Raw genomic sequence first — 140,787 nt, 5'->3', positions numbered from 1 at the left:
CTGCTAGCGCAAGGCTAGCATGTTAGCTTTGGTTGTATTTTCCCAGAATTCCCCTGCGCTGTAGTCCACTTCCTGCTTTTGGAGCGGTCTCTGGTCCGCTTGGCGTTCAGATTGAAACAAAAGTATCAAAGTATTGCATGTTTCTCAGGGAGATTATTTGGGAATGTTCAGTTTCATCACCATAAATGTGAATCAACTCCTGAACTGAAACCTTTGGATGTTTGTTTCAGGGAGAAGCTGGAGCCAGAGGACCAACCGGACCAAACGGCTCACCTGTAAGCCTGTGACACTCTCCTGTCTAATGATCTCTGCATGTTCGCTCCGTTTGTCCTGAAACGTGTTAATCCTGCCTTTACAGGGTCACCCTGGACCACAAGGACCTCCCGGAGAAGTCGGTGATCCTGGTCACATGGTACGGAGATCATTTTCTAACTTTACTTTGTACTACAGATCAATCGTTTATTGTTTTAATTTCCTGGCTGGTTTGGTTTTCCAGGGTACACCAGGGCAGAGGGGACCGGAGGGCCCTCCAGGAAAACCAGGCGAAGATGTGAGTCTCTGCAGCGTTAGAGAACTTTAACCCTGTTGAAACGTTTACAATAACACATAAAAAGTGCCACTTAATGTTGAATATGTCTTTGAGAAAGCAGCACAATCATTTTGTCTTTGGCCATAAAATCAAAATAAACTCAGTGGAATCTAAAGATGGACTCTAATGCATCGTTTCCTCTGAGCTGAACTCCATGGTTCAATATTTTACGTTTCCAGCGCCGGTTTGACTCACAGGGCAGGTAAAGTTAAACCAAACCTCCGACTCCAATCAATGGACGCCGTTGTCTCCATTGGTTGGACACAATCAACACGAGTGTGGTTGTGTCCACACAACGATCACCTGCTGATCAGGTGGGAACAAGAATATTTAAAATGGAAACAGACAGAATATTGTCCCAAACTGCACAACTCAGTGGGAACGAGGCTTGATTCTGCTCTAGCAGTGAGACTCCAACCACCAAGAAATGTTTTCATGGTGATATTTAAACCCTCTGAGCTCCTCAGTCTAAAGATGTTTTTACATCTGATTGTCCAGCAGAATCAGTTCAACTGGGGAACAAAACGGCGTCTTCTGTTTTCAGTTGCAAACCAACCAAACCCTTTCAGGAACCGGTTCCCCTCCTGGCCTTTGGGGGCGCTGCACCAAGAACCGCTGAAACAAGCAACATGAAAATCTCTGAAGACACTAAATGTAAACAAACTGGAGTGTTGTCACAGTTTAGTAGTTGGAGGATTACTTTTTTGTCTTTGGCTAAAATCCATTAGCCATTTCTCCTGCTAGCGCTAAGCTAGCCCGTTTGTTCTGGTTGTATTTACCCAGAATGCCCTGCGCTTTTCAAGTGGTCTCTGGTCTGCTTGGTGTTCACATTCAAACAGCTCCAAAGTTCACTTCAACCGAACCGAGACGGAGGTTTGTAGACCCCAGAGTTCGATCAGCATTCCCCTACCGAACCGGACTTTGACTAGGCATACAGACTGGAGTTGGATTAAACAGGAACAGTGTGAATGAACCCAAACAGGAACGAAAATGTCAACTACCTGCGTGGAAAAACATGTTTACCAAAAGAATCCTGAACTTTCACTGAGGAAAACATTTCTCAGAGGTGAAAGGTCAAGCCTGCTGCGTTTCATTTGCATAAAAACTGAGCTGAGATGTTGATTGTCTGATTTCAGGTTTATTGCATTTACAGCACAGAAAATGTTTACGTCTAGAAATACAAGCATTTAAAATATTTAAAACACAAAAAGAACAAAATGGATTTACTGGAAAATAATGAAAACATTTACACTTCATTTAAGTCTGGTACAAATGAACTAATAATAAAGTTTCTAAACTCATTAAACATTCCTGCATTTCTTTAGATTGTAAATGTATTTTCTCATCCAGGGAGAAGCTGGCAGAGCAGGAAATTCTGGAGAAGTTGGATTCCCTGGATCATCGGTAACTTTGGAGACAATGGAGTTTATTTCACTAAAATCTTCATTTCCCATAAATAATCTTACTTTTTGTTCATATTTAGGGACCGAGAGGATTTCCTGGAACGCCCGGTCCGCCTGGCCTGAAAGGCCACCGAGTGAGTAGCAAGAAACTTTAAGATGGTTTTATTAATCAAGGGGTTATAAAAATGAATTTAGTTGATTTGTTAAAAGTCTCATTAACATTGAATCTGTTTACTGAATTCTCTGTTTCCGGCGTTTAGGGTCACATTGGGCCTCTTGGTCAAAAGGGTGAAACTGGAGCTGTGGGATCCAAGGTAAAAATAACTTAGTGTTTTCTGAAGGTTTGAAGATTTAATGACAATAATGAGAACAATTGGCCATTGTTTCCATGGTAACTCTTTGGTAACTTGAAGTTTGCTTTCAGCAGCAGATCTGATGCGTCATGGTTATAAACAATAAAATACATTTTTAATGAATTTATTTCACTAGAGTGATTAAAAGTATTGCTGTTTATTATTTAATGAGGCATTTAAGGGTACATTTATTGATGACCTCACACATAAATCATGGGTCCCATCATTATGACGCTGAAAGTCATTTTTCGACCTGCAGTTGAAGTCTGGCGGCCTCCCCAGGGGACCCGACCTCCACTTTGTTTTAAGTTTTTAGGTTTAGAAAAACTGACATATAAAATGCATCTAATATGGTGGTGCTGACAGCTAATAGCAAGTCTGAAAATGTTTCAACTGGAGCAGCAACATAAATTAAATGCAATCATTCATTATTGTTGTATAATGAAGTTTGTCTTCATTATACGACAAACTGCCAGGAATCTGTCCACCTACACTGAAATAATTTAGGAAGATAGTACAATAGGATGCATTTCCAGATTTATGGACTAATCTGAGTGTCATCTACATAGAATTGATCAAATAATTTTATTCCTGCCTGGTGTTCAAATCAGGCAGGAACAGAAAAAGAAAGGAGTCAAGGAGTCATCCTTGAGGGACTCCTAGTTCCCACTGAACTGTCATTAAGACTGACAGAGGGCTGTGTTGATGCAACATCTTTATTGAGCAATAAAAGGGGGTTTATTTGGTTTTGTAGGGGGCTACAGGACCGCCTGGCCCGATGGGAGGACCTGGACCGATGGTGAGTTCAAATACATTTTCTTTTTCTTAGCAGCATAAAAGTGAAAATTTAATAAAATCAGTTTTATAGATGGGTAATTTCTTTGTGTTTAACTAACAGGGTCCTGCTGGGATGCCTGGCGAAAGAGGCCGGCCTGGACCTGGTGGAGTGGCAGTACGTCTGTTCATGCTTACTTTTACTTTTATTAGACACTGAATTGTAAAAAATAACACTCATAAACATGAAACTCAATGTCTGATAGGGAAAGCGTGGCATGCCTGGCAACATCGGGAAACCTGGTCCACTGGTGAGTGAAACAATGTTCTGCTTTTGAGTATTTACCAAACAGAAACATGTCAGATGAAAGCAGCTGGCGTTCCTGATGCGCGTGGATTCCAACATTACAGACCTTCATCTTTTTTTAACCCTCCTGGCCAGCAGGTGGCGACAGTTTACGGGTTTAGCAAGAAACAAGAGCAGTTGTCAAATCATGTCCTACTATTGAGCTTAGATATACCACAGATGAAGAAAATTTAGTTTTTTGAAGCACTACAGCAACATTATTATTTAGCAGAAACTAATGCTAAAGCGCTAATTTGAATTCTAATTATATCTCTCCTTGAAAGTCTACAAACCCTGAAAACTAATTTAATTTTTTTACATGTTCTGTCAAACCCTTGGACATTATGTTAATGTTTATTTCTTGTTCTCTACTGTCTGTTTTTTATTTTGCTCCTGCATTTTGGAAAAACAGAGAGAGGAAACGGATCTGCTACGTAAACCACTTCAAAATAAGAGCATGAATATGAACATCTCAACAGTCAATGAGCAAAACTTCAACACAAATACAAAATACAAACAGTCAAGTAAATTAACGCTTTAGGATTTATCCAGAAAATGTTGCGGACGGGAAGCTAAGTGCGCTACATGTTTTCAAAGTTAGCAAAACTGCTGAACGCTTTAGCGTGGATTAGCTGGAGTATGCTAACCGCTGCTAACCTGTTATCAAACGGATTGACTTCTTACCGGACAGAAAACATGTTCCAGCAGATTTGAGGTTAATTTTTTTGAATTTCTGTTTGTATAAAAAAATCGATGAGCCTTTGGTATAAAACAGAAACGTTTCCTCAGAATCTAGTTGGAAAAATGTTTTCTTCACCATCTTAAGACAGTTCATAAAGCCAGTGTTAGGCTTATCTGCCATCCTATTTAATCATTTCATCAGTATTACTGTAACATTGTGTTGTCTGTCGGACTTCAGGGCCCGTTGGGTCTCAGCGGTCCTGCCGGGTACCCAGGAGGCCCAGGAATGAAGGCAAGTACAGAAACTCACTGAGGCCTGAACATCATGACACATACAAACTTCATGATGCTTATGTTACATGGTGGTCGTCTTTCACAGGGTCAGCCTGGTCCCACAGGGGTCAGAGGTCCAGAAGGCCCTCAGGGTCAGAGAGGAGAGACCGGTCACCAAGGCAGACCTGGACCAGTTGGACTGAGGGTCAGCATCTGACATTTCTTATACTGGCTGCACACATAAAGGACATTAACTGGATGTAATGCTGTCAACAGATTTAATGTTAAGAGCTGTGTGTTCACAGGGACCCATGGGTACAGATGGAGGCCCAGGAACCAAAGGACCAGTGGTGTGTAAATGTTTCTCAGCTCCCACTGAGCTACATTCTTTACTACAAACCAATCAACCAACCAATGGGTCACTCTTTATAGGGTAACTTGGGTCCACAAGGTCCTGGAGGCCACCCTGGTCCATCCGGCCCACCAGGACCGCAGGGAAGCACCGGTCAGCCTGGCATTAAAGGACAGGGGGTGAGCTGACTCTAAAGTTTTCACCTATTTCTGGTTCTCTGTTAAACTTCCACTCATGGTAATGAGACTGACCTCCGTCCAAAGGGAGACGTTGGAGTTCCCGGTTTCAAAGGTGAAGCAGGACCAAAGGGAGAACCGGTAAGAGTCCATTGAAAAGAAGCTGATTACCTGAGCCTGACGAGCAGTTTTCTAACTTTCGGATGCTTTCTGGTTTGTGTTTCTGTCTTTGTTAGGGTCCACCAGGTTCCCAGGGAGTGATAGGACCTCAGGGTGAGGAAGGAAAGCGAGGACCTCGTGGAGATTCTGGCTCGGTTGGCCCTCCAGGGCCCGTCGGTGAGAGAGTGAGTCACCTTTTTGTTCACAACATGCCTTGTTCTAAATAATCCCATAATTTCACAACAGAGTTTTCAAAAGTCCTCATTTTTTACTCATGTTCACATTCACAAGTTCCAATCTGTGGACGCTCAGTGGACCTTCCTTCTGACCAAATCGGTCCATCCATAGATTCTTTGGACCGATTCTGAACAGGGATGTTGATTGATACCTTCTCCTTTGCCCCATTGGTTGCTAAAGCTACAGCTGCCAGGATGAGCTAGCATAGACGATGTTTGTCTTCCTTAGAGGTTATCTGGTACCTGAGTGAACTTTGGACTGATCTGAACCCTTGTCTTGTTTTTCAGGGTTCCCCTGGCAACAGAGGTTTCCCTGGTGCTGATGGCCTGTCGGGACCGAAGGTATTATACATCTGCTGTGAATATTTCTGTCTTATTTGATCTGATTCATATAACTAAAGAGTAATTTTCTCCTTTTGGAAAGGGTGCTCAAGGAGATCGTGGGATTTCTGGCCCGGCGGGCCCGAAAGGTTCTCTAGGGGACCCGGGCCGTCCAGGGGAGCCTGGTCTACCAGGTGCAAGGGTAACACAAGAGCTGTCTTTTACCTTCAAACTGCTGGATCTCACCTGTTGGTTCAATCTTACTGGTTCTGTATGATCAATCACTACTGTTTATTTGGTAAATCTTCCTCAGGGTCTGACTGGTACCCCAGGAGTCCAGGGGGCAGAAGGCAAGCCAGGGCCACTGGTACGTCACTTATGGTTAGCAGGTTAGCAGGTTAGCAGGGCCGATTCACAGCCAAAATCACAGATAGATGTTTAAATGTAGGATTGGCTCAATGGTTTATATGACAAATGTGTCTGCAAATTTATCATTTACCTCAGTGAGCTTTAATTTAATGTTTCTCCTTTATGTTTTTCATTTTAGAATAGCATTTTTACATTTACAGGTGCATTTATTTTGTAACATTTCTTAATTTCTGTATCTCTGTGTTTCCTGTTAACATGCATGTTCATTCCTGCATTATGTTTGAATTGAATGAGGATTTTTCTGCAGGACATGGCAACAATAACCTCCGTTAGCATCATTAGCTTTAGCAGATAACTTAAACTGCAGCATGTATTTTTACCCAAAATCAGTAAATTAACCTTTCTATCAATAAGAATCATGTTTGGAGGTAATTAGATATTGGATAAACTGTAAAGAATTATAATGCCCCAATACACACTAAAAGCTCTTTCCATTTACTTTAGAATTAAAAACAAAATCTAGTTTACATCCAGAAAAAACAAGTCAATTCATTAAAATCACAGATTCTAAGGCAAGGGTTTTATCAGTTGTAAAACAAAGCAGTCAAGTTGGACTGGAGAAAAGCACAAATTAGCCTTGCTAATCATTAGCATGTTTAGCTAAAATAAGTTGGAATAAGTTCAGTTACGTAGCAAGAATATAAGGTGTGATAACTTTATAAAATAAGTTTTAACAGAGACATTTGCCAGTGTAATTTCTCCATATTTATGGGAAAACTTCATATCATATCAACAGTAACTGTGCTAATAATTAGCACCCTTAGCTTTAGCGGTTAGCATAAGCTTCATTAGGTGCAGTTATGTAAAAGGAGTCAACTGGGGACTTTGTAGTTTTACCAGGAGATTAAAGGTTTGGATTTATAATGAAAGATTGCACAATGATGCTAGCCATTAGCATTGTTAGCCTTGTTTGGAGCACAGGAAACAGTCCGCGTTAAAACGTCGCTCACTGGGGCTATTTTTATTTTACTGTCTTTAAGTTTATTTTGAAGTTTTGATTCTGTGATTAAAATCGCAGCGTGTTTTTTTAGGGTCCGTCCGGTGAAGACGGACGGCCAGGCCCGGCAGGATCCATTGGTAATAGAGGCCCGGTGGGAACCATGGGGGCCCCGGGCCCCAAAGGTTTCAATGTGAGCTCGCTTTTCCTTCATTTTTACTCATTTTAGCTGAAATCTCATTTTGTTTCTGACTTTAAATATGTTTCTCACATAAAGGGTGATCCTGGAAAAACAGGCGAACAAGGATCTCCAGGAGTGCTTGGTCAAAGAGTAAGTCATTTCCTCCAGCTTTAACTAGGCCATTTACCTTCTATGATGAACTTATTTGACACTTTGCCATCAGGGACCTCCAGGAAAAGATGGAGAAGTTGGCCCTGCAGGCCCACCCGGCCCGCCTGTACGTATCTTTATGTGTTATGAAGTTGATGCATCATTTCTTGACCTAAAAATGACTTTTGTTGACTGAAGGGCCCCGCAGGAGACAGAGGAGAGCAGGGGCCACCTGGCGTGAACGGATTCCCGGTGCGTTGAGTTTATTTCTTCTAGAACAAAACCTTCACAGCATCCTAGAGATATAAACTATCATTGGTAAAGATTGTCTTTCTGCTGGTTTTTTGTTATTTTATTTCTTATTTATTCATCTGTAGGGTTTGCCAGGAAACCAAGGGCCCCCTGGAGAGTCTGGTAAACCAGGTGACCAAGTAAGTCCAACAAAAATAACATTTTTATCCACAAGGTTTCAAATCAGTGACTCACCTCTATGTTGCTTTCAGGGCATTCCTGGAGAAATTGGTCCACTTGGTCAAATTGGACCGAGGGTCAGTGAATTTCAACTTAAATCAAATTTAAATGACCTAAAATTGTAAAATTTCAACTGATATTTGGATTTAAATGGTGAAATATCTTCCAGGGCGAGCGAGGAATCCCGGGAGAGAGAGGGGAAATGGGTGCATCCGGCCTGCAGGGACCTAAAGGGATTCCTGGAGCGCCAGGTCCAGACGGACCAAAGGTAGCACCGCTGATCCAAGACGTTTCCTTAAATCTGATGTTTTTAGAAGTTTGATAGGTTAGAAGACTATTATTATTGTTGATCATATTAATGTTCAGAACTGAAAGACTGTATTCTAATTCTACTGTTATAAGTTGATTTACCGTAAAAAATCTTTACTGCGCGCTTGATGGAAATAATGTTTCATGGTTGTAAATGTTTGTGTCATTTTATTTTCAGGAAATTGCGATCTGAAGAAGTTTAGAACGTCTCTTGTTGTTCTGTCTCCCTTATTTTCTAAGATGTAGCAAAAACACTTTATCATCGACATAGAGGGAGCAGCAAACCCCGACTTTGTCATATTTAGTGACTCTAAATGTGACAATAACTGGAAAACTCAAATCTCTCTCCTCCCTCTGCTGTCTACAGGAAACAACAATATATGTTTTTAGTGAAAGTAAAATAACACTTAACTTTGATATAATCACTGGATGTAATCAGATTACTGTCTCTCAGAGGACGGTAACAACATCGTTTAGCTTCAGTTCACTGAGAATATCATGAATCCAAAATGTGACTGTAGGGCAGTCCGGGTCCGCCTGGCACTCTGGGAGACGTCGGTCCTCCGGGTCTTCAGGGGATGCCAGGAGAGCGAGGAATCTCTGGACCTCCTGGGCCCAAGGGTGATCGGGTGAGTTCCTCAGCTGCAGAGCCAGCGTTCGTCACTGCAGGAGGATGGAGAAGGTAGCAAACGGTTTGTTTTTGTGGTTTCTGATCAGGGAGCCATCGGTGAGAAGGGATCAGAAGGAACGCCCGGAAACGACGGAGCAAGAGTGAGTTCATCCTCCACCGAGTTTTCCTCCGCCCTGAACAAAGGCGTTTCATGTAAACTGATGACGGATCGGCGCGGCTCACGGCTTGTCCCGGCTCGTCTGAGCCGACGGCGGCTGCCGGTTGCTCTGGATGAGCTGACTGTCTTTGTTCCCTCTGCAGGGAGCGCCTGGCCCTCTGGGCCCAGTGGGACCCGCCGGACCCAGCGGAGAAAAGGTTCACCTCCTGTTTCATCACTCATTTTCAATGTTTTTAGAAACTTTTACACATTTGGGTCTCAACTGCTTCTAAAAACAGCCACATTTTGGCATTAACTCTAGAAACATTTCAAAACCTTCCCAGTTGTAACGTCACAACTTAGTTTTAATTTAGTTTTCATTAATACTTCCACTGCATATTAATGAACATTTACATGTAAATACATGAGATTACAGCCAGGCGGCTAATCTCCTCTGCTGCTTGGCAGCTTGATGTTAAACTGGGTTGCCAGATCTGGCTGATAGTTTCCAGCCCAAAAGCCATAAAAATCCATTCAGCTCCAAAAATAAAAGCCCAAATCTTAACCTCTAAAGAAACTAGCATTATAAATACATATATTCATAAAGTCTGCTTTTACAGACATTCACAACTGTTTCAGTCGTCCTTTATTCCAGATTGCATTTGAACTGCAAACGACTTGAGTCTTTGAACGCAACAAAACTGCTTCATTATAACATAATGACACCAGATTAGCCAACGACTGACCAGCAGGTCAGACTGAAAGATTTCAAAGTAAATTAACTGCATTTTATTTAAAGTTTGGCACTTTTCTGCCACACAATGAGATCCATTTCAAATAATTTTCCTATGAAACCTTTTTAACAATCCGATGAATCTTGTTAAAAGCAGCTAAAAGTTTAACAACTGACACAAACTGTTGTTTTTCCAGCTCAACGTGTTGAAAAGCTGCTCAGTCTGGCAACAAGCAATCCCAGCCTGTTACCTAGCAACGGGTTGGGATTGCTAACGAGGGCAACAGGGCTCCACTCCGTTACCTAGCAACCCCAGCAGAGCTCCACTCCGTTACCTAGCAACCCCAGCAGAGCTCCACTCCGTTACCTAGCAACCCCAGCAGAGCTCCACTCCGTTACCTAGCAACCCCAGCAGAGCTCCACTCTGTTACCTAGCAACCCCAGCAGAGCTCCACTCTGTTACCTAGCAACCCCAGCAGAGCTCCACTCCGTTACCTAGCAACCCCAGCAGAGCTCCACTCCGTTACCTAGCAACCCCAGCAGAGCTCCACTCCGTTACCTAGCAACCCCAGCAGAGCTCCACTCTGTTACCTAGCAACCCCAGCAGAGCTCCACTCTGTTACCTAGCAACCCCAGCAGAGCTCCACTCTGTTACCTAGCAACCCCAGCAGAGCTCCACTCCGTTACCTAGCAACCCCAGCAGAGCTCCACTCTGTTACCTAGCAACCCCAGCAGAGCTCCACTCCGTTACCTAGCAACCCCAGCAGAGCTCCACTCCGTTACCTAGCAACCCCAGCAGAGCTCCACTCCGTTACCTAGCAACCCCAGCAGAGCTCCACTCCGTTACCTAGCAACCCCAGCAGAGCTCCACTCTGTTACCTAGCAACCCCAGCAGAGCTCCACTCTGTTACCTAGCAACCCCAGCAGAGCTCCAGCACATTTCGTCTAAAAGATGTCATGTTTTGTACCCCGTAGATCTGTCCCAGCCTGTTCATGATCGGTCAAAGGTACAGAATACATTAAAGTCTTTCCTGTCAGTGAACATGTGGCTCTTTCCAGGGGGAACCCGGACCCAAAGGGCCAGCCGGACCTCCAGGATCCAGAGGAACTCCGGTACGCTGACCTAAACTGCCATTTTTTATCTATAATACGTATTATTTCCAATCAAAACTTTGTTTTCTTGCAGGGATCGAGGGGTGACCCCGGTCCGATCGGCGCTGTTGGGTTCACCGGACCGCAGGTAGCTAACGATAATGTCCGTTGCTCGTGTAACGCCTCGCTGTCCGAAGCTCCAGCCTAAAAATCTGTGTTTCCCAGGGTCCCGATGGTCAACCTGGAGTGAAGGGAGAACCCGGAGAGCCCGGTCAGAAAGGAGATGCCGGTTCTCCTGGACCCCAGGGTCTGGCCGGAGCCCACGGACCTCCGGTGGGTCTCGGTCTTACACCGTCACCATGTCTGACTTACCGTTTTATCTGTCGTGTTAAAGTTTAAAAGCTACACTGAACATCATCTGACCTGCTTACATTGCTCAATATCCTCAAGTTCCTCAAGGTGCTGGTCTATTGTTTCAGGGTCCAATTGGTGTTTCTGGGCTGAAAGGAGGTCGAGGAACGCAGGGTGCACCGGTACGATGACGATTCATTGGAGCTGATTTTCCCCAGCGAGCCCTAAACGCCTCATGGACCAAATGTTCTGTGATTTCCTGTTTCAGGGCCCCACTGGTTTCCCTGGATCTGCAGGAAAAGTCGGACCGCCGGGCCCACCGGTAGGTACCACTGGACTTTAATCAAACGGAGATTGAACAAAGATTCAATAACTAGGGCTGAAAAGTTCCTCAGTTTCATTTCTTTAACTAATTGAAACTGAATGAATTCAAACTTTTTCCACCTTCAGTTTGAAATAAATCCTCTCAACTGTTAAGAGACACTTTTAGTGCAGAGCTTAACTCTGGAGTTATAACTTTATTTAAAATAAATTTCACTGACTTTTCTTCATCCATCATCTAAACTCGTTTCATTTCATTCACATGTTTTTGCTGCTGTTTTTAAAGTAATAGTTAGGAATTTTCCAATAATTTTCCAGAAGGAAGAAGTAATACTGCCACCTTCAGGTTGGAGTTAGCATCACATTTATGTGTTTAGTCAATTTTGTGAAACATTGCTGTTGGTGTTGAATTTCTGTCGTTTTCTCCAGTTTGTTGTCATTTCAGATCTACAACATTTTATTTGCACTAGTATTAATTTACTTATTTTTGCCTTTTATTGTTTAAAGAGCCATTTTTCCAAAATAAAATCCTTCATTAATGTATTATCAGCCAAGTTATATGTGCTTAAATTCTAAAATCAGAACCAAATCATATCTTAGAAAATTGATTCTGATTCAATCTAATAACAAAAAGATGTTATATAAATACCACTGGTCGTTTTAGTTGCTTTTTACGGAGATTTGTCCAAATATTCCAGCTAAAACCTGGATCTGTTCCTGCTGCATGTCAGTCCAGATTAAACTTTAATATTCTGCTTTTCAGCTGAAATGTTCAGGATTTATTTCACGTTAAGATTTAAAGGTACAGCGGCTCCTAAAACCAACTCTGGTTTAGTTTTTCTGATTGTGTCCGTGGATTTTCAGGGCCCGGTCGGAGAAGCGGGGCCCCAGGGAGCCCCGGGGAAAGAGGGCCCCCCAGGGCTCCGCGGGGACCACGGGTCGCCTGGGAGGCAAGGCGAGCGTGGCCCGGCGGGGCCCCCAGGGAGCCCCGGGGACAAGGGCGACCCCGGAGAGGACGGCCCCACGGTGAGCTGACGACGCCTCCGCTCAGCCGGCCCACTGAGCCTTTCAGTCTGCAGGGGTATAGTTAAAGTTTCCTGTGTGCTTCAGGGTCCTGATGGCCCTCCGGGTCCGGCTGGAACCACAGGACAGAGAGGCATTGTGGGTCTTCCCGGGCAGAGAGGAGAACGGGGCATGCCGGGTCTTCCAGGACCAGCAGTGAGTTTCCCTGACCTTCTGCTACAGAATCATCTGGAATCTGGATCCACCAGACCTGAATCCGGTTCTGTGTCCCACCATTAATCCGGTTCTGTTTTCCTGGTTCCAGGGGCCTCCAGGGAAGCAGGGCTCCCCAGGATCACCAGGAGATAAAGGCCCTTCAGGTCCAGTCGGCGTTCCCGGCGCTAACGGACCCCGAGGCGATCCCGGTCCGGATGTAAGTAAAAGCTGGTTTCCACAAGTTGCTCAACAACGATGTGATTTTTATTATTATTATTATTATTTTATTCAGGTAATTTTGAACTTTTACATCAGGTTTCTCTTAGTGAGTTATCAGCCTGGCAGCTGCCAGGCTTTAATTGCTCCCCACTCTGTTTGTTTGTTTGTTTATTCTAGTTGTTTATTCACACAGTCAGTCCGGTTTATTAACTGGAACCAGAACCATTTCCTGTCTTTACCAGGCTACGTGCTAACGACTTTAGCAATAAAAAAGACAAATTAATATGAATTAACTTTATAAATATTAATAAAAATCTTAATATTTATGTCAACTCTATTTTTTTATGTTTGCCTGTGTTATTGTTTTATCGCCCAGCTTTAGTGTCAATATCTATGATTATTGATCAGTTTTAAGACTGATCGATTCCTCTTCCACCGTATTTCTATGATTTATTCCAGAGTAATTCATGGTCTGTAATGTCAAAGTCTATAAAGACTCTGCGGGAGTTTCAGTAACTCATGGTGTCGGTTCTGTTCAGGGCCCGGCTGGATCCGACGGACCTCCAGGGAAAGATGGCGGTCTGGGTCAGAGGGTAGGAGGAAAACCAAACATTCTGGTTCTGATTCTTACGATGCAACACACTGACAGTCCAAAACGTTTCAGGGAGACCGAGGAGATTCTGGTCCGGAGGGTTTGATTGGTCCACAAGGACTTCCTGGGACCCCAGGACCGGTCGGTGCGCCGGGTTCTCCAGGAAAGAGAGGCGAGCCTGTAAGCCTTCAGCTCTCACATCAGTTGTTGGAGCTCTTTGAGGGCTTGGTCTGGGTCAAAGGTTAACCACAGGTCTTTCTACTGTCTTTAGGGCTCAAGAGGACCCCAAGGTCCGCCCGGAGCAGCCGGAAAACGAGGACTGGTGGTCCGTCTTCAAGCCGTGAAACAAAACAAATGATACATTTTGAGATGAGCTGCAGCTACAAACGTTTTTCCAATTCAGGGACCACAAGGACCGAGAGGAGATAAGGGTGACCTGGGCGATCATGGAGAGAGAGGGCAGAAAGGACACAGAGGATACACGGGCCTGCAGGGTCTGCCTGGACCGCCGGTACTGATCCAGACATGATCTAGTTCCTCAGGAATGACAGATGCTGTCCAACTCAACATAACTGATCCCTGATCAGGCATAACATTATGACCAGTGACTGTCTAGGTGACCCCTGTTGGCGGGTCCAATCTGACCCTTGTCCACTGAATCCCCAATAATGGGCTCAAGAGAATCAAAACCGGGGCGTGTGAATGTTTGGGTCGTGTTCTGATAGGAAACCTCGGATTCCTCCGTCTACATGGATTTTACTTTGATGCATTGGAACCAAACCGAGCTTTTTAGAAACAAATCAAAGTTTGTTTCAGACTTTGATTACGCATTCACGGCTCCCTAAACGATCTGGACTTTCTAGGCAAACAGGAAGTTTATGCATTGAAGCGGACCTGCAGGGGATGTGCTGGACATCCCCTGCAGGTCACCATCAGCTGGGGGCAGCGTCTCCATAAGGTCATCATGTTATGTCTGACTGGCGTTTGTTCTTGAAGGAATGGAAAACTCAACTCTCCACTGAGAAATGAGCGATATTAATTTCAGGCTAATAAAGTGTAAACATTGACATTTTTGAAGTGTTTGTAACTTTAGAGAGAAACAGTAGTGACAGGAATTACAAGGCCAATTTTCTAAGATTAGGTTATTTGCTAAGGTTTTCGATGAGAAGATACCGAGATCCTCAAAATGAGCATCTATTTATCTGATTAATGGTGACAAAAACAGCAATTATGTGAGATTTCCTGCCTGAAAATCGTTTCTCATGTTTGTTATAAATATTTTTTTAGGGCACAACTGGAGAGCAAGGAGCTCCTGGGATCGTTGGACCGGGCGGCCCGAGGGTGAGCAATGCTCTCACATCGGCTTCATGATGAAAACATGCTGCAAAGTTTTCATTTTAATGCAAGATAAAAACTGTAGCTGCTGATGCCTCCAGTAACTGTCACAGATGAATGTTAGCGTTAGCATGTGGGCTAGCTCTGGCCAGTTCAGTGCTGTGTTGTGGACCAGTGTGTGTGATCTCTATAGTTTTGCAGGAGCAGCAAATAAATTCTGATGTTTTTAATGAGGCCAAAAATCTGAATAATTAGCTGTAAATGTTAAACCGAACGTTAGCGTAACAAAATTAGCATTAGCATCAGGTCAGCTCAGACCACTGATTTCTTCTAATGTTGAGTTCTCCTTGAATCTGACTCAGGGTCCTCCCGGGCCCATCGGGCCTCCTGGAAAGGAGGGGTATATGGGTCAACCGGGCCCGATGGGACCGCCAGGGACACGAGGACTCAGTGGAGAAATTGGGCCTCAGGTAATGATTTGAAAAACTTCACCTGAGAGTCACTGAAAGCTTTATTTACCTAGAATAAATGAAGCTGCATGTGGAATCAACAGGGCCCTCCAGGAGAACCCGGACCCACCGGTCCTCCCGGGCCTCCCGGACCACCCGTGGCGGCTATGGACGATCTGTTCGGCGGCCCGCAGGATTACGACTCCGGGCCCCCTCCTCCTCCAGAGTTCAGCGAAGACGAAGCCCTGCCCAACAGCAACTCCTCCAACATCATCCCTGTGGACCCGGGCGTCCAGGCGACCTTAAAGGCCCTCAGCAGTCAGATCGACAGCATGAAGAGTCCGGACGGCAGCAGGAAGCACCCGGCCAGGACCTGCGACGACCTGAAGAGGTGCTACCCCATGAAGACGAGCGGTACGTCGTTTACGGCCTGCGGCGCCTCGGGAGGGGAACTGTTTGGGTTGTGAAGGAGCTTTTGGTGACTTTGTCTGCAGGTGAGTACTGGGTGGATCCAAACCAGGGCAGTTCAGAAGACGCCATCAAGGTTCACTGCAACATGGACACCGGAGAAACCTGCATCTCCGCCAACCCGGCCAGCATACCTCGCAAAGTGTGGTGGACCGCGTCCAGGAACAAACCCGTGTGGTTCGGAGCCGACATCAACGGCGGGACACATGTGAGCCAGAACCTCTTCAGCCTGACCAGAGGATCTTCGTGCACTGCGCTAACTCTTCTCTGTGTTTCCAGTTCACCTACGGCAACAGGGATCAGCCGGCGAACTCCGTCACGGTGCAGATGACCTTCATCCGCCTGCTGTCCAAGGAGGCGTCTCAGACCGTCACTTATCACTGCAAGAACTCCGTGGGCTACAACGACGCCAAGGCGGGCAACCTGAAGAAAGCCGTGATCCTCAAAGGCTCCAACGACCTGGAGCTGAAAGCCGAGGGCAACAACCGCTTCAGATACACGGTGCTGGAGGACTCCTGCTCGGTACGCTCATCGCCCCGAAACACCGACAGAGAAAGACTGCCTCCTCTAAGACTGTCCCAGATATGTTAGAGAGGAACGGCTTCAGGAAACCGATTCAATAAATCCAGCAGCGGTTGATGCTAGCCAAACGTTAGCTGCTCTAACGCTGAAGCACTAATCATTAACTAATCATGTCGCTAATGATATATAACAGAAGCTAATGCTAACATAATGAAACCAACATGGTATTTAGCAAAAGCTAATGCTAAAGTTAGGAATTATTTGAAGGAAAAGTTATTCGTACTGGTTTAAACACCCGGAGCCTTCAGGCCGTCAGGAACTGATTTGGTTTCTCTGTTTTACAGCAAGCGTCCAGCAGCTGGGGCAAGACAGTGTTTGAGTACAGGACACAGAAAACAGCGAGACTTCCCATAGTGGATTTGGCCCCTGTGGACATTGGTGGCCCCAGTCAGGAGTTCGGCATCGACATCGGGCCCGTGTGCTTCTTGTAAACCTCCTGAGACTGTTGGACTGACAGCTGACATGGTCAGAGTACTGAGGACTCTTCTGGCCCTGTGGCAGGATATTTATTGTGCCTTTCACCCACACTATGACATCCAAGATTTCTAATTTTGTATGAATGTTTGGTTTTTAAGAAAAATAATTGGTAAAAAAAGAAAAACCTCAATCATTCCTTTGTCGTCTCGTGTTTGTTTGCTCAAAGCTTCAAGCAGCAAATTTCACTCCACAAATTGGACACAAAGTAACTGAGAGCTGCTGTTCATAAGCCCGTGTCCCCCTCTCATTGCTTTTATTATGATTGTTGTTTCTGTTTTTAATGAGAATTCTGTTTTTATCTTTGAATTGAACACATTGTGGTGCTATAGAGGGGAAGTCAGCCCCGGATGATGAGTTCCCCGGATCGCCGCACAGCCAGGCGGGGGATCGGATCGTTCCGAGTTAGCTACCTCGCCACCGACGCTCAGAAACCCGTGTAGATCTGTCCTCCCAGGTGCTGTTCTCCAAGTGATCTCTTCTCCCGCTGCAGAGATGCTTGAGGTGTAAATAAAGATGATGGAGGGACGAGTGAAGTGCTGTGTGGTGACTTTTGACCCAAATAAACGGTACCGCAACAGGTAGCGCAAATATCACCATCCAATGCACGCCAGTTCTCGGTTTGCCGTATTCTGGACTTATAATGACGCTCTAGAAATCCTTCTTATATTCAGTTTTTTAGAATAACTGGCTGTCTGCTTTGTACTTTTTGCTTTGCAACAAATTAAACTGAATGCTTTTTAATCGCCCAAGTTTTTGTCAAATTAATGAAGGTCCTGTCAGGCTGGAGGCGGCGCTAACATGAACCAAGTTTTCTCTTTTTTAAAGGATCTTCTGTCACCAGCATTTATTATGCAAACATATGAATGATTCAAACTCCAAAACACACAAACATAATAAAACAAACGCAAAAGAAAACAGGAAACAGAAGCTGCAAACTGTAAGGTCCTCCAAACCACCAGGGGGCATCAGCCGCCGAATCATCTGGGAGAAGACCTTCAAGAAAGAAAGTTTGAGGAAGCAAGAGAATGTGTGCTAATCTTTGAGCATCATTTTTATGTAGCTATCATGACCAACTTCAGACTCCCTCTAGTGGTGAGGAGGACTTTAGTAAAGCGAGTATGCAGTGTTTTATACTTCCTGTTTCTGCGATGCGCAGCATTTTCTCTCCCACTTCTATTTTCTGTGACAGCAGCATTTTTAATGTTAGATTTGTTTTTTGTGTGTTTGTGTAAAGCAAGGCGATAAATCAATTTTATAGATTTGTCAAATTTTCTGTTTCATTTTTGGATTTTTTTTTTCACCAATGTACTTTTGGGCTTCCATAATGGAGAGTAATGTTAGCGTAGCTAAGAACTACCATCTTGTTTGACAATCATTTTCTTTTTCCTTTTTAAAGTTTGAATTCAGGTCAAGTCACAGAAGGAAAGGCTGAAATAAAAATCATTTTTTAAAACATTTTTTGTCATTTGTAATTTTTTGCAAAGAAGAAAATTGTATTATTTCTGTATTATATTAAAATTGTGCATCAAATTTGGTTTAAAAAGTTTGAGATTCTGTTCATGCATTTTGGAGTTTGCATCATTCATGTGTTTGATGCGTATTTACGCCTTTCGGCCACCGTGGAAAAGAGGAAGTTTTTCACAGAAAAGTTTGGATGCTTATAAATAAGAAAACTTTTTACAATAACAAGGTTTTACTGGATAAATTGTTCCAGAAACTGTTGCAGTGAAAACAAAAATATTCAACTGGTAGTAAGAGAACATTAATCCAAATCCTCGCAAAGATTAAAAAAAAAAAAAAAAAAACAATTTCAATTTCTGAAGAACATTCAACACTGGAAAAAAATTTTTAATATGCAAACTTTTGTAGAAAAATAAACAAATCGATCATTGATCATGTGATTCACTGATTAGTTGTTTTTTTTCTATTGATAAGAAAAGGTTGCAGCTTTCAAATCTCATGTATGAGTTAAAATTTACAACAGCTTGCAAAATTATTCTCAACACTTTTTTTTTTTTACACATTTTTTCACATTAAAATGTTATGGTGGTTGATTACAGCCCCATCTGTAATCAACCCCTTTACTGCGATACCCACAAACAAAATCCTCTGCAACCAGCCGCTTTCAGAGCAACCAACCTCCTGTGAATGTAGCCCCGCCCCAAAAAACTTGAAAGTGGGCGGAGCTTAAATACTTGGAGGGGCGTGGCTACGCTTGGGAACGAGTGGAGGGCGTCAAAGCGGTTAATCATCCGGACACTTAGAAAATATATTGCTATATATTCAGACATTGTTGAAGGAAAGCAGCTGACGACTTCTGCAAACAAAAGTCTGCAAAACAAATCAGCGACTTTCATTCAAAAGAGCCACTAATAACAAACCTGATACATTTAAAAAAAAAACGTTCGTGACAAAAATGGCTACAAACTTAGTGACGATTTTGCAAAACAGCAACTAGTGACAAAGCTAACAACTTCAAAAAACAAGTAGTGACAAATGTCATTAGTTTCTTCCAAAAAGTGACACGTCTGATTATTTTGTAAAAAACAAGAAGCAAGTAGAAACAAATCTAAAAACTTTTTAAAAAATAAGTGATTAGCAACAGATCAAGTTCGTCACAAAGTGCCGAGTGACAAATCTAGTTAATTTTTGTCAAGAGAAGCAACGAGCAGCACGTCTCAGTAACTTAAAAAAAAAAGCAACCAGTAATAAATCTAACGCTTTTTATAATTTTCTTCTGGAGATTTTAATGGCAACAAAAAGTCAACAATGTCAATAAATCTCAAATGTGCAAAGTTGAGAAACGCCATCGATCAATGCTTGCTCGTCCACCTCCCGACTCGCCACCAAGGGGCGCGTCTGAGCGAGACGCTTTCAGTGCTGAGTGAGATAAACATCAACCAAGCTGGACCAATAGGAAAATCGCATGCAGTACCACCGTTCACCCCAATGAGGGCAGCACTGGGACGGTTTGGGAAAATGTTGCAGAATTAAATACATTTACAGGAAAATGTACAAATATGTCCAGAAATATTAAAATAGCACCTATGTGGACCAATTTAGACACTTTATTTTAAAAAAGAAAGTTAATTCAGGGTTGAGTTGCACTTTAAAGATCATCCAATCAGCAAACACTTTCTATAAACTTAATGAACAATCATGAAGAAACAACTTCATTTTTGTCTTGGTTTTTGAAGGTTTTTATAGATTTAGTAGTATTTTTTTTTTACTGATAATCGTTAACTGTGTTTTTTTTGGCAAAGCCCACCAAACTACAACTCATGCACATCATCACCCAAAAGGAGCAGCTTCATAAAGAGGGGCAGAAACAAACGCTGCATCTCTTCTCAAGTGATCAAATTTAACCTTAACCCTGGTTCCAGTTAAACTAAAACTGGAAAAAGTGTTTCTCAATCATTCTAGTTTATGTATGGTAACTTTTTTTCAGTTAAAGACGAGGTTAGTAAAGAATAAAGGCTGTAAATAAAGACAAAAGAAAGAGTTTGAATGCTGATAATCCATTCTGTGTGAAGCAGAGTCCTTAATTTATTTTAATGTTTGTCATATAATTGAACTGATCACCATTACCAGTGATTCAAGAGTCATTAAAAATGAAAAAGCCTTGAAACACATTTTGAGTTCAGTATTGTGTTAAATTTGAAGTTGTGCTGCCCTCTAGTGGAGGGATGAATGAATTTAACTTCAGAGAGTTTTTATTGGACAGATTCTTGCAGCTTTACGTGAAATCAGAGGTGGAAATTAGCACTACACACACACACACACACACACACACACACACACACACGCACACACACACTCACACACGCACACTCACACACGCTAGCCAAATGCGGGTAAAAGTATGAAGTGGTGTGGAAATTGGAGCAACGCACCTCCACTGTGGACTGACCGTCTGGAGTCCAGACTAATTACATACTGTCCATATCTGGCGGACCTACACTCTCATAATTTAACAAAAAATTATATTAAATCTAATTTTTACCGACCGCGACAGCCCATTGGTTGATTTTATTGTCGGACATTGGGTTTATCCAATGAAGTCCCTCGGTCCTTCTTGGCCCCGCCCCTCGCCTCAGAGTTTATAAATAGCGCCATTTTAGCTAACGGTTGATGCTAACCGAAGTCCGACGAAACGAGCGGAATGAATGAGACGGGCCAGAAAAAACGACGACAAAAGCTAAAAAGTGCATCAGCCCATTCAGAAAAATGTGTCAAACTAACCGATATGTTAATTACCACAGTAACTTTGACCGTTACAGGAGATTCAGTTGGACAAGGAGAAGAAAGTAGCGAGTCAGAGAGAGAGAGAGTCAGGGGCTTTATTATCGTCGAGGAGGATGAGAGAGAGAAAGATGACCAGGGACAGGTTGAGGAAGAGTTCAGGTTAGCTGTTGCTGTTGTTGTTGTTGTTGCTTTTGCTGTTGTTGCTGCCGCCGGTAAGGAGGGAAAATGTTTATCAAGAAAACGTTTAATGCAGGCAGGAAGGCAGGTGTGTATGAGGGGGAAGCTAACACTTAGCTAATGAAGCTAGCAAAAGTTTTATTGAGACCATTTGTGTTTTGTATGATTTATCGTCTGCAGTTTTTCTTCTATCAGCAGCAGATAAGGAGAAAATAGTGAGATACAAAATTAAATATACATGCATAAATAAATCATTAATTAAAGAAACCATAAAATAAATATTTACATAATTTAATAACAATTCACTGATATATGTCAGTTTTATTGCAGCTGATGCAGAAAACAAATAAAATGTGAACATTAATGATGATCTTCCATCACAAGGGCGGCCATGACTGTCAGACTGAGGTTAACAGAGTTCAGCAATTCAAGTTCTGCTGTAAGGAGCCCGCCCACTGACTGAATCATTTCATGGGTTTACTTCAAATTTAAAAATTCACTTTATTTCTTTACGTAGAAATATTCTGAGTGGAACTTTTGGGTTTGTGAGTTTTGCACATTTCTGGTAAGTCTGAATCCTTTGAGGAGAAATTTCAGTTTCCAAAGCAAGAACAATTGCTAGAAAAAAGGTTGAAAATTTGAGCTCAATTTCAGAAATGTTTGTTCTAGAAAAAGACTTGGAAATTCCAAAAATAAAAATGTTTCACTTTTCCAAAAATTAAAAATTCTCAACTTCAAAAAATGTTTTTAAACTCAAATGTATTTTTTTTCTAGAAGATTTCTGAATGTAATCTCAAAATTAAACATTTTCTTCTAGCAAATCTTTTGAGTTTTCAATCTCAGAAATTCTCTTGTTTTTTTCTTGAATATTTTCTAGATTAATATACAATTTTTGACAGGAATTTATTCATTTTTTCTATTTACATCAAATCTCCTTATTTTTTATTCATTATTATTATTTTATTTTGTACTTAATCAGAAAATCTGATTTCTAATTCAGATGAAACCCTGAAGCAGTCTTCGGTTTGATTTTTTTTTTTTTTTTTCTCGCAGTCCGTCCACGGTCACGTGGTGTCGCATCCTTCCAGTGGGCAGACTGGCGTGTCTTTACTGGGTTACGGAACCGCGGAGCAGTCGGGCTGGTTCCGCGCATAGCCGCGGGATACATCGGCTCTTTCCGCCTCTGCAGCCGGACTGCTGCGCTGCCACGGTGCAGGTAGGTTTCCGCAGCTGTGGAAATAATCCCGAGTGGGCGGCTGCAGCAAAGAAACGCATGTTGCGCGGAAATCGCAGCTGCAGATTACAGCGCTGATTGTGCAGCTTTATAGCAGCGTGGTGTGTTCAGGTGTCGTCAGGAGAATCGGAGGCTGCTGTTTCCCCCGTTAGTGTCGGACGTGCTGCAGCGCGCTGGGTGATGCAGCGGGAAATGCATCGCAAGCAGCGGAGTGTCTGCAGGACAGGGAGCCTGTTGGAGAGACAGTCAGTGAATCATGACTCAGCAAACATCCGCGACACACGGCAGGCGGGCGCTTCAAACCAGCGATTAGGTTTCATATTTTACTGTGGAAAGCAACTATAGGAAGGATGTGCTGCTTGTTCAGCTACACAGTAAAAATGAACAGCCATCATTTGGGTTTTTGACCTGTCATAAGAGAAAAAGTTCTATTTTTAACATCAATTTATATAAAGGTCAGTTTTAAACGAAATATTTAATTATCTAGCTAAATGTATAATTAGCAAGCTAAATATTTAGTTAAGCTAATTGTTTATTTAAAAAACGTTTCGTTATCAAGCTAAGTACTCAGTTTCTAAACAAAATGTTTGGTTAGCAAACTGTTACTTTGAGGCTAAACATTTCATAAGCTAAATATTCTGTTTCAAACAAACAAAACATTGTTTTCAAAATATTTAGCTTGATAGCTAAATGCTTAGTTAGCAAGCTAATAATTTAATTTCAAATGAAATATTGAGTTAGCAGGAAAATATTTCATTTGAAGCTAAACTAAATTTACTTAAAAACTAAACATTAATTTAATTTACATTGCTAGCTAAGTATTTAGCTTTATATGATAAAATTCAAAATAAATGTTTACCTTCTAACTTGTTTAATTTGCTAAATATTAAGTTTGTTTTCATATTTGCTAAATTCTGCAGCTAACTTGCTGGTGAGTAACTTGTTTCAAAGAGGAACCAGAGCGCTGAATCTAAAAGTCTGTCAGGTTGATTTTGTACAAATAAATTCTGAGTCTGCTGATAGTTTCTTGTTCAGACTCTGGATTTAATGGGTATAGATTTGAATTTTGTTGCAACCATTTTGGGAGAATGCTACGTTTTATTTACTGGGTTAACTCCAGTAAAGTCACAATCTTCCTCTCTGTTTGCTGTGCATGAAAAAACCTGTCAGTTTGTCAGTGTGGGCTGTGAAACTACAAGATGTCTCTGCAATGATGCCAAGTCCAACTGTGTTAAAAAAAAGTCCCAAATCATAGGATTTTATCATTTACAACAACCCATCTGTACAACCAAGAACTTTTCTTCAAGATTTATTAAAACGGTACCATTTGTTGGCGAAAGTAGTGACATGTTTTCCCACGTTAGATGTTTTATTGATAAATTATGCAACTGCTGATTTTATTCCCATTCAAAGGAACTGAAGGAGAAGCTGGGAGAGAGGATCTGGAAGGACATTGCATAATGAAGGCAATGAAGCTAGCTCTGGTTTTTAATGCTAACAGTGGAGCGAGTTAGCCATGACTTTCAGTGCTAAAGCTATTAGCTGCCCCTCAGTGCTAAAGACAAAGCTATGTTAGCTGCCTTTCAGTGCTAAAGTTGAAGCTCTAGTCGCTGTCATTTGGTGCTAACTGTCAAGCTGTTAGATCTGTCTTGATAGCAAAGCTATGTTAACCGCCTTAAAGCGCTAACAGCAAATCTCTGCTGGCTGCCTTTCAGTGTTAACAGTGAAACGGTATTAGCCGCCTTTCAGTGCTAAAGACAAAGCTACGTTAGCAGCTTTTCAGTGCTAAAGATGAAGCCGGTTAGCTTCCTTTTTAGCTCCATCTCTGTTTGCTTTATTTCGATACCAATCGTTCATCTTTCCATGGAAGAGGTCGTTGCCCACAGGTTTCATTTTCCTGTCCAGTTTCTGTTTTGGGATTTATCATTCACCTTTAGACCACACTGTATGCTAACAGAGTATTACTCCAGCTTCATGTATCACCGTCTCCTTCAGTCGTTTAAAAGCTGGTCCATTCAAAGCTATCTCATTACACAGACATTTGATATTATTGTAGTAAATAGTATGGAGTTCGCTGAGCAGAAGCTGAGCCAGCGTTTGCCTGTCAGGAGCTCCACATGGTTCAAATTCTCCAAAAATAAAACAAACAACTCGTATCAGGAGATTGTAGGCTCTCCAGTTATTAAATCGGTTAATGGAAAAATGAATCAGTTAATCTACAAAGGAATAGACAATAGAGAAATACCAGATACCACAAGAGAGAGTGGAAATACCAGAAAAGAAAAGAGCATGACAAGAAAATACAATGCAAAAGATATTAAACAAAAACAGAAGCATTTATCCAACAACTTTTCTTTGTTTTCTGAATGTTTAAATCATTCAGGACTTCAGAATAAATATAGTTTCTTATTAAAAATGAATTTATTGATTTACATCTTAGTGTATTTGAGATATTGAATCAAATAGGCTTAAGTGGTTAAATGAAAATTAACCACTTTAACATGAAGTCAAGTTGTCACACTACAGAGTGTGACAACTTGACTTATTTGATTACTGAAATACTCACTAGCTGCCATTCTAAGTAGATTCATATTTTACATTTCAAAAGCAGTTTCCTCAGCTGTAATTTCAGCCTGATTTTATAGAAATTGGATAAGAAATAAATGAGCTACAACTAAATTTGTGACAAATAATTTTGTTGACACGACTCAATGCCTAGCTATAGCGGCTAACAGTCATCACTAGCTATAGCAGCTAACAATCATCACTTGCTATAGCAGCTAAGTCACTAGCTGTAGCGTCTAGCAGACGTCAATAGCTAACACGGCTAACAGCCGTCACTAGCTGTTGCGTCTAACAGATGTCACTAGCTATAGTGGCTAACAGGCGTCTCCAGCTAACAGTTGCTATGCTATCCAGTGGTAAGAGTGATAAGTCAGAGGTTGATGTGTCTCGTTTTGTCTTTCCCCTTCAGGTTATGCCACCCCAAAGGATTCCTGGACCCCCTGCGGTGAAAGAGAAGGGCTGATCCCGTCCTTCTCCAGGTTCCCTCAGTTTCCCACCCGATCCGTTCCCTCCTCCGCCCATGGCGCTAACCGTACCTTCCCTTCAGTCCTAACCCCGTTAAACTCTTCCATCACCCTACAAAGGTTCCTGCCTTTAGCTTCTCTACATTAGCATTCGGCCGTGTTAGCTAGCCTGCGAGTCGAGACCCTTCCTGTTGGCTGCCGGTTTGGACTCATGGCTACTGGAGGTCATGATGTTCTGGTTAACCTACAACAGGTAGGAATTCCTTCAAATTAATGTGAGTTTTATCTGTTCCAGTCGAGAGATTACAGTCATTTCTAAAACTGAAAACAGAAAGTGTCGTAATGCAGCACAGGAGAAGTTTACATCACTGACCAGTTAATCATAATAATAATAATATAAACAAGTTTCTGTTTTCTTCCATCATCCATGTAAAATCTAAAATCTTTTTAGACTGAGGCAGGAAGCCGGAGCACCCAGAGAGAAACCTGCAAACAGGAAACTGGTCAAATATTTTTACCAGTTATAAAGCTGCCAGTGCTTCACTTTAAACTTCCAACATAACATAAACAGACAAAATCAATGGCAAGACAAGAGAGAGTGGAAATACCAGAAAAGAAAAGAGCATGACAAGAAAATAAAATGCAAAAGATATTAAACAAAAACAGAAGCAGTTATCCAACAACTTTTTTTTGTTTTCTGAATGTTTAAATCATTCAGGACTTCAGAATAAATATTTTCTGTACCCTCCACTTCTCCAGACTCAAAACAGTCACTGATTTTGTTCTGGATGATCATTTCTTCTGCTGAATTATCTGATAACATGTTTGGCTGCTTTCCAAAGCCACCTGTCGTCTTAGAGAGGAGAAACCGTCACATTGGGGGGTTTCAGAGATCCTGGTGGGTCAGTCCCAACACTGCATTATGTCCTCTCTGCAGCCGCGACTGTTCAGCCGTTAGTATCTGTTGTCTGTGCATGGTGTGAAAGCGGTTTGGTTCAGAACCGCAGCAGAGGACCGAAGACGCACAGAAAGATGTCCGACACGTTGTACACGTGATCTCACTGCACATTTCAGTGCTGCCACCAACATCAGCCACAATAAACTGACTGGGTGCCAGTAGTTGTATAAAAATGGGATTTTATTTTTTTTTCAGCAAAAATCACAAAGATTGCACAGACTGTGAGGAGAAAAAGGACAGTTAGTTTGTGCTAATAAAACAAAACTGGGCCTAACTACCAGCTACAAAGGAAAAACGATTCTGATCTCACTAAAACACTCAGCATGGGTGGCACCAACCTACTGGCCTGGTGTATTTAACAGAAACTTTTCCAGTCTGTCAAGAAAAATAATCTTTCTGTAAGGACATGGAGACTTTATAATCCTTGATTCCTACTGATGGAAAACTTCCTGCTGCTGGATTTGCTCTTCATTTTGAACAATGTTGTGCATTGAAGCGGAACACGGCAGCTTCCTCTTATTAACGCTCAGAAAATATTTATTAAGGTTAGGTTAGGGTAAATGGTTTCTTTCTGGTGGAAAAAGTTCATTTCCATCTGATAAATTCAGGGTTGGAGTTTTGCCCCGGTAGAAACCCTCTTGCCCCCCCCTCGCCTGCGCCGCCCTGCAGCAGGTAGCGCATTAAATGCATCCTGTCCCCACGTCCCTCTGGTGATTAGCCGCTAATGGCGCTTCAGAAACTTGAGGCCGCTCTGGGATCAGACTCCTTCCTGGGTCAGCACCAATCGGACGCTGAGTCAGCAACTTGTTTGAGGGTTCTGACCAATCAGGAGCTCCGCATGGCGAGGACACGCCCCCTCGCCCCCCAGGGAAAGCAGTGCATTATTTTTTGTTGCTGCTTAGCACTTTGAAGTATTGATTTGTTTTCCTTCATGCAGCTGCAGTTTTAAAGACATGGCCGTCTTTCTGTTGTCTGGGGGAGATTCTGGGATTATAACCTCAGATCAAAGGTACAATATTTCTAAAATATTCAGTAATAAATAAAAATCAATCAGATTAATAGTTTAAGGCCTTTGAATGTTTCAGGTAAATGAAGTTACCTGGACTGTAAATGCAGTTAAAGACAAACAAATCATTTTCATACAGAGGTATTTATGATTTATTAAACTAAGACTAAATCTTCACAAGAGGCTCAACTTTATTCTCACATTTTTGCAATTTTAGTTTTGTACTTTTAGAAATTAATACTCATATTATTATGACTTGATTCTCGTATTTTTGTGACTTTGTGTTGTGTTACAAGTGTAGCCTAGCGTTAGCATCCATCATCAGTAAATCAAAACGTGAATTATTCCGTTTTCTTGGGGTGTAAATGGAGTTGGAAACTTTGAATGTTTGTTTTTCCTCCGGGTGAAGGTGGAGGATCAGGATGCAGCTGAGGAGGAAGAGGAAGAGGAGGAGAGCTGGGAGAAGGCTCTGTCTGTGGAGCGCTTCAGAGACATCATCGGAGATTCAGCGTCCTGCAGCGCCGAGCGAATGGGCCGCCTTTACACCGAGAAGGACTTTGAGTGTAAGCCTGGTGTCAAATAAACACATTTAGCTTAATGTTGATTTATTTCTATGTGCTGGTTTATGGCTAAAGGGTCATTAATGGGAAAAGGCTATTACTAACTGGACCTATATCATTTGTTTATATTTTATGTTCATGAATCTGTTTATTAGCCTTTTGAACTGCAATAGGTTTTATTTTCCCTCTAATGCAGTTTACGCCACATGACGGCACTCCGTGATCTTCCTAGCCAGCTTGTGCTAGTTCACAAAAAGGCAAGCTAGCATAAGTCATCCATTATGCTTATGCTACTGGCAGACTTGCTATTAGCATGAGCAATTAATTTATGCAAACAGACCCATTAGTTAGCCATTAGCTGATGGACAAGCCATTTGTCTATCAAACTGGTGAACTAGTAAAAGTTTGTCATTTGTGGACTAACCAAGCTAGCTTAAATCAGTTGTTCACGAATAATTGAATGCAATTTGATCTTCTGTTAAGTGTTCATTATCCAATCAGAACTAATAGAAACTAAACAGCATTTAACTAATAAATGCTAGTAAAAACTAGCATTTAGCTAGAGCTAAGTGAATCAGAGCTGTTGTAACCCTGAACGTTTTTCTTCTTCAGATCCAGTTTAACGTTTTGTTTCGCTGGCAGATCACAGACACGCGTTTCTGCACACACACCACCCGTTATCCACTCACATGCCCGCGCCGCAGCGCAAGCGGCCGCACGGCGCCGACCGCAGGCACAGGAAGAAACGCAAGAAAAAAAAAACCTCGCTGCCACCCTCCAACGTCACGCCCACCATCCAGGAAGTAGACGAGGAAGAGGCGGAGTCTGATGCCAACGGACGCCTGGCGACCGCCACGCCGACCGAGTTCCCGGACATCCAGCCGCAGGTAAAATAAGTGGGAGAAACAAACGTTCCCGTTGAATTAATGGACGTTTCCTCTCTTCTCACTGAGCTTCGTCTTCCTCTCAGTTTAGTTTTGGGAGCCAAGAGGACTTGGAGGAACCGTCACGACTCGCTGCCGTCCTCGAGGAAAACGAAAAGCGTTCCGCTTCCAGCAAAATGGCGCTCACGCTGACAAAGGAGGCGGCGAATAACGGCAGAACCGCGGAGAAAGATGGAGGACGAGCAGCTTCCCGAAGGTTGGCAGTCCCCTTTAAACCTGGACAGTTTGAAAAGTTCACCATCTCTTTTCCCCATATCTCATGTTTTTGTCTTTTCATTTGTGTTTCTACTGCGTCTGAAAACAAACCAAACACTTAAAAAACTCATCAGCTGTTTTCTGGTCACAGTTTAATGTTTTTAAGGCTCTAGAGAACAAACTGGTTCAAAAGTTCCCCGAATGTGACGCCAGGGAACGGCCCTGTTACCTAGCAACCCCATCCAGGGAACTGCCCTGTTACCTAGCAACCCCATCCAGGGAACTGCCCTGTTACCTAGCAACCCCATCCAGCTGAGACCTGTTACCTAGCAACCCCATCCAGGGAACTGCCCTGTTACCTAGCAACCCCATCCAGGGAACTGCCCTGTTGCCTAGCAACCCCATCCAGGGAACTGCCCTGTTACCTAGCAACCCCATCCAGCTGAGACCCGTTACCTAGCAACCCCATCCAGCTGAGACCTGTTACCTAGCAACCCCATCCAGGGAACTGCCCTGTTACCTAGCAACCCCATCCAGCTGAGACCCGTTACCTAGCAACCCCAGCTGAATCCAGTGATTTTCTTTGTGAATGTAAAAAAATACAGAATAGAAAATAAAAAAATATACTGAAATGTAATAATAGATAAAATTCAAGAATACACCGATAACATTTTTAATTCACATATATAAATAGTCATGAATATTAATAAAGAATATATAGTCATAAAATAATTACAGAAGATAAAATAAAATGATAAATATGAAAATAAATAATTTTAAATAAAATAAACAACTTTACGAATAAAAAATAATAATAAAAGAAATATTTATATATATTTTTTTGCATTCAAAGGTGAATTTTATTTTGCTGGTTAATAAATTTGAAACCCGATAATCTTTTGAACATGGATCATAAAGTCATAGGAAACATGACAGGAGTTAAATTTTTCCTTCTCTTGTTTTTACATAGAACCAGTAACTGAACCAGTAACTGAACCAGTATGGAGCTCTGGGCGCGGCTCTTCAGGCTCCTACCAACCCTGATTGTTGCACATTAATTGGGCCGGCTGGGCGTCCGACATGCAGGACCAGCAGAATATGAATAATTTGTTGAGTCTGTGAATCATGCATGGCGTTTTGCTGCGGGAGGCCCGGGGCTCCATGGCGATTGGGTCGGGCAGAACCGTGTTGCTTTGATGACTCAGAGGTTTCCATCAGAGCCTCCTGCTGGCCAACTTGTGGCATTACAATTCACACAGTGTCAACAGAAAACCTGATTTAGTCATTTAAAATAAAACAAAGCTTGATTCAGAAGCTAATGGAAACATTTGCTGATTTTTCCTTGTGTTGATCTTGTCAGTGCGTCAGAAGAGTCGGAAGCCGTCAGTCCGGCGCCAAGCCGCGGCTGGCTACGGCGGAAAGCCGTCCACCATCGGCTACCGGCCGCCCAGCGCAGCAACTACGACCTGCGGGAGCGGCTCTGCATCGGCAGCATGACCGCCATTGAGGCCGCCGTTTACCAGCAGGTGCCCACCGACGAGGCCGAGGCCCAGATGTTGGTCAGCGCTGACCTGGATGACATGAAAAGTAAGATCTGATTATTATTCTGTTGGTTTATCAAGTTATATTAAGTTAAATTCAAATCAATCAATTTCTGTTTAATCATGCTGCCAACATGATCAATTCTGTTTTATTTTATTATTATCAAAGCTTTTCTAAAGCACAACAAGAAAATCTGCCCTCAGTTTGTATCTTATAGTAAAGATCTGGCGCCACCTGCTGGCTGAGTCGAACAAACACTGAGATTAACGGCAGGATTTGATTCTTCACAATTAAAACTTCACTTGATGAATTTATGAGAGCAGAGAAACATAAATAAAAATACAAATAAATTCTGAGGTAATAAATATTACATAAAAAATTATGAAATAAATAAAGTTTTAAAATGAAAACAAAGCAGGTTATTAAAACTAAAATTAAAGTACTCGAGAATAAAATTATTTTATCAAAGAATAAAAATCTAATTAAAGGATTAAAATGAAATAAAAAACACAAGGCAATTTAATTAAAATAAAAACAAAGTGCTAAAATTAAATTGAATAGAAAAAAATATTAAAAAGTAAATTATAAAAATCCGAAATAAAGTTCAAAATTTTTTTATAAATAATGAATGATATGAGTAGTAATGCCAAAATTAAATATACTGAAGCCCAAATGTGGTGAATATTTTGGTAAATAATACCACATAATTTTGCTAATTATTTAAACTTAAGTCAAACTTAACAAAGTTGGATTTGAGGTAATGAAGCCAACCTGCACCTGTTAACATATAACTAAACAAGACAAAAGTATCAGTTTCATTTAAATCTTTTAATAAAAGATTTTTACATAAATTATTATAATTTATATATTATTATATTTATTTCCGGGTGTTTTTCTCCAGAGGAACTATCTGTTCCAGAGAAACTATCTGTTCCAGAGTCGAAGTGCGAACGAGTTCCTGTGTGTGGAGAGAAAAGCAGGTTTCAGAGTCAGGAGGCGTTAATTAACGGGCAGTGGAGTCGATTCCCCTTCAGCGGCGACCCTGCCTCTGGCGGTTCCTGCATCAACCAGAGCAGAGCGGCCATCGACTGCTCAGGAGCCATCTGCCCTGAAACCTGCAGCGCTTCATATGCAGGCTGCATGCTAGCAGCTGCTCTGTTTCTGTCCAACAAAATGTACAGAAACACATGAACCAAGAAGACGGACTAATATTCAGTAACTTTAGCTTCATCCGTTTCTTTTTCTGATCACCAAAGGCCTGGAGTGAAACCAACCTGGCAACACAATGGCTAACAGTAATAGCTATGCTAATAGTTATTGTTTATTGAAGGGATTCTCAACTAGCTAAACGCATTTGACTAAATATGTTTTCCTTTATTTATTAACCTAAAATATTAGGTTATTTACTTGTGATCAACTGTTATGATTAGCTAAAGCTAACACCATCAGCAGGAGCTAATGCTATTAGCTACAACTACAGCACTAGCGGGAGTTAATGCCAGTAGCATGAGCTAACACCACTAATTATCAATGAGATTATTTGCACAGCATATTTCAACAACAGGGAAGTTCAAAATGCTTTGCTTCATAAAGTTAGTTGACAACATTAGCTTTAGCTAAACCAGTAGCAGATGCTAATGCCAATAACATCTGCTAATGGCATAAGCAGATGCTAATTAGCAGGGGCTAACACAAAATCAAAACAAATTGGGAGGTAATGAAAGGATGTTTAAAGTAACATCTTTGTCTTTTGTAAAAAATATTTCTTATAAATCAGAGAAAATGTTTTTATCCTGATGCTAACCGCTAACAGCTTGAGTTAGAAACCCACCCACTCGCTCCTCTTCATCAGTGTGGTTCTCCTCATCTTCATCACCTCTTGTATTTTCTGCATCACTTTAACTTCAACACGTTCGGTTCAAATCTAAACGAGTGTCTGTGCGCCAGCTAGCTCAGCAGCTACGTCCAGGACACAGTTTTACTTTACATCTGAAATAAGCTTTTCTCAAATAAAGACCCCAATCAGTTAATCAATCAATCAAGTCTATTTGTACATATCAGCAACGAGTCAGCTCAAATGCTTGATGTCTTCAATGCAGAAGAAGAAATAAAGATTTTGATGAGTCCCATCTCCGTAGTCATAGATACTCGTCAATAAGTTGGTGAATGTTTCATTTATTGTATTTCCAGCAGCTGAAGTCAACGGCGTCAAACCGAAGGAGGGAAACTTTCCTCCTTCAGCTTTAAGGATTTATGAATGGAAGCTTGTTTTGGCTTTTCAATGAGAGCGGCGTGTCAGAAACTGTTTTGGAAAGAGGCGCAGCGGGAATAGAGGTCGTTCCGTGTCCTCCCCTGATCCGCTCCCCTGTTTTCCAATCCGTCGATAAAAGAGGGCGGCGCCCCACCGCAGCATCAATACCTCAGTTTCCATCCCGCAGCCTCAAACTGGCCTTCAGACTGGCCTCCAAGCTCCCATCGCCCAGCGGGCCGCAGGTTCTGGTTTCTGCGCCCTCGCAGCGTGTCGGCTCGGTTCGCGGGTCCGGATCGCTGGATGATCAGAGTGATCGATAGCGGAGAGGCGGCCGGCAGGCGGAACGCGCGCTGGAGATGACAGACCTTGAGGGACGGGCGAGCCGCGGCGGCGGCTCTTCTGACGCGCAGCATGAGCGGCGCTGCAGCGCGCTGCGCGGCCTCGGCGCCGCTGCCGCCGCGCAGCAATACGAGCGCCAGGGCTCCTTCTCCCTGGCGGACGGCTTCGAGGACTTTGAGGAGTTTGTTCTGGACTTTGACGACTACGACCTGCTGGAGTCGATCCACAGCCACATGGAGGCGCCGCAGGAGTCAAGCCGTGAGTCCAAACCGCCGAGTTTTCCCTACGTTAGGAGGGAAAACGTCCAGCAGGAGCCGTGGGGATTTCCACTGTGGACGAGACGCCCACTAAAATAGCTTCAGTTAGGCCTCACTGGCGGGTTTTGCAGCAGGACCTTCCTGACTTTGACTAGGACACTCCAAAACCTTAACTTAGTTTTGTGAGTTATTCAGAAATAGGGTAGCTGATAAGTTTCATATATAGTTTATGGTCACAGAAAATAGTGACATATTTTCCTCCCATATCTTCTGCTGGAGAGCCCCACATCACCACACTGCCACCGCCGAGCTCAGCTGCAGCTGTTCTGGTTGACTGCAGACATAGAAGTCACTGAAACTGTGGTTTCCGTCATGCAGGATCCAAGTTAATAACGGACAGATGACTGAGCAGCTGAAGGAAACATCTGAAGTGTGTGGTGTGTCTGTTGCCCATGAATGAAATTCTACAAATCATCTTTATAGGTCACATAATTAGATGCAGCATCAACACAAGATCCTAAATTAGAAACTATTTCCTCGAAACAAGATTTTAAGAAACTCAATAATTTGAAAACTAAATGAGCAAAACTAATCAAACTGAAATGCAAAGCTTGTCAAAAAAATAAAACTCATTAAACGAGATTTAAAAACTCGTTATTAAAATGAGATGTGAATTTGAGGTTTCAGGAGTTTTTCCGTTTCATTCGGGTCGTTTTGTCGATCCGGGTCAGCAGCGGTTCTGGCTTTCACTCTGTCCTATGGAGGCCATTTTTCTCTTTCTGAATCATGACCTCTGACCTCTGCTGATTCAGTGAGTGTAAACTACTGCCTGTAGTTTTAGCTCTCATATTACTAGGAACTATTACATCACTGTCCTGGAGTGCTGGTGCATTCTGGGATATTTTTGCGTGACTGATCGATGGAGCAGGAAGTGACTTTCCATGATGGGTTTGGATCTCATGAGGCGCGCTGCAGAATCGAGTCGGGACTTCCTGCCTGGTATCGATCAGCGGCTCCTGTTGGGGTCAGCTGCAGCCGGGCGGAAACATCTCATTGACTGACGCGGCGGTTCTGCTTTTTAAGCTCCCGTTTGGACCCACAGAACATTAGCATGAGGTTTTACTCCTTCAAAGTGTGAAACAGAAACAGGAAGTAAAATGGAGCCATTTTTAAACAGGAAACCAGATTATCAGTAAAAATGATCATCATAAACTTTGTAGCTGTCAGCCATCTTGGTAGGCAGTTGCTATGACAGCAATAAGTAAGCCACAAGCTCAGAACTAGCAACAATATTGATACATTACAACTATAAATTGATGACAGTTTCTTAGTTCTCTACTCACCTCTGTATATTTACTGCAGTACTTACTGCCGAACTACCAAATGTAGCTTTTCTCTGCTAGCTAACATAGCAGCTAGGTGTTTGTTGCTACATGGATTCACTCTGCCACTCAGCAGAACTTTGTTATTCACAGGAAAAGTTTGTACTCCCTTTATTTTATTTTGTTTTATTTTGCCTTCTGAGACGGCGCGGATCACTTCCTGTTCGATGAGGTCACTCATTACTGTCACTAGACGACTCAGAACCCTTTCAAACACCAAGACGATTAAATAGATCTAGAGTTTTAGATCTAGAGTCAACGTACAGCTTCAGTTATTCCAGCTGGAGGCCAGAGATCAGTCTGACCTCTGACCTCTGACGGTGGGCAGTGGGCCTTCAACCACAACGTTTCAGTGGACTAAAGTCTCAACTCATCCAGCGTTTCTCTTTAGAGGCTTTGATTCCTGCAGCAGCTCAGAGAATACACTTTAAAATATTTCTGTTGTAAATCAATTTAAAGATCTGCTGCTGTTGGATCAACCTACAGATAATTAATAACTGGAATATTATTGATTCTAGTCAATAATGTTTGTTTTTAAATTCATTTTTCATAGTGTGAATGACTTTGAACTTTAATTTGCTTTATATTCCCATTTTTTAAACAATTTTTTCATAAACTGGAATATTGTTGCTATCATGTCATCCAACCATTCATTCAAAATGTCTTACCATAGGTAAACCAACATATCTGCATTTTCTACTCAAACAAATCAATACAGCTGTATTGGAAAAAATATGAAAAAGTTAAATTTGTCTATATTTTTCTGTCAGCTCGACTCTCTGCTCGTCTTCGTTTTAAAAAATGTTACATTTGTTGCTTGTTTAGAAAAAGTTTCTCTAGATTTATCGCTAGTTTATTTGTAAAAGTAAAAAATGTCTGAGTTTGTCACTAATCAGTTTTCTGTAAGAAAGTCGCTAAATCTGTTGCTAGTTGCCATTTTGAAGAAACAAAACTACAAAAACACAAAACTTTTGTTGCTAGTTGCTCTTTTGGTGAAGAACTTTGAGATCGTTGCGCCTCTGACTTTTAATTCCCGTTTGATTTTTCAGGCCACAGGTTTGAGGACAACCCTGGGGTTCGGCGCCACCTGGTGAAGAAATCCTCGCGTTGCCAGATGTCGCGGTCCAGCATGAGCTCCACGCCGCTGTCCAGTCTGAAGAAGAAGAAGCGAGCGGCGGATAAGAAGACCCACGAGGTCCGAGGCCTTTCAGGGCGGCTCTGATGCGTTCTCACGTCTCTACGGAGTTTAAAAGTGGATATTTCTGCTCCGCAGCTGTTTGTGGAGCTCAACGAGCTCATCGTGGACAAAGACCAGGAGATGCGCTGGAAGGAGCGAGCGCGTTGGATCAAGTTTGAGGAGGACGTGGAGGAGGAAACGGACCGCTGGGGAAAACCTCATGTGGCGTCGCTGTCGTTCCGGAGCCTGCTGGAGCTTCGCCGCACCATCACACACGGTAAAGTGCTACTTCCTGTTCCAGGTGGTGCTAACCTGTAGCTCCTGTCAGACTCCAGTTCTAACACTCGTTCCCGTCTGTTTTCCAGGCGCCGTCCTTCTGGACCTGGAGCAGAACACTCTGCCCGGCATCGCCCACCTGGTGGTGGAAACCATGATCATCTCCGATCAGATCAGAGCGGAGGACCGGCCCAGCGTCCTGCGAGCGCTGCTTCTCAAACACAGGTCAGCCGGCCGGGTCTCGGCGTTTCAGAGATTCTGTTTCAAATATTTTAGACCATGATGAGCACTGCTAGCGTCTCTGCAAGCTAGCACCTCTGACCTCATGGGAACAGCCAGTCAGCGCCAAGCGGTTCTTGGATTGGCTCATTTGGTAAACAGCGTTTCAGTTAACTTTGCTTTTAGGTATTTCAGTTTCCCAGGATCTATTTTCACTACACAAGATAAAAATTAAATGCACTAACACAAAACATTATAAACATTAGTTTTGCAAAAGCGCCGCTATGTCAACATGGCATTTAGCAGGAGCTAATGCTAAATTGCTAACTTAAACCAGTGCTTCTCAAATAGTGGGGCGGGCCCCCTTTGGGGGGCGCGGTGCGATACCTGGGGGGGCGTGTGATCCTGGGGAACAGGCTTTTTTTTGGCCGAACTAGTATAAAGTGTAATTGCGCACAGTAGGCGGCAGTGGCGCTCTCATTGTTACTTCTGTCACGTTTGCGACAGTGCAACATTTTACGACTTACAAGACAACAGGTTTGCCTTGGTTAGCAGTGTTACGTCAACAAAAAGCTCCGACTGCGTTCTGTCTCTGGCCTCCGTTATTCAACAACCCCCAACATGAAAAGTTTTTCACAGGGATGAAAAGAAAAGCGGAGAGAGACAAAGATAATGAGACAACAGAAAGTCAACCGAAAGCTAAGAAGAGGAAATACGACGAAGCGTATTTAGCGCTTGGCTTCACTGTGACTACAGTTGGAGAAGAGGAAAGACCGCTGTGTTTGCTGTGTCTAAAAATGCTCGCAGCGGACAGCATGAAGCCACATAAATTAGCGCGTCACTTAAATACGTTACATCCCAATCACGCCGATAAGCCGCTAGAGTTTTTTCAGCGAAAAAATGTTAATAAGGAAAAAATGTTATGCAGAGATGGATAGTCACGGTGGGGAATGGGGGGCGCGAATAGTTTTCTTCTTGCTAGGGGAGGCGTAACGGAAAATAATTGAGAAGCACTGACTTAAACCATGTGTCAGTTGTTAGATCACGTTATATTGCCCTCTACAGGGTAAAATGTGTCATTGCTCACCTTTCTGTATGGTTTGTGCTTCGGGAAACGATGAAAGCTAAATGCACAATTTTTTTTAAAGTTAGCAAAACATGCTAAAGCGCGAATTTAAGAGCTAACAAATTCAGACTTGGAGACACTTCCACATCCTTCTTCCATCACTTCACCGCTGAGAAGCAAGTCATTTATTTTAAAATTAGCAAAAGATTTTTCCTTTTAGCAGCAGGACATCTGATCCTTGTTCAAGTAAATATTTGCCAGATTCTTCCTCCTGGGAAAAAGTCAAACTCCTCCAAAAAAGGATGCAACTCACACATCATGAGATGATGATGCTGATTGAGATCCAATAAAATCATCCGAAGCTTTCTCTACTGATCCAACTTATTGATCAGTGAGTCCCAAACTCAGCTGATCAATGACTCTGGGAGCCACTGCGATCCGATCCGTTGTTACATAACAGAACACAGTTACTCAGTGACACTGGAGGAAACCAACTGTTGGCGTTAAGCCACAACCTGCTGTCTTTGAAAACATTCAGCGCAGTTAGCTTCCCCTAAATTAATGTTTCCAGATACATTTTAAGAGCTGATTTACTTTGATGCTCTGTAAACTTTCAGCTGAATAAAGTTCAACGTCTAAAACAAAACATGGACAGTAGAGAACAAATATGAAAACAATTACAAAGGTAATTACAGAAATGTAAATTATAATGTAAAAATTATGTAGTTGCTCGAGTGTTGTAGTCTTTGAGGCTCAGAAATAATTTGAATTGAAGTTACCGCTTTAGCATTAGCTTGTGCTAAATACCATGTTGATATAGCGCTTTAGCTTCTGCTAAGTACCATGTTTATATTGTGATTTTATCATTAGCTTTCACTTTTACGTTGGTCATTGTTCTTATTGTCATTTTGTTGCACTTTGAGTGCATTATAAATAAAATATTATTGATAAAAACTGTGTTGATGTAGTGCTTTAGCATTAGCTCCTGCTAAATGCTGTGTTGGTGCTTAAACATTAGGAGAACTAATGTTTCTGATTAGTGCTTTGGGGTTAGCACAGCTAGCTTGTTAGCTAGCAGCTCCCACTGCTGGAGGTGAAGAACAGGAAGTAACTTCAGGCTTCCTTCTAGCGTGAGACATGAGGACGTCGTCGTCCAGAAGCAGCTCTGCTGACCTCAGTCCTGCCGCCATCTTGTTTCTAAAGATTAGAGGCTTTCTCCTTAAACTTGTCCAAACAGTCAGACTGGTTCATGACCTTTAACCTTTAACCTGCCAGCTGAGGCCTGTGATGTTGCAGCAGAATTAGCTGGCTGCTTTCAGCACTCGACAGATGGAGCGAAACAAACCAGCTGGTCTTCATGCGCTCATTTCTGCTTCCACGTGAATCCCCGGGGCGTCACAGGCGGCTGCTCGTTTGGGAAAAACAAACGCCGCTGTTAGAGTCATCACCGGCCGGAGGGATCAGATTTACGACTCGGTCAGAGGCGCGTTTAGGTGCTGCTGAAATCCAGCTCATTTCTCTGAGCACTATAATGGTCCCAAAGGGAGCCGCCTGACATCAGTGTGACTTAGCGCCCCACTTTGAGCTCTTTTGTCTCGGGGCGATGTCACGTCCAATTTCACGGGCGCTCTTACAGGGCCATGTGGACCTCATGATGGCGGTGATGTAACCCAGTGGTGATGTAATGAATCTGCTGAAAAACCCGAGCCAGTGGGAAAAATTCCTGTCCAGGAGGGCTGGGATGTGATCACCATGACGCACAAAGAGCAAGAATGTTAAAGTTACGCAGCCGAGATTCTGTTCGGTTCAGGCTATCCAAACCTTTCGCTCTAAATAAAAACAATATCATTCATTTATTTAAGTTGACAAAACAGTGATATTTATTTCACACAGTAAAAGGTCAAAATTAAATTCTCTTTGCAAATTCGCACCTCTGTAAACATCTAGAAAGGTTTTTAGTGTAAATAAGTCAGATATTCTCTGAGATGTTTTTACGTGGATTTGGGTCAGAAATAAATACTTAAAGAAAAATTTATTTTACATTTTTGGGATCAGAAAGATGATGAATGATGTCATAATAATAATGGGTTCTGTGCTAAAATACGGTAGCCTGGAAGGGTTAGCGACATACCAAAGCTAAAAGCACAACCACAGCAGAAGTCATGATGAAGAGTTTAAGGTCCCTTCTGTCTTACTGTAGCTTCCATTTAACTGGTTCTGATTTTGCAGTAATTTGTTTAGCATGCCTTCAATTTTAGCATATATTTTCTTTTATTGTAATTTCAGTTTTAGTACAAGTTCAATGTTAACATGAATTCAATTTCAGCAAAAGATTTTGTTAGCATAACATTGCTTTTAGCCTGCGTTATGCTTAAACGTAAACTTTTGTTTTTAGCATCGCTTCCATTTCTTGCACATATTTACTATTAGCATAACTTCAGTTTTAGCATAAACTCCATTTAAGCACTAATTGCATTTTAGCATAACTTTCATTTATAAGCATGACTTCCATTGTGGCTTTGTTGGCCTTTCTGGGCCACCGTAGAAGAAGGATCCGGGCATCTTGGCAATGTCTTATTGAGAAGACGAGAACATCGTCTGAAAGAATTGCTGGTCCTAGGAAACAACTCAAAGTCAAAGAACAGGATGATCCTGACAGTGGAGTCATATTTGCTTTTCATTGACTCTTCATTCTGGTTTCTTTGATTCCTCTGCAGCCACCCGAGCGACCTGAAGCACCGTTTTCACCGCCACCAGTCATCAGCCAGTCTCCACGGCAGCTTCAACCACAACCACGTCCAGGAGACGAGCCGGCCCCTAGTGGCCGAGGAGAACGACGACAAGGGGCCGGTGTATGACCCGAAGCAGGACGTCTTCGTCAGCCTCTTTGTAAGAATTAAAGAGCCGGTACAATTTGTTCTCCATCTGCATTGAGGCATTTTATAGCAGAATCCAGTAACTATGCCTTGAAATTAGGGCTGTGTCTCTTTAAGAAGCTTCTGCTCTTTTAGAAACTCCACCTTAAGAAAGTCATTACAACATGGCTCATATATTAACCCTTTAACAACATTTTTACCAACGCTGCATATTCCAAAGTTAGCATCTTAGCTAACCTTCGAAGATGATCTATTTTTATCTTGTATGCTACGGTAGTTTGTACTGAGTAAGTCAAAGTTTATCAACATACTAGTGATAGTATGCATTCTAATAGTAGCAGTTATGCTAACATTAGGGTTTAAGCTAATTTTGACATAAAGTTTCAATTTAACATACTGAACAGAGAAAATAAATATTCAACATGCTAGTGATAGCATACATGCCACACAAGGTGTTTGCTAATTGCTGCTGGCTAGTCTGAAGGAGCCGTGTGGGGAAGCAGCAGCACAGGGCTGATTTGTGAGGCAAGATCTTATTAGCTTGCAGTTTCTGGTTTGCAATAGGACTAGAAACGCACCAGTAGGAAGAGGTTTTGATTCTGTTCTCACGTGTTGGATGTGACAGTAAAGAGGGAAACCTGTCTGCTGTTCTTCCTTCCTAGAAATCCCTCCACCCTGTGCCTCCAGAGCATCATCCAGCCGCTGCCAGGTCCCTCAAGCTGCTCGCCAAGATTCCCAAAGACGCCGAAGCCGTCATTGTTCTAGTTGGTAAGCGTTTCGTTATTTTTGAAAGTGCTGCCGGTGACGGAGATAAAGCCGCTCGTCTTGTTGTCGTTTCTCAGGATCGGTGGAGTTCCTGGAGCAGCCCGCCATGGCCTTCGTCCGGCTGAGCGAGGCGGTCCTCCTGGAGTCCGTGCTGGAGGTTCCCGTCCCCGTCCGGTTTCTCTTCGTCCTGCTCGGACCCAGCCAGTCCAACGTGGACTACCACGAGATCGGACGCTCCTTCGCCACGCTAATGTCTGAAAAGGTTCATTTTACAAAGCCTGTGAACTCCGTTTAAGACACAACTCACTGCCCAAATGTTAGCATTGAAGCTAACGTTAGCATCCTAGCTAATTTTGATTTAAATTGTCATTTTATACTGAGTGGAGTAAACCAGTGTTACTCATCATGTTGTGACAACACGCAAGATATTCATAGCATTTTAGCTAGGTTTAGCTTGCAAAAGCAAAGGAGGTGGATTAGCAGTGCTTTCCAAAAAGTGATGGTGTAATCCAGGACATGTTACTGTTAATATTGTCTCATTGCTGTCCGGTCCGGTTCTATTTGGCTGCAGAACTTCCATGAGGTGGCGTACTTCGCAGACGACAGGCAGGACCTTCTGAACGGCATCAACGAGTTCCTGGACTGCAGCATCGTCATCCCGCCGTCGGACGTGGAGGGCAAAGACCTGCTGAAGACGGTGGCCGACTTCCAGAAGCAGCTGCTGCGCAAGAGGAGGGAGCGAGAAGGCAAGAAGCTCCAGTCTGTTCACGGAGCGGAGCAGGACAGCAAAGGTACCGGGCCAGAACCCCCTGCAGGCACCTTCACTTCCTCACCCAGTTACCGATTTATTTCCCCACTTATTTGTTTATTTTGTCTTTTATGTATTTTCAGTTTTATTTTCACATTTTTTCATGAATTTTAATTTTTTTATTTGTTCTAAAATGTATTTTCTCACTTATTACTGCTTTATTTATTTATTTTCTCTTTTTTTTCCATTTTTTATATCCTTATTTATTTTTTTCGGTTTTTTTTTCATTTATTTTCTCTTGTTTTTATCATTTTATTAATTTAAACTGTTTCTCCTTATTAGTTTTGATTGTTTGTTGCTATTTTTCCCCTTTTAAACTTTTTCTCATTTATTAAATTAATTTTCCATCCTTTCTTAGTTATTTCCTTATTCATGTATCGACTGTTCTATTTTCGTATCGAGTGTCTAAAAGGCCCGCGCGCCGCACCTTGAACTCCCCTGCATCTTCCTCCCTGCAGCCGAGGCGAGTCCAGAGGAAGAGGAGGAGGCGGAACAGGAAGTGGACCCTCTGAAGCGCTCAGGCGTCCCGTTCGGGGGCCTGATCCACGACGTGCGCCGCCGCTACCCGCAGTACGTCAGCGACCTGCGGGACGCTCTGGACACGCAGTGCGTCGCCGCCGTCATCTTCATCTACTTCGCCGCGCTGTCGCCCACCATCACGTTCGGAGGCCTGCTGGGTAATCCTGGTCGCCGTAGCAACCACACCACACGCGCGATGCGCCGCCGCTGATGCTCCTCCGCTCTGATTCTTGTTCCAGGGGAGAAAACCGAAGGCCTGATGGGCGTGACCGAGCTCATTGTTTCCACAGCGACGCTGGGGATTATCTTCTCCCTGCTGGCCGGTCAGCCGCTCCTCATCATCGGCTTCTCCGGACCGCTGCTGGTGTTCGAAGAGGCTTTCTACAAGGTGACGGGGTTGGGATTGGGCTAGCCCCCTTTAGCATCGGTTAGCGGTAGTTAACATCAATTAGTGTAAGTTAGTGTGGGTTAGCATCTGTTAGCTTTGGTTAGCTTGCTAACTCCTTGTCTGTCTCAGTTCTGTCAGGCGTATGACTTTGAGTACCTGACCGGCCGCGTCTGGATCGGCTTCTGGCTCATCTTCATCGTTCTGGTGATGGTGGCGGCAGAGGGAAGTTTCCTGGTCCGCTACATCTCACCGTTCACCCAGGAGATCTTCGCCTTCCTCATTTCCCTCATCTTCATCTATGAAACCTTCTCCAAGCTCATCAAGGTGACATATTTTTACTTTTAACACTTACTTACGAGAGATAACCTTGAAAGCCAGGCTAGCATTCATGATTAGTTAAAATAACCTTGAATGCTAGCAACCAGCGAGGCTAGCATAGGGACGTTGTTCGCTATTGTAACTAGCATAGCGACCAGTGACAGCAGATAAATTGTTTCCTGTAACTAAGATGTTTCATACTCTTACGGTTTGGTGGCAGTTTTAACAAATGCGTAAAAAACATTTTTAAATCAAATTTTACAAAGACTGTAAAACAAATTAAGCAACCAAAATAAATAAACAAAACAATCAAACAACAGCTAAACGATGAATATCTCTTATGAAGCTAATCCCTCTCAGTGTGGCTAACGGTGTTAGCATCTTCTTGCTTACAGGTGTTTAAGGAGCATCCGCTGATGGCGGTTTACCCTTTGGACTCCACCATGGACGTAGACGGTCCAGTCCTCAACCAGCCCAACACGGCCCTCCTGTCCCTGGTGCTCATGATGGGAACCTTCTTCGTTGCTTTTTTCCTCAGGAAGTTCAGAAACAGTCGCTTTCTGGGCGGAAAGGTAACAGTTTTGACCTCTAACTGTTGGGAGTTTATGCTAACAGGTTAGCATCACATTATGCGTTTTTTGCGTCATCCTTCTGGTGTATATACACATCTTATAAATAATGGGAAAGTGAAGATTCTTGAGATTCCAAGATGCATGCAGATCAAAAATAAACACAGTAAACGTTTTTAATATGAAAAAATGTCCGTTTGAAGCCTCAATATTGTGTTGGTGTAGCATTTAGCATTAGCTTCCTCTACACACCATGTTGGTGTAGCATTTAGCATTAGCTTCCTCTACACACCATGTTGGTGTAGCATTTAGCATTAGCTTCCTCTACACACTTTGTTGGTGTAGCATTTAGCATTAGCTTCCTCTACACCATGTTGGTGTAGCATTTAGCATTAGCTTCCTCTACACTCCATGTTGGTGTAGCATTTAGCATTAGCTTCCTCTACACACGATGTTGGTGTAGCATTTAGCATTAGCTTCCTCTACACACCATGTTGGTGTAGCATTTAGCATTAGCTTCCTCTACACACATGTTGGTGTAGCATTTAGCATTAGCTTCCTCCACACCATGTTGGTGTAGCATTTAGCATTAGCTTCCTCTACACTCCATGTTGGTGTAGCATTTAGCATTAGCTTCCTCTACACACGATGTTGGTGTAGCATTAGCATTAGCTTCCTCTACACACCATGTTGGTGTAGCATTTAGCATTAGCTTCCTCTACACACCATGTTGGTGTAGCATTTAGCATTAGCTTCCTCTACACACCATGTTGGTGTAGCATTTAGCATTAGCTTCCTCTACACACCATGTTGGTGTAGCATTTAGCATTAGCTTCCTCTACACACCATGTTGGTGTAGCATTTAGCATTAGCTTCCTCTACACACCATGTTGGTGTAGCATTTAGCATTAGCTTCCTCTACACACCATGTTGGTGTACCATTTAGCATTAGCTTCCTCTACACTCCATGTTGGTGTAGCATTTAGCATTAGCTTCCTCTACACACCATGTTGGTGTAGCATTTAGCATTAGCTTCCTCTACACACTATGTTGGTGTAGCATTTAGCATTAGCTTCCTCTACACACCATGTTGGTGTAGCATTTAGCATTAGCTTCCTCTACACACCATGTTGGTGTAGCATTTAGCATTAGCTTCCTCTACACACGATGTTGGTGTAGCATTTAGCATTAGCTTCCTCTACACACCATTTGGTGTAGCATTTAGCATTAGCTTCCTCACACCATGTTGGTGTAGCATTTAGCATTAGCTTCCTCTACACACCATGTTGGTGTAGCATTTAGCATTAGCTTCCTCTACACACCATGTTGGTGTAGCATTTAGCATTAGCTTCCTCTACACACTATGTTGGTGTACCATTTAGCATTAGCTTCCTCTACACTCCATGTTGGTGTAGCATTTAGCATTAGCTTCCTCTACACACCATGTTGGTGTAGCATTTAGCATTAGCTTCCTCTACACACTATGTTGGTGTAGCATTTAGCATTAGCTTCCTCTACACACTATGTTGGTGTAGCATTTAGCATTAGCTTCCTCTACACACTATGTTGGTGTAGCATTTAGCATTAGCTTCCTCTATACACCATGTTGGTGTAACATTTAGCATTAGCTTCCTCTACACACCATGCTGATGTAGCATTTAGCATTAGCTTCCTCTACACACCATGTTGGTGTAGCATTTAGCATTAGCTTCCTCTACACACCATGTTGGTGTAGCATTTAGCATGTGTGAAACTAATCTCTATGATTAGCGCCGTAAGGTTAGCACAGCTAGCTCTTTAGTTGCCGGTCTTCTCTACTAGTTGGACTGTGACGTTGCATATGAGGCCATAAAAGCGTAAAATGTTGTGTATTAGAATAAAGCAGCGTATCATCAGTGGAAACGAGGGATTCTCTGCCTCACTCAGTTGAAATTAAGGTCCTATTAACCAGTTCAGCTGCCATAATCCTGGATAATTTGCTGTTTTTTGACGTTTTCTCGCTTTTCTTTCTCAGGCTAGAAGAATTATCGGCGACTTCGGGATTCCCATCTCCATCCTGCTGTCCGTACTGGTGGATGTCTCCATTCCTGACACCTACACTCAGGTGACCTCACGCTGTGGCGTCCGTCGCCGTCGACATGACGAAGGTCTCATCTCTTTACGTTTGTCCTTCAGAAACTCAATGTGCCGTCTGGGTTTTCCGTCACGTCTCCCGACAAGAGAGGCTGGCTCATCAGTCCGTTCGGAGACAAGCAGCCGTTCCCAACATGGATGATGGGAGCGTCCGTCGTTCCCGCTCTCCTCGTCTTCATCCTCATCTTCATGGAGACGCAGATCACCTCGTGCGTCTCCCTAGCGCCACATCAGGATGTTTACGACTCGTTTCAGGGCCAATGGAGACGGAAAACTCAGAAATATTGACATTAATCTCATGTATCTTCAAGTTTTTTCCAGAAAAGTTGAACATTTGTGCGAAATAACAAAATTTGGAAGTTAAACTGAGAAATTCTTCAGAAAAAAAGAAGAAATTTCTGAACTCCAAAAGTTTTAAATTTGCGTAAAAAGTTTGGAAATTCCTGAGATTGAAAAGTCAAAAAATTTATTTGATAGAAAAACTTTATAAATTTGGGATTAACAAATTATCTAAAAAAGTAATAAAAATTTATTTTAAAAGCTTTTTGAAGCTTGAAAATTTCCAGGTTTGTTTTTCTAGAAAATTTCTGAAATTGATTTAATGATTTCTGTTTAGTTGTTTTTGTTGTTTTTTTTAAGTGAATCTTCGACTTTTGAAACTGAGAATTTTCCAGGTCTATTTAATATTCCTGAGTTCCTGAGTCTTTTCTCTGATATCTGTTGGTATTTTTCGGCCCTGATTCGCCATTGTTGCCCTTTCTGCTCATTTTTCTCTGGTTTTCTGGACTCAGGCTGATCGTCAGTAAGAAGGAGCGCCGCCTGATGAAAGGCTCCGGCTTCCACCTGGACCTGCTGCTCATCGTCGTGCTCGGTGCCGTCTGCCCGCTCTTCGGCCTGCCGTGGCTCACCGCCGCCACGGTGCGCTCCGTGACGCACGTCAACGCGCTGACGGTGATGAGCAAAGCCACGGCGCCCGGCGAGAAGCCCATGATCCAGGAGGTGAAGGAGCAGCGGCTGACCGGCCTGCTGGTGGCGGTGCTGGTCGGTGAGCAGAAACCAGCACAGCTCTTCCTTCCACTCAATTTTCCTATAATAATATAAGGGGATGGAATGTCTTTACAGCGCTCTGCCACTAATTTAATGCTACTGCCGGAAAAATTAGATTTTCAGAGAAAGAGAGTTTTTGTTGACTGGAGGTCAAATTTACCTAAATTTAAAAAATTCAGCACCTTTTCTGAAAAATTCATCCATATTTTTTCATCAACATGTTACTTTTTACTAGCACAATTTTTTCTTTCACTTAACTTTCCAGGTTTTTAGTTTTTGGCAGCTGTGGAACAAAATTATTAACATTAATATATATAAAAACCAGCTGGTGAAATTGCCCTAATTTTCCTAAGACATGTAATTTTTCTTATCAGTTTCTCCTTCCACTTAATTTTCCAAGACTTTGGTTTTCGTCAGCTGTAAGACAGATTGGGCCAAACTAAAATCAACACCACTTCTCTTTTTGTAAAATTGTTTTGAAAGAAGTTTTATTGGTAAAATTGCATTATTTTTCAAATAGTTTTTCCTTCCACTTAACTTTCGGGGTTTCTACCGTTTGTGAGCTGTAACCCAGAATGATCAGGCTGAGCGTTGTGAACCTCCCAGGCTGGGTTCAGCTCGGCGGTGTGATCATGTGACTGTCCTGCGCCGCTCCAGGCATGTCCATCGTGATGACCGACGTCCTGCGCCACATCCCGCTCGCCGTCCTCTTCGGCATCTTCCTCTACATGGGCGTCACCTCGCTGACCGGCATCCAGCTCTACGAACGAATCACGCTCATGGTGACTCCCGCCAAGCACCACCCGGACCACATCTACGTCACCAAGGTGACCCAGATCCCTGGCCGCATGACGTCTGTGAATCTGGTGCAGTGGTTGTTTTAAATCAGATCTTCGTTAACCGTCCTCCAGGAAGCTTTGGCTCCATTTTTAATTATTGTCAGGAGTGGCTTTCAACTGCTAGCTAAAGAGTTAGCTGCACTAACCATGAACATTAGCTCTGCTAACGCTAAATCGCTACACAAATTTAGTAAACAGTACAATATATAACTGCTGTACTCAGCAGAAGCTAGCGGTGAAGTGCAACACCAATAAAATATTTAGCAGAAGTTAGCGCTAATGTGCTATAGCAGTGTGGTATTTGGCAGAAGCTAATGCTAAACCAACATAGCATTTAGTAGAGGCTAATGCTAATGCGCTAACTTTAATTAAGGGAAGCTAAATGCACTCAACATTTTCAAAGTTTAACCATTTATATACATTGTTGGAAATAATTAAAAGTTGCAGATAAGAAAATAAACATTTCATTGCTCAGAATTCAGACATCTTTCCTTCAGTGAGCTCTTATTTAATTCCCCTTTTCATAAAGTATTTTGGATTTTTAACTTAATTAAACTGCAGCTAAAAAGTCCTTCCACTGAGGGGAAAGTTCAGAACTTTCTGCTTCACATCAGTACAGGTTGTTATTTACTGCATAAACAGGAGATTTTCTTTCTTGTAGTGGCAGGTGAAGCTAAAACTGCCATAGGATGGAACATATTTACAGACAAATTTATTTACCTCATCTAAGTACAAAATGTTTCTATTTTTTAACATTTCTTTCTTGTTTTTTGAGTCAGATTTCACAAACATGTTTTTCTGAGGCCTCAGACTCACAGCAGTTCACCCAGCGTCCACTAGATGGAGCCAGAAACGCATATTTTTGTTTCCCTGCTGGAGGAGAGAACTTGTGGCTGTTCTGTGCTTCAGGTGAAGACGTGGCGTATGAACATGTTCACCGCCATCCAGCTGGCCTGCATCGTGGCGCTGTGGGTGGTGAAGTCCACCGTGGCGTCGCTGGCCTTCCCCTTCATCCTCATCATGACCGTGCCGCTGCGCCGCCTCGTCCTCTCCAGGATCTTTGAGGAGCGCGAGCTGCAGGCGGTACGTCTGGCAGCCAGCGGCGGCCATGTTGTTGCTTCACTGGAAATTTTTTAAGGAATTACAAAGATTAACTTTAACATGATAATTAGATTTAAATATTTATTTTTCTTCAAGTTTTTAACCATAAAGACACCAAATTCATTCTGGAGCCGCAGTGACTTTAGAAATATAATAAATAAAAATTAAACCTCTTCGCTAGAACTGTTGACCAGACTTTTAATGAGCTTCATCATCCGTTATGTTTTAGTTTGAATCTAATCTTTAATATAAAATTTATAGCTAATGCTAAATTTTTTCAACCAGTGATGGCATAAAGTTAAAGTCTGAATGCTAATATGTTTAAAACATGGACAGATATAACAATTAACCTGTTAATCATAAAGAATTTCACAAGTTTATCAGTTAAATTGTACAGTAATAAAGTTTCAATAATAGAAGAATAAATTTGTAAAAATATCCGTCAGTCCAGACTGAAAACTGATTGGTCTTGGTTACCAAGGTTACTTGGACCAATCAGAACGCTCCAAAGGACGCATCACAGCAGCCAGCCAATCAGTGGCGAGCTCTTATTCACCATCAACAGAGTTTTGTTTTAAAAAAGGTCAAATTTTTAAGTTTTTCTGTGGACGATGTTTTTCCAAACGCTGCTTAAAAAGTATTTTAAGGTTAAATAAAAAGTATTTTAAGGTTAAATAAAAAGCATTTTAAGGTTAAATGTGGTTTTTAAATGAAACTGATAACTGAGCCTCATTAGTTTCATAGTTTTATGGTTTTTGTGTAAAATCACCATTTTGTTTCTCATTTTAAGACCATTTCTCTTTTGCAGCTGGACTGCGATGAAGACTCCCCCAACTTTGACGAAGACGGGCGAGACGAATACAACGAGATCCACATGCTCGTCTGAAGAGCAGAACCCGGTTCCTCCTGCGGCGCCGCCGGTCCGAAGCACACGGACAGAACCGCGTCACGCGCTGGATGAAGACGAACCTCGGCTCCGTTTTCACCCAGAAATCAGACGCTTCAACGTTTCTGGATCCTTTTGTCCCTTTAAGTTCTCTGCAGGTCTGGGGAAAAGTGCAATGGGGAAACAAACATGATTTATTTTCTTCTTGGAAGGAGAAATCAGAGCTGCCTGTAGTTGAGCTCCGTACTGCCGTGATCACTTTCACTTTTAGAAACCAAGTTCTGCAGCTGAACTTCCTGTCCGTCTTTAAATGTCGTTTTCTGGTGGAAACTCAGAGGGAATCTGTTAGCAGTTCGACTCCTGAACGTATAAATATAGAACTCACACCCACCAACCTTCACTTTCTACTCTGTTTATTTTCTGTTGATTTTGTGTAAAATTCAGTCAAAATCTGAATTGTGTGGAAGGACAGAAAGAGCGAAAAGTTACTGGGACAAAAAAGACTGATTTTTAAATTCAATCTGTTGTTGCATAACTGTTCTGTAAAGGTTTTGGTGGGAATTTAGTGGATTAAGTCACAATATTTCTGCTTTACAGTGACCTTTATATTCTGATCTTTTAATCTATTTTTAAAAAATCTGGTTCAGAAAGACGGCGTTGTATTAATACCACAGTAGATGGAGAAAAAGCACATTTCTGTCAAAAAATGAAGAGATTTGGAGATCTGGGATTGGAAATTTTTCAGTTTTTTTCTACCAAAAAAAAAAATTTTTTTTCAAGCAAATTTTTGACTTTTTCAGATTTTCAAACATCAAAATTCGTCGACATTTGAAAATTTTGAGATTTATTTAAACATTTTTGCATTTTTTTTTCCAAGAAAATTTTTGACTCTTCAAACTCAGAATTTAAAAAAAAATAATTTCAGAAATCTTCTAGAAATTTTTTTACATTTCTGAGTTTAAAAAGTTAAAAATTCTCAACTTAATACTCAGAAATTTACATTTTTGTAGAAAATTTCAGAGATTAATCTCAAAACTTCTGGATTTTTTGGTGAACATTTCCTCCTGGTTTTTGTGTCCAACACGCCCTCATGCAAAGAACTCGTTGCACAACTTGAGAAGCAGTTGCAGTTCTGCTGTTTTTACTAATCACTTGATGTAATGTTACGAAAAAAGCCATGTCAGCAGAAAATCGTAATGAGCATCAGGACCTGCTCCAGGACGTTAGCCTGAGCGGCTAACTGCAAGCTGCTTCGCTACAACCTTCTACACAATTTCAACAAGAGAATGTCAATATGATGGCTAATATGCTAATGTTTTCTTTGCTAGCACAAATTAACCAGTTAGCTCCGAGTTGCAGCAAAGTTAGCAGGTTGAAAACAGGAAGTAGTGCCTCAGATCAGGACGTTATTTCATTGGTTCTTCATACTGTGACCCTATGATCTGAAACCCAGCAGCTTTTTGGATAGCTAGTAATGCTAATGTTAGCTAATGTGCTAACACTGGCATTGCTAATAAGGTTCAGCTGAACACAACAATCCCAGCTAACTTATTATTATTATCCCAGTCTGTGATAGTAATTAATGTTTGTTTCTTTCTCTGTGGAAAATCTACAAATTACTGAATATTTAAAGTTATTTTCTGCTCTGACTCTTTCTGAACTCTTTAACAACCCAGATTTCGCTCAAATCAAACATATTGTCTCATAAAGACGTTGTGTGTCTTTACTGCCCTCCTTCATTTGAGCCTGCAGGGTTTCTGTCTCAGGGGAAACTGACCTTTGCTCTGTAAATACTCCCAGCACCAGTCGGACCGTTTGTGTACATAAAGTGAGCGATGACCAGATTAAAGAGGCAACGTTTCGCCGTTTCCTGTGAAGTGAGGCATGGCGGTTTATGACTGATCTTTGCAGCGGAGCTCAGACCTGCCGCGGCGTGCGTTCGCTGGAAACGAGCCGCTCCGTATCGGACCTCACCGGGTTCCTCCCGTTCTGCTCATCACAGCTTAATGTCACTTTTCTGGAAGTTAAATCACATTTCAGCTGCATCCAGGCCTCCTGCCCCTCATTTAAAAACATCCAGAAGCTTTTAAACAAACTGGCTTCATTTGTAATTATTAGTTTAATGTTTAAATCTGAACTTTTCTCAGATAAATGAAAACTAGCAGCTAAATCTCTGTTTGAAATTAAAGTCTGTGTAAATTGTTACATAAAAGTAGAACATTTTATAGGAAATATTCAGTTATTTCATGTTTTTCTTTGTTTTTAAGATATTTTTCATTTAAAAAAACTAATATGCAAATCTTTTTATTAAATTAGAAAATGATTAAATTGTTTATTTTAGTAGTCAGTAAAATATTGAATATAAATATTACAGCCCACAAGTTGCAGCCGGGGAGTTTCAGGGCCAAAGTCTAAGTTTTTAAAAAAATTTAATTATAAAGACACAAAAAATGGTTTTATTGAGAAAAGGCGTTATTAAAATCTGATGTTTTTTTTTAATAAACTCGTTTGTTTCTAACTGCTGCAACTGATAATCTGATGCCGACGTGTTAAAAGATTAAATGAGTCAAATTGAGGTAAAACGTTATTTAAACTTAAAATCTTTTTTCTTTATGAAATTCTAATAAAACTGCTGCTTCATTTTCCTAATATTTGACCTTTTTCTGGCTGTATTCCCACTTCATCCTCATTGTTTTGACTTCATCCTTTATTATGAATTTATTTCTGTCTTTTAATGACTTTATTTGGACAATATTTAGATTTTATTCTCATCTGATAATTTATAATTAAAATAATGATCCTATATTTATGTGAAAAATAAACGATTTATTTGACAAAATAAATTATAACATTTAATATAATTGTACTCAATTACTTTAATTATAAGTTCATAATTACTATAAGAATCATTATAATTAGATATGAATTATTACAACATACTTTAAAATAATTATTGCTTATTATAATAGTGTTCAAATAAATTATTTTGATGATTTATCATGCATCATTTTTTAACTAATTTGCAATAAGTTATAAAAATAATAATTATTATTTTATAATGGTTATAATTATTTATAATTATAACAAAAGTATAAATTATTCTTTATACTTTTGTTAAAAGTATAAAGAATAATTTTAACAATTTACTCTAATAAATTATGATGCATTATTTTTTTAAATATAATTTATTAGTTTTTATATATATTTTGCAGTGTTTTCTATATATAGCACCATTTAATATTATGATTTTATTTTTGGCCGACATTCAGTCAGAATCATGACAAACAATCAGATTAACAAGCATCCAGGTTACCATGGAAACCCTGATTGCTGGCCTGTGTGTCAAAGGTCAGCTGGAGGAGCCCATCCATGTTCAAATACCAGCAATGAAAAGAAACTGCTTTAAATTTTCTGCTGGGGATGATGTCACTTCTCCACATTTCGTTGCCACGGCAACCAGACGGCCGACCCCGGGTGACCCGACCCGGGTCACCTGGGTCGGGTCACCTGGGTCGGGTCCAATCGACCTTCATCACTCTGAGCGAAGGCCTGATGTGTAAACACAACTCTTCCTCATGACACAAACTGCAGCAGAGATGAACGAATGCACATTCATTCATTCATTCATTCATTCAGTCACCATGACTGTAAAGACGGTTCACAACTGTTCTTTGTTATTTTTTGTCTGAAATAAAGATGAATGATGTGACACTGAAGTATTTCCTTCTGTCCTAATCCGTGTTCCTGGGACACCAAGAGGTTTTATAGTTTATTATTATTTATTATGTTCAAGAAATGAAACTGTAGGAAGAAAAGCACAGAGGCGGGTTAGGGTCAGAGGTGAACGTCATAAACGATAATGTTGTTTTTACAGTGTAGTAATGCAAGAACACATTCTCATTTTAAATTCTAATGGACATTTAGACATTTTAAATATCCAAACAAAACTTCAGAAACAACAAATCATTTTTTAGGTCTCTGTAAACAAGAACAACAAAAGGTCTGAAGACTTTTATCATTCAGTGTTTGGTAGAAAGAGAAACTCAGATGCATATTATTAAGCTTATTGTAATTAATGAATGAATTTGTTCCTGAAGCAACAAATCATGTCAATAAAGACATGAGGCTGAATTATGTCTTAAATCTTTTTATTCCTTTACAAGTAAGATCAACAAAATGTGCCCTTTTTGACAAAATAATTAACATTAAATCACAGCTATGTAATTAAAATAAATGACTGCATGAATATTTGATTAGATTTGTTTTATCTTCTCATTTTCTTGCTCTCCTCCGCAGCTGAAACAATATTTGGCTAATTAGCTCCCTGTGTTCCTGCCGGATGATTATTGGTGTTACGCACCTCTCTCACTTCCGCTAAGGAGACGTGGACGGATGCTAAGCGCTGTTAGCCAAGACGGAAAGATCCGCCACTAGAGAAAAAAACGTTCCTCTTAAGTTTCTCGTTTAAACCAAACTCCTTATTACTGTTTTCCGTAAATGTTCCTGTTTTCAGCAGGAACCATGAACTCCGTGCGGAAACCGCCGCGGAGCAGCAACATGTTTCCCAAACCTGACGGGTTTTGGCAAAAAGGCTCCAAAACGCGGGACTATTTTCAACTCAACGGAAAATCTCAGTTTAATGGGTGATCTGCAGAACGGAAGTGACGTGTCTGTCCTCAGCGGGAAACATCAGCTACTTCCTGAATGCTAACAGGTAACAGGTTTTTGTTCCAATCAAACTTTTATCTGTCAATACAGAATAAAAATACAATGAACGACATTTTGGCCGACATGGAAAAAGAGATTATAAGTATAATGTATATAATATGATATTTCATGCTCTAATGTTTCACTAAAAGTGATGTTTGAACTTCATCCTATGCATTTCTGCGTTCATGTTTCACAAGATATGAGAGTTGAGAGAAATAATTTTTACTTGACTCGTCGATTAATCATCAGAATGATTGATCAGTTAATTATTCTGATGATCTTAAAAATCATCATTTTTAAGATGATTGTTTACAGCAGCAGACTTGGATTACAGTTTTGTTGTTGCAATAAACTATTAATCATTAACTTAAATAATCTTAATTTCCGTTTGCATGATTTATTGTTTTTCTCTTTTTACAAAAAAACTGGAAGATAAAAGCCTGAAATCTGGTGCTTTGATGCACAGAGTTCTTAATTAATTTTATTATTTTGTGTTTTTGTTTATTTATTTAAAATGTCTTCCAGTTCCAGTGTTAAATGTTCGTTATAATTTAAAGTTTATTGATCTTTGAGATGGCCATTACCATCATATTATCTGAAAATGGTCTCAAAACAACTATATTGTCATTTATTGCAGTAATTTCTGATTTATTGTCCAGCAAAGTGTTATTTTTTCAGGCCAGTTGCACCTGTCGGCCATTTTACAGCGACAGAAGTTGCTTCCACATTTGGCTGTAACATTTTCAGTATCTTTGTTGTTTTCGAGTGAAGTCAGTTTTTGTTGGTGGTCAGTTTCTGGGGTTTTCTGCAGGTGTAAGGGTTTGGAAAGGGTTAGATATTTACTTTGTGGCCGCGGCTCCATCAGGATCCAAACTACAACAAAAGGTGAATAAAGTTGGACTGACGCGTCGCTGTCCAGTCTTTCCATGCTGGTGTTCTTTCTGTTACTCCCAGTTCCCAATTAAGTTTCATTTAATTGGAGCTCCATAACCGCATTTTATACCTTTAATTACCAAAGACAGAAAACATAACATCCAGCCTGTGAAACGCTGACTCGGCAGTAATTGAGCTCTAAGCCGTTTCCGTGGTGGTGAGGTGAACACACAGAAAGGGCAGGAAGAGCGTGATAACTACCCCGGGGGCGATTAACACCAGCAGGGTGCGCAGTGGGGGGTCCTGGACCTGGCTGCACTGGGAGAAGAACGCCTGGTGGACCTCCAGGAAGACGCCGTCCACCAGGAACGTGTGACCCGTGCACCAGCTCCGCTGCAGAGAGCCGTCCACACACATCTTCAGGCTGTTGTAAAAGCTGCAGGAGGGAGAGAGAGAGCAAGACGGAGGGGAAGCGTTAGCGCCTCATTGGTTCAGATGTACGTGTGGGAAATCCCCACACTCTGTTTTCAACTGTTACAACTGGCTAACTGGTTGCTAAGATGTAGTAACTGGATTGTCCAGGCCGTCTTTAAACGCACCACCAGTGCAGCAGAGTTTCCTTCAAAACAAACAATCGCTGCGTTTCCATCACGTCTCTGTGGGAGACTTGACTTCATCAGGCGCTGGAGCAACAATCAGCTCCTACCTGGGAGCGTCTTGGGGAACCGCAGTCGGCCATTTTACAAAAGAAATATTGATTCATCGTGTGAGAATAATCCTGTCACCATAACAAATATTCCTGAGTGATAAATGGTCCCAGATGTTACTGTGATTATATTATTTTGAGACCATTTTCAACTAATATAATATTAATGGCATAAAAATGCAAGAAGACATTTTAAATGTTCAAAGCAAATATAATGAGTTATGAACTAAATTATCCTTCAAAAATGTTTTGTTGAGATTGAAGCTTCAGACTGAAACTTTTATCATCCAGTTTTTGTTAGAAAGAGAAAAACAATAAATTGTTTGGTCCATTTTAATTTATCATGTGATGAATTAAAATGGACCAATTTATGGATTTATTTCTTATTGTTTGTTGGAATAACAACTTTTTATGAATTGTGTGACACTGTGAAAATAAAACAATCATCCTCCTATTACTTCCTGTCATCTTCTTTGGTGTTTCCACCAGTAGTAACATCCCACTATCGATATATTGATTATTGATATGCCTTAAAATTTTTTTCGAAAAGTATAATTTTTCTCAAAATTGGCGTGTTTTCATAAAACAAATGTATTTTCTTTTGCATGGAGATATTAGCTAAACAATTAATTAATCCAAACGATTAGTTAATCCAATCGATTAGTTAATCCAATCGATTAGTTAATCCAATCGATTAGCTAATTCATGCCAGTAAATCACTTTATGCTACTTAACAAGAATAATAATCTTATTTTCTGTCCTGTACTCGACTTTCCTGCTTTGTTTGGAGGGAAACTCTGGTGTTTAACTAGCAAAAAAATGAAATTTTTGCAAATAGGGGAAATAAATTCAGTTTTCTTCTTCCAGTAAAAGTCTTGATTGACTTATGAAGTGGAAAAACAGGATTCAGAAGGAAAAGATCTGGTTGTCGATGGAGAAATCGGGCAGTGGAAGCTGCAGGGTGCCGATGATCTGCAGACACATCGGTGGAAAAACGGTTAAATCTCCAGAACGTCGGAATGTTTTTGCCAAAGTTCAGACCTGATCCGAATCCAGAAGCTAAAAGCTGAAAACCAGAACGATGGCAAGAAATATGGCTCGATTTGTTGGAGAGAAAATCAGAGAACTGCCTGACGATCTGAGGCCAAAGAAAGGCTTCGCCGCTGATACTTGAGAGGAAATCATAGTTTAATATAATGTATAATATCTGGCATCGGAATAAACATTTCTGGGTCGAGTTATGTGTTATTAAAGCAGGAAAAAGGAAAGCAAAGCTGCACTTTCAATCATGTGATCCAGTCGGACGCCATGAGCCAAAAACATCTCGCCTCAGTGACTCCGAGCTTCTTCTGAAGGAGAAACCACCCTCTGCTTGAGGGCTAGCTTATATTTCATGGTCAGATATTAAATTGTCATATCCTGAAGATGTGGAGACAAGCAGAGCCTCAATAAATCATCACAAACCTCACAACCACTCATTGTTACATGATTTCAGAGTGGAAAACATCTGGGACCGAACCGGGCCTTGCAGCTGGACCCAAGTTACACTGTCAAAAATTAACAGCAATAATTTGGTTCATTTAGTCTGAAATAAAAGTTTTACTCATTCATTTAAAAATGTCTCGATTTCAAACTATTTACTGAGCTAAATGTTTGGCTAAAGACCAAACCTTTAGTTAGCAAGCTAATAATTTTGTTTGAGCTAAATATTTAGCTTGCTAGCTATATTATAATATTTAGGTAAATAATTGGTTTTAAACTAAATGATTCTCTTGGTAGCTAAAAATATGAAGCTAAATGTTTAGCCTACTAACTAAATATTTAACACAAATCCAACATAACATACTAGCTAGAAGCTAAGTATGTAGCATGTATGTAGCTTTATGCTACAGACTTGGCACTAAGCTATGTATGTAGTTTGAATTGAAGCTAAATATTTATATCAAATTGTTATATCCAAACTAAACATGTCGCTCTAAAATGGCTAAATATTTTGTTAGCTCTAAGATAGCAACATATTTACAAACTTTAAACTGAACATTTAGCTTGCTAACTAAATATTTAGTTTGGAGTTAAATCTCGCTTTATAATCAAATATTGAGCCTCAAACTGAATATTTTGTTTTGAGTTTAAAAGTTTTGTCTGTAAATTAAATATTTTGTTAAATATTTCGAAACTGATATTTATAGATGAATATGAAACATTGTGGAAATATACTTTTGGAACATGAACCTCCAGGTTTCGCTGTTATTTCAGGCCAAGTGACCCAAATATTTCCAGTTCATTTTTGAGCGAGTCTTCAGAACCGTACCGGGCCGGTTTCATGACCCAAAGCGTTTCATCCGGCAGTTTGAGAGAAGAACCTGGTGGTGACTCATCAGATATTTACGGTTTGACGGCCGGCCACGCGCAGGCCTGCTGGTAGCCGCTCGTCTCCATGCTCTGGTTGAAATCGGACCTGCAGTTCTGGACGCTGAAGTGGAACTGGTTCTGGTTGCAGGGTGGGATAACGTCACCGTCGGTTCCTGGAGAAAACAAGCGTGATTAGGGCCACTGCTGGTTTAAATGCGCTTTTTATTATTACTCTGCACATAATTGATAACTGTGTTGTTTTAATGCGCAGCCTCCAGATCTAAACTGTGTTTGATTTGGACCCGGTTCGGGTTTGTGTAAAATACAGCAGCACAGTTTCTGTAAGGCCTGCATTCTGACAGGTTAATGAGCCAAAAGCATTAAATCCACCGCGTTTCGCTGCAAGTTCTAAATATTTCTGTTGGACCCGGCTCTGAGGCTGGACTCGGTCCATTTCTGACATTCTTGTTATTGTTTCTTAAATTATTCAGCGATTCTCTGTGAAAACCATCCGCATGCAGCTGCTTGTTGTTTCTCTGCTGCAGAAACGTTTTTGTTTGGTCACTGAATATCTATCAAACGTCATCAGTCAGTTGGAGAGAAAAACCATCGATTTCTGTTCACTCAGAAAAAAGTCTGCAGTTTTAAAACGACGGATCAACAGGCTAAAGATGCTTACTTTTAGCCCGTAAAAGTAATGACACCCAAACCCAAACGCTCCACCAATGGCGCCATCTAGTGTTTGTGATGTGGAGGCATCTGGAGCCGCTCCGCTTTGCAGAATCCTTCTAATCAAAGTCGGTTTTCCAGCACAAACTGATTGTTCTGGGTCATGACTGACATCCAGAGTTTGGCTAGGCCACTCAAAACCCATTGGTAGAAGCCACTAACTAAAAAGTTGGTTCTGCTAAACTGAAAGCGCTAAACCAGATGATATCTAGCAGAAGCTAATGCTAAAGCTAAGGTAAAACATGTTCATATCCGCCATGTGTCAACGTGCTTCATGTGCTTCAGTTTACCGTTTTACCTTCAGACGGTCAACTCTGTGATTTCTCACGTTTCAGGAAGTGATTCAGTAGATTTTAAACAGTTTACTATACAAATACAGCAATGCATTCTGGGTAATAAATGACATTGCTGCAACGCAACAATACATTTCATTTTGTTGAAGATGACGTCATCATTTGTGTTGATGCACAGTGGACATAAACGTTTGAATTTCACACTTTAGCATTAGCTTTTGCTACATAGCATCTTGGTGTAGCACTTTAGCATTAGCTTTTGCTAAATAGCATCTTGGTGTAGCACTTTAGCATTAGCTTTTGCTAAATAGCATCTTGGTGTAGCACTTTAGCATTAGCTTTTGCTACATAGCATCTTGGTGTAGCACTTTAGCATTAGCTTTTGCTACGTAGCATCTTGGTGTAGCACTTTAGCATTAGCTTTTGCTAAATAGCATCTTGGTGTAGCACTTTAGCATTAGCTTTTGCTACGTAGCATCTTGGTGTAGCACTTTAGCATTAGCTTTTGCTACATAGCATCTTGGTGTAGTACTTTAGGATTAGCATGACAAATGTTCCTGATTAGAGCTTTAGCTAAAGTTAGCTGTGCTGACCAGTAGCTAGGAGCTTAGCAAGCAGAAGCTGTGAACCTGATCTGCTCAGTCTCAATCGTTATCCTGAGTCTTTCTGCCCGTCGGTCAGTGAAGCAACGTTGTTTCCTGATTTTTGGACTCACTGGTTCCGGTAGAACATCTCCATGTCACCTCACAGGTTTAAAATGTTTAACCAGCTCAAAGGATTTAATGTGTCTGTTTTAAATATATGGTGACTGAGTGAGAGAACGTTACCTGCCCAGGTGGCTAAAAGTGTCAGCAGGAGAACAGACGGCATCATCTGGGAAGATCTGATGTTCATCTGTGTGTCAGAAATATCCAGAATGTTCTTATTCTGACTCGCAGGACGACCACATCACCTAAAATCAGAATGAATAAAAACACGCGCTACTTTCCCACACCAGTCTGCTTCCCAGCAGACAGTCGGAGCATTTTAAGTTGAATATTTCTGTTTACACAAAAGAAGCTGAACGCAGCTAATCTGTAGTTATTACGCACCTCGTCAGCTGCGATCCGCTCGGTGTTTGTTTCCTCAGCCAAACCCGTTCAGTCCCAGTCAGAAGAACCACTGATGGGTCCGGTTTTACCTCTGGAGGTAATTAGATTGAGCAACAGCAGTGGGCAGCCTGCTTCCTTTCCCAGGCGGGTTCTGGCCGTTTCCCATCTCCATGTTTCGCCCTCGGACCCAAAAATACATGACCTACGACCTCAGAGTCACGGCGTCCGCATGCTTAATGTCCCTGTTTAGGTCTTGCTGGGAGGCCTTTCCCAGTCACAGCTGGAGAAAGTCCAGTGGGATGTTTGAGTGAAGTGTTTCTAGGATCTCTGGATATTAAATTGGTGTTTCTTGTTCAGGTCAACATGACTTTGCTGGAGGAAGTTGGGACAGAAAAGCCTCATTTCTTGCATTTCTGTTTTGGGGGGTTTCCAGTTGGAGCTCTGACTGCACCAGATAAGAAACAAAAAATGTGTAATTATTGCAGAAAGAGGAAGGAAGCGTTTCTATAGCAACCACCTTATGTCATAGCCACGCCCACTCGTCACCGAACCCAGACCCAGGTTTCACTGCTTCTGTTTCAAATCTCGATCAAAAGTCAGTTAGTGACCAAATTTCTCCCATTAATGACTCTGAATTGTTCCTGTCTGTTGCCCAACATCAGTGTATGGATTGGCCTAGTTAAAGTCTGGGCTGAAATCCGACCAATGCGGCCGAATTAAAGCAATTCTGCTAAAAAGTCTGGGTTAAAACTTCTGGTGTCGGAAAAGCCTCATTTCCGGCTGCTGGACATCAGCTGTCAGGTTTCAGTGTATAACGCCTGTTGTGATTATTAAACGATGTGAAACTATTTTAACTTCTCTTCATGGCTGCTGGCGGAGGATCGAAGCCCCGGACGAGGCTGAACAGGAAAACAAATCTTCTCCCATTAGCAGTGGGACCCTGTGGAAACTGTGGCCCGCAGCATGACGGCTGTCAGGCCAGAAACCATTACAGCTTGTTAAGGTCACGTCCAGAATCCTGGGATAAGGATCCAGCCCTGCTTCCTGCTCCGGAGGAAAACCCTCCGGCTAATCCGGTTCCGACTTTATCATATATTCCAGACGTGTTAGATAATATTCAGCTGCCCTGAAATCTCATTAATCTGCTGCTGCGCCAAATTATCAGGCTGAGTGGAAAAAGTGAGCGGCTTCGCCCCGGATCGTTCGGTTCCAACGTCTCTCAGCATCAGGAGGAAACTCAAACGCTTCCACATTGTTCAGCTGATGCCCATTCAGGCGGAGTTGCTAAGCAGCGGCTACACACAATAACCCACGTAATGCAGCGCAGCGGCCGTGAGAAAACATTTCCACATGAGCAGGAAGCCGGTGCTGAAAGATGACTCCTGCTGGTGCCTTTGTGCATTTTTATCGTCATGGAAATGCAAAGCGAGAAGAAGGACGGTTCGATTCCCAAGTTAAATCCCCTCCAAACGTTACAAAAGCTGCACTTTCTTCAGCTTTGAGGTTATTTTGAGAAACTGGGGAGAATTATTAGTTTAAACTGTGAGCTCTTTCTGCCGAGTCGTGATGGCTGGACGATAAAGTTATTGCGATAAACGATAATATTTCAGACCATTTTCAAGTAATATAATGCTGGCATAATAATAATGAGAATGGTTCTCCTAAACCAGTTTTCTGTTGACAGTTTAGGCTGGAAGCCATTTTTGTTTTGGTCAGGATTAATGGTCTTTAAAATAAAAATCTCTCCTCATCCTGCAGTAGAAACCACTGATGGAGCTGGTAGCCATTTTTAATTTTTACAGACAGTGGAGACTGTAAAAATGCAAACACAGACAAAATAAATACTTGATATGTTGTCAAAATCCATTATTTCCCGTCTAATATTCAGTGTAGTTTTGTTCTGTGTTTGTGTTTTGGGCAGAATAGATGAACTTCCTGCTGCATGCTGAGCTCCCATGTGTTTGCATGTAGCGCCCCCTTGTGGCTGCAGTTGGTAAATATTTGTGGAAGTCGTTGAGTCTGCTGGCTGAAGATCAGAGCTTAAAGTCAGGAGCTGTCTCCATGAAGCAGGCTGTGGCAGAGGCTCCCTGCTGGGCAGCTGCTGCCCTCTGTAGTAATTAGTCTCACGATTTTACTGAAGAGGTTTGGATTCAATACATTGGAACGACGCAACTTTTTATAAACTAAGACGCTGTGAGAGCTCCGGAGCCAGAAAAACCACCGTCCTCCCACCACTTCCCGTCGTCTTCTTTGGCGTTTCCACCAGTAGTAACTGAACTCAATGTGAAATACAGTTTCCATTGGAGTTTGGGAAATAAATCCATTTCAACACAGCTGAAAAACCAACTGAGAAACTTGAAGCCAAATTGAAAACCTTGAATTCTGATGAAGGAATTTATTTTGTATTTAAACAATTTTATGGTGAATAGAAACGCAACTGCAGGATTCTGAAAAGATGTGGAACAAACTTTTCTTTTCTTGTATGAGACATATTGAAGATTGCACTAAGATATCTGAACAAAGGTGACAGTTTCCAAAAATTTGAGTAAAATTAAAATGAGATGGACCAAAATATAAAGTGAAGAGGAAATTTTGGTATTTTAAGAACCAAAATGACAAAAATTCATATAAAAAAGAAATTTTTCCAAATCAGTTTCTTTCAATATAAAAGTTATGAAACTTGAAGAACTGCAGGTCTGTGTCTGGTGAATGTTTGGTTTGTTTTCATTCAGTGGAGAATCCAGAAAGTCAGGCTAGAAACACTTCATAATAAAATGACTTGAGTAAAAGTGAAACTGCAGGCAGTAAAAATCAAGCGTGGCTGAGTACATGTGTCTCCTGTCAGCTGTGCTGCAGTCGACCCCGTTTGGCTCAGTGGGTAATATGACAGCAGTAGGACCCAGTCAGCGTGTTTACCTAACGGGCCGCTGACCTGCCAGCGGATCGTCAGGTTCATCAGATGACCCCGGCCTCATTTCCGCCCCAGCAGTCGCTGCAGTGATGTTCGGCCTCCTGCTCGCTGTCCTCGCCCTCCCTGGACTCCTGCGTGGGGATCTGGTGTTCAGATGCCCGCGCTGCACGGCGGAGAACCAGAACGGCTGCCCTAAGGTCACGCTGTGCGCAGAGATCGTGCGGGAGCCGGGCTGCGGCTGCTGCCCGGTGTGCGCCCGCCTGGAGGGGGAGTTCTGCGGGGTTTACACGCCGCGCTGCTCCACCGGGCTGCTGTGCTCCCCCAGCCTGGACGCAGAGCTGCCCCTGCAGCAGCTCATCCAGGGCTTCGGCCGATGCACGCGCGGTGTGGAGCAGGACCTGAGTTTGGACCTGCTGCCCACTAATGGTAAGAGGTTCATCCTCTTCATGAAGCATTTTGCTCTAAATGAGACGGATTCTGGTCACATTCTGCCCAACGTCTCTCACTACAAATGCTGACCCAGTTCACTCAATTCTTCTGATTAATGCAGCTTGATGTGTTTTCCAGGCACATGGTGCCACTTTATAGAGAAATCAAGTAACTACATTTCCTCCAAACTTATTGTTTCTAGTAAGATATTTAAGTAAATCTTACATAATTTTGATGAAAAATTCTTTGTCATTTGGCAGATGTTCAGTCTGACTTGGGAAAATGTCTTATAAGTGAAATAATAGAAAGTTTTCATCAAAATTAAGGAATTGCTTACTTAAAGAACGCCTCTATAAATTGATGAAACACTTTTAAGTCAGTTTGTCTTATTTCAGGATTACTTTGATATTTGCACTAAACACTAGACCGAAATGCTGGTGAGATTTTGTGTTTTTGCATTTGTTACAAAATGCTACATGTATTAATGCTACCTCCTGATTTAATGCCTTGAAATTGGGCCTGTGTCTCTTTAAGAAACTCCTGCTGTTTCTGAAGCTCCGCCTCCAGGAAGTGATCCCAACATGGCTCCTCTATCAACCCTTTAACGTTTTTACCAGCGTTTCTCTGAGCAGCAGCTACTATAACGAGCTCAGCAGTTCCACCAGCTGTTTGCTAATTACTGCTGGCTAGTCTGTAGGAGCTGAGTGGGGGAGGAGCTTCTTCTTGTAGGCGGGGCTATCTCCACCCAGATGTTTAGCAGCTGAATGGTTGCCGTGGAGCAGCACTGCAGGAAAAACATTACGACACGATGGAGGATTCAAAAAGTTCATTTCAGCTGAACTGAATTATTACATAATTGAATCTTAAACATGTTTTGTGAAGAGGGTTAAAGAAAATGATAAGAAAAATAAATGTATTCGGTTATGTCCAGCCAAACAGGTTGAAGACCAGATGGGAAACAAATCCAGTTTCAAATGAAGTTTTTCAGTAATTCTGTTCAGTCTGGTTGTTTTCAAACCTTTTTACCGTTGAAGAAGTGAGAGAGGCTGTCAGCCAACAGCGTGTTTTCATAAAACAGATTGGAAATATCTTCAGTTTTTCTCCCCAGTCCACCCAAAGGCTTCAGACCAAAGATGTAATGTTCTGGATGGAGTTTTAACATAGTTTGAATTTTTCCTTTAATTTCTCCTGACTGGGAAATCCCAGAAAATCTGTAATGGTCACCAAATGGTCTGCAACATGAACCGCTTTTAGTTTTGTCAGAAACTGAACAGAGTGAATCAGGAAGTCATGAAACTAGAATCAGAAATATATCACTAATTGGAAACAGTATTTTTATTTTCCGTTTTTAGATGCCACCTGCATAAAACAAATAAGTGAAATCCCACAGGATGTGGATCCCCTGCTGTGAGACGGGACAAAGTGCCAGTATTGATCTGTGAAAGTTAATGTTGACATATGAAATGCTCCAAACCCACATCTGAGCGGGAACAAGCAGTGAACCTGCCACAGGGCTCTTATTTTGAAGGGGTTCAGGAGACAGCAGGTACATTGACATGGAGGTGAACTCCATGTTGTTAGGAAACATCTCCATGGTTATGATTTCGGCCTGATTGCTCAACCTCGTCTTTTCTTGTTGCTGTGGCTTCGAACTGAAAACATGAACTTTTGTCTTCTTCTGTCTTTTTAACTTAAAGCCACAAGTGAAGAAGATTTAATAGCAGAGAATGAAGAGTCTGCCTCATGGCATCTTGTGGAACTGCAGCCGATGACATGATCGATTTTTCTGCATTCCCTGTTTGACTTCCCATCCTCTGTGCAGACCGCAGAAACCAGCTGAAAACGAGCATCGTTCCAGCCTGTGGTTTCCTCAGTTCAGGACTTTTTAAACACTGCAGGCAGCATCAGCCTCCGCCTGGCCGAACCTCCAAGGAGACGTTGCATGCGAACATGTGAAGGATGTTTTGGTCTGTCCAGATTTCCATTCCTCCGCTGCTCCACTTTAACTTCGAAATCAAAGTTTCTGGACAAAGGAAGTGAATTTGCTGTCTGTCCGGAGGAGCTGAAGCGACATGCCAGGTGTGGCAGATCTGTCAGCGACTCGGATGCATCATCGTACAACAATATTTGTTTTAGCCGTCAACATTTCAACATGCACAGTATTTATGCTGGGAAGGTCTGTCGAGCGACGCATACTCTTCGTTCAGCACGGCTCTGTTATTCTGGCTTAATTGAAAAGTTGAAACTTTATAGGTTTTCCGCTGCCAGCAGCGTCGCCGTTCTGACAGTGTTTTCTCTGGAGAGCGAGAAAAGCACTTGGGAATCTGGCGGCCAAAGTCGGAAGCATCAAATCCAGCTACCACTTGAAAAACACGGCAGAAGAGGAGGAATTATTTCTGGAAGTGTCACCATGACAGACACCAGACTTCAGTCTCTGCTTGATGTACTGGACAAATTCTCCATGGAGATGGAAAAATAAGTTGATCTCAGAATTCAGTTTCTTTATTTTTGTGTTCCATGTTGTAAACACAAGTGTTGCAGAAAACCACAGTGTGTTTTTATAAAGTCAGAGTTTGTAACTAATCTTTCTTCAAAACTGTGAAGCCAGAATCTGTCAGATCTGAGAAACTGGAAGGTTAAACATCTAAAATCACTAACATGCGTCTAAAATGGAGAACATCCCATTAAAACAATGACTAGCACACACGTGAAACTGCTAGCATGCGCCAACACAGGCTATCGCACGTTTAGCATGACTAACATGTTTAAATTGAAAATACACATTCAAAACAAATAACATGCATACGAAATAACTAACAGTCTAAATGGCTGCCGTGCAACCAACATGGCTGCCGTGCAACCAACATGGCTGCCGTGCATCCAACATGGCTGCCGTGTAATCAATATGGCTGCCGTGCATCCAACATGGCTGCCGTGTAATCAACATGGCTGCCACATTTAAAACGGCGAGGCTTCATTTGGAGCAGCTAGCATGCGCGGCACGTGAGCGACTAGCGTGCACGGCTCCTGGATCAACATGATTCAGGTTCATAAATCAAGACAGAATTTTAGTTCCTGAAGATTTAAAAATGCTGAATTGTCTGCCCTCCCCAAACATTATGAAGATTTCAATAAACCCCAATTATGTTCTTCCTGTAAATATTTTAGTGAAATTAAACGTGCTGTAAATTTAACGGGGGTCATAAATCCAGCGTAAACAGATCTTAGTGTTTCTGTGTTTTAATGCTGTGGCTTCGCTCGGCTCCCCTGCAGGAGATTCTCTGCTGGAACTTGCTCTCCTCTTCACTCACGCTCTGCTCTTTAATTACTCCAGGAGGATATGTGATGGATGAAGCTGCAGCCGATCGGCGTGTGGCTGCCTGCTGCTGCTTCCTTCATTCACTGTTTCTAACTTTACCTGAGAAGTAAATGTTTTGCTGCTGGACCTGCAGGTCCAGTCCTGCAGAGTGAGTTTTAGCTTCTGCTAGGTACCGTGTCGCTGTAGCGCTTTAGCGTAACTAACTTTATGCTTTACGCTTAGCACAACCAACTTTATTGGTAGCTTAGACCAATAAATAAGCCTCTTTTCATAAAAATGGTGCAAAAATCAAAATAATCTAAACTTGCTACCTCTATCAAGGAATGTGCCATAGAGTTTTTATTTATTTGTGAGACGTCACCTCAGCCTCACATCAGCATGCTGGAAGTTAAGCTAGAAATCGAGTTTTCATTTAGCTGGTGACATGGGAGTGCAGAAGCTGCTGGGCGATCTGCACTGATGAAGTTTGGTCCAATCCTCGCTGACTGAGTTCAGGTCGTCAACGATGAACTGCTTCTGTAATGTGTCCGGATCAATCGTGCTCTGATGGAACCTTTCTGGTACCGTCCTGTAGGAGAACGACCCGAGGTTCATGGAGAGCTTCACCAAACGTCGGCCGTTTGATTTCTGGGCCAGAATTAGCAGAAGACTGGAGATGTTGGGACAGCGGTTTGAGTCTCGACCCTGACAGGAAAACGTGCTTAAAGGCTGAAAGCATGAACTACCAGCACCTTTGAAGTGTCGGGCCGTCAGGAAGAGGCATTCCTGCTCACAATGGCGCATTGTCCAGCCATCAAAGGCCCTGATGCTGTCTGAGACTCGCCTCTATATGATAACAGGGCAAACGCATTAATGAGAAGCAACAGTCGGCGAGGCGCTCATTACTCATTGTGCGTGTTGAGAAAGCTGTGAAAGCATCGCTCAAAGGCACGAGCCAGAGCCAGCCCTCCGCAGCTTCAGACAGGTGGTTTCTGAGGCAGAACAGACGCTGTTTGGAGGGCAGGCAGCCGTGGTTACGCAGGTCTGACACCATCCCAAAATACCTTCTGAACCCGACTTTAGCTCTAGCAACGGCTGCTGACTCGGGTTGGGCTTGTAAACATGTCCATCCGATAGAGTCGAGCAACATGGCCGCACAGTGTAGAAAACCTCAGTCCAGTTATTCTAGATGTTGCTTTGTTCTTCACCCTCGTGTACGCGCTGCTCAAAGTGCTAATGGTGGAGAAGCAACTTACCGTCACTAAAAACCCATCTGTGGCCATGCTAACTAGCATTAGCATCTGTGGCATGCTTTGCTGTGTGGGAACTAGCTGCAGAGAGCAAGGAGATGTACGTGAGGGTGATTGACAGCCCTAAGACCCTCCTTCAGGTTCTGATTGGTTGTTCCTGATGGGGATGGTGCATTTCTGCAGATGGCAGTAGAACCACTGGGAGGAGACAGAAGAGCTCCATTATTGTTGATAAATTTTCTGCTCATACTGTCAGGACACAGTGACAGTTTTAACAAATATGGAATAAAAACATTTTGTTCATAAAAGTTACAAATTGCAGCTTTTAAGGGCCGGTATCATGAAAAACATACTTTTCTTTATCTTTTATGTTATGTTTTTCTCTGGAGTTTTGCTTTGATTATTTCATGTTTGCCTTCAATCTCCATGGCAACCATTCAGCAGCAAAACACCTGGGTGGAACTAGCTCCGCCTCCGAGGTGCAGCTGCTCAGAGCAACGCTGGGAAAAACGTTAGAGGGTTAATAGAGGAGCCATGTTGGGACGACTTCCTGGAGGCGGAGCTTCAGGAAGAGCAGGAGTTTCTTAAAGAACCAGAGGCCCAATTTTTAAGCTTTTCATCAGTAAGTCAAATAACATTTTAGTCATATTTATATGTATCATTTTTATAATTGAAGGTAACAGAGTTACTTTATTGTGCTGTAAAATGAAAACACATAATACTGGCCCTTTAAATGGCTCATCGATCTAATTAGCATCATACGCTTACATTTAGTCACAACTGGATATAAATGTAGGCATTGAAGAGTTAAAACCTTATTTTTTTTAACAGATAACGTTGCCACCTGCTGGCCAGAGACGGAATAGTCAACATTTGGCTAAATAAAGGAGACAAACATTTGTTTAAATGGAGTGACAAAGTGACCTCCAGAAATGTCATTTTTCCTGGAAGATTTTACATCAGAAAATAAAATCAGAGTCATGCTGTTGCAGGTTTCCCACCTGGCGTGTGTGTGTGCGTGTGCCTGCGTGTGTGTGTGTGCTGTGAACACACAGCTCCGGGACGTGGAGCTGATTTACAGCGTCTGCGTTCTGTTTCGGTGCTAATTACACCGACACCAGCCGCAGCTCCAAGCCTCTGGCAGGAACGAGCTGCTGACTCAGCATCGGTTCTGCCTCCCGACAAGTCTGAACTCCCAGGACGAGAATCCTCGACTCTCGGCTCCTTCTTGCTGATAAGAAGTGTCGCCGCTCTGAATCCTGATCCATGCAGAGTTCACTGTCAGTTTGTCTCCGTTTCAGGCTTTCAGCTCCGACTGTTTGATCTTTCAGCGAACGAAAAACTGCAAACCTGGGATTTGACGCATGAGACATTTTGAGTTTGCCAGCATGTAGGTGAGGGCGCTCTGCTCAGAGCAACGCAACAGACACGACGACGGGCCAAAACCGCCAGCACACATCACCACAGCGGGACACGGTGGTGGCAGCATCATGCTGTGGGGTGGCAGAAGGGAGGTAGAGGCCAGAGATGTTGTGGGATGGTTTAGATTCACGGCCTAAAGATGAGAGAAAGCTTTAAGCTTTGCAAACCTCCAGATGTCCTGATTTTGTTCACCTTTTTTTTCACAGCAGGTGTCCAGAGTTGGGTTCAAAGGTCACTGCTGTAAAAATCTGAAGTTATTATGTTTGGATTTCAACAGGAACGATCTGGAGTCAGCTCAGTTATTACAGGTGGAGACTACTGATCAGGCTGACCTTTGACCTGAGCCTTCACAGTCACAGAGAGACGGTTGCAAAGTCGGCCTTCTGTCGATTCATAACAACTGGAACGTTGATTAATAAATATGATGCGTGTTTGCATGATGATGCTGTTTGACTAAATGCTTCCTGCTTGTTCCTAACGACTTCCTGTTGTTTCCATCCTGAAACGCCCTTTGAACCTCCGAGTTTCACGAAGTCGCGTTAATTAACCGTTAAAATGAGCCGCGTCGGAACAAAGACGCATCTGAAGAGCTGCAGGACTCCGCGCTGTCTCAGAGGAAATCTCTGGAATCTGGGTCATAATTTCTGCCTAACGAAGCCCAACTGGAGCTTTACAGGATGTGACCTCACTGTCGCCACTGTAATTGCAGCCGTCGCAGCACCTGAGCGTTCGCCGCAGCATTAGTCACCGGGAGGCCCCGGGGACACAGACTGACATTGTCCTGTAATTCCAGGATTCAGAGCTGCGCTTGTAGCAGGAAGGAGACGCTTCGGAACCAAACGGCTGCAGATCGGAGCGGGCGGGCCGAACCGCCGACCGCATGCGGCACATGTAAAGCTTGTTTTTCTGTCGTTTCCCTGCAGAGGTGCTCGGCACCGAGAGTCCTCTGGTGAAGAGGCCGCTGCCGGACCCCTGGAACCGGCAGGAGAAAGTCCGGATTCAGACTCAGAACGAGCTCAGAACCAGGATGAGGACCAGCCTGCAGGACGAGCGAGTCCAGAGAGAACCGCCGGTCAGAACCTCCACAACTCACACCCAGACTGGACCCCAGACTGAACCCAGACTGGATCCAGACTGGAACCCAGACTGGAACCCAGACTGGATCCAGACTGGATCCAGACTGGACCCCAGACTGGAACCCAGACTGAACCCAGACTGGATCCAGACTGAACCCAGACTGGATCCAGACTGGAACCCAGACTGAACCCAGACTGGAACCCAGACTGGAACCCAGACTGAACCCAGACTGGATCCAGACTGGACCCCAGACTGAACCCAGACTGGATCCAGACTGAACCCAGACTGGATCCAGACTGGATCCAGACTGGACCCCAGACTGGAACCCAGACTGAACCCAGACTGGATCCAGACTGGACCCCAGACTGAACCCAGACTGGATCCAGACTGGAACCCAGACTGGAACCCAGACTGAACCCAGACTGGACCCCAGACTGAACCCAGACTGGATCCAGACTGGATCCAGACTGAACCCAGACTGAACCCAGACTGAACCCAGACTGGATCCAGACTGAACCCAGACTGGATCCAGACTGGAACCCAGACTGGATCCAGACTGGAACCCAGACTGGAACCCAGACTTGAACCCAGACTGAACCCAGACTGGATCCAGACTGGAACCCAGACTGGACATAGACTGGAACCCAGACTGGATCCAGACTGAACCCAGACTGGATCCAGACTGGAACCCAGACTGAACCCAGACTGGAACCCAGACTGGAACCCAGACTTGAACCCAGACTGAACCCAGACTGAACCCAGACTGGATCCAGACTGGAACCCAGACTGGATCCAGACTGGAACCCAGACTGGATCCAGACTGGAACCCAGACTGGAACCCAGACTGAACCCAGACTGGATCCAGACTGGACCCCAGACTGAACCCAGACTGGATCCAGACTGGAACCCAGACTGAACCCAGACTGAACCCAGACTGGACCCACTTTACATAACTCTGAATGTTTCTCCACAACGTCTCAGAAATATTTGGTTTGTAGGTAAATATTTCATAATTAAACTAAAACTAAATGGTTTATTAGGAAGCTAAATATTTAGTTTACTAACTGAACGTTCAGATCCAACCAGTGTTGTGGAGAGTTGCACCACCTGGTTTATTCAACCTCTCAGAGTGAGCCCTTCAAAATAAAAGCCAGCCTGCGGCGGGTCAGCGTTTGGGCCGGGTTGGTTCTGATGAGAGCAGCGATACTGCGGCTCGTTTTCTCTCATTTGCCAAAACAGGAAGAGGAATCAGCGCCACATGAACAGCAAAGGGGGCGGGGCGAACGTGGGCCAATCAGAGGGCAGAGCCAAGCTGGGAACTGGGTCAATCAGGGAGCCGAGCCAATCGGGGGTCTGGATAGACCGGGGGCGGACGTGTGAGGTCAGAGGTCACAGAGCTGTATGTGACCGTGAGCAGACTGTACAACGTTTGCTTTCCATTATAATCACTGAAGCAAAACACCATGCAGATATAGGTCAAGGTCAAAGGTCACTCCAACATGGAGCAGCTTTAAAGTGTCTCTGGTTTGTTCCTGCTCTCCAGACTCAACAGTTTTTCCTGAATGTTCAAACTGATGAAAATATTCTAAAATCATGAAAAAGACAAACATGTTTTTCCTTTTCCTATTTTTCTTTTTTTCTCCAATTTTTTTCTCAAAATATTCACCTTTTCCAGTTTCTCTTCCCAGCTTGGGCAGGTTTTTGGTTTGGAGCAAAGCGACAAGTGAAGGACGGCTGACGCTGCAGCAGCTGCTCATCGTTTGCGGCTCAGTTTCTCAGCAGGGTGTAAATGAAGAGAAAAACGAGGCGTTAGAACGAAACTGATCGATCTTCTGACCAATGACTGCATCAGGAGCCGCGCGGCACCGGCTGTTTTAACGCGTTTCCGCTGTGTTTCCTCCAGAGCTCCTGTCAGCAGGAGCTGGACCTGGTTCTGGAGGAGATCTCCAGGATGACCTCAGAGGACAACCGGGGCCCGCTGGAGAACCTGTACGGCCTCAAGTTCCCCAACTGTGACCGACACGGACTGTACAACCTGAAACAGGTGAGCCGCCGCCGCCGCAGGCTGATGTCACACTGCGGCCAGGCCAGGATTTAAACCTGCAACCTCTGTGGTCCAGTGCAGAACAATCGATCCATACAACGCAGGAGGCGTCAAACCTTTTATCACACGGATCAAAATCATGCAGCCAAAATGGCAAAAAGACACAAATACTGACTGTTTTACAATAAACTCAGTTTTTAAACCAAATCAGTAAAATAAAGACGTAAATCAGCCGATGTGTTCCTCTGTCGTCCATTTCTGATGGACTGAGCAGAGATGCAGTCCAGGCCTGATCTGGTGATTAGGTTATGAATTAACTAGTTAGTAATTGGATGCAAAATATGATTTAACTGGATGTTTTTACCCAGAATGTGAACCGGGTGAAGCTGAAACTTCAGCTGGAGGAGATTTGGATAAAACCGACTTACAGAAAAAGTTTATTAGCTAAAATGCAAAATGTTTCTATTTTTCTGAAGGTTTTTCTGAGTTTGTTTTTTTTATTCATAAAATTCTCGTTTTGTTCTCCAGTGAATCGTTAATCAGTTATTAAATTTCTCCCACTCTGAATAAAACATGAGTTATAATTTTAGATTGAATTTTAACAGCAGAGAAAAAGATTTTCAGCATTTAAGTTTTGATTTGGATGTTTAACTCACTGATCCATCCGTTATAAACTCCAACACACACTCCTGTTTCTCAGCTTCCTGCCTTCACACACACACACACACACACACACACACACACACACACACACACACACACACACACACACACACACACACACACACACACACACTCTGAGGCGTGAGAGCCTGTTGCCTCCTGAATGAGACAACAGGCTCCTGCGCTGAAGGTTACAAGGCAATAAAAGTGTTTGGCGTGCTGCAGGGGAGACTTTGGTTAAGCCGGGAACGAGTTGTGCTGCCGACGTTCCAGTTCTGCTCATCCGCAGAAATCAGAGGCCGAAGGACAAACAGGGTCACACAACCAGGTTTGATCGTAGGCCGATAGTGGAGCAGAGCGAGGATCTGACAGCGGCTGCAGCAGCAGCAGCAGTTGCAGCAGCAGCAGCAGTTGCAGCAGCAGCAGCAGCAGCAGCAGCAGCATTGTTTCTCAGTTCCCAGGATGCATCACTGTACCTCCTCCACAGTTGGAGTGTTTCCTCTGCGCCGTGCTGCAGCATTTTGCCACGCTGCAGCACCTTCCTGCGCCGCGCGCTAATTACTGTAACTGTCATTGCTATGTTTTTCCTCATGAAAGGAAGAAAATAGAAACTTTCCCCTCGTGAGCCGATTCTGCTTCCATCACGACGTCATTTGAGAGAGGAGTGTGTGTTGGTGTGTTGGTGTGTGTTGGTGTGTTGGTGTGTGTTGGTGTGTGTTGGTGTGTGTTGGTGTGTGTTGGTGTGTGTTGGTGTGTGTTGGTGTGTTGGTGTGTGTTGGTGTGTGTTGGTGTGTTGGTGTGTGTTGGTGTGTGTTGGTGTGTTGGTGTGTGTTGGTGTGTTGGTGTGTGTTGGTGTGTGTTGGTGTGTGTTGGTGTGTGTTGGTGTGTGTTGGTGTGTGTTGGTGTGTTGATGTGTTGGTGTGTTGGTGTGTGTTGGTGTGTTGGTGTGTGTTGGTGTGTTGGTGTGTGTGTGTGTTGGTGTGTTGGTGTGTGTTGGTGTGTTGGTGTGTTGGTGTGTTGGTGTGTTGTGTGTGTTGGTGTGTTGGTGTGTTGGTGTGTGTTGGTGTGTGTTGGTGTGTTGGTGTGTGTTGGTGTGTGTTGGTGTGTTGGTGTGTGTTGGTGTGTGTTGGTGTGTGTTGGTGTGTTGGTGTGTGTTGGTGTGTGTTGGTGTGTGTTGTGTGTTTGGTGTGTTGGTGTGTTGGTGTGTGTTGGTGTGTGTTGGTGTGTGTTGGTGTGTTGGTGTGTTGGTGTGTGTTGGTGTGTGTTGGTGTGTGTTGGTGTGTTGGTGTGTGTGGTGTGTGTTGGTGTGTTGGTGTGTGTTGGTGTGTGTTGGTGTGTGTTGGTGTGTTGGTGTGTGTCGATGTGTTGATGTGTGTTGGTGTGTGTTGATGTGTGTTGATGTGTTAGTGTGTGTTGGTGTGTTGGTGTGTGGGTGTGGTGGGTGTGTGTTGGTGTGTGTTGGTGTGTTGGTGTGTGTTGGTGTGTTGATGTGTTGATGTGTTGGTGTGTGTTGATGTGTGTTTGTGTGGGTGTGTTGGTGTGTTGGTGTGTGTTGGTGTGTTGGTGTGTGTTGGTGTGTGTTGGTGTGTTGGTGTGTGTTGGTGTGTTGGTGTGTTGGTGTGTGTTGGTGTGTTGGTGTGTTGATGTGTTGATGTGTGTTGGTGTGTGTTGTGTGTTGGTGTGTGTTGGTGTGTGTTGGTGTGTTGGTGTGTGTTGGTGTGTGTTGGTGTGTGTTGGTGTGTGTTGGTGTGTTGGTGTGTGTTGATGTGTGTTTGTGTGTTGTGTGTGTTGGTGTGTTTGTGTGTTGGTGTGTTGGTGTGTGTTGATGTGTTGGTGTGTTGGTGTATGTTGGTGTTGTTGGTGTATGTTGGTGTGTGTTGGTGTGTTGATGTGTTGGTGTGTGTTGGTGTGTGTGTGTTTGTGTGTGTATGTTGGTGTGTGTTGGTGTGTTGGTGTGTTGGTGTGTGTTGGTGTGTTGGTGTGTGTTGGTGTGTTGGTGTGTGTTGATGTGTTGATGTGTGTTGGTGTGTTGGTGTGTGTTGGTGTGTGTTGGTGGTTGGTTGTGTTGTTGTGTGGGTTGATGTGTTGATATGTGGTTGGTGTGTTGTGTGTGGTGGTATGTTGGTGTGTGTTGGTGTGTTGTGTGTTGGTGTGTTGGTGTGTGTGTGTGTTGGTGTGTGTGGTGGTGTGTTGGTGTGTTGGTGTGGTGTGTTGGTGTGTGTTGGTGTGTTGTTGTGTTTGTGTGTGTTGTGTGTGGTGTGGTGGGTGTGTTTGGTGTGTGGGTGTGTTGTGTGTGTGGTGTGTGTTGGTGTGTGGTGTGTGTGTGTGGGTGTGTTGGTGTGGTGTGTTGTGTGTGGTGTGTGTTGGTGTGTTTGGTGTGTGGTGTGTGTGTGTGTGTGTGTGGTGTGGTGTGTGTGTTGGTGTGTTGGTGTATGTTGGTGTGTGTTGGTGTGTTGGTGTGTGGGGTGTTGGTGTGGTGGTGTGGTGGTGGTGTTGTTGGTGTGTGTGGTGTGTTGGTGTGTGTTGGTGGTGTGTTGGTGTGTGTGGTGTGGTGTGTGTGTGTGTGTGTGTGTGGTGTGTGTGGGTGTTGGTGTGTGTGTGGTGTGTGTGTGTGTGGTGTGTGTGTGTGTGTGTGTGTGGTGTGTGTGTGTGTGTGTGTGTGTGTGTGTGTGTGGTGTGTGTGTGTGGTGTTGGTGGGTGTGTTGGTGGTGTTTGGTGTGTTGGTGTGTTGGTGTGTTGTGGTGTGTGTTTGGTGTGTGTTGGTGGTGTGGTGTGTGTGGTGGGGTGTGTGGTGGTGGTGGTGTGGTGGTGGTGGTGTGGGTGTTTGGTGTGTGTTGGTGTGTGTTGGTGTGGTGTTTGTGTGTTGGTGTGGTGGTGGTGTGTTGGTGTGTGTTGGTGTGTTGTGTGTTGTGTGTGTTGGTGTGTGTGGTTGGTGTGTGGTGTGGTGTTTGTTGGGTGTTGGTTGGTGTGTTGTGTGTGTTTGTGTGTTGGTGTGTGTTGGTGTGTTGGTGTGTGTTGGTGTGGTGGTGTGTGTTGTGTGTGTTGGTGTGTTGGTGTGTGGTGTGTGTTGGTGTGTGTTGGTGTGTTGGTGTGTGTTGGTGTTGTTGATGTGTTTGGTGTGTGTTGATGTGTTTGTGTGTGTGTGGGTGTGGTGTGTGTTGGTGTGTGTTGGTGTGTGTTGGTGTGTGTTGGTGTGTTGGTGTGTGTTGGTGGTGTTGGGGTGTGGTGTGTGGTGTGTTGGTGTGTTGGTGTGTTGGTGTGTGTTGGTGTGTTGGTGGTTGTGTGTTGATTGTGTTGGTGTGTGTTGTGTGTGTTGGTGTGTGTTGGTGTGTGTTGGTGTGTGTTGGTGTGTGTTGGTGTGTTGGTGTTGTTGGTGTGTGTTGGTGTTGGTGTGTGTTGGTGTGTTGGTGTGTGTTGGTGTGTTGGTGTGTGTTGGTGTGTTGGTGTGTTGGTGTGTGTTGGTGTGTTGGTGTGTTGGTGTGTGTTGGTGTGTGTTGGTGTGTGTTGGTGTGTGTTGGTGTGTTGGTGTGTGTTGGTGTGGTTTGTGTGTTGGTGTGTGTGGTGTGTTGGTGTGTTTGGTGTGTTGGTGTTTTGTGTGTTGGTGTTTTGGTGTGTTGGTGTTTTGTGTGTTGGTGTTTTGGTGTGTTGGTGTTTTGTGTGTTGGTGTTTTGGTGTTGTTGTGTGTTGGTGTTGGTGTGTGTTGGTGTATGTTGGTGTGTGTTGGTGTGTTGGTGTGTGTTGGTGTGTGTTGGTGTGTTGGTGTGTGTTGGTGTGTGTTGGTGTTGTTGGTGTGTGTTGTGTGTGTGGTGTGTGGTGTGTGTTGGTGTGTTGATGATATGTGTTGGTGTGTTGGTGTGTTGGTGTATGTTGGTTGTGTTGGTGTGTGGTGTGTGTTGGTGTATGTTGGTGTGTGTTGGTGTGTGTTGGTGTGTTGGTGTGTGTTGGTGTGTTGATGTGTTGATATGTGTGGTGTGTTGGTGTGTGTGTGTTTGTGTGTGTTGGTGTGTGTATGTTGGTGTGTGTTGGTGTGTTGGTGTGTGTGGTGTGTGTTGGTGTGTGTGTTTGTGTGTGTTGGTGTGTTGGTGTGTTGTGTGTGTTGTGTGTGGTGTGTTGTGTTGTGTGTGTGTGTGTGTGTGTGTGTTGGTGTGTGTTGGTGTGTGGTGTGTTGGTGTGTGTTGTGTGTGTTGGTGTGTTGGTGTGTTGGTGTGTGTTGGTGTGTGTTGGTGTGTGTTGGTGTGTTGGTGTGTTTGGTGTGTTGTGTGTTGGTGTGTTGGTGTGTTGGTGTGTTGGTGTGTTGGTGTGTTTGTGTGTGTTGGTGTGTTGTGTGTTGTGTTGTGGTGGTGTGTTGTGTGTGTTGGTGTGTTGGTGTGTTGGTGTGTGTTGGTGTGTTGGTGTGTTGGTGTGTGTTGTGTGTTGGTGTGTGTTGGTGTGTTGGTGTGGTTGGTGTGTTGGTGTGTGTTGGTGTGTGTTGGTGTGTGTGGTGTGGTGTGTTGGTGTGTGTTGGTGTGTTGGTGTGTTGGTGTGTGTTGGTGTGTTGTGTGTGTTGGTGTGTGTTGTGTGTGTTGGTGTGTTGGTGTGTGTTGGTGTTGTTGGTGTGTTGGTGTGTGTTGGTGTGTTGTGTGTGTTGTGTTGGTGTGTGTTGGGTGTGTTGGTGTGGTGTTGGTGTGTGTTGGTGTGTTGGTGTGTGTTGGTGTGTTGGTGTGTGTTGGTGTGTGTGTGTGTTTGTGTGTTGGTGTGTGTTGGTGTGTTGGTGTGTTGGTGTGTGTTGGTGTGTGTTGGTGTGTGTGTGTTTGGTGTGTGTTGGTGTGTGTTGGTGTGTTGGTGTGTGTTGGTGTGTGTTGTGTGTGTTGGTGTGTTGGTGTGTTGGTGTGTTGGTGTGTGTTGTGTGTTGTTGTGTTGTGTGTTGGTGTGTTGGTGTGTGTTGGTGTGTGTTGTGTGTGTGTGTTGTGTGTGTTGGTGTGTTGTGTTGTGTTGGTGTGTGTTGGTGTGTTGTTGTTGTGTTTTTGGTGTGTTTGGTGTGTTGGTGTGTTTGTGTGTGTGTTGGTGTGTTTTGGTGTTGTGGTGTGTTGGTGTGTTTGTGTGTGTTGGTGTTTGTTGGTGTGTGTTGGTGTGTTGGTGTGTGTTGGTGTGTTTGTGGTGTTGGTGTTGTTGGTGTGTGTTGTGTGTTGGTGTGTGTTGGTGTGTGTTGGTGTGTGGGTGGTGTTGGTGTGTGTTGGTGTGTGTTGGTGTGTTGGTGTGTGTTGGTGTGTTGTGTGTTGGTGTGTGTTGGTGTGTGTGTGGTGTGTGTTGGTGTTTGTGTGTTGGTGTGTGTTGGTGTGTGTTGGTGTGTGTTGGTGTGTTGGTGTGTGTTGGTGTGTGTTGGTGTGTGTGTTGTGTGTGTGTGTGTGGTGTGTTGGTGTGTGTTGTGTGTGTTGGTGTGTTGGTGTGTGTTGTGTGTTGGTGTTGTTGTGTGTTGTGTTGGTGTGTTGGTGTGTGTGGTGTGTTGGTGTGTGTTGTGTGTGTTGGTGTGTGTTGATGTGTGTTGATGTGTGTTGGTGTGTGTTGGTGTGTGTTGGTGTGTTGTGTGTGTGTTGGTGTGTTGGTGTGTGTTGGTGTGTGTTGGTGTGTTGTGTGTGTTGATGTGTGTTGGTGTGTTGATGTGTGTTGGTGTGTGTTGGTGTGTGTTGGTGTGTTGGTGTGTGATGTGTGTTGGTGTGTGTTGGTGTGTGTTGGTGTGTTGGTGTGTGTTGATGTGTTGGTGTTGGTGTGTGTTGGTGTGTTGGTGTGTGTTGGTGTGTTGGTGTGTGTTTGTGTGTGTTGATGTGTGTTGATGTGTGTTGGTGTGTTGGTGTGTTGATGTGTGTTGGTGTGTTGATGTGTGTTGATGTGTGTTGGTGTGTTGGTGTGTGTTTGTGTGTTGGTGTGTGTTGGTGTGTGTTGGTGTGTGTTTGTGTGTTGTGTGGTTGTGTTTGGTGTGTGTTGGTGTGTGTTGTGTGTGTTTGTGTGGTGTGTGTTGATTGTGTGTGTTGATGTGTGTTGGTGTGTGTGGTGTGTGTTTGTGTGTTGGTGTGTGTTTGTGTGTTGGTGTGTGTGGACGGGTTATTATTGGGTGAATGTCGTCCCACCAGAACCAGAACGCTGGCTCTTATCCAATGAAGAAGATCCTCACACACAGCCCTCCATGCTTCATTAACCCACTGTGCTTCCTGCGCCCCTCCCCTGGCTGTTTCTGCTCCTCCTGCAGTGCAACATGTCGACGCACGGCCAGCGGGGCGAGTGCTGGTGTGTGGACCCGCTGACGGGCGTCCAGATCCCAGAGACGCCCAGAGTCAGAGGAGACCCCGACTGCCACCGCTTCCAGGAGGCGCTGCAGGCGCCGGCCACCACGACCCGCTAACACACACACACACACACACACACACACACACACACACACACACACACACACACACACACACACACACACACACACACACACACACACACCGGGTTTGATCCTGCACTCGGTAGAAGCAAATGCCTTTTCTTCTGTAATTGGCCATCTACACAGTGCAGCCTGAAGCGCCACAAATCTTTATGATGAAACTTGTTTTTGCTGATAAACGGTTTTGTAGCTTCGAGTTCTGACTTTATGCTTCTGTTAATTTTTCATTTCTCTTCATTGTTTCGCCTGCAGCGGCTCCTCTGGCTCTGGCAGGTTCATTCTCTCGTTGGTTGCAGCCAAACTTTGAGTCTGAACTCCTTTACTTTGGGTTTGGACATGTTGCATAAAAGTATCATTTTCCTCATCTAACATATGATTGTTTTCACATTTTCTAACACAGAACAAAAGCTGCTTCACAATTATATATAATTACTAAATAAAAATCCAAAAATAACAAGAAGATATTATGTAAAACCTGACTTGTTAAAACAATTTAGAGATATTTAAAGGGAAAGCGAGACCGTATCGGCTGCTGCAGCACATTGACATGCATTAGGACGGCTCCTGCCACAGGAGATTCTTATTTTCTATCTAATTTCTATAAAATAAAGTTAAACCCTTAGAAACACAGAGGCTCATTATTTTACCGTCAAACGAAGCAATGCAACCAATTCACATCTAAATGTTACGTTTGTCAAAGTCAAGCTAGCTCCCGTCTCTATTCTCTTTTTTCTGATATTTTTTTGCTGAGCTGTGAAATGTGATCGTAGATAATGGATAGAAAAACATCACGACGTTTTCTAATCGTTTTGTGCTGTCATGTCATTTTCCTGACATAACAGCACAGAAACGTTTGAAATTAGTTTTGGCCAAATTGTGTACCAGCTAGCATGCTATGCTAACTGATCTGCTCTGAGCTGCTGTTCGTTTCACTCCTGTGAAAAAATCTCTGATTGTCCAAACTGACCGCCGCTCACACTGGGTAAGATAGTCGCTGCTCGCCGCTGCTCCGCAGCTCCCCAACGTTTCTCCAGTCCATCATCCGACTGACAGACAGGAAATGAAACTGGAAATGTTTCCTTCAAAGTAGAAAAACACAAGTTGACGATTCTTTTTTCACTGTTAAAGAAATCAAACTAAATTGTTAGTTTATTGTTTTTATGTAAGATTCACATTGTATTCTGTAGTTTCCCTTTATGTTTATAAAATTAATAAAATCTGGACAAAATCCTCATTTTATTCAGCATCACTTTGGTTTTGTGGAGTTAAATGGACCAGCTGAGCCCAGATGGATCAGTTCTGCAGAACTTTCTACGTAAATTAAGGAGATTTTTATCAGCTGCAACATTTAGCTGGAAATGTTTTTACATTCTGGCACTGAAGCATCCAAAAGAGATTCTGATTTTGAGTTTGTTGAAAATTTGTTGTTTATGTTTTTTCTCTGGCAGGAATGTTTCTAGGATGTTTAGAACAAAACTGTAAAAAGATACAAATGAATCAGAACCAATTTTACTGAAGACACAAGTGAATAAAAGTCATGACTCTTAAACTTATAAAAACATTTAAAAACTTGTAGAATCACCAAAGTGACGGGAACCCAGACGGGTTCTGAGCTTTTCATGCAGCCAGAATAAGAAATTTACCCAGAATTCAAAGCTGGTCCCTGCAGTCGCCGTCAGGATTCGGTTCTGGGTTGGAAGCAGGAGCCGTGTTTGTAGTCGGAGCCAAAAGCGGGTCATATGAGCCCAGTCCTGACCCGGGTAACTTCATACATGTGCTAATGTGCCAAGCAGCGGGTCACCAGGCCGGCTGTGAAAACGGCTTTTACAGCTTCGTCCTGCGCTGGTTTTACTGGGTTTTACTGGGTTTTACTGGGTTTTCGGAACTGGCCTGCAGGTTCTGCAGGGAGTTCGGATCGCAGGCGTTTCTGGGCTTTTCTGCACATTTGGTGTTTTTTTCAGGTTGAAAACGAATGAGAAGAAGAATCTTTTGTTTGCATCTCTGCAGAGACGATAACGTTCCTGCTTTAAGACTCCTGTTTGTTTTGTTAGCTTCCAACAACTTCCTGGGATGTGCAGATTGTGGGTTTGTTTCTCAGACTTGTTGAATGTTAACAAAATAATTGTTGTTTTATCTCGGTGAAATGACGAGGTTCTCCAGGAAGTGCAGACATCAGTTTTATATCAAAGACAATTATTATGCGGGAAGAGTTGGGCTCTCTCTCTGCAGAGGGGGAACGGTGGGAATCCCACCGAGTCCACTTTCATTCTGCTGAAAACAGTTTTTACTTCAACTATAAACCAAAAGTTTCTCCCATTTCTGTTGGACCAGATTTTGTGATCATTCCTGAAGCAACGAGTCAAACTGAAGCGCATCAACATGATGGAGGAAGAGCACGTTTTCCATTGGAAGGTGGAAATTAAAACATTTCTCAAATAAAAGTTTTACAGCCCGATTTCTCCTGGACTCGGTAGTTAATAAGCACACAGTGGTCTGAATAAAATCTTCTTTGCTGGATCAGGAAATCCTCCCTACATCTGATCACTGCAACCGGAGAAATGATCCCCGATTTCAAAACTTTGGCTGACATGGTGCTTTAACTCCAGTTTGCAGCACATGGAGACTTTTCATGGACAAATAATGTTTTTAATAAATAAATGGACAAAATCTCGAATAGAAAAGTCTTATAAAAATACAAAATGACCCTTGAACTCTTTAAATGTGACGATTTTGGCCAAAAGTTTGGATCCTCTGGTCCAACATGGCCTGAGATTCTAAAGGCTTTTTATTCCCATAAACCCAAATATCTGAATCAGCAACTTTAAACGATAAAATACATTTTTATTTATAACGCAACTTAAAACGCCACCACTGGCCGAAGGGCTGATTCTGATTGTAGGAAAGTAAAACATCCTGATGTCAAACGGAAAGTTTTCACTAAATAAAACGAGTTTCTGTCAAAATTTGAAGCGTTTTTTGGAAAGCAAGGAGAAAAGTCAGAGGACCAGCAACGAGTCTCCGATGTTTTCTAGAAAAAACTGGGAAATTTCTGAGCTTCAAGAGTAAAAACATGTGAACTCAAATTTTCAAAAGTTGAAATGTTTTTACTTTTAAAGCTCGATGATTTTTATTTCTAGAAAATTTATGAGATTAATCTCAAAGTTTCTCATTTTTTCTAACAAATGTTTGATTTCCAAACTCAGCTTTTTCTGAGTTTAAGAAAATAATTTTTCTTTAATGGAAATTTCCTCCTGTTTTCCACCTGCAGTGGCTCCGACGCGCCGTCGTAGAAACTGGAGTGAAATGTGCCTTTTGGATATTAATAACTGCTCTGGTTTCACTTTGACACACTGAAGCAGGAAAGGCCTGCTTCGTGTTGTGAAGTTTTGCCGTGGCAGCCATGTTTCGGGTCACCTGGTTTCTCCCTGGTTCTCCTGCTGCAGGTCGGATCCCATTAACACATTCCTCAGCCGTCCATGAGCCACTTTCCGTGCCCGGTGGTTAAATGTCATAAATATTACCGTACGCTGCTCTGGTTTTATGGTGTGTGGGATATAAGAGAGATTATGGTGGCGGTCACATCCGATCCGGCGGAGGAACCCTCCATTTGGAGTCCGTCTTTGATGACAGGCTGGAGGAAACTGGCAGACACTTGTGCGATTGTCCCAGCCTGCGCTCTGCATTCCTGCAGATCTGCTTTTATCTGCTGCCTCTGAAGAGACGACATCATCCAGTCGCTCGTTTCATCGAATTACTCGACTCATTTGTACGTTCTGCAGGATTTCCAGATGAATTAATGGTGAAAAAATGCAAAACATGAGAAAAAATAAAACCATGAGAAGCTGATGTTAGTATTTTTGCTAACTTTGAAAATGTTTAGCTTCCCATACATGAATTTTTCCACAAATTTTCTTGTTTTGTAAACTTGCGTTGAATAAAAGCACCACTGATGTGATGATGTCATTACTGCCATGTTTATGTCACCAGAACTAATTTATGATCAGCACTTTAGTGCCATTAACTATTTGTGCTAGCTGTGCTAGCTGTGCTGATCAATGATGGTATTGTAGCTCCTGTTGCTCAACAGCAGCAGCAGACAAACTTCTGCTAATGGGACGTATTTTTAGTTGAGCTTTTAGTTAGCATCTTCACCTTGTTGCTGGTCTGTTGCTAGAGTTGCGGGTCTGTTGCTGGAGTTGCGGGTCTGTTGCTGGAGTTGCAGGTTGGTTGCCAGAGTTGCTGGTCTGTTGCTGGAGTTGCTGGTCTGTTGCTGGAGTTGCGTCTGTTGCCAGAGTTGCGGGTCTGTTGCTAGTCTGTTGCTGGAGTTGCTGGTCTGTTGCTGGAGTTGCTGGTCTGTTGCTGGAGTTGCTGGTCTGTTGCTGGAGTTGCGGGTCTGTTGCTGGAGTTGCAGGTTGGTTGCCAGAGTTGCGGGTCTGTTGCTAGTCTGTTGCTGGAGTTGCTGGTCTGTTGCTGGAGTTGCTGGTCTGTTGCTGGAGTTGCTGGTCTGTTTCTGGAGTTGCGGGTCTGTTGCCAGAGTTGCGGGTCGGTTGCCAGAGTTGCGGGTCGGTTGCCAGAGTTGCGGGTCTGTTGCTAGTCTGTTGCTGGAGTTGCTGGTCTGTTGCTGGAGTTGCTGGTCTGTTGTTGCTGGTCTGTTGCTGGAGTTGCTGGTCTGTTGCTGGAGTTGCAGGTTGGTTGCCAGAGTTGCCGGTCGGTTGCCAGAGTTGCGGGTCTGTTGCTGGAGTTGCTGGTCTGTTGCTGGAGTTGCGGGTTGGTTGCCAGAGTTGCTGGTCTGTTGCTGGAGTTGCGGGTCTGTTGCTAGTTTGTTGCTAGAGTTGCTAATCTGTTGCTAGAGTTGCTGGTCTGTTGCTGGAGTTGCTGGTCTGTTGCTGGAGTTGCAGGTTGGTTGCCAGAGTTGCGGGTTGGTTGCCAGAGTTGCAGGTCGGTTGCCAGAGTTGCAGGCTAGTTGCTGGAGTTGCTGGTCTGTTGCTAGAGTTGCGGGTCTGTTGCTGGAGTTGCGGGTCGGTTGCCAGAGTTGCGGGTCTGTTGCTAGTCTGTTGCTGGAGTTGCTGGTCTGTTGCTGGAGTTGCGGGTCTGTTGCTGGAGTTGCAGGTCGGTTGCCAGAGTTGCAGGCTAGTTGCTGGAGTTGCTGGTCTGTTGCTAGAGTTGCGGGTCGGTTGCCAGAGTTGCTGGTCTGTTGCTGGAGTTGCGGGTCGGTTGCCAGAGTTGCGGGTCTGTTGCTGGAGTTGCGGGTCGGTTGCCAGAGTTTCTGGTCTGTTGCTGGAGTTGCGGGTCGGTTGCCGGAGTTTCTGGCCTCGGCGGTGAGCAGAACTGCTGACTCGCCCTCAGGTCAGGGTTCGTAATGCCACTTCCTGCTCGCTGCGCCTCAGATTTACTCTAAGAGGTTTATCAGATCAGCCGCTTACGATCAGCATGATTCCAACAGAAAACACCAGACGGCTTAAATGAATACATAACTTTATTTAAATAAATGCTTTGTCATTACAAAAAAGACAAAGGTTAAAAGAGTACATAAATTACAAGTTGAATAAATATTACACAGTGATATTCACTTTTATAATTTGAGATTTTTTTCAGGTTTTTTTTTAATCTGTCTCTCCGAATACTGACCAATATTTCCCGCTGCCACCGATGGCTCTGTCTCAGAACACCAAATTACGAAGCCCGATTGTCTTTACCACCAAAAGTCTGTTATGTACTCTGAACAAACAAGCTGAGCGGCTAACTGTCCTACTGAATAATGACCTTTAACCCCACGGAGACGGGACGTTTCCCAGAACTCCTTGTTTCTGTCTCTAACTGGATCTAAGCGGTGAACTCAGCGACTCCCTCATGCAGGCCGTGGCTAACGCCTGGCAGCGACCACGGCGCTCGCTCGCTCGCTCTTCCTCGTCCTCATCCTCTGTGTCTCGCCGCAGCGTCTCCAAACCCAAAGAGTCGTTGCTGCGATCTGAATCCAGGCCTGGGCGTCGGCGGCCCCTGTCACTTTAACTCGAAACGCGGCTGCAGGAAGGAAGTTCGCCAGGCTTTAGTCTGCTGACCTCGGGGTCGTCGTCGTGCATCTGCTGTGAGTTTGTGAAATAAGGGCAACTTGCTGTGCTTGACGTGATTCCACTGGTGTAAGTGCTGTGCAAAAGTTTTAAACCACTCCTCGTTTTTTAACTCTTTGCTAGCAAACCGTTAAATGTTCTGCTGATGCTGGTTTTGATCAACAGATCTTCCAGTTTTCTGAAGTTTCTCTTTGGATTTTAGCTCCTTTATCAATCATAATTCGCCCAACTGGGTCGATCAAATCCAATCAGTGAAGGCTAGTCTAAGTCTCACATGGGTTTTAAGTGGAAAATAGCTTCTGATCTCCTTTAGCATACTTCTGCTAATAGTGGAGCTAAGTTTTAGCTTATTGCTTTAGCTAACATTTAGCAGACTTAGCTTCCCCTAAACTGATGTTTATTAATAAATTGAAGAGTTAATTTACCTTTTCAATTAAGTTTTGGTAATCAACTGTTAAGAACTATTTAAATAGTTGAAGGATTTTTATCACTTCAAGTAAGCGCTTTAGCTTTAGCTTTAGCACTAGCCGAAATAGTGCTTAGCACACTGAGCTTCCCTTAGCTGAATGTTTTGGGTTAATTCTAAAATACCAATTGACTTGATTGATCTGTGAACTTTCAGTTTACAGATCAGACGTTTCTGTTGAAGTTTTATCGTTTTCTTCAAGTATTCGGTCTTTTATTTTGAAGTGAATAAAGACTTCAGTTCTTTTAGCAATTGCTGTTTCACAGTCTTATGGCAACATCAAACATTTTAAATGAAATTGGTTCCAGAGGATTGCAGTCTTCCAAGAGTCACTGTAATTTGAACTGAGGGTAGCACTTTAGCATTAGCATATGCTAACTAGCATGTTGGTGGTGTGTTTGCGGAACAAGCTCTTTGGTTAGCGCCAACCTCTGAAAGATGCAACTTAAATTGAAGATAAATATTTAGTGTTGCATTTTCGTTCCCAAAAAAGTGTTTTAATTTAGAGATTTATTTTAGATCCAATCATTTAAATGAACTGTTTAAGTTTGAAGAGTTTAGTTTAATCAGGGTACATGATGACAAATTTAAGAGTCAAAGTGAAAACTAAACTTGCATCCAATCTGCAGAAATAAATTTACTGTTTTTTTTTTCAATATTAGAGGGAACAGCGATGTGGCTAAATCTGTTCATCAACTATTTTCTGCATGTCAAACTTATTTTAGCTGTGAAACCTGCTGATTAGAAGACAGCTGAACTATAAAACATCAAGCAACTAAAGTCTGTCATAAAACACAATGAGAGCCTTCAGGAAGCGCAGAGCCATTCAGTAAACCAGTTTGAAGATTAAAATTGTTTCAAAGCAGGTAGGATTTTTGCACAGCACCCTGGATGCACGCATTCCCGCTCGCATTCCTCAGCTTCCCGCCTAACTCCCCGTCAATCGTTGGCATTCACATAAAAACAGAAAAAGTGAGAATCTTAGCTTATTAAGTCATCAAAGGAAGAGCAGGAAGTTCTGAAACAACGCGGACAAACGGAGCCGGGCTGAATTTAAGGGACCGACCACATTCATCATTCTTCTCTGTTAGCCTTGACCGTCGTCCTAAATATCGCCCCCTGGTGTCGCTTTCACACCAGTGCTTTAGTCTGTTTGTAGGAAGGCACAGAGGAGAAAGCGGGTCCGGAGACCCGCTCATGTCATGTTCTCACGGCGCTCCGCTGAGAAAAAGGCAGAAAGCTGAGAGACGAGGCAGTCTGTACTCCCACTGCCCTGTGAGCTGCTGCAACACGACACCTTCCAAAAAGTCTTTGTTTTCTTTACATGATCTGGCTTTTCTCTACAGGAAAAACCCTCAAAGAATATTTAAGTGATACACCATGAATATGTTGTACTGACGGGGAAACATGGCTCAAAACATAGGGCGGCCTTTTACTTCACTGAAGGCAAATAAATCACAAATAAAACCACAAAAATGAGTCAGTTGGAGAGGAAAGCGGCCCGATCGGCAAGGTTGACCCCCCGCCCCCCGAAGAAAGCAATCCCAACTCGGAAAAATCAAACGTGCTTTCCGTCGCTGAAGCTGAGTCTTTGATTTGACCAGCGGTGCTGCGTGGCGCTGCACGGCGCTGCGTGGCGCTGCGCGGCGCCCGGCAGCTTTCATAGGCACAGTTGGCATGTCAGGCTAGCTACGTGGTCGAAGAGCCGCTCACGTGTTCGTCTGCGACCGTCTGAACGCTCCGAGTCCCAAAGACGTTCGCTGCGTTGGAGAGGAAGGCCGTCGGGTTGGCGACGGTCGAACAAAGAGGAGGAAATACAACATTCTGCTGCTGGTTCTGTTTCTGAAATGGGCTCACTCTGGAACACACCAACCCGTCACACTTTCACACAGGTTTCTAATCAGGATCCACTTCTATAAGTGCTCTAAAAACCCCAGAAAAACCAGAAACCAATCATTTCTCAACCAATTCTCCATCCCACCACACACAGCTGCTCGGTTTTCTCCTCCTTCTTCTTGTGGTGAATTTTTTACAGTCAAATGAAGAGGTGGGGATCCGAAGTGGTCTCTGTAAGCAGAGAATCGTGCTTTTTCTCAGTGTCTCTGGTAAAAACAGGTTGTTGGTGTGAGCAGAGGGCGGAGCATACAGGTGTGACTCAGAAGATGCGTGGGCCCCGGGTCATGTGACGGCGATGGGGGCGGGGGAGAGGGGCCGGGGCTTTCACTCGTTGATGCTGCTCTCCAGGTCTTTGCACTGAATGTCCCCCCCGCTGTAGTCTGTCCCCGGCAGCATGACGCCGTATTTGTCCACGCACCAGCAGATGCCGCGCTTGCGGCCACGAGACGGCTTGCACTGCAAAATCAGAGAACGGGACAGTTTCAGTGGAAACGAACACAAAGCAAACCGAATGCATCGCAGCGTTCTGGGCCGCATATCTACAGCTAGAGGCGATTTGAAGAGACGAGCAACCAGCAGCCACATTCACTGGCCTGAGCGCCGACGGTTCAGAGAAACTGCCTCTGGAGCGTCGACTTCCAGGCTGAATCTAAGCAGTTCATGTCCAGCATGTGTGGGATCTGCAGTCACGTTAGTTGCCCTTTTCTTGACCTTTGATCTGTACAGATTTAGTAGAATGATTTGACGTTTTAAGACACAGCAGGTCTCCGACTTTTTGCTGATTTCCAATATTTATTTCTTGCCTGGTTGTTCATGCTAATTAAATGCGATTGCAGTCAGAGTTCTGTGTGAACGGGTTGAGACCCCAAAGTGACCGACATGCACAGAAGAACAACATCGTTGTCAGGCAGCAGCACTCCGTCCTGTAGTAATGGCCGCCGCTGACAGAAGCTGCTTCAGTCTCTGCTTACGTCCAGATTTGACGTCTTTCGGAGCAGAATTATGATGCATGTCTCACACCGATGACCTACAGGTTAAATATGTGTGATGTAGTTCCACACGCTGAAGTGGCACAGATCATGACTTCCTCTGGCTGTCCTACAACATGTCAGTGAGGTTGTTGCTCTAATGGAAGCGGTTCAGTGAAGTCACGTCTCTGAGCAGTGGAGTGTCCACCAGAACCCAGCAGGTACTGAGCCGGTACAGATGGACGGACGTTTGGCGCTAAAGCAGCCAGAAGGACTCAGCCCAGGCCTTGTTGACCTGCACTGCCCACAAACAGCCACCCAAACCTCCCAGGCCCTTAAATCCACATTTATCTGCTTTCCTCTTGGAGGATCAGGAAAGCTCCCAAAGGTTGGTTCTGCGCCACGAAACGTCAAGTACCAATTGTTTCATCGTTAAAACTGAATTTCTATCTGGGTTCCATCAGCAAACGATAAATCAGAAGGTTGTCAGTGCTTTGCACCTGCTAAACTCAATTATTAGCAATGTTTACTCAAGATTTAATCATGTGTGAGGCAACGACTGCTGCAGATGGAGAAAGGATGGTATTAAAACCTTCTGCTCGCTGCTGCCTGACCCACCTGTTTGCGCTTGAAGAAGCCTTTCCTGTCGCAGTTGGGAAGGTAGAGAGACAGCGCCATGACCCTGGAAGTGTCCTTCATTTTCTGGATGATCCCATCCAGTTTCCTCCGACAGGGACCCTTCAGAAAAATTCAGCAGTTTGTTAAAAACCAACATTTAAAACCTTTAAAAGCTCTCAGACCAGCAAACGTCCGCAACTGAACTTACAAATTCAGGCTCGTGCTTGTCGATGTCCATGGGGGAATAATCCACGCCGGCGCTGAAGGAGCGCTGCTTGCCAAGCTTCCTCTTCCGCTCTTTGTGCACTGCGATCACTTTTTTACTGTTCACAATGTCTTTGGGATGCAGCGGCATCTTGGCTGGCTGCACCACGCCCGTCACGTCCGGAGTCATGTCCACCTCCACCCGCGTCTCCCGATCTGCAGGACGACACCAACCAAACGCCGTTACACCAGGTCACAAACTGGAGGATTTGCTGCATCGGGGCAGGAATGATGCGTCTTTGTCCACCACAGGAGACAAAGCAACAAACTGACGTTGATCCAGATTCTGCAGCACAAACTCAACATGTTTGAGGGAGGAGACTAGAGCAATACTTAAATATTTGTTAGCAAGCTATGCTAACTCATCATGTTGAACTGGTGAGCAACTACTGCTAATGCGCTAACAGCAGAGCTAACCTTTGCTAACGGTAGAAACATTTAGCTCACCTAAATTATTTTGAATAAATTTTAATGTGATAATTTATTGAGTAAACTTTTGAATAAAGTTCAGTATCTTTGTTGATGTTTTGGTTGTTGACTGTTGAGGATTCTTCAGGTAGTTTTATGCTCTTATTTTGAAGTGAATGAAGGTTGTTTACACAGCTCTTCCATTTCCCCTTTAGCATTAGCTTGGACATGTTGATGTAGCATTTTAGCATGAGCTTCTGCTACATAATGTGTAGATATTGTATTCATTGACTGAACCAATGTTTAGTTAGTGCAGCTAACGTTCAGCTAGCGGTTCCCCTTGGCCTCGGTTCTGGACTCAGACCTGGACCAGAACATGATCCGAGACGCGGTTCTGCCCGCTGCTGCTTGGGTTTCAGGTTTGAATGTGAGTTTTCCCAGTGGAGATCCCTGCCCCCCGTCTGTCTCTGGGGGTTTGGCCTGTTAAGCCCGGACCCCCCACCAGGGGTCCTTTAAGGCCACAGAACGAGCCCCGGCCCCCGCGCACCCCTCCTCCCCTTTGGCTCTGCCGGCCCCCAGGTGCAGGGCTGTTGTGGTGAGTGACCCGGTTCTATCCGTCCGGTTTGGCGTGTTGCACCGAGTCAGACCCAAAGGAGCAGAGAGCGCTGTCGGAACCGAACGCGGGTGGAGTAGGGAGGGAAACGGTTGTTCTGGGTTAAAGAGGAGCAGCCTGACCCAGCGTGAGCGTCTGGAGCGGCGGGACCGGCGGGGGGCTGATTATCAGGACTTGGCTTCTGCTCCCCGTCTCTGAAATGAATCTAACAACTCATGACTTGGCAGGCCCGGCTTCGTGTTTAGATACGTCGCTGTGTCTCCGCGCTCAGACTGCCAGGCTGTCACTTGCTATAAATAAATACTTCAAGCATTCCTACATGTGACCGCTGTGGAAAAACTCATTACTCCTCGCTACAGTCCAATAATTTGGATTGAAATGCCACATATTTGGCCATAAAACGGCTGCTGAAAACAAGGTCTTTTTTTACACACATTCTTGTTTCGTGTGTAATTTCATTTGCAGCAGAACAAAAAAAGGCCATAAATTAAACACGCAGCTCGCTGACTTAAAGGGGCGGTATCATGGAAAATCAGCTTCTTTCAGCTTTTCATGCAGTGTTGCAGTTTGTTTCCATGGCAACCCTTAAACAGTTTCATAGGCCTGCGTGGACCGAGCCCCGCCCTGGAGGTGAAGCTCCGCCCCCTCTCAGCTCCTCCAGACTAGCCAGTAGCAACCAGCAAACGGCTGCTGAGCTCATTCCAGGAGCTGCTTCTCAGTTGAAAATGTTGAAGGGTTAATAGAGGAGCCATGCTGGGATGACTTCCAGCTCCAGACAGAGCAGGAGCTTCTTAAAGAGACAGAGACCCAGTTTCAAAGGCCATCCGATATGACTTTTAAGTTGCATCTGATTTACATTTTTAGCATTTTTCTAACAGCTGAAGCTAACATGGTTTCTAGATTGTGCTATAAAATGGCACCATGTGCCTGGAAAACACGTTTCTATCCCTTTGAGGAGAAATCTCAATTTAAATGTAAAAAAGCGTTAACAATCCGTTGCTCACTTTTTCCATGCTGTGGTACCGGGCCGGTTCTGGGCTCACAGGGCCTGGTTTAACTCCTGTGCAGCGCCGCACCTGATACTCCTGTTTAAAAATTTACATCTGCTCACAATTAGGCCTCATGAATATCCCAGGTTCCTCTCGGGCCGCGGGCCAGCAGTGAAAGACGAGCCCGGCTCGCTTCGTGTTTCTCTCTGCGCTGCATCGGGACGGAGCGAGGCGGGTCCGGTTCTCCCAGCTCTCACTGGGTTTCGGCGGCTCCTGGTCCGCCGCGACCCGCTTTGATTCGCTGCCTCTGAAATTACATCTTTACCAGATGTAAGACAGCAGTGAATGGAGATAAATGAGCCTGAGGGCCGCGCAGAGGACAATGACAGTAAACCATCCCGCAGCATGACGGGGCCGCCGCAGCAGGACGGGGCCGCCGCAGCAGGACGGGGCCGCATCTGAATATTTGAAGGCTTCTGCCTGAAACGCTGCAGCGCAGCAGGAAACATGCAGACTGGCTGAGTTTCCTTCCTTCTGGCTGCAGGGAAGGAAACTCTAAAGAAACGACGAGTTTCAGGCATTTGGTCATAATGTTTTGCCTGATTGTTGTTTTCAGCAAGTTTTTAAAAATCTACAGATTAAAATGTTTCTCATTTTGACGCAGCTGGAAAATCTGGAAAAGACCAGGTTCTGGTCAGATCAGTGAAGCCGGGTTGGTTCTGGTCGGGTCGGGTTGGGTCTGGTCAGAGCAGCATGAAGCAGCTCTCCCCGCAGCATTGTGAGCTCAGAACGTTCCTTTGCATCAAAACGTTTCCTGCGTTTCTGGACCGGCCGTATTAATAGCCACCAGAACAATCCGATGCCCGTCGGTTTCCAAACAGGACCTGAGGAGGAGGCGGCGCGTTTCCCAAGGAAGAGCTGCCGTCGGTAAGCAAACAGCCCTGCTGCTCCTTTGGACTCGGCTAATTTTGGTCTGAGGTCTTGTCCCATATTTGGGTTTGGGTTTGCAACAAGCCGCAGGCGAGCAGGCAGCGTCTGTTTGGGTCACCGCAGAGCAACGGCTGGCTGTGACGAACCTCCAGATACGTCCAGATAAATCCTCCGGATCTGCAGGATCTGCAGGTCCAGAGAGGATCCAGAGAGAGAGGATCCAGAGAGGATCCACAGCGAAGGTTGAACTCATTCCCACTTCCAACACCATGAATGTTCTTAAAGGGCCAGCTGCAGCAAATGCACTTGAACCAACTGTTTAAACTTCAGAGATTTCTCTGCGTTCAGGAAGAACTTCTTCATATTACTGAAGTATATACTGAGTACGGCTAACTGAGCGCAGCTAATTGAGTGCGGCTAACTGAGCGCAGCTAATTGAGTGCGGCTAACAGGGCAGCTAGCAGAGCGCAGCTAGCAGAGCGCGGCTAACTGAGCGCGGCTAACACAGTGCGGCTAACTGAGCGCGGCTAACTGAGCGCGGCTAACAGAGTGCGGCTAACTGAGCGCGGCTAACAGAGTGCGGCTAACAGGATCTCCAGCTCAGCTCTCTGATTATGGGAGCAGAAAACACGTTTCTGTTGGAAACCAAAGTTCAAAGATGCTTCTGCAATCAAATCAAAGCCGTTTTTATGTTTACTAACAAATTACATCAATCAGTCTCCAGGTTTTCATGGAAATTCATAATTGTTAGTTTATTGCAAAGTTTCTGCAGAGTTGGTCAGAAACATTTGATTTCAGAGACAAACTCCGACCTGCAGGTGGCAGTGTTTTAAACTTCAGCCTGAACGCCAACGTCCAAGTTTAACGGGTTCCATCAAGTCATTCTGGCCCGTCGGGTTGATGGACGGGAGTCTGACCGCCCCACTGGACGATGTTTGCATTCTGGATCGTCTCAATCAGCCGTGAACAGATGTTGGCACTGAAAGCCGAGGAGCGTCGACATGCAGCTCCTTCATGCTAATGGGAAACACGCTGGTACCGCCGGTCATATGTGAAGTTCTCATGCGAACATGAAACACTGGAGGCCTCGTCTGCTGATGACTGTAAATATTAATGCCAGAGTGGCGTGAGATCGTCTCGCTGGCAGAAAGCTGCACATGCAGGGTGAGACTGCTGCAGGTTTCCTGTTGCTTTGCAAGCATTCTGCCGTAGGAACCACTTCTTAATCATCCTCTGCTTCTTGGCAGAGAGAAATCTGTTGAAACATAAGGCCCTTTCAGAAGCCCCGAGGGTACAAGGCCTGCTGCCATGAAGTCATATCTGTTGGCAAGCTTCCCCGGCTCTGAGTCACTCGCAGAGCCAACAGAGCACACACCAACCCCGGAGCAACTGGATCCCAGCGCAGGAGGAGAGCAGGACTTAATGGGGAGGCGTGAGAGTTCACGGTTCCTCCTCCCGGTCCGCGTCGCTCAGCTGGTCCGCTGCAGAGACCAGACGCTGGCCGGTCCACAACCGGGCGGCTCCAGGAGAACAGACAAGCATCTTCGACCCGAACCCGGCAAGAAGCAGCAACAAACAGGAATCCACGGCCTGGACTCACTCAGGGCTGAGGTCTCCAGGAATCACACCTACAACCAATCGACCCATCAAACCCCAGGGTCTCACCCAGCAGAGGTCAAGTCCAAGAGAGATACCGGGCCTGGTTCACATGGCAACATCTTCAAAACCTGAAAGACCCGACACAATAGAAAGTCTCAAACTGATTTAATTCACCAAAATTCAACTCAGAAATCTCACAGTCTGTCAAACGTGAGTTAAGAGAGACACGGCCGACTGGGAAGAAGCAACGCTGATAGTTTGTGACATTTAACAGAAAAACTGACACAAAGACGTTGACAATGTCCACCAGACTTCCCAGTTGTTTGGACTTTGGTGTATTTTGATTCCTTTCCATGTTTCTGTCACTTCGCTTTCTGATTGGCTACATGCTGCATTCAATGGGCCGATATCGGACCAAGACGATCCAACATGTCCATGTCCCTGATACCAGACAGAGCGCTGTGAACACACAGCAGGAACGTCTCTCACCATGACCCTGAAGATCAGGTTGTATGGAGAAATCAGGACAAAAATCAGCAGGACAAAAATCAGCAGGACAATCCGTGAACTGGAAAACCACCTCAATGTTTCCAACCACAAACACCAAGAGGTCAATCTGGTTTACTTGGCTTATTGACAGTCAAACCGCCGCATCATCAGCCAATTTTCCCAAGACGATCTTACAACTTGGGGATCCTGAAACATGTTCCCTCGTTTCAGGATCCTGGGGCCTCATGGAACATCTGATGTTCAAACGTTGATCAACTGGATCTGATTGGTTGACCAACTTTAAGCTGCTTTACATGGGAACAAATTAGCCAAAAAAAGTCACATTTTCAGATTGTTCCTTTGGGCTTAATCGGGTCAAACAAAAGCAGACGCAGCGAATCGATTTTTAACTTCATCAAACCAAAACCAGCAGAGACACCGCCGCCTGTCGACCTGAACCTGAAGACGGGGTCAGCAGGTCGCCGGTCAGCAGGTTGCCGGTCAGCAGGTTGCCGGTCAGCAGGTTGCCGGTCAGCGGGTTGCCGGTCAGTTTGTGAACGGATTGTCCTCTGGAGCATTCAGACTCCGATGTCTCTGGGTGTAAAACTGCCTGACTTGTCATCACCACCAACCCACAATCCACACGGCATTGCCTGAGTCAAACACACACACACACACACACGCACGCACGCACGCACGCACACACACACGCGCACATGATTCTGACAGGCAGCTCCGGCTTCATGTGACGTCAGATAGCGATCGATGCTTCGCACAACAGCGGGTTATATTTAGAACAACGGAACACCTTGGTTCTGAAACCTTTGTCTGGACCAACTGGATCCAGTTGCTTGATGAAACCCCAGAGTGACAGACACACCTTCAATCATTCAAGACAAACGGCTCCATCTCTCAGCCTCACACACGCAGATTTAGTGGTAATCCGACTCTGAGCAGCCAGGCAGGGCGGCCTGCAAACCCGATCTGCATCACCTCCCGTTGAGCCTCAACGATGCTTTACAAACTCAATAAAGAGGAAAAAACGCGACAGACGCAAACCACGCTCTAAAACCAACATGCGTCACGTTGCGTGGCTTCTTCACTTCCAGCTTCAGTCATTCGTCCAGCAGGGCTGCATCCGCTCTGCATGGGGCCCCGGGCAGAAACAGACCCAGGATCCACCTCCAGCTGAACCCACCAACCCCTGCGCCGTCCCTTTAAACGCTTGGATGCAAAACGTGTCAGTTGTGCTAAAGGCAGAGGAAAAGTTGCATCTTTTGCAAAAGCCGAATGTATCAGTTGTGATGCAAAACTTCAGGACATCAACTAAAAGGCGCAGCATGCGGATGTAACCCTGCAGAGCATCACGCAGGAAAACACGTCGAATTCAGTTTATTTTTATCCTAAAAATAATTGAAATTCATGATTTTAGCAAAACTAAAAAAAGTGTATCAAAGATCATACATTAGAATTTTGTCCTTACTTTCCCTCCATACATTTTCCATTTATTTTACATAAATCAAGACATGTGGCAACAGGTGCAGATCAGTTTGCATCCAACAAACTGCAACACAAAAAGAAATAGTAAACTGGGATAAAAAGGATTTTTGGAGTTTTTTTCCCTCCATACATTTTGCATTTTAACAGAAAATGTGTCAACATAAAGCAGAGGAAATATAACTCTTTCACCAAAATGATCATTTTTAACTCTAAATGGTTGAAATTTGATTTGAAACTGAGGCTGGATGGTTTGCATATTCCCAGAAAGTGTAAACAAAACAATGAAAAGAGGCTTTTTGAGGCTGTTCTCCTTCCATACATTCTGCAATGTAATGAAAAGAAACTAATTTACTGAAATAAAAGTGTTTGAATCAAAACTGATTCAGTTTAAATGTGCACTAGCTGCTTACAGGTGCAGCAGGTCGCACATTCCTCGGGCCGGCTTACCTCCGGTCGCGGCTCCGGCGGCAGCGGCAGCGGCGGACTTGTAGCCCTTCTCGTTGGTGCAGACGCCGCGGCCGTGCAGCAGGGCGTGCAGCGGCTTCTCCTCGCCGCTGCGCGGCAGGCAGCGCAGCCCCTTGGTGCAGGTGCCCGTGTAGACGCCGCACGCCTGACCCTCGGCCAGCGCGCAGGTCAGGCAGCAGCCGCAGCCCGGCTCCTTCACCAGCTGGCAGCCGACAGGCACCGGCGGGCACATGGACAGCGCCTTGTCATCGCAGGGCTCGCAGGGCACGTAGGAGGCCGAGCAGCGGGAAGAGAGTCCCAGGATGATGGTGAGCAGGAGGCAGCAGCTCAGGGACATCTTCAGTCCGTCCCGGTCTGACGGACAGCCCGACTCAGCGCAGATAATCCGATTCTCACAGTTTATCCAGGAGTGCAGCGCTCCAGTAAACCCGTCATCAACAGCAGGACTTCTCTCTGGGCTTCAGGAGTTTTTCTCTCTGCAAAGTAAAAAACCAAACCAGCAGCAGCGGCGTCCTGCGCAGCCTTTCCTTCCTGTTGGTCTCCTGCAGACTCTCTCCAGCGGCAGCAGCGGCAGCAGCAGCACTTTTCCTCAGCAGACTGATCAGCTGCAGACCTGCAGAGCCTTTTAAAACAGCCCAGAAACCCGGGACCATGAATACGGCGCGCAGCAGCAGAGGGAGGCGCACTTGTTCCCGGCCTGGCCGGCGGCCAGCAGGAGGAGGAGGATCCCAGTTTCACCCCGAGGCACGGAGTGACGGCTCGACTGATGCGCAAAACCTGCGGATCCCGCAAACAAAACCACTTGTGCACCGAACCACGCGCAGCTCCTGACGTTTGCACCAAAAGTGAAAGAGAAATCAGAGGGGAGAAGTTTTCTGTTTGAGCGAAAATCCCCGCAGTTTGTCTCCTGTCAGCGCAAATGAAAGGAAAAGTGCAGGGAAGAGTTCGGGAAACCCCCCGCGGTTTGCGTTTCTTCTCGGTTTGTGCGCAGAAACTCCGCAGCACCTGTTGCGTCCAGAGGGAAGCAGGTCCTGCTGCGCTGCTTGAGCCGCAAAGTGCGCACAGGGCTGCGCTGTTCTGCTGCAAACCGCCTTTTCGAGCGCATTTTCTCCGCTTTCAATGCAAAACTCCGGAGAAATCCGCAACTTTTCCCGCTGCATTGTGAAGCTGGAGGCGTAGCTCGCCGCTAGAAGGCGCTGTTCCGCCCGGCATTCCGCAGAAATGACAGTTTTATCACATCGCCAGCCCCAAACTGCGACTTGAAGCTGTAATCCACGCTCCGCTGAGAGAACAGAAAAAACTCAGCTTTTCCGTGGAATGAGTGAGTGACTGCGTAACGATTTAATGCGGCTGCTTTGGTTGCAGAGCTGAACATCCAGGCTGCTCTGCAGCGGGAGGAATCAAAGCCGACATATCTGCGGGTTCTGCTCCCGCTTCCTCCGGCTCTTGTTTTGGAGGGACGCGTTGGGAACGTTTTAGTCACAAACGATCCTGCAGCTCCGACCCAAACAACAACAAATAAAAGCAGTTTCCAGAAACTGAGGGGCGTGACAGGATCCTGGGAGACATAAATCTGGTGATAATGAAGAGATTAATTAGGACAATAAAGCAGCAGGGTTTTAATGATGCGTCTCTGCAGGGGAAATTTCCTCCAGCTAAAGGATGTACATCGTGCTCTTTTTTTGACCACTGAAGGAACTCGATGTTCCAGCTCTTTTCTTCCCCTCTGCTCCCTTTTCTCTGCTCCATGCAAATCCTAATTCCCCCTGGATCCATTCATGCATCAATCCATCTGTTCCTCCCTCGGAGCCGCACCGCCCTCCTCCTCCTGCTCCTCATCTTCCTCCTCCTCCTCCTGCTCCTCATCTTCCTCCTCCTCCTCCTGCTCCTCATCTTCCTCCTCCTCCTCCTGCTCATCATCTTCCTCCTCCTCCTGCTCCTCATCTTCCTCCTCCTCCTGCTCCTCATCTTCCTCCTCCTCCTGCTGCTCCTCCTCCTGCTCCTCATCTTCCTCCTCCTGCTCCTCATCTTCCTCCTCCTCCTCCTGCTCCTCCTCCTCCTCCTGCTCCTCATCTTCCTCCTCCTGCTCCTTGTCTTCCTCCTCCTCCTGCTGCTCCTCCTCCTGTTCCTCACATCCTTCTGGGCTAAAGAAACTCCACTGGGCTTGAAAAGTGCAAACTCATGTCTGATCTCTGAAAGTGTGAAATCTTCCTCTGGGTTTTAGATTCTCATCACTAAAAGCTGCAGAGGCAGAAAAAACCCAAAATCCAAATAAGTAAAAAAAAAATAAACAAATGATCAAAACCTCTGGAAAAGATCAGAGATTAAAGTTGATTTGGAAACAAAGATTCAAATTTTGAGAATCTCAAAATTTTGAGACGAAATTACAGGATTAAGTTCTGAGATTACAGTCATGAAAGATTTTATTTTTCCTTTTATCATCTTGTGAACCAAAAGTAAAAACTCGTTTCTAAAAATACTCAAAATATTGAAAGATTGTTGATTTAGTTGATTGATCGTTTGGAGGTTTATTTTGTTTCTTTTTATCTGTTTTTTCCATTCAGTCCTTCTGATTTTTTATTCCTCTGGTTTTGGAGTTAATTTGTGAGACAATTTTGAGATTCATAAAAAAATCTTTAAAAACAGAAATTTTGAGTTTAGTCTCCAGATTTCTGAACTTTTCTTTCAAATTTGCTCCTTTTTTCAGTTTAACGGCTCTAATGTGGCTCCGTAAAAATCTGAGATCAGAAGCAAATAAAAAGCAGGATTTGTTTCAATCAAGTAATTTTCTTTTTCCATAACTCAAGTTAAAACAAATGAATCTGGCTGCCGTTTAATAACAACATGGATTTATGAAGCTGGAAGTGCTCAAGTTAATGTCACTCAATCAGTTAATTTAATAAGAACTAAAGGCAGAGAGTTGAGAGGATCAGTAATAATGTTTTACAGTGCAGGCCTGGCAGTCACCTCCATCAGTTTGACCTCTTCAGTGACCCCTGACCGCGCCGTGCCAGCCGTCCTGCCAGTGAAACGCCGCGCTCTGATTGGCTGCCGCGCCGCGCCGGTCCGCGTCTTCAAACGCGCTGCAGCCGAGCCGAGCTTGGACCGAAATAAAAAAGCCACAGATCCATTTCTGAACTTTTAATTCCAAGCTTTTAGAACAGCTTGTTCCTGAGAGAGCCGTTTTATTTTCTGGAACGTCGCAGCAGGTTGGACTCATGTTATGAAGTGACATGATTACATGATGACATGATTAATGAAATTTCACGACTTGGTGGACTGTTGGATTCTGCAAGCTATGTTTAAAATACATAACAGTAAATTACCAGCACATTTGCAGAAGAGATTTATTAAAAGAGACTGCATTTATAATTTGAGAGGAGATTAAAAAAAGAATTGAACAAATGAGAACCAGAAGAAATCCATTTTGTGCTCCAGTTAATCTTTTTTCACTCAGACTCTACATGTGACGTTTAAGCTGCAAACAAGATTTAACCTCTGATAGATCCTGCCTTGACCTTTGACCCCAACCCTTCGGGTTCCCTCCTGGATGAGCCGCTGAAGGAGACGTGGAAGCTTCTGCTCTGGTTCTGCTGGAGCTTTCTTCCTGTTAAAGGAGAGTTTTCCTTTCTGCTGTCGCCACATGCAGCCAGAAAACATCCATGAAAAAAATACTTGACAAAACTTCCTGAGTTTCACAGAAAAGGTTTTTCTGTTTACCTGAGCTGGAATTCGGGTTTTCCGAAAAACGGTTAACAAGTTAAAGTTGTTAGCTAAAACTAGCCTTTCCTATTTATTCATGCGTGTAATTATAACTCAGTTCTGCAGTAATAAAGTCTAAATCATTCAGACTTCAGTCGACCAATCCAGAATAATAAATCTGGACTTTCATCCTTCACATGTATTTAAATCTAATCTATCAAGCATGGTGGTGGCTGCATCATGCTGTGGGGCCTCCATCTGGATTCGTTAAACCAGTATGTTGGATGTTTGGATCCCAGTTGGGCGCTCCAGCTGGAAATGATCCAAACTGGTTCTGGAACGGATCAAACCGGCTAACTTTAAGCTAACAGAAGATTAGCTTAAAGAGCCTCAGATCCCAGCGGGAACAGACGGGATGCTAATGAACCTTGGAGGCAGAATCAGAGAAAACACCTCAGACTTTCCTTTTTCCAGAATGAGTTTTGACCTTTTTGTCATTTTTACTGTGCTTGCTGAACATTAAACTCCAGCTTCCTGTCTGCATGCTGTCAGGTTGCCTCAGACGTGTCTGAGTTCAGGTCACTTCTGTGAGCCGCCGGCGTTCATGTGACTTTATGGTGTTTATCTGCCTTTCGTGTGGAAAATGGGGAGCAGAGAAGCTCATGAGCTTTCCACTTCATCAGGTCGTCACGTTCCGCGGCGCTCCCCAAACCGAAAGCTGTTGCCGTGAGCAGACAGCGCGGCTCCAACAACAAACCCTCTGCTCTGCTGCTCATTCAAAAACTGCAGGCGCGTCTGCTCTGTGTCACTTCAGCTGCAGGTCCGACCGGCTGTAATTCAGCCCACATGCAGAACCGTCGCACGAGCGACAAGGTTCTGCAGCCACAGCACCAGAGGAGCCATCATGAACGCTTTGGGGTTCGCATGCAGACGGGAGGCGACACAGTTCCTTCACATCGAGTCGGAACCGGAAATGATCTGCACCATGCTGGTCCTGAACCAGGGCTTCAGAGCAACAGAAGCAAAGCATATGGACCCACCTGACCAATGAGCAAGACAGATATATGAAACAAAATGGCTGCTGTCGGGACCGACATGTCAGACGATAATGCTAGTGAATATGAAGAGTGTTTATTCACCTGGTGACTGGCAGCGTGAGGACATGTAGCCACAGACATGTTGGCTACATTAGCTAAGCTAACCGCTAGTTCTGCAGTATCACTGATATTTATTGTAGTATTACACAGAGAACTCACAAATTATAGTGAAATTATAGTTGTAATGTGAATGAGGCCAGCGCTAGCTCTAAGCTTGTGGCTTGTTTATTGTTGTCATAGCAACTCCAGAAAACTGCCTACCAAGATGGCCGTCAGTTACAAACTCCACAGAATCCTAACCCTGACCCTAGTCCTGTTGACCAGGACTAGGGTCCATTATTATTATTATTATTATTATTATTATTATTATTATTATTATTATTATCATCATCGTCACAGTTCTGATTACAGACACTCTCAGTGAGTGCCGGTTGGAGACATCCTCAAAGGAAGCGGATCCAAGTGGAAAACCATTTGGACCGACCCATCTATATAATCTGCATCAGAGGACGGCCTCAGGCTCCCTCTGTTTGCGTAAACCGTTCTCTTGTGACGTCACACGAGAACTGTGTTGTAGCTTCTGGGCTTTTTACATTTTCTCCAGTTATAGGAGAATATGTTGGAATTTAAAAATCAATAATTCGTCCATATTCATGGGGTCAGGAGTCGCTGGTCAACAGGACTAGGGTCAGGGTTAGGGTCAGGGTTAGGATTGGGGTCAGGGTCAGGGTTAGGAAGAAGGAAGGAAGAGACAGAGGCTGAAACAAATGCACCACAATCCACTTTTTAAAACAAATGTGACTTTTCATGGCACTTTGAACAACTTCATTCTGATCTTTTCATCCAAACAAACTTTGATTTGAGCCACTTGTGGAATTAAATTGGTCATATATCCAATAGTTTCTGAAACAGTCATGTTGCATTTTCTGTGACTTTTCACCGATTCCTCTCTGAACTGCCTGAAACTCCCGGAGTGAATCTACTGACCCGAACGTGTCGAAAAATGTGACCGCATATAAAATATCCCGACTAAAGTAACTGTTCTCCACTCTGACACCAAACGCTGCGTCCTGTCTTGTCCAGTAACGGTTATTTATAATAGATGAATGGAAACTTCTGGGTGATGAACGTTGAACTGGTCTGGATTCGGTCCCAGTAAAATGCTTCAGAGATCCCAGGCCTAAAACCGAAGACGTGTTCAGCAACGTGTTGCGTTCACTGTCCGCCTCGGACACCTGGGGTCCTTGGATTGCTCTTCGCTTTCGGAAATGATTCTGAACATCTGCAGACTAAAAACAGCCGGCTGCTTGCGAGAGGTTTTACACGGCGGCTTATCGCCCCGCGGCGCTCAGATAAGCCTTCGCTCCGACTCGCGTTACAGCCTCATGCGGGCCCGGGGAACTTCACCCGGATTGGAAAACCCATCCACTCGGGCGCACGTCCCACCCGCTGTTGACAGCTACGCCATGGCAACGCTGTCAACTGCCACCAAGATGCCTTCCCAGTCCCGGCCAGCTGGAGAGTCTGAACGCCCAGTAAAACCAGTTGAGGCATTTTTATCTTGAAGTGTTTGGGTTTCGCCAATCCGGCCCACATTCACAGAAAACCCAGAGAGTTTCCCTCAGTCGTTCAGGCAACGCGTTGCTGATCCGATCGCCACTTCTGTTAATCCTCTGTTGCTGTTTGACCCGTTTGTTCTCCACGCCTCATTAAAACCTGAGCTGCAAACATCAATACTGGATGTGAAGAATCGTTTTCACTGTGATCAGATATAAAAGTCCAGATAAGTTCAGGTTTGTTTCTTGTGAAATCGCTGATTTGATGTTTTTCAAAATAAAACGAGGCTGAATGTGTTGCAGGTTCATGTTGCCGATAACAGAGTCAGCAGCATGTTGACAATCGGCTCAAACCAGATACTTAACACTTTCATCTCACTGTGATGTCAAAAAAAATTCCTCTCCTGCTTTTCAGTTGTTTGGATTATCAGAATTATTTCCACCTGCTAATTCAGAATCGGCTTAATTTGAGAAAACAAACCATTTTAAATATAAATAAACATTTTCTTCTGAATGTAAAAATATTTTACAGAAGAGGAAGACGTGTTTGAATTAGGACAAATATTCATGGTACCGCCCTGAATACTGAGCAGCTTTGTTCTTCTGTGCATCCGGTGAACACAGAAATGTGACTGCTTTGCATTTAATCAGTAGCAACGACGGTGCAGAAAAAAATCTTAATCGAACATCAACATCTGCTGAGAGAAAGAAGTTAAAATGTAATTCATAACATCTACAAGATCTTACTCGTACAGGTCAAAGGTCATGGAAAGGGCAACTAAAATTTCTGCAGGTCCCACATATGCTGGACATGAGCTGTTCAAACATGTCTTCTGGTAAATAAACACATATTTACCAGAAAAACTTTATTCTAAAATGCAGATTTCTGTTTGCTGAAACTTGGCAGAGGAGAATTATTTTAATCCGATGTTTAAATCCCTGAAGACTCGCCCCTAACCCTAACCGTACCCTAACCCTAACCGTACCCTAACCCTAACCGTACCCTAACCCTAACCCTGAAGGTGGGATGTGACTGAACCCGCCTCATGGTCCTCAGTATGAACTCTATGATTTCTGGACTTTTTGTGTCGTCATGTTGAGCCGTTTGCTTGCTGTCCGGCTGACATGCGTGGGAATCCGGCTGCGTTCGTGAAGCCGACCGGCCCGGTCCAAACGGACTAATTCCATAAACAAATGTTTGAAATTTGTATGGAGAGATCCTTCAAATACGTCCAAACAACGTCTTCAGGCTGCCACGTTCAGCCCACGCTCTTAAAACAAACATCTGCATTAAAATTCCTCTGCAGGCGGAACATCAGAGTTACATAAATAGATGCAAACAAACAGACACGTCATTAGCAAAGAGTTGCAGCAACAAAGAGTTGCAGCAGCAAAGAGTTGCAGCAACAACCTGGTGGTTCAGTTAGAAAGTAAATCATTGAAAAACAGGAACGACTCTGTGATCATCTGCTTCTGGTTCCTAATCCTAATCTGGATTCATCATCACAACCAAGTGTTTATTTCACCCAAGGGTCTCCAAAGTGAGGGTCGGGGGCCATTTCCGGGCCTCAGGGTGGTTTCATTCGGCTTGTACAGTTTGGGCTTTTTTAAAATAATGCAGTCAAATTAAAATCTTCACAATTATTCCGCTTATGAAACGATTTATATCAAAAAAATATTTTTAGCTTCAAAGATCAAATTAAGATGAATCACATTTAGTTTTTTTATGAACATTTTTTACTTTTGGAGCTCAGAAATATCCATGTTTCTGTCTGGATGAAGCTTCAGACTCACAGCTGCCGACATTTTGTCACCTTAAAATCTCTCTGAGCACCAAGATGCTTTTTATTACTGAAGAAAATTGAGAAAAATCTGAGAATTTCCCATAAATGACGTCAGTAGTTTGTATGCAGCAACAAATGGTAATTTCTCTGTGTTTAAAACCGATCGGACCCAAACCGGATTATTCTGCAGTTTGAGGTTAAACCCCCCGGTTCTGTTTGGTAAAACGGAGCCTTTCAGCGGTTCACGGCATTAACGCTGCCTCAGATGAAGACAAGCATGAAAACCAGAATATATGGACCGGTCGAATGTGGGCTGATTTATTCAGCATTAATTACAGGTTCCTCTCTTCGACGCTCTCCGCCTCGGAGGCCGAACTGAGACGTTTTCCTCTGGGCTCGGCGCCGCTTCCTCGGTTTGACCTGAGCGCCTCCCGGCCGCTGGGTGAGGGTTTGAACATAAAACCTTCCTCTGGATGTGAGCAGCTGTCTGGTTTGGGTGATTAAAGAGTTGGGTTTGAATCCTGATTTGGTCAGAGCGGAGAAGCACAAACTGGACACGGAGGCTTTGGCAGAGGATATAATTACACAGTGAATTATTCAGCGGCTCCAAACCGAAACATGAAGGCTTTCATTTTCTAAACCAGCTTACAAGAGAGCAGCCGGGCCGGAGCCCGGAACCCCGAACCCGGAACCCGGAGTCCGGAACCTGGAGCCCAAAACCCGGAACCCCGAGCCCGGAACCCGGAACCTGGAGCCCGAAACCCGGAGCCCTGAGCCTGAAACCCGGAGCCCTGAGCCCGGAATCTGGAGCGACTCGCTCCAGGGACCGCGCACCTGGAGCTGGGTCCGCTGGGTTCAGACACAGACACAGCAGTTTACTTCATGCGGAGGCAGCAGTAAGTGGGGGAAGGGATCCGGTGATGACATGAAGAGAGGCAGATGATGGGTCGGTCTCCTCTGAGCGCTCAGCCAGCATTCTGGACCGGGACCGTTTGCTTCAGAACCTTGACGAAGTGTGTCGGGTCGTTGTGGCCCCACGTCGATTACTTTGGATGAACCCGGCCGCGGCTCGAGCAAATGGAGCTGAAAACCTTGTGGTGGAAATGAGACGAGAGGTTTTGGGTCTGGTTCTGGTTCTGGAGAGGCCGGAGCGGGTTTGGCTTCTGAAGGGTCTCGCTGAAATCAGCCAGAAAAAAAAGTTACAGAAACAACATGGATCTCCTCAAAAAGCTCAGATCACCAGGAGGCGATTCCTCCAGTCGGGGATGTGTGGAGCAGATACGAGAAGTCAACATCTGGCTGAGTTTTTAATCCAGGTTCAGAGCCTGGCAGTTTCATCTGCCTGTAATTTTTTTGATTTTATGAAGAATTCTTCTTTAAGCCATCATCTATAGCAGATCTCAAATTCCAGTCCAGGTTTTAGATGAGCCACAGGAACAAACTCCAGTCCAGGTTTTAGATGAGCCGCAGGAACAAACTCCAGTCCAGGTTTTAGATGAGCCACAGGAACAAACTCCAGTACAGGTTTTAGATGAGCCACAGGAACAAACTCCAGTCCAGGTTTTAGATGAGCCGCAGGAACAAACTCCAGTCCAGGTTTTAGATGACCGCAGGAACAAACTCCAGTCCAGGTTTTAGATGAGCCACAGGAACAAACTCCAGTCCAGGTTTTAGATGAGCCGCAGGAACAAACTCCAGTCCAGGTTTTAGATGAGCCGCAGGAACAAACTCCAGTCCAGGTTTTAGATGAGCCACAGGAACAAACTCCAGTCCAGGTTTTAGATGAGCCACAGGAACAAACTCCAGTCCAGGTTTTAGATAGCCGCAGGAACAAACTCCAGTCCAGGTTTTAGATGAGCCGCAGGAACAAACTCCAGTCCAGGTTTTAGATGAGCCGCAGGAACAAACTCCAGTCCAGGTTTTAGATGAGCCGCAGGAACAAACTCCAGTCCAGGTTTTAGATGAGCCACAGGAACAAACTCCAGTCCAGGTTTTAGATGAGCCACAGGAACAAACTCCAGTCCAGGTTTTAGATGAGCCGCAGGAACAAACTCCAGTCCAGGTTTTAGATGAGCCGCAGGAACAAACTCCAGTCCAGGTTTTAGATGAGCCACAGGAACAAAACGCTGGAAAAGGTTTAATTTCCTCTGCAAAAGCTGAATGACCTCACGATTCTATTCAGGTGCAGCAGGAGCCACATCTAAACTGGACCAGAACCAGGACCAGAACCAGTACCAGAGCCAGGACCAGAACCAGGACCAGAACCACGCTCCTTCATCAAGTTTTTAACTTCCAGCCAAACATTTAGCTTAACTAAATATTTAAACATTTATGCTATTTATCCACATTGATGGTTAATTTGCAATATATTTATCATCAAAGTGGATATTTAGTTAGCAAGGAAAATAATTAGCTCCAAATTGAATATACAATTTTAGGCTAAATATTTATCATGCCCCCTGCTGTTCAAAGCTAACTAGCTTAGCTACTTTGTTGCTATTTTTAGCTCCTCCAAAATCAACGCCTGATGAGTTTTTTTTAGTGAATTTGGAGACTGACATCTAAACTGGAGCTGGAACCTGGTTCCATTTTTCAACAAGATGCTTGAAGGTATGGACCATAAATGAATTAAAATCAATCAGATTTTAACCTAAAACTAGATATTGACATCAGTAACATGTTTAGTTTAAAAACCATTTTTCTTTTTGCTGCTAAATTATTGCATAAACATTAATATTTTCTGGACGGATGTTTCTGGTTTTTGTTCAGATTGGAGCTTCTTTAGAAATGTGGGGGCTGACATTAGCATTAGCATTAGCAGCTACATGTTTAGCATTGAGATGCTTTCTTAGCTTAGCATAGCTTGGCTGATAGGCTAACTCCTTTTAGCAGAACTTGAGCAGACCAACAGTTTCCCGTTTGGATCGTGTGTCGCTCCTATCGGATCCTTCCCAGCAGCCTCAGCTGCTGCGGCACACAACCTGCTCAGGGAGAGGTCAAAGGCCGCGTGTCAGCCTATGGGCCTGTTTCCAGCATTTAACTGCTGACCTGTGAGCTTTATCGCATTGCTCCCATTTAAAAGGTAAAGACGTTTGGAACCTGGTGTGTTTCTGCTGGATTTGACCTTTGACCTGCTGGAGGACACTTGCTCTGTTTGACTCGCCAACGATAGGAACCTTTCATGGCAGCGAAACAGGCAGAGCATCTGTTTCTGGTCAGCAGCTGGAGACGAACCGGGTTTAGAACCAGGAACCTGTAGAAACGATTATCGATTATTTAAAACATTTTAATACAAGAAGAAACCAGGATGAAGCTGTAACATCAGGAGGATGAAGGAATCATTTCTGGAAAACATAATCAACTATTTCAAATTAAAATGAGCAACATTGAGCATGTTGTGAAGTTGCTCTTTAGTTTTGGTTTATCTTTTACCACAGCAGCATTAAACTATAATCAGTAGCAGATCTTTGAGCAATAACTCAATCCAAGGCTTTTTCTCCTGAAAACTTGGATCTTTTTCTGACAATATTACGTTTTTACTCCCTGATAAATTCCTGATTTAGACTTCTGTCTGTCGGATCTGACCAGAGATGATTGTCTGATGAATCTGCTCTGGAGCCATGAAATGAAAGCCACAGCAGAGCAGCTACTTCCAGGTTTCTTGGAAAAACGTGATTTAGGTTCCAGCTTCATGGCTCAATCTTTATGCGTTTTGCCGTTTGGTGCAGACGCAGCTGGGATGTCGGTAGCAACAGGAACGTTTCTCCTTTTGCACGATAACGATGGATTTTGCAGCTCCGCTCAACCAGAACGGTATTCCTAAATATGCACAGAATGCAACCTTGTTAAATGAGCAAGTGAAGCGTCGCCATGTTCTCAACCTGATCCAGATGTTTTAGAAGCACACATCTGGTCTCCAAACCCGGGGTCCTGTCAGGATATTCCAGCAAAAACTCAGATTCTGGCAATGAAGAAGATGGGAAGTTTTTGACGGGTTGTCGGTACCGGCCGGTACCGACCGGTCCGGTACCGGCCGGCCTCGGCTGCGGCTCGGCGTTGCAGGTTCTGTTGCAGCAGATCCAGCTCCACGTGCGAGCCGCCGTCTGCTCCTCTCGTGACAGACTCTGCACCTCGAGCGCTGGCGGGTTGGCAAGCCGCAACAAGAACCGATGAGCTACTAACAAAAACTGCTGACGAGCTCAACGCTGCACGACACCGGGTTCCCGGGTCGGCTCAGTTCTCCTCAGTCAAACACTAATTCTGCACTTTTGGGGAATTCATTTGCAATTTTTCTCTCAAACAAAACAACCGAGTATGTTAATGAGAAATAGGAGAAAGTTTCACAGATTGAGTGAAGCTGTGAGGAGACGATCACAGCAGGAACCGGAACCGGTCCAGACCTCCTGCAGGAACCGGTCCAGACCTCCTGCAGGAACCGGTCCAGACCTCCTGCAGGAACCGGTCCAGACCTCCTGCCTACAGCTCGCTTAGCAACGCTAACCCTAAAGCGCTAATCATAAACATTAGCAATGCTAATGCTAATTAGCTGTACCAATGTGGTATGTAGTGAAACCCAGCGATAAAGTGCTAACATCAATTCAAATGATACAAGGGTTTTAGAATATTGTGTTTATGTTCATATCTTGTTCACTAATGTTGTTTATTTTGTTGCTTTTAAAACGTTACTGGAAAAGAAGGAGGAGCAGAAATGGAACTGCCCCAACCGCAGACTTCACCCCCTTCAAAATAAGAGCATGAATGGAAACACATTTTTAATCGTCAAGAATCAAAACGTCAACACAGACGTTTAACTTTGTCTTTACAAAACAGTCAAATAATTTAAAGCTTTAAAATTGATCAGTAAAAATGAAGTTGATCAAAATGGCCTCAATGCTTTTACTGAACCTTCATGGCTGCAGTGAGAAACTGTTACGTTAAGCTAGTTAGCATAGCAGCAGCTGCTACTGCGTTTATCTGGAGGAGAACGTTGATGGCTCAGACCTTCTCCGTCCAACCACGCTGTGACCCTGATGGCATGGTGCTGCTCATGGAGGGCAAAGGTCGGTGTGATGTCACCTCGTTGTTTTGGGCGTCTTCATGGATAATATCAAGAGTTTAGTCATCAGATGTAGAGATGCTCAGGTATTCTGATGTCATGACACTTGAATGCTAATCAGATTAGCCACGCTGAGCGGCGCAGCCTCAGGCAGTGACGGCATGCTAATGACACTCGCAGAAATTGTCTCATGAATAATTTGGCTGTTTTTTTTTCCCTCTCTGGATGAAATCATGTTTTGATAAAACGGCTGGAATGGTGTCTGCAGGCGGAGCGGCTCTGCTTTGTTCCTCAAGCTTTAACTCCTCTCTAGTTGGAAGATGTTCGGTTTGCAGTAAAACCTTTACAAGTTCTGGAGCGGAGCAGAATCTAGAGGTTCTGCTCCGGCCCGGCTCACTTTCTTCATCAACACCTGAGGGGACAGAAAGCAGATGCTGCATCTGGGCTTTAAGAGCGTTTAACAAACTGGACCTGCACTTAATTAGAGAACAAAGTTGTTTTTTTAAGCATTTCTTTAATTTTTAACAGACTCTCTCATTTTGCTGAAGTGTGTGTAGTTTTTTACTGGGTCCATATGTCTGACCCGAGAAACATGCTGCGACATGCACAACTTGTTCATTTAGTGTAGGATTTTGATTAGCCTGGCAATACAAAAACATAAAAATGTGAGTTTTTATGGGTTTTCATCACCAGCACTGTACATACAGTTTCAGTTTTCCTGTTTCTCAGGGTTCAGCCAATCAGCGCCACGGACTTTAAATGGCGGATACAGCGCAAGGCATTCTGGGTAAGTGTGATCCATCTAGGATTTATTCTGTAATTTATTCCAGAAATGACTGAGCAAACAGTCAGTGGGATGTTTAACTACAAAACAATATTCACACATATTGAAACTTTCCAGAGTTTCATATTCCAACCTCAAACCTCAATACAGTTTATTTGACAAACCAAAACAATTTTGAAGATAATTAAAAAACAGATTTGAAGTGATTTGTGGATTCGCCCTCCCTCAGTCTGATACCCATAAATTAACGGCAGTGACTCCATTCGTTTCCCTGCAGGCTCCAACAGGACGCGGATGCTATCGCTAGCTCAGAGCCAGGATGATAAGCCAGATTCAGGAGCATAAAGGATCCAGTGTGAAGCTGATCATCTGAGTCTGATAACCAACATGATGTCACTCCGGTTATCAGACTGTAATATTTCACTTCAACAAACTCAGATAAACCAGAGAGACTCTGCATCATCATCTAAACACTGAAACTTCCATCATTTCCAGGTTCTCCTTCCTGAACTGTGCAGACCTTCATAGCTCTTTCAACATCCCCCCACAGCACTGTATTCAAGCTGAGGGCTAGACTTTGACTAGGCCACAGCAGATTATCTTCTTTCCATCCGCTCTGGTTTGGAGCGGTTAGACAGATGGGTTCATGTTTGACTCCAGAACACTTTGGTCCACAGACGATGATGTTCGGTCCATCGTCTCCACTTGCATCGATGTCCCAGAAACCAACCAATCACAGAGCTCTGTGCTGGAACTCACCTGAAAACTCAACATGTGTCACCTGGGATGACTTTTAAAGTCACAACGAATCAAGTTTTTCTGCCACACCTCTAACAGTCGTACTGGTTCAGTATCATGACCTTTGACCTTTAACCTGCTAACTGCAGGCTGGGGTTTCTGGTCTCTGGAGAACGATGAACTTCAGAAAGTTTGAACTTGATTCTTTTTTTCTCTGAGGATGTTTGTAGGAAATGGAACGGAGAGAGAGGAAGACATGCGGGAGTCGAACCTGTGGCGTCCAGGGCTCCAGACGCTAACCCCCTACGCCACCAGACGCTAACCCCCTACGCCTCCAGACGCTAACCCCCTACGCCACCAGACGCTAACCCCCTACGCCTCCAGACGCTAACCCCCTACGCCTCCAGACGCTAACCCCCTACGCCACCAGACGCTAACCCCCTACGCCACCAGACGCTAACCCCCTACGCCACCAGATGCTAACGCCCTACGCCTCCAGACGCTAATGCCCTACGCCACCACAACACGCCCCGGTTTGGACTTTTTAACACTGCAGATGTTTTTCCGTTGTGTAAATATTTAGGAACATCCTCCGGAGCAACACGTTGCCAAAACTCCTGCCTCCTCTGGCAATAATCAGCTAATCAAATTGTTTGATCGCCAGCAGGCTGCCTGCTGCAGAACGCTGCTGCTGCTGCTGCTGCAGAACGCTGCAAGCGATCGTAACCGAAACGCGGTGAGATTAGAATCCTGATACTCTCTGAGGGCATGATGAGCAGCGCTGGATGAGCGGAAGGGCGGATACCAAAAAAAGCATCACGATATGAAAATAAAATCATATTGGAGAGGAAAAGCAACAAAAGACGTAAGCAGGGAGAATGGAAATCTGGAAATGGAGTTTTTAAGTACCGAAGGAGGCAACGACTGTTGGTCAAAACAAGCACTGGAAACACTGGGTGGAAATATCCACAGCAGAGTTGTTCACCCACTGGGCCGTGTTTTTCTTTATCACGCTAAGTGAAGCTGACGGCTCCTCTCTATTGTTTTAGGAGAGTGTGCATCTGCATCCCGCAGAAACTGAGCAAGGGAACCGTGTTATCTTTAGCTGAAGTCATGTTGGGTGTTTTCACTTCTCCCTTCTGACGACGCTGCCCCAAAGAAATATTGGCCAAGAACATTTTGGGATAAATCAAATGTTCTTTTTCCTTTTGTGGTAATAAAATCTAAAGCCAAGCAGAGAGATGTAGCTGCAGGACACGTGTTTCGCGTTGGGACTGCAGCACAAACTGTGTTTTTGTTTCTCTGCTTAATTAGGATTTTATTGCCACTGAATTCACACCTCAACATGTCAGCTGATATTATTTACAGTCACCTGTCTTTAATAACTGTTATAAACAAACCCTGCCACACCAACAATTGATTATTAGTTATTGATACAGTTAATTGATTAGGCGCTAAAATATGAATTATCATATTTGTTAACAGTAACAAATACAGTTAGTGGCCAAGAAAATCAGCAAGTAGCAAAAAGCTGTTATAAAATAGCAACATAGTAACAACTGGTTCTGGTTAAAGTTACTCATTGTTGTATCAACTAGTTGCTTAAAATATTAAGTAAAATTAAAATGTGCCAAAAGTCATTCAGTCTCACTATAAGTTGCTGTTTCTTGACTTCGACTGAAAGTTTTTCTCTGATTCTCACTGAAACGTTTTGATTAAAACCTGGAAACAAAGAAACTGATGAGGCCTGGAGTCCAACCAGGACCGGATGCTCCTGATGGCCAGCGGCTGTAAATCTGACTGAGAGCTTTTATTTTTTTAAGTGCACATCAGATACTTGGTAGCATGAGTTGTTTTAGTTTTGTGGCTGAGTCTCAGAAAGTGTCCTGTTGTCCCAACGGAGGATTTTACAAACTGACTGTAGGAAAAATCAACAGGTGGAGACAGGAGAGCTGCAGCCAGGCGGAGGTCTGGGTCACTGCGTCCAGAGGTCACTGCGTCCAGAGATCTGGGTCACTGCGTCCAGAGGTCACTGCGTCCAGAGGTCTGGGTCACTGCGTCCAGAGATCTGGGTCACTGCGTCCAGAGATCTGGGTCACTGCGTCCAGAGGTCTGGGTCACTGCGTCCAGAGGTCACTGCGTCCAGAGGTCACTGCGTCCAGAGATCTGGGTCACTGCGTCCAGAGGTCACTGCGTCCAGAGATCTGGGTCACTGCGTCCAGAGGTCACTGCGTCCAGAGGTCACTGCGTCCAGAGATCTGGGTCACTGCGTCCAGAGATCTGGGTCACTGCGTCCAGAGATCTGGGTCACTGCGTCCAGAGGTCACTGCGTCCAGAGGTCACTGCGTCCAGAGGTCTGGGTCACTGCGTCCAGAGGTCTGGGTCACTGCGTCCAGAGGTCACTGCGTCCAGAGGTCTGGGTCACTGCGTCCAGAGGTCACTGCGTCCAGAGGTCACTGCGTCCAGAGGTCACTGCGTCCAGAGGTCACTGCGTCCAGAGGTCTGGGTCACTGCGTCCAGAGGTCTGGGTCACTGCGTCCAGAGGTCTGGGTCACTGCGGGGAGACGATCGTCGCTCGTCGCTGTTCGTGGAGACGAAGTCGCTGTGCAACGCGGACCTTCTCTAAAGGTTTGGTTTTGGTCGGTAAGAAGCTGCAGAGCCTGAATTCCTGCAGCCCAGATGCAGAAACGGCTCCAGCGACTCGCTGGTTTACAGTTCTGGGTAAGTGACTTGAAAAAGGCTTTTGTTGGACATTATTGCTCTCTGGGTTGTAACAATGAAGCCCGACTAAGCAGACGGCAGTCACCATGGCGGCAGTTTGTCCATTAAGACAACGGCATTGCTTTGGCTTCCTTTGGGGACACAAAAGGCCGATGGACACAGCGAGTCGTGACTAAACAAAGTTTCTTGAAATGTGTTAATGTTAAAGAAAGAACCAAGCAGGCCACACACACTTCGCCCCCCAGACAGCAGCGCCTTGTACTGGACCAGCCGAGTGGTGATGTGGAACCAGGCAGCAGGACTTAACGAGGCGAGACGGAGGGAGGGACGGCGCAGACAGTCCGGGTGAAGCAGCGTCTGACGGTCTTCACCTAACCCAGACCGGACTCTCTGCTGTCGGACTTCAGTGAGGAGCGGATGTGTCTGCGTCGCTACATTAAAAGTCCAAATTGCTGTGTGGTGAGAACATGGCTCCACGGTCCTTCTGATCCGCCCTAATGTGTTTGTGTGGACGTTCCCACTCTCCTGGAGTGAGACGGGGACAGACATGGGAAGCTCATTAATGTCGCAGACTCAGAGACGTAAGAAATGTTGGTTGGACTGCATTCGTTGAGACTCTTCTTATCTGGCACAAATATTTAGCCCAACTTTCAGCTTTTGTTGTTTTATAATTGAAGCAGAGATCTGATGTTTCATTCCTCTAATTATTAACGATGACTTCCTGTTTCACAGAGGTCTGCTCCTTTAGCTGCTCCTCCAGATGGACAAACAAGAAAACTCAATATTCACATGAAGTAAATTCATTTTCATAAGTCTAAAAATCACACTTGATGCTCAACCCAACTGAGACTCAACCTGGAAACGTGAACTTGGAGGCAAATACTCGGGTCTGATGCTGAGCAAAGCACGTCATGCTGATTAAAGTTTATTGGAGGATCTGTGAAGCTTTGGAGCTTTTCTCTGACAAAGGACGAAGACAAACCTCTTAGAGTGTGTGGCGCCATGAAATGGCAAAATATTTAAGCTAGAAGTCTGACAAAACACTGAAAATGGGTCAACACTGGATCTTTCAGCAAGAAAATGTGGCCACATCAATGGTGAAATGGTTAGAGTGTTTTACAACCAGATTATCCAGTAGACTTAGTTTAATTGGAGACTAAAACCTTCAACATCTGCTCCCTCTCCAGCTGCTGTGGTTCTCTCTCTGCTCTGAGTCCAGCCAGCCTGTTCCCCTCCTGGCCTGTGGGGGCGCTGCACCAGCAGCCACTGAAGGAAACGACACTAAAACCTCTGAAGACGCTGAGAGCAGCAAAATGGAAACAAACATAGAGAAGCATCAAATGTTAGCATTCGGAGGATTTCTCTTTTGGAGCCATTTCTCCTGCGAGCGCTAGGCTAACATGTTAGCTTTGGTTGTATTTACCCAGAATGCTCTGCACTGTAGTCCACTCCGGATCACCAGTCCTTTTGGCATTCTTATATGAATTCAAACCGAACCAGACTGAGGTTCGACTGAATCCGACTTTCTGGACTAGAGTTGGATTAAAATGCAAAATACGAAGAAGACCCAAAGAAAAAATTGTTTTGTGGTGTTTAGTGCCTGCAGATGCTATGAAGAGCCGTTAAACCTTTTCAGAACACAATAACCTCGTTAAATGGATCAGAAACCGAGTCAGAGTTCAGAGGAGGAGAACATTCACCCTGATCGATCAGATCGATCAGACACAGAATCCAACACCACAGAGTTCAACGCACCTTATTAATAACTTCTTCCATTAATATGACAATAAATCCACTGTAAGCCAGAGAGCCAGAAAAGAACAGCAGAAAGTTTACTGGCAGTTTAGGATGTTAAAAACAAGAAAATCAAAGCAAATAAGGCAGTAAGTGTCAGTGGAAACCAGAACTCCTGTCACAGAAAACAGCAACATTATAAACTGAAATGTGTCACCCAATAAACAAGCTTGTTATGTCTGAGTCGGAGCCTGCTGTTCTCTCCAACGCTACAATAAATACAGGAGACGCTCAGAGCTGCGGCTCAACTTCATGTCATGTACATTTTAATTAAATCCAGGAATGGAAATAACTGAAAAGCAGGTTTTGTGATTTAAAGGGAATGTGTTATGCAAAATGCAGTTATTATGTTTTTGTTCTTTCATTTGTGTTTTTGTTGCTCCTAAAAACAAAGCATCTGGGAAGAGCAACACGTAAAGAGTCAGAGCCGTCTGACTCTCACAGACTCCAACATGAAGGTCTTTCTATGGATCATCAGAACCGGTCTTTGTCCTGAAGACGAGAAGACGAGCCGGTCCATCATCAGAACCGGTCTTTGTCCTGAAGACGAGAAGACGAGCCGGTCCATCAGCAGAGCCGGTCCATCAGCAGAGCCGGTCCATCAGCAGAGCCGGTCCATCAGCAGAGCCGGTCCAACAGCAGAGCCGGTCCATCAGCAGAGCCGGTCCATCAGCAGAGCCGGTCCAACAGCAGAGCCGGTCCAACAGCAGAGCCGGTCCAACAGCAGAGCCGGTCCAACAGAAGCTCCAGCAGAAATCACTCTGCGGTTCTTCTGCTTGGTTTTTCCCTTCAAGTTTTACGTTGCCACTGTGATTCAGTCGTGATGTTGCTGTCAAATCGCTGCGTTGCTGAGACTAAGACGGACCCGGACGGCGGTTTGTCGTCGGATCGGACTCTGAAACGGACCCGGCGAGCGGCGTCACCTCGCTTTGGGCCGACACTACCACTGAGTATTTGCATCGCTTGTTTTGTTCTTCTGTTTTCATTTTCCAGACCTCTGGACTGAGATCAACACATGCTGAGTTTGATTTTACTGTCTGGGCTGGAAGAGGTCGTCAGAGGTCAATCAACTACTTCAGCTTGAGAAACTCTATTAATAGTTTTGTTGGTTTCCACCAGTCTCTGTTGCATAAAAACAGGTGAAAGTTTTGTAATTGAAATCAGGGACAGCTTCTTTGGCTATGAAGGGTGGAAGACATTTCGTAAAGGTTAGAGGGAAACATAAAGCATAAGAACAATGTGTGTTCTTGGTAATGAAGCCAAGCAATCAGCTGAGTTTAGCTGGAGGAAAATCTTTTCCATGTGAAACGGGACGGTGGGATTTCTGCGTGTCAGACCAGTTTACATGCGTTGCTCCCATTCATTAACCGCCAGCAGGCCAGTCAAACGTCCCACGCCGTGTTTCTGCCAGGTGAGTTTTAGCGGATGCAGTTTTTGCGATCGGACTTCGTGAGCGCGGATTACTGATGTGACTCAGCCGTATTTTAACAGCCGCACGGTTCTCCCTTCACTGCCTCGTAAAACACGTAGCGTTCCTTTAAAATATGTGGTTTCTGGAATTAATGAGTTCCTTCCTTTTGGTTTTGGTGTGATGATGTCACCTTCATAAACCAGGCTGATTGCTGGAGGTTGGTAGGAAAGAAATGGATTTACTGGACCTCCAGCGTATTGTTTTGTGTTTGACTGCTCTCCCATGACAGATTTACTCGGTTTGTAAATCAGAGACTGGATCCTGGGATGAAGGAAGTTCCTCTAAATCCCTGCTGTTCTGCTCTGTTAGCTTTGTCATCATTAAGCTCTGACTTTATAGCCTTGTTTGTTTATCTGGGGGAAGTTTATGTGCTATTTAGCATTTATTTAGAAAATCCAGTGATTTTGATTTGAAATTTGTTTTTTAAAACTGATAAATCATTTCCAGACTTGCTCCACCTTTAGCCTGACTGATTATGAATGATCGCTCAGTTTTCCTTATCAGTTAGCTTCTCCTTCAGCTGGACAGATCTTCTGTCGGATTGAGTTCTGGACTTTGGTTAGGCCTTTTGTGGTTTTTACTGCACTGCCCCCACCAGTGGCCATGATGTGTTTTTGGTGATTCTCTTTCAGCCGAAGATGCATAAAAATTTGTTTTTTGATGTTTTTTCTCAGGGTGTTTTTCTGCTGATAGTCCAGAAAACTCGGTTACATTGAGGGACAAAGTTGAAACATTTCTTAAATTTGGGGCTGTTGTGGTTCTTTCTCAGTGCACTGAGTCAAACCGTCCATTTTGAAAGACCAGTTCCTCTCCTCGCCTGTGGGGGCGCTGCACCGAGAACCACTGAAGGAAGTGCCATGAAAACCTGTGAGGAAGACACTGAACTCAACTTCAGACCAGAGCAGCTGGTAGGACAAGCAAATATGAAAACACCTTTATGATCTGTCTTTGGGACGAATGGCTTTGAATGCTTCAAACTTGGTCCTTTAGATAAAACAGCCGAGCCAAAATATTCCTGCACAACATAAAGAACAGCTCCAGAAATTAATTTAGAAAAGAAGAAAAAATGTCCAAGATGTTCAAACCTCGATTTTCTCGCCGCCATGACGCCTTGAGGCCGTTCTGTCGCCGTCAGAGAGAACAAACCAACAAACCATGAAAGAATTGATGTTTCCATCTCTTTTCTACGATTCATCATCCACCTGATGGAAGGTGTCCGGTTCTGATCTCAGCAGCGGGTCCCGGTTCCCGGGTCCCGGCTCTGGGCCGGCTCCGGGCGGGACCCAGGCTGGGCCGGCTCCGGGCCGGCTCCGGGCCGGCCAAGCTTTCCGACATTAAGCGCTTCATTGGGACTGAGGGGGATTGCGCTCAGGTCAGGAAGTTTTAGTGCAAACACATGAGGACGGGCCGATGCCTCATTGGGGAGCCAGAGGCAACCGATTTGTCTGTTTTGTGGCGGTCCGGGGAAAACATGAGCGTTATTGTGAAGCCAAGCCCAGAATCTGGGCCAGCTTCGGCACAGAGCCTCTGGAGGAGCTGAAGTCAGCTGGTTCATGTGATGGCTTGTGTTTTTCTGCCCTCTTCATGTGAAAAATTAGCGGAACCTAAAGCGCTGGATCCGATTCGACTTCCTGGCTTTTCTCTGACCCGGTTCTGACCACATAATTCCAGAACCAGAGCCGAACCCAGAAACTCAAGCAAATAATCACAGCTAGCACTGTGCTTTATGCAGTGTTTCAGTCTAAGTAGTTAAAAATATGAAAGCGTTTTTTATTGGAGGTTTGAGTAAAAACATTTCTTCTGGTCGTGACGGTTTGAAGGATGTGAGGTTTTCTGACTCCAGGAATGTTTTCAGCTTCTGTTTCTGCTGATGTGATGAATTCTGCTTTCTGGGTTCTTTTTATTGTTAAATCCGGCTAACAGCCATCTTTACCCGTTAATAAATTAGATTTATTGACAAACTCAAGGCGCCACTTGTAACAATACGCAGTCAAGTTCAATATTTTACCACGTTATTAATTCATTTATAAAGGTCACAGTTTTGAACTAAATATTTAGTTCAAAACGTTTAAAGATGCTTTTTAAGCAGCTTTTAAAGATGTATGGAAAACCCAGCTTTTATTTTGGTAGTCCATTTCCGGTTATTGCTTTGCTAACAAATATTTGAGTTTGTTCAGTTTGAAGCTAAATATATAATTATCCAGCTAAATATTTAGTTTGAAAATAAAAATGTAATTTGCTAGCTAAATATTTATCTTCAAACTAAACATTCAGGTATCAAGCTAAACTGATGATAAAAACAGCATTTAATTATTAAGCTAAATATTTAGCTGGAATGCTAATTCTTCAGCTAGTAAGCTCGCTAGACATTTGAGCTAAATATTTAACTCCAAAATATTTAGATAAATATTTAGCATGTTAACTAAGAAACTGTGACATTTAATAAATGAATGAATAAACAAGGTGACTTTGATAAGTAAACCCCATTATCCATCCGTCCGTCCATTTTCTTGTCCTTGTCCCTGGTGGGGTGGGGTTAGGGCAGGAGGGTTAGGGTTAGGGCAGGAGGGTCAGGGTTAGGGCAGGAGGGGTGCTGGTCTCCAGCTAACGTTTGGGGCGAGTGGCGGGGTAAACCCCATTATGAATAACTCAATTATTGCTGTAAATGTTTTACAGTGACTTTATCGCTGTCTGATCGGTTTGTTTCAAACGATTCGGTTTCTTTCTTCCTGCTCAAGCGGCCATGTTTCTCTGTACTATCTGCTTTTCTAGATAACATTGTCGTCTCCAGGGGGAACACGGCCCACTGGCTTCAAACAGCCATGAAATGGCAGCCCAGCCAGATAAGACCTGATTAGACTTGTTGGATTTGCTTCTCCACCTGCATCATCAAACTGTTGAGCTTTTCATTCCCTGGGAAATGCTGATGATGCGTTTTCCTGCCCCTCCCTCAGCGGTGACCTCTTGTTTCTGAGCGACCGCCATCTTGTCCTCTTATCTGCGTCTGAGTCTCGGTGAACGTGTGGAAACCGCGGCTCCCTCTGGGCGTGAAGAGATGGTTTCCCTGATGCCACTTTGCTGCTCTTTGGTTTTAACTTGTTAGAAATGTGGACGTTTCACTTCCATCAGAATAAAAGCAGAAAAGCCGTTCATCAGCTCTGGAATGATGATAGAAACTTTAACACGCTGCTTCTGATTCGTTTTGGATGTTTGGTTCTGGATGCTGTGCAGCTGCAAGGATTTTGATGTTTCCTTTTGTTGCTTTCAGACAGATGTGGCGCGTAACCGTGGAAACCAGATTTTGTTTTCACAACAAGGAGGTCGCTGATTAGCATCTCAAAAGCTCAAATAACATCTGAACTCCAAATCCCAGAGGAAACGAAAAGGAGGAAGTTAAATCCCCTACTCCAGCATCTCTGTGTCCGGCAAAAGAAAAGGAGGTGGATTAGAAGAGTCAGCCAACAACCAAATGTTACTGTAGAGCATCGTCTCTGTTTTAGGACACTGAGCTAATAGCATGTTAGCAGTCTTCAGTCAGAGGGCTCTTCAAAGTCACTGCGAGTCTGACTGCTACTGGAGCAGCTCCAGTAGCAGTCAGACTCGATGAACGTCGCTCTCTCCTCTGCCTGAGTGGTTGATGAAAGCAAAGTGCTGGCAGCATTTTCTCGTTTGCCCTGGGAGGATTTTATTGGTTCATGATAATATCCAGGCTTTTATTGTTTTTCAGAGCATCCTTGAAATGACTGGCGCGAAGCGGCAGAAGTTCGGCAGCTTTTCTCCTTTCGGAGCTGCTGCAGATAAACTGATCACCACTGGCTGTTCTGCGGTTCACACTGATCATACTTATAGTGTTAGATTTACCAGTGTTTCATCATTTTTATCCGATTATGATCGTGAGAATAATCGATAGATCACTTGAATACTAAATATTTGTTTCCAGCGGCTCCAGAACGTTGCATTATCAGAACAGATGGAGAAGGTTGCAGCTAAAAGTGAGTTTTAGATCAAATGCAGGATGAAAAGCGTCTGATGGAGACTCATTCCAGAGGGACAGCAGATCTACAGCGTCTTTCTGTTGTTTCCTGATCCAGTTGCAATGGTAAACTGCTGGAATCTTGACCCGGTTCTGGTTCTGTTCTCCAGGCGTCAGACTGAAAACAGAGAAAAGAAAAGCCTAGTTAAAACCCGAGCTCTGCTGCTGGAGGCGGTTAACTGCAGTGTTTTGGACCGAACACAGATGGTCATCATGCTGAGACAGAACGAAGGTCCGCTTGGTCCGGTCGGTCCGGTCAGCCCGGTCGGCCCGCTTGGTCCAGTCGGCCCGGTCGGTCCGGTTGGTCCGCTTGGTCCGGTCGGCCCGGTCGGCCCGATCAACATCTCTGAGGAACGGCTTTGCTTTGGCAAGAGATGAAGAAACTCCAGTTAGTGGTTAATGTCTGCCTCTTCCTAACGGATCGGGTCATCCTGACCTCTGCTGCTTCAGATGCAGCTGGAGGACAAACACACCGCACCTTCTTCTCCTACTACTCTCCAATTTTCATTTTTTGCTGATATTCCTCCTGATGACTTTTAGTTTTTTCTCTCTCCAGAAGCTCCAGCTGGTCTGGCGTTCTGACTGGCTGAGATATGATGATGTTAAGATTTTACTTTAATGCATAAAATTCTCCTGGTCCGGTTCTTCTGCTCCATCATGGCAGACAGCTAGTGGTGCTGAGCCTGGTTCTGGTTCTGCTGGAGTTTTCTTTCCGTGAAAGGGGAGGTTTCCCTCTCCCCTGTCGCCTCCTGCTGGTCAGGAGGACTGAATGCTGACGGTGAATGATCCCATGCTGGGTTTCCTAATCAGGATCAGCTGGAATGGAGGAACTTCACAAAGTTTCTCTACATCTTCAGAGGAAATCTAAGAGCAGCTGAAACGGCGGCCATGTTGTTTAAAACACGCGTCTGTATCGAGAGCTAAAGTTAGCATGACGCTTCGCTATGAAAGGCATCACTAATGTATCAGTCATGGACTGAATTAAAGCACATCGACCAAGAAAAACATTTCCGGTTGAATCCAGAACTAGAACTGAAAGTCAGAGAAGAAGAAGATGGAAGATGAGTCAAAACTGGTTTTAATTTGTAAAATATTCATTGAAGAGCAAAAGATCTGAAAGCCCTGAACAAAAACAAAGGAAGTTTATTCATATAAAGTTTTGAACTGTTATATTTTCTATCAAATATTTGATGAAGTGCAAGAATCTGCTGCTGAAAGCAGAGGAGCTGGTTGTCGGTCTGAAACCTGCTGCTGGTTCGCAGGTCGACCCTCAGTCAAACTCAAAGCTCCACGTTTCACAAACGGATTAAAACTAATCCAGAAATTGCAGATTGCTTCACTTCGCACTTCCGCGGCTGAACTCCTGAAAACCCCCGGAGGCGGGAAACCCGTCAGAAGATCCCGCAGTCTGTCGGGTTTTCACGATAAATTATACGCCTGCAGAAATCCCAGAGGCTCAGACTTATGTGGGATTACGTCCCTGGATTCTTGTCTTTCTAACTCATTATCTCCTGGATGTAAAATGTAACAAAAGGCTTTATTTGATCGTCACTTTTTAAATTGTCATTTTTCCAAAAGTTGTCCAGCAGTTTTGAAGTTTTTCCCTAAAAATCTGAGTCCAGCAAAACACATCCTGGTTAGTGTGGAAGATAAATGAAATGTTTCCCGAATCCTCAGATTAATTCTCATTCATCAGGAAGAAACGTTGAGATCCAAAACACTGCAGGGAAACGAGTGATGAGGAAAGAGCCGGACTTAAAATTTTCTCTAAAATGTATTTAATAAAAATACGACTCAAGTATCAGATCATCTGATGTCATATCTAAAAAGAAAAAATAATTACAAAATAATAGATTTAAGATGAAAGAAACATAATTATTAAGTCAATAGTTTTAATGATAAAAAAGGACTAGTTTATTTCACTTAACTAGTACAATTTCATCTATATTAAGGAATTATTGACTTAAACAGGCTCCTATTTCTCGCTAAAAAGTTACTTATAATTTTACGTTTATTGAGTCATCTGCATTGAAATTACACCAAGAATATTTGGTAAGATTCTCTTTTTGCAGTATGGAACGTTAAAGTGTTTTGTTGTCCACTTCCACTTTGGTTGTACAGGAGGCTCCACTTCTGCTTTTCAAAGACCTTCGGTGGTATTATTGTGAATCTGTCTGCAGCCATTTGTAAATGTTGACTTTGGAAGCGTGGCCAGCAGCAGATCACTTGGATTTAAAGTGACGGAACCCTTAAAAATCTGATTATCGAAGAATGACTGTGTGGAGAAATGTGACGATGTTTTGTGTAGGCCGTGGATCTGTCCAAACCTGTTACAGGAAGCAGAATACGGTGCATCTGACCAGCAGAAGTTAGGCCAGTCTTGGACTTTTCCATGACTTCATCAGCTGTGGAATCAGCGTTTAGATTTGGTGCAGACCACATCATTGTTTGTATATGTGCTTTGTTTTCACCACGACTGCACTGTAAAATTACGCCTCCGTGTAATTTTCTCCTGTTTGCTCCGACGCAAAGAGGTATTTCTAAACACTTCCAGATCATAAAACGCTGGATCACTGAGGAGTTCCTAAAGCGCAGCAGATGGGCTCGCCTGTCTGCAGGCCGATATTAGGCAGATACGGAGCGGCGCGGCGATTCTGCCTAATGACCATGGCGTCCTGACAGTAGCACTCAAGTCAAGTTGTATTCCACATCATAAATCAACAGCTGACTTTTGCTCCAACATTCCTCTCTAAGAGCCACATTATGTCCGTCCAGCCAGCGGAGACAGCTGGGACTATCTTATTCTGCAAATGGGAACCCGACCAGAGAAGCAGCTGTTAAAACATCGATAAGACGCGGCGCGGAACCGCTCCGGATCCAGTTACGTTCTGCAGGGAGAGACGTCACCTCTTTGGTGCCACGGGACCAAAGAGGCGATAAAAACCCGTGCTTTTTACGACCGCGCTTCTGGACTTTCTCAGAGCTGGTTTTGACTGTGGAGATGATTACAAGTGAGCCCTGGGCACGAAGCCAGAGTCAGTGAGACGAGCCGTCAGCTGGAGGAGATCAGACCCGGCCCGCAGCATGATGGCTGCTCTGACGTGGCCGCGGAACGCTCCGAACCGGGTCAGCGCTCTCCGACCGGAGCATCAGGACTCATCAGTCACACTCTGGACTTTATTTTCTCTTTATAGAAATAATCAAGTTTTATTGTTCTTGTGAAGAGTTTTTCCTTTATTTCTGGGCAAATTGGACAGGAAATGTCAAAGGTCAAGTCTTTTTTTGCAACATAATTTCTAGATCTCTCGAGAAAACTAGTTTAGCTGGACGACCTAGAAGTTATTACAATAAACAGTAATAATGTTGTTTTGAGAGCATTTTCATCTGATGGTGATAATTTTATAATATTGTAAGAACTTATTCAGAAAGATCAATAAACTTTATTTATTTGTCTGTAAACAAAATTGTTATTTAAAAAGCCCGAAGCTTTTGTCATCCAGTTCTTGGTAGAAAGAGAAAAACTGTAAATTATTGAGCTTGTTCTAATTTATCATCCAGTCGATTTCTTGGTAATTGCAACAGGTCCAACATGTCGTCCAAACAGAAGTAATTTCATCAGAAAAAACATGACTCAGCATAAATTCCCATTTCTATTTGCTACTTTACAAAATGGGAAATTTTGTAAAGTAGCAAATTCTCTCTAAAATCCGCGTCACGATCGGATTAAAGCATCTTACACTGATAATGGTGGCACTTTTCTCTGTTTTTCAACTTGCAGCTGGACTTTACTGCCACCTAGTGGGCTGGAGGGTTTAGATCAATGATTTAAGCAGCTCAGAAATGAAAAAAATGAGAAATTAAGGTTTTCACTCTCCCGGTCCAATTTCAGATACATCCAACAACCATCCAACAATCTTCCGTTCATTCAGAAATCATCTGTCTGTTAATCGTCCATCCATCCATTGATCATTGTTCCTGCGCCAATCATCCATTCATCCATCCTACGATCATCCTTCCGACAGTCGTCCGTCTCTCTGTCCTGTAAAAATCCACCAACATGATTACATTTTTTAACAAACAGATGAAACTCTGTCGGAGTCGACTGCCTCAGTGAGGTGAAGCAAACAGGAAGTGATGTCACTTGGGAGTCATTATATAAGCTGTAGCATTCAGAGGTCAAAGGTGAAGGAATTGATTTCATGCTGTCTTCTGAGGCGCTTCAGGGAAAACATTGCCAGCGCTGAAAAGGGGGCCATGCGAGACGTCTTGGATGAGTTTAACAGATTCATCAGGGAGGATGAGGAGAACCAGGCTCTTCATCGGGCCTGTGTCTGCGCGGAGACTCCCGCCGTCCGAAGCTTCACGCAGCACCGCTCCTCACACCGAGGGTGTGCCGAATGGCAGTGGCAGCCAGAGGGATTCCCAAGCAGAGCTGAACTTTTGAACCCGTTGCCTCATCTCTCTTCCCAGAGAGACGAATCCTTCCACCTTTGTGTTTCGGGCGGGAGGTGGAAGCAGACGCTGGACTCTCTGTGAACTTTTCTCTTTGACCCACTTCCTGCACCTCGTCCACGACACCCAACAGAGCGACTCATTGGCACAACCAGCCGCTGGTTGCACATCAACATCCAGGACTGAGGAGATGCTAACGTCTCCAGCTAGATGTTAGCTTCCGCTCATTTCGGGGAAAAATCAGGAACGTAACGTCTCCAGCTGAAAGGATGAAGCTGTGGATGAGACATCCTAAGTGCACAAAGGAGCACTATCACAGTTTCTTCATCCCAGCAGCTGCTGGGATTCATTGAGTCTGTTTTAATCCAAGACCAGTCCGTTTAACGCGTAACTCCAGTTCCTTTGGAGACAGATTCCAGCTCATAAAACCCGCCCAACTCAAAAAGTGAAAAACAGCCCAAATCTCAACCTCTACTGAAATTGTCATCGATAACACGTTTTACAATGAGTGACAATAAAACTGTGCAAATGTGAGCAGCTTAAAGTCTAAGGCTGTTTTCCCCTCTGATACTACAGCAAACGAGGTTCTATTGGGCCCAAAACGGCAACATCTGCTCCAGCTGCTGTGGTTCTGAGTCCAACCAGCCTGTTCCCCTCCTGGCCTGCGGGGGCGCTGCACCAACAACCACTGAAGGAAACGACACAAAAACCTCTGAAGACACCGAGCGCTACTAACTTCCTTCACCAAACAAAATGGCGTCAGATTTTAGAGGTTGGGGATTTCTCCTGATCAAAAGTCAGAATTTTTTAATTCAAATTGTTTTCTCACAATATTTTTATGTTTTTCAGAAACTTTTCTTTTTTTTTGGCAAAATTTTATTCTTTCTTATTTATTCATCTTAGTTTAGTAGTATACTTCCTTGGATGTATTGTTATTATCTGAATATTATTGTTTAATTTTTGCTCTCATTAAGCAGAGGTGTGACTCTATTTTCTCTGACTTTACTTTGCAGTTGAGCCAGAAATAAGATTAAAGGTATTTTTATTCTATGGTGATCGGCCGTCAGGTCAAATGCTCCACATTTTCCAGAAAGATGGATCAAAAATAAACCGCGTCTCCTGGTTTATGCCGTTTCACGCTGACACCGATACCCCGCACTCAACCGTCTGAAACTAATTGCCCCATTTGCTCGTTGCCAGTCCAGCCCAGTGACCTTATAAACTGCTGTCCAGATTAGGTTCCCAGTCACGAACAGTTGCAGATAGTAATGAGTGGGTTGCTGCGCCTGGAATAGACAGATGGGAGCAGCGGCTGGTCGGAGCGGCTCTGCTGCTGCAGGAGCCATCTGGAAAAGCCGAGCGGGATTCCAAGGCCCGACAATGAGGTGAAGAAAAGTGATTTCCCCGGCGGGCCGGTTGGGTCCGGCGCTGATTTGTACCGCGGCAAACAGGTGGAGCAAACCCGAGCAGCCTCAGCTTCTGGTTTGCAGTTCATCCTGGTTCTCCTTCAGAGGCGTCTGCTGATTGATGACTCAATTCGGTTTGATCCTCTTACCTCATATTCTGACAGTAAAAGTGTCTTTTTATGCAGCTGAAATGATAGATAGGAGTCGGCCTGCAACATTCCCAGGGAGTCTGGTCAACCTGCCACACCGAGTCCTGGAGGTTGGATTTCTCTCTGAAATAAAACCAGTTTTTTCAAGCTGCTACACTGAACTACAAAACTACGGGAGTTCCTCAGGGCGCAGGCCTTCCTGCTCCTGAATCAGCTGGTAGTTTTCTGTGAAGAGAAGCAGCAACGCAACACGGAGCTCAACCCCAATACTCAACCCCAATACTCACCCCAATACTCACCCCGATACTCACCCCGATACTCAACCCCAATACTCACCCCAATACTCACCCCAATACTCACCCCGATACTCACCCCGATACTCACCCCAATACTCACCCCAATACTCACCCCAATACTCACCCCGATACTCAACCCCAATACTCACCCCAATACTCACCCCCATACTCAACCCCAATACTCACCCCAATACTCACCCCAATACTCACCCCGATACTCACCCCGATACTCACCCCAATACTCAACCCCAATACTCACCCCAATACTCAACCCCAATACTCACCCCAATACTCAACCCCAATACTCAACCCCAATACTCAACCCCAATACTCAACCCCAATACTCAACCCCAATACTCACCCTGCACAGACCAGCAGCAGCTGGTTCAGTTCAGTTTGGTTTGGTTCAGTTTAGTTCAGTTTGGTTCAGTTCAGTTTGATTTGGTTCAGTTCAGTTCAGTTTGGTTCAGTTCAGTTTGGTTTGGTTCAGTTCAGTTCAGTTCAGTTTGGTTCAGTTCAGTTTGGTTCAGTTTGGTTTGGTTCAGTTCAGTTTGATTTGGTTCAGTTCAGTTCAGTTTGGTTCAGTTTGATTTGGTTCAGTTCAGTTAAGTTTGGTTCAGTTTGATTTGGTTCAGTTCAGTTTGGTTTGGTTCAGTTCAGTTCAGTTTGATTTGGTTCAGTTCAGTTTGGTTTGGTTCAGTTCAGTTCAGTTCAGTTTGGTTCAGTTTGATTTGGTTCAGTTCAGTTTGGTTCAGTTCAGTTTGGTTTAGTTCAGTTCAGTTTGGTTCAGTTCAGTTTGGTTCAGTTAAGTTTGGTTCAGTTCAGTTCAGTTTGGTTCAGTTCAGTTTGGTTTAGTTCAGTTCAGTTTGGTAAAGTTAAGTTCAGTTTGGTTCAGTTAAGTTTGGTTCAGTTCAGTTCGGTTTGGTTCAGTTCAGTTTGGTTCAGTTAAGTTCGGTTCAGTTCAGTTCAGTTCAGTTTGGTTCAGTTAAGTTCAGTTTGGTTCAGTTCAGTTTGGTTCAGTTCGGTTCGGTTTGGTTCAGTTAAGTTCAGTTTGGTTCAGTTCAGTTTGGTTTAGTTCAGTTCAGTTCAGTTCAGTTTCGTTCAGCTAAGTTCAGTTTGGTTCAGTTAGGTTTGGTTCAGTTCGGTTCGGTTTGGTTCAGTTCAGTTTGGTTCAGTTCAGTTTGGTTTAGTTCAGTTAAGTTTGGTTCAGTTCAGTTTGGTTTAGTTCAGTTCAGTTTGGTTCAGTTCAGTTTGGTTTAGTTCAGTTCAGTTTGGTTCAGTTCAGTTTGGTTTAGTTCAGTTCAGTTCAGTTCAGTTCAGTTTGGTTCAGTTAAGTTTGGTTCAGTTCGGTTCGGTTTGGTTCAGTTCAGTTCAGTTTGGTTCAGTTCAGTTTGGTTTAGTTCAGTTCAGTTTGGTTCAGTTCAGTTTGGTTTAGTTCAGTTCAGTTTGGTTTAGTTCAGTTCAGTATGGTTCAGTTCAGTTTGGTTTAGTTCAGTTTGGTTTAGTTCGGTTCAGTTTGGTTCAGTTCAGTTCAGTTTGGTTCAGTTCAGTTTGGTTTAGTTCAGTTCAGTTTGGTTCAGTTCAGTTTGGTTTAGTTCAGTTTGGTTCAGTTCAGTTTGGTTTAGTTCAGTTCAGTTTGGTTCAGTTCAGTTCAGTTTGGTTCAGTTAAGTTCAGTTTGGTTCAGTTAAGTTTGGTTCAGTTCGGTTCGGTTTGGTTCAGTTCAGTTCAGTTTGGTTCAGTTCAGTTTGGTTCAGTTCGGTTCGGTTTGGTTCAGTTCAGTTTGGTTCGGTTCAGTTTGGTTCAGTTCAGTTCAATTTGGTTCGGTTCGGTTTGATTTGGTTCAGTTTGTTCAGATTGCACAAACTCATTTAACTAATTCAGTGAACCGGTTCCGGTCCAGTTCCCTCAGATCGGCGGTTCTGCTGTGGCTCGTCAGGCAGCCATGTTAAATAGTTTCGTTTTCAGCCTGCGTGTCGGTGATCTCCATGTGGGCTTTTAATCCGACCGTCAGTTTGAATTCATTTCATGTATTTTGACGCCGTCCAGTGGGCCTGACGTTGATCTGACAGACGCTGTTCCTTTAAGAGCATTCATCACATCTGATTTACACACATTACACAGAAATGATGGATTTTATTTGCAGAGGCATAAAGTCAACCTCATGCTGGAGGAACAGGGAGGAAATCACCTCCAGTGGAGCATGATGAAGATGAGTCAGACTCAAAAAGTGATGAAGATGATGAGCTGCGGGAACACCAGTAGAAACTGGGACTGGTGGAAAATCTGTGGAAATTATGAGCAAACATTCTTTTTATACAGTTTCATGTCATTTATTTGCTAATTAAATAATGGGAGGTTGGTAGAATGCAACTGCTGCCCTGAGGCAAAGAAAAACTATAAAATTAATTTATAATGTGTTTATTTTTTTCTCTTTCAGACATTTTTTCCTAACTGTCACCAGAATTTTCACCACAAAGTATTAAATAATAATTACTGTTGTTAATGCTTCATATTGTGATCCCCAGGTCACATCTGAACTCTTTGTTTGAAAGAGCTTTCCATATCCAGTTCTCTTCGTTATTGCTACATCGTGTTGCTATGCTGGTTTATTACTCAGCTTGGTCTCATACTTTATTCTTGGGTTCCTCTCTTTGTGCATCAGGATTTACTTCTCTTCAGCCATATTCCTGCTTTTCTTCTCGGTTGGATTGGGGACCAAAGTTGCATCATCTGCTCCACCTCCATCTGTTCTGGTTCTCTTTCTCTCTGCTCTGAGTCAAAACCAGCCTGTTCCCCTCCTGGCCTGTGGGGGCGCTGCACCGAGAACCACTGAAGGAAACGTCACAAAAACCTCTGAAGACACTGAGCGCAACTTTTTTCTTCACTTTAAGTTGCTCTTCAGTGAGACGACTCCCTGCAAAGTCATTTACTTTCACCTTCTGGGCAAAATAGCAGGAAGTGGACTGAAGACTGGCGTTGTGTTATCTTAGCACCAAACTGCGTCCTCCTGCTCTTCCGTTAAGTTTGCTGTTGATTTTTCTCATGACTGAAAACGGAAATCTTTAGTCCTGGGTTTATGTCCGTCGGTATGAATTATGTACAAGACACAGAACCAGCCAGACTTTGGAAAAAATGATTTATAGTCCAGAAAATAAAGTAAACAAAAATGGAGTGGTGTCAGATTTTGGAGGTTTGAGGATTTCTCTTCTGTGTTCAGCTAAAGACCATGAGCCATTTCTCCTTCTCACTAGGATGTTTGTTTTGGTTGTATTTACCCAGAATGCCCTGCATTGTATTCCACTTCCTGCTTTTGGTCTGCTTGGCTTTCACATATGCATTCAAACTGCACCAGAGTTAACGTCAACCGAACTCAGACCGAGGTTTGTGGGCGGACCAGAGTTCACCTGAGAGTTTGATCACACATTCCCCAAATGGACCGGACTTTCTGGTCAAACGGACTGGAGTTGGATTAAATCGAACTGAACCAGGTTGGTGTGAACTCACCCTGAATGATCAGATTTCAGAGCTGGGCTTTATGGTTGACGAAGGACCTGGTCTGCATCCACAGGCTAAATCCAAGTCCTGCATTTTAGCTCCTCACAATTAACAAAACATTTGATGTTTGTTGGAGGTAAAAAGCATCTCAAACCTGCAGGAGATCCCATACGTCCATGCACAGCTGAAATTCAGGTGATCAAGAAGAAGTATTAAGTTTGAAGAAGATGCCAGAAGACTGCTTGGACAAAGGGGACAATCCAGGAACAAAACGTCCTGTACTTGTTTTGATTTAATGCTTAGCAACTAAAAGCTTCTTCATGGTACGAAGCGCGTTAGGAGTCTAATATCCCTTTTCACATGCCTTCGTCCGGCGGAGCTTCAGCCTGTCGCGCTTGTCTTCAGCTGTTTGGGCTCCATAATGCGAGAGCTCCCAGCTTCTATAAGCGTCCCTTTGTCTCGTCCCACAGAAAGCCTCCTGTTGATGACTTATTTTGGAAAGCAGAAGCTCGGGCTTCTCAGCACTCAGGACAAGATGGCGAGTGACAGGGCCAGACTGGCTGAGCCTCGCCTGTGTGAAAACTGGGGACCTGATAACAGCTTTTGGGAACGCATCCAAATCATCATGTTCTAGTGAAGTTTGGGCTTTATTTCCAAAGTCAGTTACTTGCGGTTAATGTTGATGGTGACCCTGCAGTATGTAACTGTCAGAAAATATATTCTTTACTTATTTGTTAAAACTGTCGCTATGTTTTCAGAGTGATATGAGACAGTAATCTGTGAGAAGATCAATCTTCTCTCCGAACTGCTGTTGCTGTCTGAAGAAATGCACCAAAAACAATGAATCAGTGCCAGGAGGCGGGTCTTAGTGCTGTCAATCATGTACACTGCTAAATGTGCTAATGGTTGAGAAACAACTTATTTATCCGCCGTCATCTGTGACTATGCTAACAGGCTGTGCTAACTGTAACATAACAGAAAGTAACTGGAAAAGGAAGGAGGAAATTAGGATGATTGACAGCGATAAGACCCGCCTCCTGGCTCTTATTGGTTGTTTCTAGTTAGCACTGGGAGAAAGCAGAGGAGCTTGATTTTTTTATTTCACAATTGGTCTCATAACAGACTCTTACATCACAGTGACAGTTTGAACAAAGATGATTTTTTAAATAAAAGTTACATGCTGCAACTTAAAAAAATACAATTAAAAGCTAAAGTTAAAGTGTAACTACGTTTAACAAATTTTAGACAAATTACAACAAAGTGGGCGGGACTACGGGGGCATAGGGGCGGGGTCATCTGTGGAGATGAGAGGAAAGGGTTAAAGGGGGTGTGGTCAGGATGAACCTGCAACCAATACAAGAATTCAGCTGCTTAGCCATCGCCGACCTACAGAGGGCAGTACTGAGATAGCAAAATATTTGAGAACTTAATACATTTTCATGTAAAAGTCAAAATACCCACAAAAACATAAAGATAAAACCCTACTTAATATATTTAGACAGTTTTTCACAAATGATGTGCTAGCTTTGACCAATGGGCTTGTTGCTCTTTGCTTTGTGCACCTGTTTCTGGAATTGGTTGATATTTTTTATTGTTATTATTTATTCCACATATTGTGCAACTTTTCCATTGTGGAACTGCAGCAGTCCCTTCAGGCATCAGCAGCTAGGAACAAAATCCACCTCGTCGGTTTGGATCAGTTATTTTGACCGGTTTGAGTGAATGGCTGATTATCTAACATCAGCATTCTGCAGAGTCAGAGTTTATTGCCTGCTGCTGCAGCTGCTGACCAGCATCAGGGAAGGGAACAGTTTTCTGTTTCGCTGCAGGCAGGAATGTAAAATTTTAAAAGAATCACTAATTATCTTCAGCAGTTTCCAACGTGAACTCATTATAGATCTCAATCCACCTTAAACCCCTAATGAACCTGGAGCAGAAAAACAGGTTCGTCTCTCATTATTTCTCCTAGAAATGTAGTTTCTAAGTTATTCTAGACAATTAAAAACGTTATTTGATTAATATATAGAATCTGACCACATGGAGCTTTAAGGATCATTAAGTTCCTGTCATGAACTGTACATTGAAATCACGAGTTAATCCTCCAGGTTTGTGTTTCTCATCTGGCATGAAACAATGAAACAGAGCCGGCTGCAGCTGTCCTGGTATTCCTGTAGAGCTCATTAATCTACTCAGCGTGGATGTGCACCAGCAGATGTAATTGCATCTGCAAAAAAAATAATAAAAAAAAACAGTTTTAACCACAACCGATTTAAAAATAACACAAAGCCCACACATCTATGAATGTTTACAGCAAGACGTTTTTAGGAAAAAATGTTTCATGTGTGCAATGCTTGTTGGATGCACATGCTATTTTACTGCTAAGCAAACCAAACACACCCAGCCAATATGATGTTGGGTGTATGTTTATGAGGGGATTCATAAATAACAGCAATCAGTTCTCGGTGTTGAACCAGTCTGGTTTTAATACAGGCAAAATGAAAAGTTTTACCTCCCAGGAAGGCTGTTGGAAACAGCATGACATTTATTAAGTTGCAACATCATAAGAAAAAAATGGGGTTAATTTTTCAAAGTAATTCCCCCAAAGTTATTCACTCACTCATAAATGTAACAGTTTCAAATATTCAACTTGCAGAGAACAAGCTGAATATTTGCAAACTAAATATTTAGCTTGCTAGCAACATTTTTTGGAGCTAAATATTCACATAGCAGATATAGTTTCAGTTTGTGGCTGAGCTTTTGGCTTGCTAATTAAATATGCTGTACTTTTTTTGATTGCGTACCTGCACAAACGGGAACCCGAATGTTCTCTGGGGTAAATTTCTGCCAGATAAATGCAGTAAATCTGTGGCCTTTCCTGGAAATGCTCCTTAAATTGAAATTTATCCCAAATTCCTGCAGCCTGAATAAACGGGTCTAGAAAAAAGATGGAGGTCCATGGAAAACTTTCTGTTCCTCCGTAAAAGTTTACATTCATACGAGCTTCTAAGCTCTGTGATTAGCTTAGCATCCATGCTCGGGGACTATTTTATCAATTTGAATTGACTTCCAGTCTTTCATGAAGCTCCATTTACACTGTATGATCTCTGGACTCAAACCTCTAAACAGGAGTGAGAGTCTTTGTTTTGATTTGTGCTCCAGTCACAGAAACGTTAAACCCAGTCCCATGTGACCCCGGAGAGTTTTCAGGGTTCCTTGAATGCTTTCCCAGGAAGGAACCAGGTGTTGTCAGGATATTCCAGCCTCTGTGAAACCCATCACAGAGAGGAGGCGGAGCTCGGATTTCCACCTCTGAAAACACGCAGCAGGAAACATATTGTTTTACCAAATTAATAACTTGTTTTGATTAGCTGACTGATTACCAACAACAACACGCAGTCGCCACTTCGTGTCACAGGGCTTCCTGCCTCCAGGAGACCGGATCCTGCGTTTCCACAGCAACCTGTAAATAAATGCGTCTCCTGTTTCAGGGGGAAATTGTTTTGTTTTAGGTCCTAATTGAGTAGCTGTAGTATTATTTTCTGGAATAACACTTGGAGTGCTGAGTGATTTATTGAGCTGTTTGTTTTACAGCACCCCCCCAATCATCAGTGCAGTGCTGTTTCCAACAAAGAAGAGAGAAATTTCATGGATTTTTTTGCTGAAACTTTATCGCCTCACACCAAAAATAATCCCATCTCATAAAATAATCACATGTCCTGATCGCAGAGAGGTTTTGGTGCTGAAAGCTGAGCAGCAGCAGCAGCAGCAGCAGCAGCTGGAAGCTCGGGTGGAAACCACCTGTGTTTGTCTGACATTCCTCTTGCTCGCCGGTCTGCTGTGGCTGATTGCCTCGCGCTGCAAAGGATTATCTTGTCTGTTTATGAAATTATGAAATCGTTAAACAGCTTCATCAAAACTCACTTCCAGGTGATGTAAGGGTCTCCATCAGCTCGGCTCTGAGCATCAAGCCAGATCTGTTGCACACATGCAGGAGAAGTTACGTCTGTCTGATGGGAGTTTTACTGCAGGCGGACCATTTATCATGATGTTCACGGTGTAAACGTAAAAAAGGGAAGGAGGAAATACAAATATTTAATGAACATAAGTTAAATTTTCTGTTACAGTTTTGGTTTTTTACAGTAATGGGAACAGCTAACTAAATAGTTATATGTGCTTACTAATGCTAAAACTCAACACAGTATTTAACAGAAGCTAACGCTAAAGCGCTAACATCAATTCAAATGGTGTCTGCCCTTGAAAGACTGCAACGCTTTGGCATCGGTTTGTTTTTGACGTTATAATTAACATCCATGATGAAATTATAACGATGAAAGCTAAATGTGGTAAACATTTCAAAGTTAGCAAACATGCTAAGTTGCTAAACAAAAAATTAGCTCTGTTGTTAGCATGTTGGATCTGGAGCAGGACGAGGTCGACGCCCAGAGGAAAACCTGGAGGTTCACCTTTAAGCATGACATGGTACCGGCCCGCTTTGCCTAAAGTATTTATACCTGCTTCAGTCACCATGGTAACACCTGTAAACAGAGAATCTATTGGCTGTTGTGAAAAGGAAAAACAGAACCAATACTGCAGGTGAGCTGATGGTCAAAGCAACCTGGGTTTCCTCAACAGAACCACCGGTGGGTCTCCATGCTGGTTTTGTTTGTTTTTGAGGTTTAATTCACCAAGCTAAATCTACCAGTCTGTGACAAAAAGTTTCACTTTTTGAATTAAGTCACTGCAATAAATTGGATGACATTGTTCCTTTGCTCTGCTGCTGTATCGGAACATTCTTCAGCTGGATTTCACTGGTTGTAACTTTAAATGCCAAACAGATCTCAGGGTCAACGGGTCGACCCTGGTTTGTTTCCATTATCTGCTCCATATACAAACCCAGCGAACGCCTCTCTAATCAGCCTGCTGATTACCTTCCAAGGTAATAGTCCGGATGTGTAACTGTACCGTCATGTTGTTTACAGGAGGAATCAAACAAACCAAAGGACCTGTTGCTGAGTCCAGCAGATTGAGTAAAGGGTGAAGGATGGATCCTGACTCTGCTTTGGTTTATTTGTTTCCTCTTCCAGCACAAAATGCACACATGACTCATCAGGATGTGATTTTTTTTATTACTATTACTCTGTGGTCCACTGGTGTGTTTGGTTGTGCCAAAGCACACATGAGTCCGGCCAGAATCAGGCGGTCATCGTTTTTATTGAAGGATTTAAAATGCCAAAAGGAAGGGCAAAGAAAGGAGGCATTATACAGCTGCAGTGATGGAACTTTAGAAGAAACCCTTTGAGTTATCCCGTCTAGGTCATGGCCTTTGTCTGTCACCAACACACCACACAGATGTTGTGCTTTGAAAACTTTGTACATTTTTGTGCAGCATGATGAGATGGAGATTATCTCCTTAGAAAGAGGCTAAAGTCAAAACCTTGATAACAAAAGGAGACTTTTACTGTGTTTTTCCCAAACTATCAGCAAATTTCAGCACAGTCACATGATTAATGCACAGTGAAGGTGTGAGATAGTCCGGCTGAAGTCAAGCCATCTATCTGATCCACAGACTGGCTCCTATAAACGAGGAGCAGAAAGAAGAGCTGCAGCCTGCATCAGTTTCATCCAGACAGCCTCAGAAACCAGAGAAACCAGGATCTGCTGAAGACGAGAAGGACTTCCAAGAAGGTAGGCCAAGCTTTACAGGAACATGCCACCTATTCAGAGCAAGAGCAACAAACTCTGCTGGAAGAATGAAAGAACAAACACCCGAGAGATCACCCGGATCCAGTCAAAGTTCAGTAAATCACTCCAACTCAACTTCAACAATCCAGATCTGTGGATTTTCCAGCCCAACTAAAGTCACAAAGCTAAAGCACTAACTTGACCGTCTGTTTTCCTTTCCTGGATTAGGTGAGAGGAACAGGGATCTATAAAATAGTTACAGGTTCACACTACGAAGTTTCAACTCCAACTTTTGTTGTATCTTTTCTTACTGAGGACCAAACTGACTGGTGACAAAACTGATCATTCATCCATCGTCTTTACCTGCTTGTCCTTGAAGGGTCACATGAGTCTGGTACCAATGGTCATCAGTCAAAAGCTGGATTAAACACTGGAGTGGTTGCCAGGACAGCACACGCTCAGGCAAACTGGACACGTTGTGCGGACTGTGCGCACACTGTCCTCGGACGGTTGAGATTTCATAACCCATCATACCTGCTAATTGCCAACAATTTTTGTGAGAAATTCCTTCATACTAGCAAGTGAGTCAGGCAAAAAGTTGTGCTGACTCTCCACTTTATTGGCTTGGTGTCGGATACAAAACAGTTCAATGTGATTTAAAATGTTCTGTTGAGAATCTGAAGGATGTCTGCATTGAGTGTGTCTGGAGTATGTGTTGTACCCCAGAGCATGTGGGAGCTCCACGCAGAAAGACCTCAGGGTCGGATTTGAACCTTCTGGCTACAGGGCAGCAATGCTACCAACTGCTCCACCGTACAGCCAGAAACTGAACATTTGATACAAATTTTTACAATAAAGTAGTCAGCATTGCTTTACTGGCCCATATGAATCCAGGTCAGGTTACGTTTGGGACTTTTATCGTCTGCTGCTATAAATGTATTTATTTGTTTATTTAAGGACCCCCATTATTCTCTACCACTGTAGAGACTACTTGTCTCTACTGGAGAGGAATAAGAAGCTGAACTGTTAGAGATATGGACTGATAAAGATTCAGCAGCTCCTATAAAGAACTGCTGCATATTGAAAAGCAAAGATTCTGACCTGAACTTGGGTTGATATTGGGTGGAAATGACAGTTTCAGCAGATCCCACATTCGTTTCTGGATGGCTGCAGTTTGTGATTGCCTCGGGAGGAGCGTGGCAGGACAGATATTTTCAGACCCATAAAGTCTGCAGCCTGCAGGTCCATGGAATAATCCTCCGTCCCCAAAGGCCTCGCTACCTCCTGCTCAATAACAGTCTGTCTCCTGCCTTAAAAATAGCTGGACGCTGGAACTCTCATTATAACCATCCAACCGTCCATCTCGGCAGTGGAAAACGTCCGGCCGAGGGGAGGGAAACGGGGTTTGTTTATGAACGAGGCACTAGTAGTTTTAATGAATGGCTTCAGGATTTTACACATCCAAGAAGTGATTGGTGTAGGATGCTGGGACTCCGAGGAGGTAAAGAAGAAGAGGATTCATCCACCTGCAGAGAGCCAGAGCAGAGAGCTTTTTATCATGCCTGGCTTTAACGATCTTCTGTAGTTCTCTGTATGGATTCTCTGTTGCTTCCTCCACTCACTGATTCTGCAGGAATCAGAACCAAAGTTCAGGTCAAGAAATCCTGACCAAAAGCCAGGTTGTGGTTGGGATTGCGCTAAACCTTTGGCGTGGAAACACTTTGCACATGTTATTCCCATTTAATTTCTGTTACATTTCATGTTTAGCAATAAATATGTTGATGATAGTGTTATGCATCCATAACATCTCACATGAACTGAGGAAGTTAGCTCTTACATACGTTTTTTAAAGGGACAAAGTCTAGATCACTGTTCATTTCCTGCTGAGCTCACACTAGAATTATGGTTCAGATGGAGTTTGCCTTTCTACTGTCACCACCTGCATGCTCGGATTGCTGCCAAGTTGACAACACATGCTTGTCCTAGAGCAGTAGTTGCTGCAAAGTCTGCGACTTCATGCAACACACAAGAACCTTTGTAGCAATCAGTGCAATAAAATTAATTTCAGTGCATTGTTTTACGAGTCAAACTGAGATGTATGTGATTGAATCTGAATCAATGATTTGATTGATTTCTGCACATAAACTTGATTGGCTTGTCGTGTAAAGTACCTTGAGATAACATTTGTTGTGAAATTATTGTTTTGTTGCATAAACTACATGAACTGAATCATCTCTGAAGCTGTTCAGGCTGGAAAAAGACAAAATATAAGCAAAAAAAAAAAAAAAAAAAAAAAAAAAATAAAATAAAATAAAAAAATACATGAAAACTAATCAGAAGATCGTTGGGTGAAGTAAGCACATGAGAACCCAGTCATAATGGTGGCTCTCGCAGACCTGGATAGCATCACAGATATTAATTGGTAATCAAGAACAGAAACTCATAACTCTTGATGATAGGTAATTTAGTTATTGTACGAATGGACAACAAAGTATCATAATTAGCCATAATTATTAAAACATTTTTGAAATAATTTCTTAATTTAATTAGTTAAATTAATTCATCTACAATGCTAAATTAATAAAAAAAAAAGTTCAGCAAGATATTAAGCTCCATTATATCAGCTTCTTTTCAGAAGCGGAAATAAAGGCCGCCCATTTCCGGAAGGAAGCTAAATTTGGACACTCAACAAGTAGGGAACTACTTCAGGCGTATTTATGTCCACGACCTCGGGTGTATATATGTATGTGTAATAAAATAGACACGTCTGAAAACGTCATATCTGTAATTTTCTCTATTTTGAACGTACCTTAGACTTCGCATGACCGATATTTTTTTTCTGTAATATTATTGGACGAACTGGCGTCTGTCAGTAACAGTTGACCAATCAGGATAGACTAAGTTTTGACAGGGCGGAACCTTGAGTAAGTTCGATACGTGAAGAAACGGAAAGGAAGAATGGCGGCGCTTCGTTAAAGAGTTTCATAGTGTGAGTTTTTGTTTTAACTGTTAGTAACTTGTTTTAATGGTCGGACCTCTGATGTAATTTGTTGTAAATTAGATTAAGAAAATTGTTTAGTGCTGTCACTTGCGTTTAATGGAGCCTGTGGATGTTAGGAAGGCGATGTCCATTTTTACTATTTTGTTAGCTTCAGTGTGTCAGAGGCAAGCAGTTTCTGAAAGGGTCATGTTACTT

General features: G+C 43.8%; 4 protein-coding genes and 1 long non-coding RNA gene across 6 annotated transcripts in view; 4 read left to right on the top strand and 1 right to left on the bottom strand.

Annotated features, from left to right (window-relative positions):
* col5a2a (collagen, type V, alpha 2a) overlaps positions 1–18,199 on the top strand; it is a 46,666-nt gene extending 28,467 nt beyond the window's left edge. Inside the window, exons 9-54 of the mRNA XM_055052867.1 lie at positions 231–275; positions 359–412; positions 497–550; positions 1,940–1,993; positions 2,073–2,126; positions 2,253–2,306; positions 3,100–3,144; positions 3,244–3,297; positions 3,386–3,430; positions 4,385–4,438; positions 4,526–4,624; positions 4,725–4,769; positions 4,852–4,950; positions 5,035–5,088; positions 5,184–5,291; positions 5,631–5,684; positions 5,767–5,865; positions 5,977–6,030; positions 7,124–7,222; positions 7,307–7,360; positions 7,434–7,487; positions 7,559–7,612; positions 7,738–7,791; positions 7,864–7,908; positions 8,001–8,099; positions 8,662–8,769; positions 8,858–8,911; positions 9,072–9,125; positions 10,700–10,753; positions 10,827–10,880; positions 10,958–11,065; positions 11,212–11,265; positions 11,352–11,405; positions 12,269–12,430; positions 12,515–12,622; positions 12,732–12,839; positions 13,381–13,434; positions 13,506–13,613; positions 13,705–13,758; positions 13,837–13,944; positions 14,721–14,774; positions 15,131–15,238; positions 15,322–15,631; positions 15,712–15,893; positions 15,965–16,207; positions 16,552–18,199. Coding sequence (XP_054908842.1) covers positions 231–275; positions 359–412; positions 497–550; positions 1,940–1,993; positions 2,073–2,126; positions 2,253–2,306; positions 3,100–3,144; positions 3,244–3,297; positions 3,386–3,430; positions 4,385–4,438; positions 4,526–4,624; positions 4,725–4,769; positions 4,852–4,950; positions 5,035–5,088; positions 5,184–5,291; positions 5,631–5,684; positions 5,767–5,865; positions 5,977–6,030; positions 7,124–7,222; positions 7,307–7,360; positions 7,434–7,487; positions 7,559–7,612; positions 7,738–7,791; positions 7,864–7,908; positions 8,001–8,099; positions 8,662–8,769; positions 8,858–8,911; positions 9,072–9,125; positions 10,700–10,753; positions 10,827–10,880; positions 10,958–11,065; positions 11,212–11,265; positions 11,352–11,405; positions 12,269–12,430; positions 12,515–12,622; positions 12,732–12,839; positions 13,381–13,434; positions 13,506–13,613; positions 13,705–13,758; positions 13,837–13,944; positions 14,721–14,774; positions 15,131–15,238; positions 15,322–15,631; positions 15,712–15,893; positions 15,965–16,207; positions 16,552–16,698 — 3,870 coding nt within the window. The 3' untranslated portion in view covers positions 16,699–18,199. The remainder of the gene's footprint in view (positions 1–230; positions 276–358; positions 413–496; positions 551–1,939; positions 1,994–2,072; positions 2,127–2,252; positions 2,307–3,099; positions 3,145–3,243; positions 3,298–3,385; positions 3,431–4,384; positions 4,439–4,525; positions 4,625–4,724; positions 4,770–4,851; positions 4,951–5,034; positions 5,089–5,183; positions 5,292–5,630; positions 5,685–5,766; positions 5,866–5,976; positions 6,031–7,123; positions 7,223–7,306; positions 7,361–7,433; positions 7,488–7,558; positions 7,613–7,737; positions 7,792–7,863; positions 7,909–8,000; positions 8,100–8,661; positions 8,770–8,857; positions 8,912–9,071; positions 9,126–10,699; positions 10,754–10,826; positions 10,881–10,957; positions 11,066–11,211; positions 11,266–11,351; positions 11,406–12,268; positions 12,431–12,514; positions 12,623–12,731; positions 12,840–13,380; positions 13,435–13,505; positions 13,614–13,704; positions 13,759–13,836; positions 13,945–14,720; positions 14,775–15,130; positions 15,239–15,321; positions 15,632–15,711; positions 15,894–15,964; positions 16,208–16,551) is intronic.
* A 2,700-nt stretch (positions 18,200–20,899) lies between these two features.
* Positions 20,900–52,346, top strand: slc4a3 (solute carrier family 4 member 3). 2 transcript variants are annotated; one of them, XM_055052872.1, is made up of 24 exons: positions 20,900–21,148; positions 22,220–22,382; positions 25,375–25,682; positions 27,803–27,956; positions 28,596–28,840; positions 28,924–29,093; positions 30,453–30,679; positions 35,913–36,058; positions 36,137–36,317; positions 36,406–36,541; positions 40,319–40,490; positions 41,140–41,245; positions 41,320–41,504; positions 41,814–42,033; positions 42,509–42,727; positions 42,809–42,957; positions 43,087–43,281; positions 43,671–43,847; positions 45,859–45,948; positions 46,020–46,186; positions 46,769–47,022; positions 47,682–47,851; positions 48,773–48,946; positions 49,773–52,346. In XM_055052872.1, the coding sequence occupies exons 3-24, from the start codon at positions 25,641–25,643 to the stop codon at positions 49,848–49,850; spliced, it is 3,657 nt and encodes a 1,218-aa protein (XP_054908847.1). In that variant the 5' UTR covers positions 20,900–21,148; positions 22,220–22,382; positions 25,375–25,640; the 3' UTR covers positions 49,851–52,346. The 2 variants fall into 2 exon arrangements, with proteins under 2 accessions (XP_054908847.1, XP_054908848.1); XM_055052873.1 differs by lacking the exons at positions 20,900–21,148; positions 22,220–22,382; positions 25,375–25,682; ... (2 more) ...; positions 28,924–29,093; positions 30,453–30,679 and adding an exon at positions 32,992–33,482.
* Positions 52,347–63,593: 11,247 nt separating this feature from the next.
* LOC129374457 (insulin-like growth factor-binding protein 2-B) lies at positions 63,594–81,340 on the top strand. The gene is made up of 4 exons (XM_055052903.1): positions 63,594–63,941; positions 70,838–70,986; positions 72,895–73,035; positions 79,922–81,340. The coding sequence occupies exons 1-4, from the start codon at positions 63,605–63,607 to the stop codon at positions 80,072–80,074; spliced, it is 780 nt and encodes a 259-aa protein (XP_054908878.1). The 5' UTR covers positions 63,594–63,604; the 3' UTR covers positions 80,075–81,340.
* A 4,219-nt stretch (positions 81,341–85,559) lies between these two features.
* Positions 85,560–97,973, bottom strand: LOC129374456 (insulin-like growth factor-binding protein 5). The gene is made up of 4 exons (XM_055052901.1): positions 97,357–97,973; positions 90,326–90,537; positions 90,118–90,237; positions 85,560–88,987 (listed from the first exon to the last, which is right to left on the bottom strand). The coding sequence occupies exons 1-4, from the start codon at positions 97,709–97,711 to the stop codon at positions 88,856–88,858; spliced, it is 819 nt and encodes a 272-aa protein (XP_054908876.1). The 5' UTR covers positions 97,712–97,973; the 3' UTR covers positions 85,560–88,855.
* A 42,536-nt stretch (positions 97,974–140,509) lies between these two features.
* Positions 140,510–140,787, top strand: part of LOC129374460 (uncharacterized) — a 4,496-nt gene continuing 4,218 nt past the window's right edge. The window contains exon 1 of the long non-coding RNA XR_008607501.1: positions 140,510–140,580. This is a non-coding gene — a long non-coding RNA (uncharacterized LOC129374460). The remainder of the gene's footprint in view (positions 140,581–140,787) is intronic.

Source organism: Poeciliopsis prolifica, unplaced genomic scaffold (genome assembly GCF_027474105.1).
Source record: "Poeciliopsis prolifica strain line A6 unplaced genomic scaffold, Auburn_PproV2 SCAFFOLD036, whole genome shotgun sequence".
Classification (NCBI taxonomy): domain Eukaryota; kingdom Metazoa; phylum Chordata; class Actinopteri; order Cyprinodontiformes; family Poeciliidae; genus Poeciliopsis; species Poeciliopsis prolifica.
The sequence above is the reverse complement of the archived record's forward strand: the minus strand, read 5'-3'. Positions and strand labels throughout refer to the sequence as shown.

What these genes read in the sequence shown, in the direction of transcription:
- LOC129374456 (XM_055052901.1), bottom strand. Translation starts at nt 97,711, where the DNA reads ATGTCCCTGAGCTGCTGCCTCCTGCTCACCATCATCCTGGGACTCTCT. An exon ending in CGCCGGAGCCGCGACCGGAG is followed by an intron (nt 90,538 to 97,356) that starts GTAAGCCGGCCC and finishes GTCGTCCTGCAG; the next exon opens with ATCGGGAGACGCGGGTGGAG. An exon ending in GCTTCTTCAAGCGCAAACAG is followed by an intron (nt 88,988 to 90,117) that starts GTGGGTCAGGCA and finishes CTGATTTTGCAG; the next exon opens with TGCAAGCCGTCTCGTGGCCG.
- LOC129374457 (XM_055052903.1), top strand. Translation starts at nt 63,605, where the DNA reads ATGTTCGGCCTCCTGCTCGCTGTCCTCGCCCTCCCTGGACTCCTGCGT. An exon ending in GGACCTGCTGCCCACTAATG is followed by an intron (nt 63,942 to 70,837) that starts GTAAGAGGTTCA and finishes GTTTCCCTGCAG; the next exon opens with AGGTGCTCGGCACCGAGAGT. An exon ending in GAGTCCAGAGAGAACCGCCG is followed by an intron (nt 70,987 to 72,894) that starts GTCAGAACCTCC and finishes TGTTTCCTCCAG; the next exon opens with AGCTCCTGTCAGCAGGAGCT.
- slc4a3 (XM_055052872.1), top strand. Translation starts at nt 25,641, where the DNA reads ATGGCTACTGGAGGTCATGATGTTCTGGTTAACCTACAACAG. An exon ending in TTCTGGTTAACCTACAACAG is followed by an intron (nt 25,683 to 27,802) that starts GTAGGAATTCCT and finishes CTCCGGGTGAAG; the next exon opens with GTGGAGGATCAGGATGCAGC. An exon ending in TGACCTGGATGACATGAAAA is followed by an intron (nt 30,680 to 35,912) that starts GTAAGATCTGAT and finishes TTGATTTTTCAG; the next exon opens with GCCACAGGTTTGAGGACAAC.